Source organism: Manacus vitellinus, unplaced genomic scaffold, assembly GCF_001715985.3.
Source record: "Manacus vitellinus isolate BGI_N305 unplaced genomic scaffold, ASM171598v3 scaffold_40_pilon, whole genome shotgun sequence".
Lineage (NCBI taxonomy): Eukaryota > Metazoa > Chordata > Aves > Passeriformes > Pipridae > Manacus > Manacus vitellinus.
The window spans coordinates 5,252,192-5,396,370 of NW_021940541.1; the positions used below are offsets into that span (position 1 = coordinate 5,252,192).

Here is a 144,179-nt window from a genome sequence, read left to right on the forward strand (position 1 = left end):
CCCTTGGTCGTGTGTAGCCTAAGGAAACATATCCAAGAGCTGCTTGGATGTTTCTTCATTAACTGATGACATTAAGCTAATGATAAAATAATGATCTGTGCAGGGCTAATGTTTTTACTGTAATTTAATAACCCAAGGAGAGTGTGTTGTGGATTGCTTTGGTATTTCCTTTAAATAATTTCTAGAACTGTTTGATTTTTGCTGGGCTGTTTTCTGCTCCCAGAAAGTCCAACAAAAGCAAACACCACAGCATGTTGCCTTTGCAGTGTGCAGTGCTTTGATAAATAGCTGCCTGTGATGACATTTAGGGCAGCAAACCTTGCCCATTTTTCAAAAGCCTGAGGCTCAAAGGGAACTTCCCACCCCAGTTAAGCCTGGACTTTACAGCTGCAGTAGAACTGCACTCTGGGAGATGCTGAATGTCAGCAATTCTGTGAGTGATGAGAGAGGCACACCAGGGTGACACAAAGCTATTACAGCATCCTTGGCCATGGATAGGCACGGAAAAATCCCAGTGCACTCCAGAAGCTCGAGAAAGTCACACCACCATAATCCTGAACCTGCTGAGCCTAAATCTTTCCTGCCTACTTCCAAACTAAAGGAGGGCCAAGCAGCAAGGCAACTCAGGTTGCAGGGACTGAGACAGGGTAACTACCCCAGATCTCCAGCAAGTTGTCAAGGAGTAACCTCCTCACCTTCACTGTCTGCACATCTCCCAGCTGCCAAGCTCTTAATGCTCTCTGCCAAAGCTTTTCTGATCTTCCTGACCCAACACTCTCCCACCTGTCTCTTCCTTAGCAAACCAGACAAACTGTTGTGTCCCTGTAGCTCCCTTCCATCATTTTCTCATCCCACTTGACAGAACACTCTGGCTGAACCTTTTCACATCCCGAAGTTTAACTTGCTGCAGGCTCAGCTTGTTGCAGGGTAATTTTCTATAAAATACTTCATTTGTTAACAAGTAAAGCTCCTTCCCTTGGATGCCCTGACTGGGAGCTGTAGATAAAGGTCAACTATTAGAGCTAGATAGAATAAAACAAGTAAAATAATGTTTTCTGTGATTCAAGGTGTATGAAACAGTGAATCATTCATATGTCCTTGACAAGTCACACTGAACAGAGCAAATAATTGAGAACACTTAAGAACAGTTGCTGCGTTGTTTTTAGGTGCTCTAAGTACTTCAAATGCATTCACAGCTTGAAGAGAGTCCTTGATTGCATGAACTAACTTATATTTTAAAAAGTAACCGTAATTCAGATGTGAAAATTCTGGGCTGGTTCAACGAGACCACAAGCAAACAGTTTAAGACAGTCAGAGCCTTTCAAGCAATAATAAAGCTATTTTAGCTCTTACTCAAGTTCTGTTGACTCAGTGTGTGCAGTGAGCCTGAGGATGCTCTCAGCTGCCACATGGCAAAGTTGTTACACTTCCAGCAACACAGAGCAGGTTGTTGCCATCAACTCCTATGAGTAATTTCTCTAATCATATGTCAGAGAAAGCAGCAATAATGGCATAGAATTTGGTAGCAGATATTTAATCCTCTTCCTTAACCTGTAGGAAAGCTAACTAAATTCAGTTGGAAGAACTTTCATTAAGTAATAGGCTGCATATTGTTATTTTCATATGCCTGTTATCTAAGCATAGCATTTGGGAAGATGATTTATTGCAGGTCAGCTTTTCCTTATTCTTATGTATTTGCAGCAAAATTTGTTATTATCCATAGAGTAAAACATCTGCTCATGCAACTATACTGGATCTCAAACAGGAACATTAACTTTGCCCAGCACTACCAGAGCATATCAGAAAAGGAGTCTCATCCCCTTTGCTTCAAATCACAGGGGTGATGAAGAACATGAACTATTTTACATTTTGTCTCCAGAGAGTTGTAAATAATGAATCCTCTAGCCCAGGGTCACTGAATGTTGCTATTTCTGTTTTCACCTACAGGATGATGGCAAAAACCAATTTTATTTTCTGTGTATTCTCTCTCTGTCTCTCACATCACCATCAGAAATTCAGCTTTTGCCTTAATAACAGCAATCATCCTTCCTCATATAATTCTCCTTTTTTCACAGATTTTCACCAAACCACCTGGTTTGGTGGTGACTGACTGGATATTCAGTGCCTTTTTCCTCAAGACTCCTTGTTCATCCCTAAAGGCATTCTCTAGTTTCCTTTCATCTGCTACCACCTCTTTGATCTTGGGGACTATTTTCTTTATCTGTCTGGAAGCTTACAGGCCAAATTTTCAGAATTAAAGATGAAGCTGCAAAGGACAGAATGGAATAAAGATGTCTATTGTTAGCTCAGACCATGCTGGAGTATAAAATAAAATACAGCTTCTCAACTACCAAAAATGCACTGCAGAACAGGAGAACAGAAAATACTACTTGTTAATAGTAGCTGAAATCACATGTTACTCTAAACACTGGGTTTTCTTGCTTTGAAATTTGAGCTGCCTCAATGTTTTTTTGAAATAGCCCATCTTTAATGGTCCACAGCTATGCCAGGAAACTGAGTCCTTAAATCCCTCCCAACAAAAATGTATCTCAAAGATGAAAATCTGTGCAGTAAACAAAAGGTGCTAAGAATTCTGCTTGACAAGGATTTTTTTTGAAGTTACCCACACTTTGTCACATGATTCAAAGTCTGCCCTGGGATGTGTTTGATGTTGGAACTATGAATATTGTTGAAGAGTAATACAGCTACTTGAAAGTTAAACACTCCAGGTTATTGATAGCAGCCATAAAAAAAAAAGCCAAGAGCAGAGATGTGGCAGAAATGAAGTATTGCAAGGAAAAGACACACAGAGGAGTTGCAGAAAAGCTTGGAGAAGGAGGAGAACCCCCTGGAGCTGCAACAGCTACAGGAGAAGAGTTAAAGGACTGGCAGAGCACAGAGGACTCACCTGTTTGTGAGGGATACTGGGACACTGCTGCTTTTCCTTTTCCAGCAAAAAAAAAAAAAGCCAGAACATGGATCTGTTGATTTACACCTGTAAGGACTCAGGGCAGGGGATATACCCAAGCTCTCCAAATTGCTAATGACACTTCTGATTATCCAGCCTGAAGTTACTTAAAAAGTCTGATTTTCAGAAGGTGAGTTTTCTGCGCCTTCAGGCCCCTTTAATATCTCCCCATCCCCAGAGACACCCAAAGCAGCTGATAAATTCCTGCCAGGTATCTTTCCTATTGCCTGGGACAGAGAGATAAGGAACCTGATTCTGAATAGGTGACAGAACAAATAGCAGGAAATCCAGGAGCTGGATGGAGCAGAGACCTTTTTGGAGCCCTATGGAGGAAGGTGGAGAACAGTCCCAAAGGCAGGGAGGCAGCTGGGCAAAGGCACAGCTCTAAAACAGCCAAACAATCTGGGCTCAGAGAGGAGAGAGAGGTGGGTATATTAGGGAGCAGGGAAAGGTATTTGGAGATGTGGGAAGAAGGTGGGAGCTTTCTTGCAGCACAAACTGAAAAGGACAGTGAATAGTATGAAAAAAAGAGACAGGCTTTGGAAGAGAGGAAGATAACAAGCACTGGTCACTATTTTGCTGGACAATCCATGTGCATATCTGTGTCTTTTGTTAGTCCTCTCTCTCACCTTTTCCAGAAACATTAGACTGGGTGTCCTTTTTTCCTTCCTACGTGCAGAAGGAAAGTCAGAGACAGAGAGAAACCCAGAACAGCAAATCTGTTCCTGCATGACACCTGGGCACCTCTTGATGTTTGCCCTTCACTCCCCAGGTTCTCAAATGTTTCCAAACAGGCTGCCTTTTTATACAGCCTGCAAACCTGTATTTATAGCTGTTCACAGAGAAGTTGATTACTTCTTAGACTCCATGATGATGAATTGCCTCAGTTAATAACTTTTTCACAAGAATTACAGCCTCCAGTTTAATAGGGTTATAGAAGCATAACTTGAACTCTCTTGATTTCATTGTAAAGCAGAGAGATTTGGGAAGATTTAATAACTGATAATCTGCTTGGCAGGTTTTTCTTCAGATGTATATTTCTGAGTGTGCATGGACTGTAAAACAGTATTATAAAATCATTTAAAAGAATGATAAGCTAGGCAAAGACAGGGAAAACTTATAGGTTCTGGGATTCTGATAAGCACAGTGTTACATTTTGTAATATGAGGATCATCCTGAAATGAGATGTTAGAACAAAATCAGTGCTCTCTGCTCTGTTTGCAGTTTGGAGAAGTAAAATCTGGGAAAATCCTGACCAATTCCTAGCAACATCCCTGCAACTCTAATAAATCACATCAAGTCATTCATACAGGAAATTCCTCGGAGATTGTCACAGATCTCAGTTCTCCAGAGTGTCTCCTGTATTAACATGTCACCCCACAGAGGTGTCACTGCTAGAAGGCACTGGACTGTGAATTTTGGAAGTAAGAATAATACAAACCAGCTCCTAATAATGAAACCCATCCCATTTCTCCTCTGATACATGGCTGTCATATAGAGGTACTGCCTAAAATGAGCCAATAATTCTGCTTCCAGCCCTGGGTTCTCTGTGGTGACCACAGGGTCATTTATTTTTTCATGTAGTTTTAGCTCCAATTTAAAACCCTCCCTGATGTAAGTTACAGTCACAGGTAAATAATTAAAGAAAAGAGAATATCCCTAAAAGTGTTTGAATTTCCTAACTCCTGTCTGTTTGGAAAAAAAATTGAAATTTTAAAGTAAAACATCCAGAATATTCCAAAATATTTGTGTTACAAGTAGATAGGGGCATTTTCTGTTACCTAAGGACCTTTCCCACAGCCTTCCTAAGTCAGACTTTTTCTCATTCGCTTCATTTTGTGCATTTTTACAGGGCTAGCACCAGCACAATTCTTTGTATCAACACTGATCTCTTTCCTCTCTCAGGCCAATTACTCCAATCACCAACTGCTAGTACTTAATGAAATTTCTTGGTTCCAAACACATTAGAAGTCAATATTGTTTGTCAGCCAGGTCAACATTCAATGCATTTTCTAATGAACAAAGCTTGTGCCAGCAATATCTTTGATGGAATTCTGCTTTAACCTCAAGCACAGCCCGTGAGTGTTTACAGACAAAATTTTGCATAGAAAAATGTGCTGTCCAAGTATTTCTTCCACTGGAAACTGCTCTTCACGTGCCTGTCCATGCAGCCCAACAAGCTGTGTAAGACACTGACTGTTCAGGTCAGACTGAAGTAGAAAAACTGAAGAACACTGTTCAGTTGTAAACTCAATATCTGATTTGTTTGGTGCTTTCATTAGCAAGTAGTATCATGAAGTGGGAGATGAACTAAATGATATTAAGTCTGTAAAAAAGTTGAGCAGTGACTACAGGAAGTTTTCCTTTTGCTAGTGAAGATTCTTCCAGTGTTACCAGTTTTCTGGACTATTTACTCAACCTCAACCTCCCTGAATCAGACAAAGTTGAGGCACTACAATCTAAGTCGAGAATTGGTTTAACAAAAGGTCAGGCTCAAAGGGTACCCATCAGCTTTCAGTGAGTGATACCATTAGTGGCCTTTTTCAGAGGCTAAATGACATTAGTGATGCTGCCAGTTTGTATCTAACTCCACCTGTAGGGGTTTTTTTTAATTTTTTAATCTTTTAAGTATTTCCCCACCCCCCACACACTCACTTTGTCCCTGACCTTGGAGAAATCAGCACTGGCTGTATCTTTATTTTCTCTCCATTTAAGAAAGTGGTAACACTTACCTAACTACAGCCTCAGCTTTCAGCTAAAAGCCTCAACAAACAAATATAGGGATGGGAGTATTAGAAAAGAATCACAAAGAAATATAGAAGCTACACTTCCACCACTGACACCGAAGAATAAGTACCAAATATGCTGAAATACTTGCTATAGAGCAAAGAATAATCAAGGAATTGCTGTTCAGAAGAGCTCCATGGAAATCACTGGTGTGGAGGACTTTCAGGTTCCAGTACATTTCCCTGACAGTTTTAAATTTCCTGCAAGTTAAATGGTGTGTTTGAAGATGTTTTCACTCATTTTAACTGAAGTAAAAGCAAAAGAAGAGTGCACAATAGAGCATCTTCATGTTTACCTGATTGTAGAAGAACTATTTTGTAATTCTCATATCAGCCCCTATTACATCCAGTATAACACTGAACCTCCCAGGGGGAAGCCCAACTCTGCACTGTTCAGTCCTGACTAAAATCAGGAATCTTGGGCACCAGCTGTACTGTGATGAGATCTGCCACATTCACTCTCCTTGACAAATATCCTGGCCCTGTGCACAACAAACCTGTCCTTGCACAACGAGCCATCAGAGATTGCCTGTCCTCCAGCAGATGAGAATCCCTCTTCTTTTACTGATCACTAAAATCAAAAGGGTGGGTGTTGCCTTTCCCATGAAAAGGAGAGTTTTAACTACTACAGCTCAATCCTCAGGATTGCTGAGAGGGTACTTCCCATATGGACAACTATGGGGAGCAGCAGAGCCAATTTACCATCATTTTTTTCCTTTGATCCTTTAAACCTTCTGGAAGAATACACTTGAAATAGGGTGGGGGTTATTTTTTTGTAGTGGTAAGTCCCCACAGAAAACACAACCTGATGTTGTTTGTGATACTGTGGCTGAATTTTGAATGAGAAATGTAGGAGGTGTCAAGAGGCTTGAGAATCAAGATTGTCAGGCAGGGTAGCCACAAGCTTAGGAACTCTGGAAATTTGAGAACTGGGCTCACCTGTGGGCTGAGAGGGAACATCTGTGGCAGCTTGTCAAACACAACAATCTGGCCAAGTCAGTAAAGACACAAGCAGGTGCCACTTTGAAAAACACAGTGAAGGACAGGCTGATGGATGCCCCAATTACAAATAATAAAGAGAAACAACAAGGTGGAGGGGCTTTTCTCATCACACAGAAATATTCACAAAAGGTAACTAAGGGAAGCTGACCAGCAGAGATATTTCACAGCCTAAATTAACATTTGTAAAGAAGGTAGAGAACTCTATAGGAAGAATCTGATCATGACATTTTCAGCTGAAAGAACCCAAACTGAACAGTCAACCAAGAGCAGAACTTTTATCACATTTTGATACAACGAATGAAAACCAAAATAATCATGTAATCACTTCTCAGAGATCAGACCAAAACTGTTTCTTTGCTTTTAGGGTGTCAAGTCTGCATCTGGATCTTTCAGCTCCCTTTTTTACTCAAACTACCCTTTACTCATCAGCCCCATTTTGCAGCAGTCAGGAGAAACCTGGATTTAGCTCCAAGACACACTGTTCTTTTTATAATTAAGGCTAACATACTGACTGATTTCTTCTCCCACACTGCACCTGCATCATTCTGCTCCAGGCTGCTGGCCAACAGATCCTCACTGATTTACGAGAGACAAGACAACTGTCCTTTGCTTACAATTTACACACTTTGTTTTTCCTTTCCTCCCCTCTCTTTCCAGGATAATTTAGAGGCTTAATCTCAGGAATGGCCTGAACTAAGTGTCACACAGGTTTGATTTGCTTTGAGGCTGAGAGAGACAGAGGTGAAGTTTTATATTGTGACCAAAGTATCCTGTAGCTGGGAAATATTCATCTTCCTTGTTAGCCATAGCACGGGATGAACATAAGGACAGAGGGTAGAAAAAGGAGGTGGAATTCAAAATAATCATTAGGTTGTTGAATGCAGTTTCCATCTAAGATGACCACGATGCATAATGAAAGTAAATGGGAGTTGCCCAAGTGCATTGAAAAGAGATAAATGAGACAAAACAAAATTAATCATGTGGGAGAAAAAAAAAGGACAAAAACGAGATGCTAGAGTTGGGAGGTGAGAGAAATAAAAGCTATGTGGACAAAAACATCCTTACTAGAGTGCAGAGAGGAAAAAATCTAGAGAGGTTTTTCTCAGAGAAAAAAAAAATCTACAGAGAAAAAATAATCTAGGCTGAAAATGAAAATTCTTGTTAAAGAATGAAAAGGAAATACCTGAAAAGAAAAATAGCTTGAAAAGGAGATGAAAATCACGAGGGAAATCTATGTACTTGAAATATTGTGAAGAGATGATGAAATAACAAAGTGTACATAAGACCATAAATACCCTGAGGGGAAAATTAGACTGAAAGAGAGACGTGGAAAGTAAACCAAGAGAAAGTGCTCAAGCAGAGGAAAAAGAAATATCAAAAACACAGATGGGGAGGACAGAGTGTATTGCCCTGTATTTTATGGAAGGATGGAGCATATTTACCACTTTGAATTTTTTCAGACTAAGACAGCAAAAAGCCTTGAAATTAAATTCAATACAAGCAGTTTCCCAGAGCCTGGTGATGGACTCCAGTTTTACAAGGGAGTCATTTCTCCTCTTTGTTTTTCTGTTTTCAGATGTTGCCCTTTTCCATTACCTTAAAAGCAGCTCTCTGATAATCCCAAAGCAGGTGATGTTGCCCTTTTCCATTACCTTAAAAGCAGCTCTCTGATAATCCCAAAGCAGGTGATGTCCTAAAATCCACCTCCTGGTCAGAGCACCTGTCTTTGTGGGCAACAGCAAAGATAAAATATGGCCCAACTACTGTGTGGTTGGCACAACATCCATTTCTTGCCTGTCTCCCAGCTCCCTTTGCTGGGGATCTCTTTTACTACCTGCACTTGGTTTTCTGCCCTTGAAGCAATAAAGTGCATGCACAATTTTATTTTCAAATTAATGTGTGGAGTCGCTGTAATTAAGCAATAAATAAATGCATAAATATAAAGCAAAACAAAATGCATAAATATAAAGCAAAACAGCCTTCTCTGGTGCTAATAAGAAACAAGGTGTAGCTACAGTGCTGTTATTCCAATATCAGATAGTATTGAAAGCAAAAGCCCCATGCAATTGGTTTTGACTGCCACACATAGGACACGAGAAACTAATGTGCCTCCAGGTTTAAAAAGGTATCTCATTGATTTTAGTATATTTAACTAGTATCTTTGCTTATTTAAAATGTTCTTTTTCACTATTTGCTCCTATTCTTCAAGAAAATATATTAAACCCCTTACAAAGAGCAATAACATAGAGAGATATCAAACCTGAGATGGGGAGCTACAGAGGTACCAAGACAAGGAGGGAGCTTTGTTCTAATGAGCAATCATTGATCATTAACAGTTTCATTCCTGACACAGTGAAGATTTTCAGCACAGTCTGAATTCAAACATGCTGAAGTCTGATGGAAGCCAAAATTGACTCGAGCAGGTGTAGAAGTGCTCTGCTGAGGGGTTTTATAATCAGGTATTAATAGATTCCAGACTGTAAATATAACTATTTGATGACTCATTTACTTGTTAATAGCAAAAGAATGCAGGAGTTGCTTTATAGCTGCAATATGCAATACACCTAATAAGTGAGAGGACCCAGGGCCATATTTTTGTGTTCTGGCTTGCATAGCATCCTATATCAGAAGCTGTTTGCCCCCTTCACAGCCCTTAGATACATACACACACCTCTGCAAGGAGATGCTTTGGACAACTAGATAAACAGAAGGATTGGCAACACAAGCAAAAATAACTCACAGATGGTTGTAGACTCATAATGAGTAAAGTTTCTGGTTTTAGGTTTATCTCTTTTTTTTTTTTCTTAGTTTAAATCCATCAAAGCCAATAAACTGATGGATGTGTGTATAAAGTATTATTTATAGGCAACATAAGTTAATTGATTCTTTATCAGGAAAAAAAATAAATAGAAGAGGAGTGATCATAGGGGAGTTTAACAGCAGAGTTAAAGCTTTCAGGTTCTCCTGAACCTCCTGCAGGCATCTGTTTAAGAAAAAAATAAATCATCTATTAAGATGCATGATTAGTGTTTTGGTTTATTTATTCTCTAGGTATCACAGATTTTCCTGTGCTGGCTCATTTACTCCAGGAGAATTCTCTTCTGCACTTCAGAGATTCCAGCTCATCTCCAGCCCAGTGTTCACGGCTCACAGGGAGTGGGAAAGGAGTTCAGCTGTAAAGTGGTTTTAGCAGTGCATGGTTCTGTAATCTCAGCTACTTCCACAATTTAAAAAGGAGAAGCAGCAGCATTTCCTCTGTACTATAATCCCACTCTTCCAGGGAGACAGAACAGATTAATAAATACCCCCTCCCCAAATTTTGGGCATCAGGACCCCATGGAAATACTGGGAGGTGGAGGCACAAGGGTGGCCTCTGGCCTTGGCTTCACTCTCAGGGAGCCCCATGAGGAGGATTCCACCACAGGCATTTTTCAGAGTTCATGTAAAATAACATTTTCTGATTTAGCTCCCAGTGTCTTCCCAGCCTGCACTCTCCACTGCCCTCCTCTGCTTCCAGCAGCCACAGTTCCCCAATATCCATGCAACACAGTAAACTTTAATCATTTCCCATCACTGCTGTACCTCACTTACTTGGCTCTGGAAAGCTATAAACTCGTTCTGAGTTAACTTTGATATTTTAATTGCATTTGGAAGATTTCCCTTCCAATGCCCTGACTATGACAGTGAAGCCATTCCAATGGCTAATTAATGCATTCACTTGCCCCCTGTCATTATGTAGTAAAATATGCTTTTCAGAAGAAATCACAATTGTCTGGATCTCTGGGAATCACTGACAAAGAGCTTTTCCCTTTCTGAACAGCACTGAACAAGCCAAATTCAGTGTTTCATACACAGTGCTCATAACCACCTCAGAGATTTTCAGAATATTGCTCAGCTGCTCCTCATTGGAATATTTAGATGCAGGCTCATTTTCTCCCAGACATAGCTTTTGTTAATGAGGATGAGCTTTCACTTTAAACAAAGTGAGAGCTTCAGTTCTAAGTTACCACTGCAATCCATGACAACCTGCCTGCCACAGAAAGCAAATGCTGAGGCTGGGCAGGGATGAGATCCAAGAGCACACAGCTGCCTGCAGCAAAAAGCAACGCTTGAGACAAAACCCTCAGCTCTTTGTAACATTCTGTGTTTGAATAACCATTCCCACATCTCTGCCTGGGGCTGTTGGACCATCATTTTGTAACCCTCTGACAAGGAGCCTTTGGATTTTTCATGTCTTCCCTATGGAAAGTAATTAAGCTGGATGATAAACTCTGTGCTGCAGCGATCTGTGGCTTTCTCTTCCTCCTAATTATTCTGATTGCAAAGGAAACCTTTGTTGCAGCTCTCAGGACAGGCAGGGATTTCACAGCTCTTTCTCTATAGCTGCTGTGAACATTCCTGCCTGCCGGACTCACTCCCACAGCTCAGGATTGCCACTGGAGAAACACTTCAGCAGGGAGGGAAAGCTGCCCTCACATTCCCCTATTTTGTCCTGCCTGCCTATATATCTCCTACCCCATCTCATGGTTATCTTAGGCAATGTTATTGGAAAAGTTAATGTAAGGAACCTTTTATCCAGTTGAAAAGGTCAAAAAACAGAATAGAACTTGCCTTTTTTTTTTTTAATACTTCACTGCACTTTCCATTCACCTGGTTGCCCCAAGTATATTAATATCTGAATATTAAATTGTCAAATCAGAGTCTTTCTGTACAGATGTCAGGATGTTGTTTCCATCCAGCAGCCAATTAAAATTAGTTGTTTGTCTGGCAAAAACTGAAATGCTTTCCAGAAGGTACTAGAAGGAAACAATTAACAGATGATCTTCCGTGACCGCTCTTGACAACATCGTACATTTTATTATTATTTGTCATCTCTTGTCTTCAGAACATAAACAGACAAAGATTTTTCCCCCGGGGGAAATCTATATCAATATGTGGTGCTATACTGACAGGTTCAAATTAGTAGTTGATGTGAATTGCCATAAAAGTTGGCATCTTTCCTCGTCGTCACTGAAAATGAAATTTAATCGACGAAAGCAGCAGCAGATGGAATTAAAGCTTGTCTGTCTAGGACTCTAGTGATAAATAGAGGAGGTTTAGCAAATTAATTCCGAGTTTAGAGAATAGCTGGTGTGGGAGAAGAAATCAGAGCAGCAATTGGAGTGCTTGGGTAATAGAAGAGTCCAATGTGTTAACTCCAGAGATGGGTGTGAGACAGCAAAGTGCCTGACTGAAAGCTAAAGAAGAGATTTTGGCATGGGGAAAAAAATGAAAAAAAGACTTGACTTTAAAATGGAAAAGAACAAGGAAGAGGAAAATGGTTTAGACAGAAATGAATGGTTTCTATCCAAACTATTCCTACCCTTTTGATTTCCAGATAGATTTTGCTCAATGTTTTTCACTGATTATTTTTTTTATTTCGAAAGGGGAAAGATTCTCTATCCTGAAAACAGGAGGCAAAGTGCTTGGAAATCTGCACTCATTTCCCTCCTGTGCCATGAGCTTTTTTGTGCCTTTCAGCCAGCCACTTGTGCCAACATTTTCAAGTGCAGTTGCCCTCACTAAACCATAATTTAGATAGTCTTTTGAGCATCCACAACATCTACAACAGAAGGGACACTTGTAGTAAGGGAAGAAACACTCATTAAACCCAGAAAACCACTGAAAAACCCTACTTTTCTGACCCATCTGTTAATAAAGAAGATTAGATGTAGAGCTGTAAACAAACAAACTCTGCATCTTTCTTTTATTAGGATTGGTTTGCTTTGTGTAGATGTCAAAACCCTGAAGTTTTCCTGGACTTATACTCATGAATTGAACAACAAAACTTCAAAAGAAGTTCCAATAGGATTACCCAAGCTAAATCTCAGGCCTCAACACTCAGCTCTTTCCTGATACACATGGAACACTCACTGCCTGCTGATGATGACAGGGCAGATGGTGCACAAACCCCCAGTCTCCAAAGAAATCATGTTAGCACAGCTTCAGTTAAGAGGCTGGAAGTGTTTGGTCTGCATTTTAATACGATAAAACTTAATCTGTTTAACGTGGCTGGAGAACAGTATTTTCTACTCTGCATCCAGAGCAATTTTCCGTGACAAACACTGGGGAAAAAGTTGAAATAAGTGGTGAAGAGCTGGTCTTTTTTTTTTTTTTTCCTTTTTATTTCCCTCTAAATTCTTGCATTTTCCAATCCCACCAGGAACCTCTGCTACAGAGTCCCCAGGTTCAGTTAGGCAAGTCAAACACACACTTTTCACTATCCACTCTGCCTTTTTGTTGGGGGACAAGATTGGCAGAGATGCCATCACTTGTTCTGGACAAGGGTAACCTGGAGAATTTTTGGGAATCTAATCTGAGTCACAAACCTGCTCTATTGGCAAGTGCTGCAAACTTAACATAACAATTAAAACTTAACATAACAATAAAACTTATATCTTGTAAAGGGATAAAATTCATCATGCAGTAAATGTACTTATTCTCTTCTGTGCATAATGCTATTAATTAAACAAACATTCTGGTCATTCTTTCTCACCTGTGTTTCAGGCAGAGACATTGAGCTGGAACATCAGATTTCTGTGATCCTCCAGTTTGGCTGAAGATTTTTTTTAGCAAATTCTCTCATTGTTCTCACAGGACAGCAGAAACACTGTGGCCTAAGATTTTTCCCCTGAACACAAATTAAGATTTGTCTTATTAAAATAAGCCACTTTGTTTTGCCCTTATTTTTCATTTTGTACTAAGAAGGAGTAACCCAGGACATTATTTATGAAGATATCAAAGTGCAGCCTGGGTTCTCATAGCTTTTCAGTTGATTATGCTTAGAATTTACATAGCAAAGTGTTCACATTACTTGCACCTTTAAAGCATCACTGCATGGTTATTGTTCATTATAGTGGTTATTAATTATGGTTATTAAGGTGGCTCTGTTTTCAATGTCCAGTAGTAGCACTAGAAGGAAACTGGTGAGATCCTGCTGAATAAGTAGGCAGGTTCAAAAGTAGCCCAAGGGAAGCAGATACATGAGGGCACAGAGCATTTATTTTCCAACTTTCATCCCAGTATTTTATTTCAACTGACCTACTTGGCATTAGAAAGATTTCAGATACTTCTGTTGCTGGAATAGTTTTATATTTCACAATAAAAATCTCAGGGCAACAGTCAGTGTTAGCTTTATGTTTGTATACTACTAAGTTCTACACTTCTGAAAAGTGACCTTTAACTTTTTTTTGTTTTTAATTCAAATCCAGATATCAATTCTGCAAGTTTCACCCTCCCAAAAGGGAACACAAAGTGAAAACAAAATGGATCCTCTTTGCACCTCAGTCATGGGTTTGGTTTTGGGGTTTTTTTCCCCCTTCCAAGTAATGTCTAATCCAGGCATCATCTGCTGCCTTTCAGGTGTGGAGCTCCCCAGCTGATCCTTGGCCTTACACCAGAGGGATCTCTATGCCCAGTTGTGAGTAGCACACAGAGTATCAGACAGCTTTAAATTTATTTTGTTTCTCCTAAAATATCAGCCATTAAGCCCAAGGATGGAAGCCAACTCTGTGTTCTCTCAGCCCACTATTTCTCTATTTTTTTTTCCATTTAATCTGTTATCTGTGCTAATATTTTGATTAAAATCAAAACATCAATGCAATAACTATTATTAGGGTGTGAAATCATAGGGTCAGTTTTAAGAATTCTAGAAAAAAAAGCCCAGAAAGAGTGGGGGAAAAAAAAAAAAAAAAAAAAAAAAGAAAGAAAAGACAAAACAAATTAAAACTGTTAATAAGTCCCTTCCTGACCAACCTGAGCTGGCTGATGACCCTCTTTGCAAGAGATTGGCACCTCTGCCATAGCACTTCTCAGCTACATATTGATGGTTCATATCCCAAACCACAGCCACTATAAAATCCCATATTTCCCACTGAAGACAACACGAAATCTGGAGCTAATTACAGTAATTTCTATTCAAACAGGCTTATCAAGAGTAAAGCAAGGGAAGGCTGGATTTCTTGGTGTAGCACCTGAAGGTGTTAAAGACATAAGAAACCAACTTTTTTGTTATTATTATTATTTTCCTCTTCAGATGTCCTCAGAATACTAAAACAAGGAGAGTTATTTCCTGGTTATATTAAGTATCACACAAATCTGTCACCAACCTGAGCTCACAAATTACCAGTATCTTCATCATACTCAGTGAAAACTAAGAATATCACCTTGGTCCAAGGAAAAAATATGCAGATAAACTAAAATAATTTTTAAAAAACGCTTAACTAGGGCTTGTTTTCCAAGCAGAAAATTAAATTTGCCACTGCTTTCCCTTCTTTAGGATTCTTAGAAGAGCTTCACTCTTCTTTGAGCAAGCTCATGTTTTCACTTTAGCTTTTCCCTGGTTTGCTCCACAGCTTCTGATCTTGAACTCAGCTTCTGCTGAATTGGTTGCTCAATATGATATAATAATGAGCAACCCAAAACTTGAAGGGTAACTCAGAATTTCTTGAAGAAAACAGAAAAAGAGGGCATGGGGGATAGAACTGTTGAGGTGAAAAGTTTGGGGGAAAGCAGTTGTGAGCTTATTTCTTCAGAAGCCCACAGAATTTAAATAAAGAAAAAAAGAAAATATTTTCTTATTTCTGTTCAGTTCTGACACAACTTGCAAGTATAACATTTAAAAATTAATAACCAGCTTATAAAATTTAATTCCCTTTGCTCCTAATAGAACTTTTCTTTCCCCCAGATAATTCACAAGATTCTCTAAATGGAGTTGCATAAAGGCAGTATTTTTAAGCAAGCATCAACACAGATGATGTTAAAACCACTGAGATACTTCTTTCTTCCTTCATGTTGGAAAAAATGTGGTTTTTTAACACATGCAGAGCTCTGCAGAAAGACAAATCCCATCCCTACTGCTTTAAGGTCACGAATATATGGAATTAAAATGAACTTACATTTTTTTCTCGTGTTGTATCCAAGTTGTGTTGTCAGACACAGCCTCAAAGGAAGCAGGAGGGTGTACTGCTGTGCTGGTTTCAAAATAAGCAACACTACTATTCAAAGGAACATAATAAAAAAAGAAAAAAAACCCACTGAACCAACTCCAAAATGTTCTAATTAAAAGAAAACACACACACAAAAAAGCCACAAAACAGACAAATAAATATAGCTAAGACATTTTTCTATACAAGCCATGTCTGAAGAAGAGTTACACCTCCTGAAGAGCTCTTTGCAGCCCTGTGCTCGTTGGCACAGGTGGGCTCCCACTGACCTCAGCTGTTCCCATTTCCTGCACTCCCTGTTGCAAACACACCTCTGATTTGGGGGTTGTATCCCATCTAGGGCCTGCAGTGGCTCTGTGGCTGAAATCCTGCTCTTGCTGCACCAGGGAACACTCACATCTGTGTGAAAGACTCGGGAGTAAAAATGATCACAAGAAACATGTCATTTGTTTGCCAACAATCTTATTTAAATAAAAGTAATTTCAAAGACAAAACCTGGTCCACGTGCAAAATTTGGATATAGTTATTTCAATAGTCCAGATTTTTAAGAGGTCTTAAGAAAAAACTTAAGTATTTCAGAATTTCCCACCTGACGTAAGCCATGTATTTTTTTTTTTATTATTTTTTTCCCATTTTGTTTGGATATGGAATTGAAGCAAATCCATGCTAAAATTTTGAAGGATTTACATTGCCACTGGCAGAGCAGGAAAAACAGTATTTCATAATGGACCTTGAAATGGGAGAGCTGAGAGTTAACTCATTTCATTGCAACCCACATTCATTTCATGGGGTCTGTCAAAATGGGGAGTTAATTTTTCTCTTGGCAGGTGAGAAAGCTTCCCAGGTAATCAACAAATCAGACAGGTCTGTCAGGGAGAAACTCTGATTCCCTCAAATTAAACCACACCAGGCACTTCTGAAGCCCAAGAGCAACATAGAGGGAACACTTGGAAAGGAGAATTTGCTGTTTGGAATTGACTTGTCAATGATGAGGGGGATGTTATTGTGAAAGATGAGAGAGATGCCAGTGGAGCTGAACAGTAAACAGCTGCTAAATGAATGCCTGTCTCTTTATGGTGTCATCCCAAAACCTGCTCAGTATTTTTTTTCCCGGGAAATCGGACTGCATTTGTTCTTAATTTGAACTGTGATTTCCTCAGGTGCCACTCACCCTTGAATAAAAGAACTAACCTGAAAGCAAACAGTGCATTTCATAGACAGTCAGTCTGACTGGTGGATTACTCACTCTGTTCTAACACATTTATGCCAAGGAATTTTGATTGTAATGATTTACCATAAGGTAAGAAAAATTACAGTAACGTTGCCATTTGTGTTCAAGAGGAGTTATTAAATACAATGTGATCTCTTGCAAAGTCTCACAAATTATGCATCACTTGAGAAGATTAGGAACACTCCTGGTGCAGGAACCTGGTGGCAGTTAAGTTAACATGGGGACGAAAGGAAAATGGAAGGGATGAAAAACCAAACCAAACCAAACCAAACCAAACCCCTTCCTTGCAAACTTCGGCAGAGAGAGCTGGTTGATACCATTCTGTGCCAAATTCAAATCAGAAGTCCCAGCCAGAAACCTCCCCTGGCTTGTTCCAGCACCTTTGCCTTGCCAAGCCATAATTAACATAATTAACAATGCTGTCTGAGCTCTGCACAAACACCATCAGCTCAGGCTCCTGCATCCCCAGAGTCACTGAGTGCCTTCCCAAGGGGTTTGGCACAGCTCCAGGAGCTCAGGCTGAAGTTTCATTGCTCCTTGACAAACTCCAGCATCCCTGAGGTGCTCAAGGTGGCCACTCCTGAAACACAAACTCACAAACACACCCCTGTACCAGGCTCAGTCAGCAGGAGGTTGGTGGGTTGTTTTCCTTTGGTGGGGTTTTGTTGTCATCTTTCTTCCTCACTGTTGGTGAAAGTCAATACTGAAGGAAAGCCCAGAACATTTTATTAACTATAAAGGTGTGAGATTATCAATTGCTGCAGAACTTCCCTGGCTGAACTGGTTTTCTCAAAAAGACAAAACAGAGAGAAGTAAACATTTTAATGCAGCTGGTAAAGCACAAAGGGCATTCACTGGAGGAGGTGGTGTCTGTGATGGAGTGATTTAAATCCCATACATCAAACACTTCATCTGTTCTCCTGCCCTCATAAACTGTTACAGACACATTTGTACATGCAGTTCAAGAGCTGTTTGAGGGAAACTGAGTCTGATATTCAGAGGATCCACCTTGTTGCCTTTTTTGTTGTATGAGGGTATCATCTAGTCATAGAGATATGTAGTTATAGAGTGACAGCAGCTCAGAGAAAGCACACAATGAATTTTGCATGTGGTTTTTGCAGCTGTGAAACTCATCCAACTTTTCACTTTTCAATTTTTGAGATTAGTACAAATGTGTCCTGATCCACAACTGGTATCCTAAGGTTTTAGCGCAGTACATCATCCTTATTTATACTAACACAAAATGTTCTTTAGCTACTCATTCAGCTTCTCCTCCTTGTAAGACAGCCTAGACAAAACCTCATGATTTGTAATAAACACCTCTGAGCTTCATGAAAAAATATAAATTGCTAAAAAGAGGAGTATTGAGAACATCTGTATTCTGAGACAGAAGGATGCACTTTGGCATTTTATTATGATTGTAATTCAGCTGGAAGACTCTGGCTTTATGGCCTCACATTTTTTCTTTTAGTGGTAGATATTTTACTTTGAATGACTCTGAAATATCTAATCATGTGTTTGGTTTTATGTTTATAAAGCTCAACCTCAAAAGAACATGGGAATCCTGATATATTATTCTAGGTTCAGAAAGAATTGGCATGAAAACAGCATCTAGTTATACCAACATATAACAATAGACACACAGTGGGTTAGACAAAACAAGGATCTGATATTGCTAAAAAAACCCCAAAGCCAAAGATTTAGATGACTGCATTTATTATGAGAGATAAAAGTACATTCCTCAAAGGAATTCATTAATGTGGTAAAGCTACTATTATACACTGAACTTTAATGGCTCTTTGAGCAAAGAAAGAACCTGAGGTTTGACACAACTATATATATATATTCATATTTTCAAATAATGATTCTATGGTTCTGTTACAAAGAGGAGGGAATACTTTATATTTCATTTTATTTTTATTCTGTGGTCATCAGGTTTTGAACTACGAGGATTTAAATGTTTATTATCAGATAAAGATATCTATGTAACTTTTTCAGATACAATCATTTTTCCGTGCCTCAGACAGAAAGTGAGACAGTCCTATTTCAGCTTTCATAGATAGTACTTAATTTCCATTATTCACCTTCCCCATTAGAATATAGGAAACTGTTTCCAAAACAAACAGTCTGCCCTCTTTCCTATTATTGATCATAACCTTTGACACTACAGAATATTAAGCCAATGACATTTTGCCCTTGTTCAGTTTTCTTGTTGGCACCAGAATGAGAATGATGACACAAACCATGGAAAAGAGCCCAGCCATGAAAATTCAAAAGAGCTCACTCTCATCTGAGAATACAGCACAAAGTCTGCTCTGAAAGCAAGAGGAAAATGATAATATTCAGGGGTTAGATGATTTTTCTGATGACTTTGACTGCAGGAAGTTAGTACAGCTCAGCTGTACTGAACAGGCTGTGCCACTTTATGATGAAACCTTTAAATAAAAGGAAAAACACACATACACCATTTGATAACCCCAGTGAGAGGTCACAACAAAATTTTTGGAGGTTCAGCTGGAACAGGTTGAATTTGTATTGAGGTGGAAGCAGTCAAGAATAATCTCACTATTAAATTGCACTCTCATAAAAGCTGCTTGATCCTCATCAGTCTAAAGAGTGTACACAGACAGTAGAGCCTTTACCCTGTAGCAGTAATAACATGGATAACTTGATATTTTTCATAGACCTTTAACTGTTACAAGACATTTGGGAAATAAAATGCAAAACGAGTTCAAACTGCTCAGAGTAGGTGGTTAGCAGTGAAAGCTAAATAACTTTTTCCTGCATGTTTTTCTCCTTCATTTTGGCCTTCCTTTCAGACAGAGGCGTGTTAAAAAATAAGTTCCTGTCGCACAAGAGGTGAAAAAAGAGCATTACCATATTCAATTTCCCAGAAATGCCTGTTGTAGCAGTAAAAGCAGATGGCACCAGAAACAAATGAACATCAACTCTTCTTGAAGTGAAGTATGTCTGATGAGAACAGGTTGGCTTTGATAATGACTTTGGAAAATTCACCGATTTTTTTATGCAATAAAAAAGAAATTGGAGCAAACATTTTCCATAGCGTGGAATACTTGCACCCAGGCAGAGAGTTAATTTAATTGTCTTGCAGGGGTTGATCTGAGCACTGACTTCTTGCTGAATTAACAGAGAGATAAAGTCACTCAAAACTGTTTCAGGAGCCTACTGAGCATTTAAGGCTGATCTTTCTGAAAGACACAGATCTACACTGAACTACTTCTGCCCTGGAACTACTATATTTATGTAGATGCTACAGCCATGGATGCAAATAATTTCTAGTAATCTGATTTTCAAATATCTATTTATATTTACTTATTTATATTTCTTTATTATCTGTTTATATTTATATGTCTGTTTATATCTTTTTGACCTCTAGGGAGCTGAGACTTAAGAGTCCATTACCACGTGGTTCTGAATGGAGAAAGGGTTGGTATGAGGCACGAGAATAAAACATTTCCACACCTGCAGCTTGTATGGAATAGCTGTGGAAAGATTCTCCCTGAGAGTTTTGTAGGGATTTCCATAGGATTCTGACTAAACCATTCCTATTTGAAGAACACACTGCTACACCTGTGATTTTTAAAGGTTTCACTTATCTGTTCCATTATTTTCCTACATTCAGTTTGAAGGGAGCTTGGATTTTCCATGCTTGACATCTCTCTCTCAACTCTGTTGTAGGTGCAGTCACTAGATGCTAGAAAGATTCATCCAGAAAAAGTTCTTTGATTTAGACACTTTGGCCCCCTGCTTTGATTTTTTTTTTGCTTTCTTTGCTTACAAAGCTTTGTATAAGCCATAAAACAGTCCACTGATGCCCCAGGCTTACACAAGTCTGGTTCTTTTGTAATTTCCTTGCCTTTTGCTGTGAAATTCCAGGATAAAACCCACAAAAGTAGCCCCACACTACATCTCACTGTCATCATTTTGCCATCCTGTGAGATTCCTGGTGCTTCCCCTCACAACATCCTCCCAAAAGACTCTGGGACTAAGTGGACATAAAAGCCATTGATAACAAATACAGATATTAAGGCTTTTTGAATCCCACAAAATGAGACTCGTGTTCCTTCTGCAAACATTACAAATCAGACCCCTGGAGAAGAGAGATAACACAAATACCCTCTGGAATACTTTCCTCCCCCAAACACTTCTGAGAACGGGCAATACACATCAAAAATGAGCAGATTTGCAAAATTCCTTGTCTGTGCTCGTGGGCATTAAATTCTGGGTAAATACAGGCAATTCTGGGTGAATATAGACAATTCTGGGTGAATATAGACATTCCCCATTCACCTCAGGTTAATGTGCCAAAATCTAAAGCATTTTGCAGGAGTTGGTCTGCCTGCCTCAAAAAAGTGTATAAATGTTATTTATGATTGGAAGGTTTAGATACAACTCAAAATTTAGAACACCTGCAATCTGAGATTTTGGGGTGAAACCAGCAAAGATATCTTTTCAAAATACTGATGATTTTTTAAATACAAAATAACAGGTATATCCACCAAATGAAAAAACACATTGAAAGTAAGAAAATTCATTTAAATGAATTTTTAAATTCATTTAAATTCATCTCCAATGTAGGGTGACACTTATCAGGATTAGAGCTATTATAATGGTGAACCCAGACTTGATGTTCAGGAACAGGTTTTTGTCAATATGCATAGAAAAAGAAAGGAAAGAAGCTTGAAAACATGTAGCCACTGGAGCATTACCATGTAATATGAATATATGAAAGCATGCCTATGAATTCTCTCCAGCTGAAGCATTCACATTTCCATATCACTTACTGGAGATTATTACTTACCATTTTAGTTAACATTCAGTGTTAATTAGAGAGACTGACAGGAGAGACACAGCTCAACATCTTCTGCCTCTTCTCTCTCCTTTATTAAAGCAACGTTGGCCTCAGGACAATAAGGGATTTTGCTACTTAACATCACTACATTTATTAAGCATTTATTAAGCATCATCTCATCAAAGACTGTGAATTTTCTAGTGGTTTTCTGTGAAGTTTTCTCAGCCTCCTCTTCAGTACTGCAAGTTATTTCATTATGTTCAGTACAACTTTGCTGGGGAGAGGAATAATACCCATCAGGTTGGCATCCAAGATGCTAGAAAGATTTATCCAGAAAAAGTTCTTTAATTTAGACACTTTGGCCTCCTGCTTTGATTTTTTTTTTCTTCCTTTGCTTACAAAGCTCTGTATAAAATAGTCCACTGATGCCCCAGGCTTACACAAGTCTGGTTCTTCTGTAATTTCTAACAGCTGCAACATCAGCAGCGCTGCTGGATTTAATTAACCTGACAAAACAGCCTCTCCCTCCAGAAGAAGAGCTGTTATTCACTGAATGCTCGAATATTAGGACAAATCTGTGAATCAGAAAGGCTGAAGGTAACTCATAGATGTCCCTGCCCATATCCACAAGCAATAAGGGAACTCTCATTAAGAGCAGGATCCAGAGTTTAAGCTCTTGTACAACATGGCAGAGAGGATGTGAGTTAATGTGCAGCTCATCACGACTCATCCTGGGTGACTTTGCTAGGCTGGAACATTCTGCTGTGTAGCCTGGCAGGGATCACTGAAATATAACATGTTTGGCTGAGCTTTTGCACTTTTAGAATACTGGAGTAGCCCACAACACTCCCACAAAACTGGCTGGGAGCCTCTTGCAGGGACCCCCTGGATATGCTCAGTTTTCTTTTTCACTTTCTCACTGGAGCAATGTGGCAAAGTTACCTCGATTTTCCCAAAATACATTGCTAAAAAGGCACTTCTGTGCAGACATGACTTTGCCACACAGGCATGGCCATACCAGCAGCACACAGATGAGGCTTTGTTGAGACTTTTCCTGCCCCTGTAACAATTACTTTGATCTGTGAAGGCAATGGAAACACATAAAGGGAAGAGGCATGTAACAGTAAATGGGATATGACAGCATCTCTCCTCTCACTGCAGCATTCCCTTGAGTGTGATCTCTCTGATCCCCTTTCTCTCTGCTCCTGTCTAACAAAAATCTGCAGCCAGAAGGTTCAACATATTCATCACCAAAACGCTTCTAGATCTCAGGTCGTCTGGAGAAATGGCTTATAAATTAAAAAATTCTGAATAACCCTCCAAATTTTGGCTCAAGGTTGCAACCAGTGCCCCTCAGCACACAAAATGGAGCTGCGAGGTGCCATTCCTGGACCAGCAGGTTCCCCCTGTACCTGCACAAATTGTAGTCCCTCCTGGAAAGGCTGGAAAAAACATCAAAGTCCTGCAGTCCTTCAGCTTCAGGCATGGCATCTCCTCCCTGTCCTTGTGCCCTGGTGTTCACCTGCTGGTCCCTTGCTTTGGGACTGTGTTAATCCCACCTGGATATTCTCAGCGCTGGTTTTCCTTGCAAAAATAACTTTGCTACGCTCAAAAGGAAAAGCTCTTTTAGATTTTCTATAAATCAAGCTGCTTATTGCTGCTTCTGTCTCACATTCATCTCCCTTTGCCAGTTGTGTGCCCAATTTTCCAGAAGGATCCCCAAATGAGGCCTCACAAGACAGGAGGATCTCCTCACCTTTACACTTTACGTGGCTGAAGATGTGCAGGTTTCTTCAATAAGGAAAAAAGCATCAGGAATTGCTCTTGGTAATCTAGCAATTAAAATTCAAGCTTTTGAGATCAGGACAGCTGCAGACATGAGAAGAAAGAATCCCACAGACTTGTGTGGTTGTTTGTGGGGGAGGATTTACAGCAATATAAATTCATGATCCAGTTTCTTCCATGAGTAAACAGTGGATCTTTGCCCTTGCTTATGGATAACATGTGCACTTATAAATCCATAGAAAACAGTGAAAAGCTGTTTGAGAGCAGTCATGTGGGGAAATGCATTAGGGGAAAAAAAGGATTTTTTAAAAATTATTTTCACTAGTGTTTTTTGTTGCTGTTTTAAGTGATTGTATTACAAGCTTTCGAGAAAAAAATCTTTCATAAGCCCCAGCTCCCAAAGTCATTCTGAAGGGTCACAGAAGAGCAGGATGCTTACCAAGAGTAAGATTACATGTTGCTTTGGTTTAGATTAACTTTTTCAATTTTTCTTTTTTTTTTTTTTTCAGATTAAAACTGGAAGTATTTTAACCTGGGAAGTGTATTTCCTTTTTCTTTGTTTCCTGCAGCTATTGGCTACTGAACAAACCTGAATTCTTAACAAATGCCTGTCCCTCTGAAATCATATTTTCCAAGAATAATCTGCTCAGTAAAATGACTTTGCTGTGTGTATTTTATTCCCTGGCTGGAGCTGCCTCAGGTCTTTTTGCCCCATGTCGAAGGAGTGCTGGGAAATGACTCCATGAGGATGCCAAGACCTGAACAGGATCTCACAGCCCGATGAGAAATACATCACAACCCCTGAGATCTCATCACAACGCCTGATATTCTTAAGATGCAGCATCTCCCCTGCCCAGTCTGGATCTTTTCTGCAACATTAATGTATTTGCATTTATCACCCTCCTGAGCCAGCTGGTGGGGACTGACTTGAGTGCAGGCTGTTCCAAACTGGCACTCTTCAGGCAGGCTGGGTCTGCATTGGGAACAGGTTAAAAATAAGGTGTTCAGTTCTGGAATCAGACTAATTAGAAGCAATCTTCCTCCAGCAGCTGAAATCAGGAAAGACAGGGAGTACTGATTTACCTGTAAAAAAGTGCTTTTGAATTCAGTTTTAAAAAATTCTGTCTGCACTGTAGCTTCTTCCTTTGACTTCAGTTGAGGTATTTTGTATTCTACTAGTAAAAAATGTAAACTACTGAGCAACTGATATATACCCAAAAGGAACTCAAAGCTTCTATCTGAACAGCAGCTCAAGATTGAGTTCATGGCTAACAAAACCCCCCTGAAGCACTAAGGTTCTGAGCTGGTTTGGAAAAAATCAGAAAAAACTCAAGGTGCTGATGGAGCTTTTCACAAGGGAAGGGTGTAATCAGGAAAAGCACATAGTCAAGATGTAAAATCACTCCAGATGTGATAATATAAAATGCCACAGTTTGATAATGAGAACAGAGATTGCACATGTCATGGAAGCTCATCAGTCAAAGTGGGAAAAGATTAGGTGGAAACCCAACTAGATAAATTCCAGGCTCTCCATTGAGGTCCAAAAATAGTGCATACACAAGGGTGGGTGGGCACTAAAGAAGGGGTACCTGTCACATCCCAGTGGTTTGCAGTGCCAGGAGGAAAGGTAACAAGCAGTGGGAGCACAAATGATGGTACAAAGTGAGGAGATGGGGAGTGATGAGAAGAACGACCTGATGGTTCTCTTTGGGCAGGGAAAGGGTGTTCCAGGAGGAGCTTCAGCCAAGCCCATCCAGCCTCACTGATCTGGGCTTAAACTCATGGCAACAGCCAACCCCCACAACAGAAAAGCATCTTGCACAGGGGTGAAGAAACAAAATCCTCTGGAGCCTCTGTGTCCTCCTCACCCTCATCTAATCATTGCAGAGCACTCCTTCCCAAAGAACCACTCCAATTAAGAAGACAGTGAATACAGACTATGAATACAGACTATGAACTCATACATTTCAGCAATTTATGCAGGGGCTTCTTAAGGACAAAATGCACATCACCCTTTTCTCTTTGCTTTTCATTTCTCATGCAACAGAAATTTCTTCAGTGTTAAATTTCCTGGACTTCACTGAAGTATTCCCATTATCTTCTCCATATTTTTTTTTCCTACCTTTGCTGGAGGCTTTATAATCACTGTAAAATCTACCTTGGCAAGCAAAAGCGCTGTGCAATAAATTTTCTGGTAGAAAAAAAAGGCTGTATTTTGTGAAGAAGCCAGAGACATCATAAATCTGGGAGCAAGAGCTTTGCTGGAAGGCCAGACTCCACATGGCTCCATGGGATCAGGCCAGGTAGGACAGGGCTTGGAGCAACCTGGGATAGTGGAAGGTGTCCCTGCTCATGGCAGGGGGTTGGAACTGGGTGATTTTTAAGGTTCCTTCCAACCCAAGCCTTTCTATGATTCTATGAACTTTTGAGTTGCTTTTTGCCCCTGGTTTTGGGCCATTCCAGGAGTGGCCCCTGGGATGTTCCACTGATGTCTGCCAAGAAAAGATGGGGACATTTGGAAGCTCATCCCCTATTTTAGCTTCTCGATAACTGTTCCAACGGGTTGCAAATACTGTGATTAAAATCAATTTTTAAATTAATGCTGATTCCAAACTTACCCAAAAATAACTAAGGATACGGAAACGACTGGAAAAAAAGGTCAGATTGTGCTCTTCTGTTCTTGATCTAAACAGAAATAGGTGAAGAGAAGAGGTGTCCACTGAAAAGTGCTTTATTATACTTGTCAGTGAAACCTGTTTGTACTTTCAGGAGAACACTATTTTTTAAAGTGCTTCAGTAAAGTAAACAAAGGGAAGAAAAGTGATGATCTTACTAATACACAAGGTACATTTGATTCCTGCTCGTGTTTTTCCCCACTTCTTTCAGAATGGGGGTGCTTTTATTTTTTTTCCCCAGGTGAAACAGAGCAAAAGCAGGAATGGCAGCACATTTTCCAGACCACACAGGCTTCTGCTTTTTATTTGCCAAAGCCTCCATACCTCCTCCTAGCAGCATAGGGATGTTTTTCAGGAAATTAGCTGCAAATTTAGGAAATTAGAGAGCTGACAGGCAGCATTTCCCATCCATCACCAGGCAGCACAACTGCTGGGAAGGAGCAAATTTCATACTCAGCTTGCCTGTCAGCCTTGAGGGCTTTACAGGAACAGGTTATTTTGTTTGGTTTCCAAGATGTGAGACAGAAACAAGGGCTCTGAGAGCTCCCTGTAAGGCTGCATGTGCAGTGAGGAGATAGCAGGGAGGAGGAAACAAAGGCACAGCTAATTGTGGGGTGAGCAATTACAACATGGCCTGGAAAACAACATAAAGAGATAACAATGTAAGCAGAGGATCATTTCAAATTGGGAAATGGTTTTATTCAATGTTAATCAGCTACCTCAATTAAATATTGAGGGAAAATTATGCATGACAGTGTTGGAAAATTCCAAATCCTGGCCTGACCTCCTCTTGCAACTTGTTTTGTTTGTTGGTGTGTGCAAACAGCCACATGACTGGGGGTTATTAGAGCAGGAGTTTAGGGGATTCACAGATGAACAAATCTCTGCATGCAAATGAGCGTTTTACTTTACTTATTCCAGTTTTAGGTGTTGGAGAAATGATGTGCCTTTATTTCACACAGCTTCAGGAAAATCTACCGAATCTTTGACTGTTCAGAGATCTTTAATACATATATTCTAGCCCAGCCAACCCAAAATTGTCTCCTACTCCTCAGCAATGGACTAAGCAAAAGGCCTTCACTGAACTCATCATTTTTGTAGCTTCCTTGTGGGAGTAGCAAATCCAGGACCTGCTTTGGTCTGGGATGAGGAAGAGAAGTTCCATGTTCCTCATAACCAATTCTGGGCTGAGGGGAGGGAAGGCAGCCACAGATCAGTGCCTGATTTATTCTTGCATTAGAGCTCCACCAGCCATGCAAAGAGCTAGAGAAAGAATTCATGCTTTCCACTGAGGGAGAACAGAGGAATCTTTCTGAAATAATTCAGTTTGAGAGCGAGAAAGATTCTTCTTTGCTGCCAAAAAAAATCAGGGAGCCTTTTTTCTCCCAGACTGGTGGTTAGTGGTCAGGTAAGACCTCTTCAAAAATCCCTTTTTCATACATCTTGTCCCAGCACCAACTCACTGTTGCCATCAGACATATGCCAGGGAAGAGCAAGAAGGAAACCATGTAGGATGGAAGAATGATGCAGCTCTGCTCACAACCCTTATTTTGGTGGATGTATTACAAAGAGATTTGAAAGTTAATTTTGTTAAATTAATTCAACTAGCATATCTGATTTATTTTTTAATAATTTATTTTTAATAAACTTCAAACCTAGTAGTTTCATATATTGCTAAAAAAAAAAATCCTCCAGGTATCACTAATAAAAATCAAACCTGAGAATTGCAACAAAAACTTTACCAAATATGAAGAAAACAATGCTCTTATAAATGCATGGTCTTTTACTGGATCCTCAGTTACAGGGAATAACAGGGAACATCACAAACCCAGCAATCAACAAGTGGGTTTCAGTGCTGAGAGGATAAAAGAGAAATGCTCATTTTCTTCCAAGCAAATAGCATTTCCATCAAGTTTTTGGCAAACCAGAGCTCTGAAGGGGCAGCTGTCAATCCTTCCCATCTGCCTGACACATGGATATCACATCAAATATCAAAGGGGACACCTCAGCAGTAAAAATGACATCTAAGAGAAGCTACTGAAATTTTAAAAGCATATAACAGCCACCATATAAAGATATTAAAAGTTATATTCTAATGATTAAGTGTAAAAAAGCACAAGGGTTTTTTTAATGCATTTCTCTGTAAGCTGGATTTCTTTTAACCTATTATTATTCAAAGATTTTGTAGCAACATCCTAGTTCACACTTTTACTGAACAGGTCAGGGAAAAACAAGCTTATCTTTGCATAAACATTTAGGTTTTGTGAGAATAAAGTGCAGCAGGAACTTTTATCATGTAATATAAATAGGCAGCTGAGTGACAGAGTTATTAAATCTGAGTTGCACTTTTAGATATAAAGCTACTAATTTAAACACTCAAATTTCACTTTTGCATAGTAATAAATCATTGAAATGAGATTTATCTGAACTTATTGGATGTACACAAGATGTGTGGTATTTTCTCTGTGTATAAAAAGCAACCATATGCTTGCAATAGGAATAATGCTCTATGGCCTAAAAAGAAAATCAACCCCAAGAAAAAGCCCAAACTCTCCAAGATAAGTTACAGACTGCACATGACTGCTGAAAAAAAAATATGATGTTGACCTGAAATGACACACAAACCTGCATCAGCTTGGAGCTGTGGTACATTTTTCTCTCAGTGAAACCTCTGCTTGGTTTAATATTGCACTTGTTCAGAAACTCTTGTCACCACTCCCTGCCTTCCTGTCTGTCTTGTAAATTATTGGTGCTGTTAAGCACTTCTGCTTAATAAGTTCAGGTTAGAAATACAGACTGCACCCTCTCAAACCCAGTGATAAACAGTGAACTGTCAGGGAGAGAGTTCAGGGAGAGAGGCAAGGAATGGAGTGAGGACACTGGGATTAATCAGGGATGATTTACCTGGGCTGCCTGTCTGGACATTTCCTGCAAACACCTATCAAGACTTGCTTATTTTGTGATCACAGCAGCTCTAAGCTGCTCTGCTGGGCAGTGTGCCAGCTCCCAGACCATCCCTGGAACAGCTGTATTTCTGTGCTTAAAGGATACACCTCTGGAATGTTCCCTTTACAAGAATACCTTAGCATATTTAAAAGGTTAAATGCTCTAAAGAGCATTTAAGAAAGCATTAAGGGAAATAAAAGCAACATCTGGGCTACATTTTAATTTATTTTGTAAAAGTTAGTGTCCAGCTGCCAAAAAGAATATTTACCTTCCCCCTCAGTTTTGTAGAGGGATCAGGTTTGTTCTTTTCTGGCCCGGATTTGTTGCACAGTTGCAGAGCAAACTGGTGCTGTGGTTTGTGATGGATGATGTGCAAGGAGAACAGCTGAGGAGACCTCCAGGACCTCTTCCAGCCTTCAATTCCCTGCCATGCCAAAGGTGAAGTATAAAATGCATCACCTGGGATGGCAAGTGGTAGAAATAAAAAGAATCTGTACTGCTGAAAGTCGCTCAGAGAAGATGAATCCGAAAATGGCCAGGCACTTTAGACAGATGGAGATAGAAGGATAAATTGGATGAGCCCTTAGAATCCCTTCTATCTATTATTAAGTGAGGTGTCAGCACATTAAACACATTTCAAGAACACAGCAGGAGTCTCTGCTTCCCTCTCTGTGCTCCACTGTCACACCTCTGGTGCATTCTCGGTCAGAGCAGCACTTAGAAATGCTGGTGGCCTTTTTTCTCCATGTGTCTCATGGATATTTTCAAGAACAGTTTCTACATGTCAAAAAGTCAACTTCCCTGAACAACATCTCTGAGAAATAGTTGTTGGAGGTAAGAAGCATCATTGCCTGCTGAACCATGACACAGTGAAGAAAAGAATTGAGAGGGGCACCCAAACAATAGAAAATTCAGGCTCACCTTGACATCAGGTCAAGTTTCCAGTAGTGTTTCATAGAGTGACTTTCACACTGCTACTCAACTGCTGGGAAACCAGCAGCCTCTGCCATGGATGCTGGGAAGGCATATTTTTAAAAAGAAACTATTTGAAGACAACAATTAACTACGTATATTTTTTTCTTTAAATGTCCTATTATGTGAATAATAGTGCAAGACTGTTGTCAATGACAAAGGATTACATGGTATTAAGAGAAGAGAACATACCTTTAGGGGATTTTTCTTTGAGGAGAGTTAATAGCTCTGAGAAGTGTGAGAGCTTTTTTCTAGTTTATGTGTATTCTGTATGTTGTCACAAGTTTTCACACTGTTTCCCATCCAATAGTTTTCCACATAGTATCATTAGTCTGATGAAGAGGACTGGCCAGACCCTAATTTCCTGTAATAGTAGGATAGCTTTTGATTCTTGCAAATGAAAAGAAATAATCTGGCACTCCAAGCAGAGCTGTAAAGGATCTGAGCAATGCTATATAAAGGTCAAAGCATTTTCTTAAATTTCCAATTAAAGCAAACCAGAAGAGGAAGAAGAAGAAATGAAGTGTCCAAGGCTGGTCATAATTTTTCAGTGCCAAGGTAATGTAATTCTGATTAGTGTGTTACCTTCATGTCTTGAAATGCTATTTTAGTCCCTGACATGTTGATCATTTATTAATATGATAATTGTTTAAAAGGCACTGACAAGGAACAAGAAAAATCAAGAAGCATTAATCACACAGTCTATTTTTTAACACAAGCTGAGTCACAGCCTAGTTCTTATCTGGGTCAAGAGATGTGGGGAATTGCCAGGTTTTGGTGGAGCTGAGGGAGTGGATTCTGCAGGAGGCAGCAATGCAGGAGGAAGGGGAGTGGGGACCTTGATCTCTGTCCCTGCTGAGGTGAAGAACTGCTCTCCCAGGGTGTCACCAGCCTAGGGCTGGTTGTGCTTTAGCACAATTCCCTCTTTTTTTTCTGTTTCCCCCTACTCCTCAGCTTCCCCTTCCAGCCCTTTTGCTGATCTTTCTCTCTGTGGACCTGAGAGCTCAAGAAACTGGTATTTACACACTACACCTTAAGTGACCTAAAATCTTTGACATCTGTTTGAAGACCTGGATAAAATAAATCATTGGCTCTTCATGTCTAGTAAATAAGTCTGCACTTTTTCTCACTGTCAGAATGGTGGTGTTAACCCTGGTGTTATCCCAGGCTAACACTGATGAACCATAGAATCATTTAGGTTGGAAAAGACCTTCAAAATAACAAAGAAAATGTTCACGTTCACCCTGACTCACCTGGGGTTGTGCAGATTTCTTTCTCTGCCATTATTCTTTTCCATTAAATATATCCAGTATTATAAATGTGTTTGAAAAGGCACAACCAGAAGCTAAGAGGCCCCCAAGTCAGTCCCTTAATCCTGTCCTTAATTTGTGCATTGTTATACATGCACAAACACCAAATCATTAGGGCCACACTTAAGTATTTTCTCAAATATTTTGGAAACTTCTAGGAGAAGAGTTGATATATAGATCTAGATATGAACCATTCAGATTCTCCCCTAAATAAGATTTTTAAATACTAACAGACTAAATTAATAACTGAGAAAAAAAAATAGATAAATATGGAAGCATTTTTGTCTTCAAGCATGGTTAGATTGGTGGTGTAAATAAAAAAGGTGGTGTGGTAATTGCACCTCAAGTTAAACAATAAGCATTCTATATTTAGATCTTATTGAATCCAGTTACTGAAAAGTCCTTCTTCCTTTTAGAAATAGTAGTTCAGCTGGAATTCCAAAACTTCCAAATATGGCTGTTCCTTTGAGATATTTAACCTGAGCTGCCCACATGAAATGAGCAATTCCTCCTTTGACTAATGTTGCCTGGCCTTTTCAGTTAGAATCTTTCAAGTATTTTTAATTAAACAAAAAAAAAAAAGCCTTGGTAATGCTTGGCAAATTAAGGTCCTAGTGGTTTGTTTAATTTAGTCTGAGACTGTTTGCTCATGATAAATAAAAATAGCACAGATTATTAAAACACAGTGGAAGACACATGAGGGAAAACCAACCAATAGAGATGAGCAGTGTCTCTGAATTTTAATAACGAATATTTTGTTGATAAGAACCTATGATTAATTATGTTTTATTACTCCACCAATCCACAAGGAATAACGATGCTCAAAAAAAAAAAAAAAAAAAAATCTGTTTTTTCTGAACACCGTGCACAATAAGAATCTGTGCCTGTCCAGGTGTAGGATGGGAGGATGAGAAAGAGGAGTCATCCTCATACTCCTCATCCTCATAGACTGAGAAATTAAGTCGGAGCCTTGTCCCAGGTTTCACCAGTGCAATGGAAGAACAGTATTTTATCCTCATGCAGAGCCCATTGTAACACAATGTGAGGGGCTGATCTGTTCCTCTCCTCCCTGATGGAAGCAAAATTAGGAAATTATGTCCATGTAGTTCCTAGGAAGAGAAGGGAGTCATGAAGAGCTGTTTAACAGTAAATAACTGGGCAGAGAAGAGAAGATCTGGCAAAGTGGGCCAAGTCCATCCTCGCCAGAGTGGCTGCTGAGGTGACAAGGAGGGCCCTAAATGAGGCTTGTGGGGGATGGAGATGAAAAATGGAAAAGAAAGGGAGCAATGAGGGTCAGGAGGAAATTTGTGTGAGGAAACAGGCTGTTCTCAGAGGTTGCAGAAAGATGGCTGGAGGCAATGGACACCTGTTAAAGCAAGGAAAACTGCTCAGAGACTGGGATAACATCCTTCACAGTGAGTGTTTAGCATGGAACAAAGCCCAGGGAGCCTGTGAAAGCTCCAGCCTTTGAAATCCTGGAAGCTTGGCTGGAGGAGGACCTGAGCTACAGGACTGAGCTTGAAAATGGATCCAACTTCAAAGCTGGGCTGGGGGCACTGGAGCAGATGTCCTCTGGATGTTCATTCCAGCCTAAATTTTTCTGTGATCCTGTGATACAGACCTGAAACGCTGCACTGAAACTGGGGGGTTTTTGTCTTCATGTTCTGAAGACTTGAGCACGAGGGTTGTCTAAAAACAAAGCCAGGCACTGCTTGAACTATGCAGAGATGAAAGCTGAAGAGGAAAGAGGCAGCTCAAAGCTGGACTGAGATACACCATTGCCTGTAACACAACATTTTAATGGGAAACTATATCAAGTACAAGAAATGCTGCATTCAGGTCCCTAAAACCCAATTACTTTCATTGATGGTGGAAAGCTTACACAACATTTCATAAGGGTGGGATAATGAAGACAGAGTAGTGGAATAAAGTCCTTCTGAACATTCATACTTCATAAAAAAAAATTAAATGCCCTATGTGTTAAATAAAACATGTTGTAGGTCTCTAAATTTGCCCATTATTTACTTTAAGTTTACAAGTTATTTAAAAAAAAAACAAACAACTTTTGTCAAAATCATTTCTGTCCATGATAAAAATATCTGTTCCCTCCAAGAATCAACAGAAGCAGCTGAGAAGAAAGGACAGCTGTGGGCAAGACTGAGTAGAGTTGGAGGAAATGCAGCCATAATTTGGACCTGGGCCTTGGTTTGGTCTGTTTAGTTGGAGCTCATCTCCACAAGATTAGATACTTGTATCAAGGAAATTAGTCTTAAATTTTCCATACATAATTTTCTTAAAAAAAAAGAAAAAAAAAGTCAAGAAAACATTCCTAGAATTGTGGGGGGGGTTTTGTTGATTTCTTTAAACAGCGAGGTGTGTTGAAAATTTTTATATTTACATTTTTACATACCCAGGTGGGTTGACTACCATGGGGAGGAGGAGAAAAAGCCAGAAAGACAATAACTGAGAGATTAAGGTGTACTTCTTCAGAGGGACTGCTTCTCAAACGAGGTTTTGTAGTAAAAGTCTAACCTTGCAAAATTTTATATTCATAAAAAACCCCTGATATCTATGAAGAACAAAATGGGATAATGTCCCAGGGGAATGAACCTCCAGAGACTTATTTTAAAGAGCTTCTTTCAGAAACAATAAAAAGGAAAGTCAAAATTAGAGCCAAATAAAATATTCATAGGGAAGCTAAATGTCCAAGTAGAACTTCAAAAAAAAAAAAAAAGGGTTAGAAAGGTGTGTACTCCTGTCTTAAGCACTGATTTCCAGGACCAGGTTTTATTTACTGGTACATCCTCCCTCACTATTGCATAAAAGTGGTTTTCTGTAAAAAGGCATAACAAAGAACATCTTCCCCAATGCCCATATCTTACTCATATCTTCTCACTAACATCAGGAAGAGTAAAATAAGCAAATCAAAGAAATTATTAATGCTCTGTGTTGCGTTCTGCCTGCATGCAAAAAAAATTACTTGCTAACTTCTTCTTATTATAGCCACTTAAGCACAAAAGAAACTAATTAAAAATTGAAAGAGTGGTACTTTTTTATAGCCTTCAGAAATATTTCCATGAGCTGTATGGTGACTCATGTTTTATAGCACTGGGCAGCTCAATATATGTATTTTTAATGATTTGGAAAGTGCTCATAAAGTAGTGTCACCATGTTGCAATTGTTCATGACTGCATGTAAAAGGAATCAGAATCCATTATTTCCAAGGAGCTGTAAAAGAAACTTGCTTGGAAATATCTGTAAAGTACCTGGATTGCTCTCAGTAAAGTTAGAAACTTTTTATGATGACTTCAAGCCAGGTGTATTATTGTGTTATTCCTGCCACACAGACACCCGCAAGAGAATTTAATTCCCTTAATACCAAGTTTGTTTGGAGGTCTTGGGCACAAGCAACCAGCTGAAGTTTAATGATTTCATACATCAGGTGAGCTGTGATAGCTGCCCGGGAGCAGATGAGAGCTGAGTCACCCATCCCAGGCTACAAAACTACACCTCCACACTTGATGAGTGTCAAATGAGGAGGGAGATTTTCAGCTCCAGCAGCTTGACTGTTTGTCTGATGCAATCTGTGTGTGTGTGTATGTAGGGTTTTCCCATGTGACCCTGTCCTGCAGTTCTTCCTACGGGATACTCATCCCCAGTGGGGGTTGGTGTGAGTCCAACACAGTATTTTCCCAAATACTGCCACACATATCCAGGCTTTTGGCACCTGTCTCTGGCTAAGCTCAGTGGCTGAGCCCCCCTGAGGTTCTGTCAAGGCTGTATAATTCTCTTTTGTGCCATTTATTTACCAGTTAGACAAATTATACCTCTTTTATCAGTTGCTATCGACTACCAGGCAAACTGAGCTGTTGCAGAGGAAATAAGTATTTCTTTTAAATCCCTGCCTTGGGCAGCCTGTGCCAGTGTTTGACAACCTTTTGAGTGAGGAAATATTTCCTACTATCCAATCTAAGTCTGCTCTTGTGCAGCTTGAGGCCAGTTTGTTCCCTCCCTTGTCACTTGGAAGAAGAGACCAACCCCCACCTGGCTCCAACCTCCTCTCAGGTACTTTTGCTTCTCCTTTAGATGGGATAAAGGAGGAAAAAATTACATCTCTCCGCAGGTGACAGGGAAAGCAAGAGGAAAACTGGTCCATGAATTCCTTTGGTTTGTTACAGCCTGGAAATCTCAGGTGCTGTCCCCCAGATCAGCATTAGTAAAGAATTTAATCCTAACAACCTCCTCTCTTCTGTAGTTTATTCCAACTCCATCATTTTCCACAAGGAGTCAGAGCATCCAGACATTAAAACCCTGTTGTGGTTTCACAGAAAACAAGCTTGCAGATGCTTCCACAGGAATAGGAAAAGTAATATCTATTTCCCATTTTTGAAGGTGGTAATAGTGTGTCTTTGGTTGATATATTGGATCACAGTATGAAACAGCAAATTAATTCTGCATCAGAAAATACTTCTGCTTAGATTAATCCCTTTTAATGTAATGTAATGTTTGCCAAGAAATATTCAGACCTTTGGAAATATTTGTACTTTGTTTAGACATAGCAGATCATTTGCTGCTTTATTAGTCAACACAGAGGATGGGAGCTGTAAGAAATATCATGTTGTCACCTAGAGATAATACAATGGAAAAACAAATCAGGTTTGTTGAGATTCTTTTCATGAATGTTTTCCATTTATTATGCATAACTTTATCTTTTTCCCCTCTTCTATTGTTAAGATTATGTTAAGATAATAAATAAAAATAATAGTGTCCTCTGGAAGCCCAGCAAGGTTCCCCACAGCTTATTTTCTGAAAATCACTTAAGAGAAGACACAACAAATTGTGTCAGTAAGGGGCAGCCAAGAAAAGATTATTTATTATTGGATTAAATCCCAGGAAAGTTCATCTGTGTTGTTTTAGGCAAAAGCAAGGAACACTTTGAAGATCTTACAATCCAAACAGAGAAATGGTTGAACACATTTACAGGCAGAGAAGTGGAACACAGAGTAAAGGATAAAGAGAGGTCCTAAAATAATCTTTGTGCAGCACAGTCCAAAACTCCCATGATTTCCACCTACACAGACAGCCCAAGAACCTCCTCACCACAGTCCAGTATTCAGGGAACTATTACTGAAAGTTCTCACTGGGTCCATCTGACCTACAGATCCTTTGGTGATGAGTGAACCACATTAATATATCCAATATATAGCACAGAGCAGAAAAAAAAAAAAAAAAGAGTCATAAGTCAATCAAATAGTTCTTACAGACACTGGGAAACCACTACAAGCACCTGTCTCTCCAGTTTTGGGCAGATATCACCACTTATGGATGGAAAAGTTCAGATTTCCACATTTTTGCCCCATGAAAATTATTAATCCAAACACCACCTTAGTAAAAGAATAAATCAACGACCTCCAACAACAAGACAAACAAAACAAAACAATAACCCAAATAAAAACCCAAATCTTCTAGAAGAATTCTCTGACCAGCTTATCAGCTACTTAAATGAACTGTGCTTTGAGCATAAGCCCCCCCAACCAGCCTGGACTTGTCTTGCTTAGGACCTCTAATAAGCAACTCAATACTTTGCAACTTCTTTCTCTCTTGCATCCCAGGTCCCTCTACAATTTATCCAGATCTTTGGCACTATATTATCACTTTAACAGTGTTTTTCATGGCTTTCCCTGCTGTACAAGTGTAATACTGTGGCCAGTGCATCTGTTGATACAGAATGAGGTTTTTTTTATTCCTGTGCCTTACCTGTCTTGAAATGAAAAACTGATTTCAGATGTTTCTCTGCATCCTCTCTTTCATTTTCTCTGCCTCCCACACAGAGGGCTACCTCTAACTCTGCATTCATATTCTGAATTTCAACACCATCTTTCAAAAATGCAGCTGTTATTAGTAAAGAGTAACTAGTACAGAAAGTGAGTGTTCTGCTATTTCTCCCATAAATGCAGCTCCATGGGGTTGCCACTTAAGAGTGGTTTGGCTGATTTGACTTTAATCCTTCAATGCATCATTTTCTCCATCTCTTAGCAGGATGCAGGAAGGGCAATAACTGCTGGTTCAGAAGTAAAGTAAGAGGGTTAACACTAACCCACATCACTACTGTAAAATATTGTGCCCAAATCCTCACCACAGAATTTTTCTTTCATATAAAATGATAATACCCAGCTCTTATGCAATGGTTTGCACTGGCAGAGTTCAAAGTGATTGATGAAAAAGCAAATAACAACTGAGGCTAACTTGGTTAGTTTGCTTAAAGGGAAGAAGTTTGCCTTAAAATAAAATAGTAAGATATGAATTGGATTTACACCAGTGAATTTTCACACTTTTCCAGGCTCCTAGAAGGTTTCTCAGTGTGACCAGGATTTTATGAAAGCTCCACAAGCCAGGTGTCTGCAGCTCCTAAGGGCACTGCCAGCAGAGGAAACCATCTACAAGAGCACTTCCTACAAGCCGTTTTGGGAATCTGCCCCTCCATCCCTGGAATTCCTTCTCTCTCTATCCCAGGGGTAGCACCCAGCCCACTCACTCACCACTGCCCTCCAGAGCAAGCAAGTTGCTGGAAGAAGAATTTTCTTACATCAGTGAGGTTGGACTCCCAAGAACCCCACTGCAACCTGTCCAACTCACTTATTTTCCCTACTTACTTATTTTCTCTTTTGATTCTTTTAACCCACAGATGTAAATTGCCATCTCTTTCTTGTACATGCACAAAACAACAGAAAGATAAAAGCAATTATTATTAGTATTGCTCCTGAACTCTATTAAGTTGTCTCAAGTATTCTGGGTTGAAGGATTCACAGATGGCTCGATATAAAGCAAATTTGCACACAGTGACAGGAGCCTTTCTTGAGGGAGCAATTGTCATCCTTAAATCAATGGACTCATATCCAAGATGCAGAGGAATTCCACTAGACTTCCACATATCTTCTTTTTGAAATTGAAGTAGGATCAAATGTGTTTTCCTGTGGTCTTTGGCTCATTACCTGGTTATCCAACAGCTGACTCACCTTGAGTTTGCACTCCCTCAAGGCTGCCCTGTTCCTCAGCTGCCTTTGCATGAATTAAAATCCCTGCTGCCATGGAATCAGGTGTTACAAAGCAGAAATGATTAAAACTGACAACTGCAAAGGCTGAGTGTTTTCCAGCTACAAATCAAACAGCAAAATTGAGCAGCAGAGAATTTCCCACCCGGGGTTTCAAAGGCTGCCAGAGCAGATGGGGGGCCAGGTTGGAACAAAACTTCCTGCATCCTCCACGCTGAGGATGTGGCAGATCTGCCCTGATCCAGGACAAGTCTGGCTTTCCAGGGCATTAATAGAGGGCAGAAGGGGCACCACAACACCAGGTTGTGGCCCTCACATTGAAAACACGGGTTGGTCACAGCACAAAGCACTGGCTCTTCCCTGTTGAAGAGACAGGGAACAGCTGGGAGGGTAATCTGGGAAATTCAGGTAGGATTTCACAAAGATTTGATTTTATGGCTCCAGTTATAGTGTATTTTCCACTCTATTTTTGGGTCCAACTTGTAATTCCAAAGTACAATTCAGTGTTTATACACAGAAGTCAGTACATCCTATACTTCTGTGATGAACCATTGCAGTGGCTTTTCATCATCAAAATAGATTGAACTTTAACAAAACAGTTTATAGAACCCAGACACCTGTAGAAATGTTTTTCCTTTTGATGTCTTTCTCTGATCTACATGTCTTTGGTGTTATGGTTAAATGATTAGACTGTAAAACAACTTTTCCCTTCCCATTTATTTACATTACTTCCTCTCACTAGTAAAATACTTTTCATCTTTTCAAACAGCCTATTTGATGTGTTTGTGTCCAGCTCTTCTGTGAGGTACCAGTTGAGATAAAAAAATAGCTAAAGAAAATATTTTTTTTAAAAGCACAGAGACCTGGAAGGGAAATCAGACCCTGCACAATAATGATTTAACACAAATTATGTATTTTGGCAATTACCTCTGGAAATAGATTTTGTCTCAATTTTCTGTACTACACAGGCTAAACACATTATTACACCCACTAATTAATTAATGGCTGTTCACTGAGTAACCTCAGTGTCAATTTTTCTGTGTGCTTGCAAAAACTCCCAAACTTGTTATTCAGTCCATGCACATTCTTCAGTATTATGAGATCATGATTACCCAATTTTCCTCCCATTTACTTTTAGTTTTATCCCAAGTGAATATTTTTAGGCTAATCAGTATCTGTTAAATCAATGCAGCAATTCTCTCTCTCATCAGCTCATGCAAGCCTTCACATTCAGCATTTATCTGTGCATACCAGAAGAACCACCTATATTTAATGTAAGTGCAGGGATGTCTGTCATTTGAGGACAGAATATTCCAAGAAACTTTTTGGGGTTTTTTTTTGGGGGTTTTTTTGGGTTTTTTTGGTTTTTTTTTTATGCATGCAGCATTCAGCAGCAAAAGCACAAGACAATCCCAAACCAAAAATACATTCTTTTCTATGATTATTATTTTATAGCTTTTCATCCATAAACCTTTCTGAATACTTTAATGAAAAATTAAACATTTTGGTTAGAAAATATTTTGTTCAAAACCCAGTCTGGTCAAAAAAAAAAATCTATTTGCAAGATTTTTTTTTTTTTCAGGGAAATTTGACACAACCTCTATAGATACAGAAACTCTCAAAAGCCAGGAGTACTAATGGTATAATGCAATCAATCAATTTAATTAATTGCTGAAGTGAAGTGAAACACTGTGCAAACCCAAGGTATGCACCCACATGGGTGGGTGTCTGTGTGAGACAATCTGAAAGGTGTGTTGGAGGACAGACAGCCAAGGTAGCTCTGTGCTGCAGGAAAATAAAATATCCATGCAGCTGGCAACCAGACAGGGCTTAGAATTCATCCATGAAATTCCAGATACACAGATTTTAAGGATAGAGGGATATATTTTTCATAGATGCAGGAGAAGATGTAACCCAAAAATTATAAAAAATTTACAAAAAAAAAAAAAACTAAAAAAATCATTGTTTTGAAGCTGGTTTGTAAAGGCTTGGAGCATGGCTGGATTTCAGAAAATGATTAGTCCTGTGATGGATCTCACGGTTTTGTGCTGAGCTGGTGGAATGAGCACAACACAGTTCAAGTGATGGATGTAAAGGAGCTGAGGAAGCCCAGCATGCAACTGCCTGGGAATTTGCTGAGTGTTCCTGCCTGGGGAGACTCTTTGCAGGGCACCTGCCCTGAGGAGCTCTGGGTGTGTTCCACATGTAGCCCCTGCATGGCCTCAGGTGGCTCTGCTTACTTTTCTGTACCTAAATTTCAGCCTTCACCTCGTTAAATCAGTAAATTATTAACAACAGGCCCTTCCCCCTCCCCAGGCTACATCAATGAAGGCCTTTCTTGTATTTGGTCTTCGTTACCCATTACATGCATATCTCTAAGAATTGTTTCCCATTCACTGGTTAACTTCCCACTTCACAAACTTGTTTTAATATTAAGACTTTTTTCTTAGTCTGCTTAAAGACCAAGTTAATCACAAGCACAAACAGCAGCACTTTCAGAGAAAGATGTGGTGCTATTATCTAAATGCTTTCCATTTTCCCTTTCATTAACCTCCTGTGCTGCAAAACTGCTGCCAAGTCACTTTATGTGATTTACTGCTGAGATAGAAACACACCCTTTCCCAATCACTTGGAAAGAGATTATATCCATGCTTTTAGAAAGAAGTACAAGCATCCAGACAAGCATGTTTCTGTGCCTGAGTGTCTTTCAGTGTCAGGAAGTGTTTGTGCAGGGCCATCTGCTGCAGAAATTTAACCCTGGCAGGAGGACCAGGCCAGGGATATTCCCATCAGCCTCGCTGGGATGCCAAAAAACCTGTGGTCAATGCTGTGGCACCCAGCCACGACAGTCCTCAGTCTCATGTGTGAATCTGGTAACTGCTTAAACTCCATTTTTTCTCATTTCAAGTAACATATTTGCCAAGTGAGTGCTTGTTGGAACTGCCAGGGGCTGGATGGAAGCGTGATGAACCCATGCAGCTTTGAAAAGCTCAGGATAGTTTAAATATAAGGCCACTAGGTTCTGATCTCTGACTTCTTGTTATAGTCTTTTAGGACAGCCTAGATCTTGCAAATTAAATCTCCAGTGGGATTCAAGCCTGGTTGCCTTTAGCACAGGGAGATGTCATTGCAGTGCTTGAACCACAGCACTTGAAATGGGCACGTCCTTGAAAATCACTTCCAGAGCTACACTCAGACTCCCCTACAACTGCCCATACCCACAACCTGTTACAGTTCACAAAGGGGCAAGGATGTGGAAAAAAGAGGCAAGGTCTGCCTTGATCCTGGGGACAGCAGTGGTGGCTGGGTTAGAGCTCTGCCCTCTGACCTCCCTCACACAGAAGCAGCACAGACTCTGCATTGGGAGTATCATTCTGATCTCTCCATTTACTGACCAAAGTATAAAGTAAATTCACAAGGTCTTTTTCCATTTCAAATGTGCTGGTGAACCTGCTATGTGTGCCACCCAGCTCAGCTTTGTGGGTCCACCTCAATTTTAAATTTTTTGATCAGATTACCTGATTTAAAGCTCCACCTTATTTTAAGGTGGTGGAAGGAAAAGTTGCTTCATTTTTTTTTTTCAACACAGATGAAGATCAGATCTGTATTTGCAACACAAATCCCAAATCCACCCAGATATTCTGAGCCAGTCCAAATTTTCTATCAGCTTCAGGAGTTTCAGGACTTGGCTGTTCCTCATCACTTCTTTCAAAATAAAAGATGTAGGAACAAGGCTTTGAGCCACATTAGTCAGATCCTTATTAAAAATAGCGGTTAAAAGTTTGACAGCTCTGTCTGACATGGGTTATCAGGAGAGGGCCGTGGCAGATACACTGTAGAAGCTGCTTAAAACAGACTAAAACCTGGATACTTTTTTTTTTAAAACAAGAGTAAATTTTAAACAAAATATTAGAAAACATTCTTAATCCAAATATCTCTCAGATTGGAAAACTTTTAAAAGGAAATAATACAGTCAAGTTAACTATTTAATGCAGGCCTTTCCCAAACTGTAAGAAATTAAATTTGAAAGAGTGTTAAGTTCAAGTTCTCGATAGCCTGAAAATTGAAGGTACATCTGTTTGTTTTGTACTGGAGTCCCTATCTGCAAGTCCAAAAGAGCTGAGGAGGATTTAACTCCCTGTTCAAACACAAGTGTCTTTAGAAGAAAAATTATCCATTTAGAACATGTAGGCAGAGGGTTCCAAGGGCCTAAATTTTGCACTCACAAGAGCTCCAGGTGCTTTTTAAAAGCTCCCTTGTGAAACTGGCTTTCAGCACTTTGCCAGTTCCCTTTCCTGATTTTAAATATGCTCTTGTAGATTATTAAAGACGTCTGTGTTTATTTTGGGCTAAGCACATAAGCTTTGAGATATTCTTGGACTTGCTGGGCAAATCGTCACAGCTCACTTGATACCACTTCTACCACCTACATTATCATGGTTTAGGGCTCTCCCTCAGACCATTTTCCCCACATAACTGTTTCCTGATTTTATGATAATATTCCTTAAGTCCAACATCTCCGTATCAAGTGTATTTCTTAAAATATCAAGATCTCTATAATTAGCATTATTGGCAAGGGGAAAGGAGTTGTTCTAATTAAGCCGTAAAACTAAGCTAATAAAAATAATGTTCCAGTGCATTTACATAAAATTTTAATTTCATGTTCATCGGTGTTTAGTTCCTGTATTAAGTCCACAGTGAGCTAATGACTTTTAGTGTGTTCCTTCTTCTAGAGAGGAAACAAACACCCATCCTTCTTGGGGTTACTTTTAAATTACTATTCATTGATTCTTGTGCTGAAACCCCATATTTTCACACTGGCTATTGCTTTTATTGGTCTGTTCTGTGGCATCTCTTTATTGAGCTCTTCTGGCTCCAAAACCACGAGCAAAACATGCTTTGAAGGGACCTGCCAAGTGCAGAATGATCAGTGGCTGCCCCTGAATCCAACACACCTCCCAGTGAGGTTTGTCCTCTTGTTCCTTGGCTATGCCAGGACATAGAGCCAAAATTGTCAGGCATTTTTTCCAAGCTCAAAGCACCCTCAGGGCTTAAGCTGCTTGAAATCAAGTGTTGACTGGTGTCTGTTTGTCCTACAGAGCTTCTCCAGGCCTCATTTAGAGTAAAGGTCACTTCTCTGCCCTGAGAGATGCTGTTACTCCTCTAAAAAGGGATGACAAAAATTGTGGAGGGAGCCTGGAAAATGGACAGCTTCACAGTTTAAAAAGACAGCAGGCTGTGCTTTTTAGACTGACCCATCCAAGTTTTATCATTATGAAGCAGAATAACCCCCCTATATTTGCTTTCTTACCCAGCATTTGATATTTCAGTGAGCCAAAGCCACACATGCAGTGCTTGACAGTCAGTGTGGGATCCACAACTGACTGTGGCAGTCGAAAAATATCAGCAAACAGACTGTTAATCCAAGATATCTTTTCTTTGGGGTGGGTGCTTCCTTCACCTGCTTATCATCCATCATCAGGAACACAGTGCTGGGCAGTGCTGTTCTCTTCCCACAGGGAGCAGGAAGGGGCAGCACATCCCCTTTGCCCCACGTTGGTTAAAACTGGGAATGGGAATCTGCACTGCCAGAAAGGAGGGGGCTTTGTCAGCTCAGTGTGTGTGCAATTCTTGTATTTGAGTTGTTGCTTCAACAACCACAGTCAACGAGACATTTTTAGAGAGCTTGTAGATAATTGGATTAATTAGTTGACTCTCCTCGAACACACGATTTGCAGTAAGCCTTTCTGCTCATTTCATAATTGACTGGCACAGTAATAAGAGCTATTAAACTTCACTTAACCACCAGGTAATACAAACATATTTTGTCATCAGATGCAGCCAGAAAGGCCAGGCACACTATTGCTGCAGTACATATATTTTCTGACACAATCAGCAACCTCGAGTTGGTATTAATCAGGAAAAAATAGGACTCTAGCAAAGGATCAATTTATCTCTTGTTACAGGAAACTTCCCTGAGGTAAGATGGTCACATAAGGTTTGTTTTGTAGGGATTCATCTAACACTTCATCTTTCTATTGCTAATAAGTCAGTCAATCCTCAGGGCAGAAAGTCTGGTCACTCTGAAGAACCAGACGAGCAGGAAAGTCAGAAATGGCAAGTGCCTTGTGCAAAGCATTTTATTCACCTCATCCCAACCCAGCAGCTGGAATTCAGGTTTTCATGTGGAAACCTCTGTCAGTGTCCTTTTGCTTCCTCCAGAAGCAAATCTCATTAACAAAAACACTGTGAGTAGAAGACTGTAGAAGAAACAGGTTAATGGCTTGGAAGAATAGAAGAAAAGAGGAGGTAAATAGAATCATAGAATGGGTTGGGTTGGAAGAAACCTTAAAGATCATCCAATTCCAACTCCCTGCCATGGGCAGGGACACCTTCCACCAGCCCAGGTTGCTCCAAGCCCTGTCCAACCTGACCTTGGACACTTCCAGGGATGGGGCAGCCACAGCTTCGCTGGGCAACCTATGCCAGGGCCTCAGCAGCGAGTAAAAAGTGTAAGGACCTGCACCTGTGAGCTACAGTTGCTAAGAAATCCACTCAAAAGACAACTTGTTTCTAACAATATTTGTTTTTGAGGCACTTGCTGTTCTAACAGTTAACTCAGTTAACTCAGGAAGATGAGTTTAAACACTGAAACTCTGTTCCAGGACTTTTAAGAGCCACGCACTCACATGATGTATACAAAATATGTCCTTCAAATGGAGTTGATGGTATTTTCTGCAGTTTCACTAATTACACTGAATGGAAAACATTTTACCACACTGGCTGAGTCCTTTCTGGGACCTTACTATGATAAGAAATGGAAAAAGCCATGTAGGAATGCATATGGTCCAGAATCAGCTCCTGACCAGGCAATTAACACCTGCAAGGCAAAAGGACCCAGTCAGTCTCTGCAGACTGAGGACTATAAATGCAATAGAAAAATCAAAATTACTCAGTGAGGAGGTCTAAGCTGAACAGTTACATAGGGGAAAAGTCATTAATAACAGCAGAAGGAAAACCAACCAAACAAAAGAGGCAAGTGACAGTGTTGTAAGTATTGAAATCCAAAAATTTGACAAAAATATCAGGCAAAGCACAAATTCCCAAAACAGACAAGCTGCAGCACAGTTGGCCATCAGAGGGGTTAATGACAACACTGACTTCTTCCACCAGCTTTTGCAGAGCTGCAAGGCAAAAAGCATCTGCTGTGGTGAGCTGTAAAGCAGCAGACAGAGCTAAATTGCAGAAAGCAAGATTGGGGTTGGGAGCACTTAGTTCTGAGGAAGGCAATAAAAGAGAGAGACTGCTCTGTGACATATTTGATGAAAAGCAGCAAATGGTTCATGTAAGTGATTATCAGTTGGAGAACAGCAGTGTCCTGCCTGTGTGATGGTGTTGGATGCTGGGCCATGTCCCAGGATGGGGCAGATGCCTCAGGCAATGGAAAGGCAACAGCAGGAGGAGGAAGAGAGAGCTCTCACCAAAACATGGGACCTCAATGCATATTGAGGGGGATGTTCAGTAAAATATGTTGGCTGCCATGTGGGTGAAAAGGGTGGGTTCATTAGAAAAGCAGGGGAATTAAACATCCCATGCAGAGAGTAAGGATGGATTCTAACAGCAAGGATGGATTCCAAGAGCAGGAAGAGACCAGACCTTGGATCTGTGTGGTCCAAGAACTATGCAGCCCTTGACTCTCCTACTGCAGTGTGTTACCTGGTCATAAAGAAAGAGGACTCAATCCTTTCCTTACAGACCCAGCTGCATCTGTTTGTCAGAACCAGGAAACACATCCTATTGCCTACAAAGGTCAAAATTCCGAGGGAGAATGAAAATATCCAAATGCTGCCCATCACTGGGGTATGGATGGTACCCCTAAAAATATTAAAAAGAATATCAAATTCATAGCAGCTATTTTTGAGCTATGCTTGGCACCTTGGACACTGCCCAGGCTGGGAAGGGTCATGGGAGAATTGATGTTGGGAGCAATGAGAGCTGACAGAGGGAGCAGAGAATCACAGAATGGGTTGGGTTGGAAGGGATGTTAAAGATCATTCCATTCCACCCCCTGCCATGGGCAGGGACACCTTCCACTAGCTCAGGTTGCTCCAAGCCCTGTCCAGCCTGGCCTTGGACACTTCCAGGGCTGGGGCAGCCACAGCTTCTCTGGGCAACCTGTGCCAGGGCCTCCCCACCCTCCCAGGGAAGAGTTTCTACCCATTATCCACTCTAAACCTCCTGTCTAAGTTTAAAGCCATTCCCTCTTGTCCTGTCACTCCGTGCCCTCAAGCATGCAAAGCACTGCTTGGTTTGGGGGTCCCAACTCCAACAGGGCAACACAGCACTGACACAGGACACCTCAAAAACAGGCAGCTGTGCTCATCAGTGGCACCAGGACAGGTTATCCAAACTTGTCTGATGGCTACCCAAAGTTGCTTCTCCTAATATATGTGCAGTGCATTAGGTGAAGCCACTTGCAGTGCCCAAGGTGGGCGTAGAAGACACTAAATTGGGTTTTTCAACTCTAAGAGACACAAACTCCAGGAAGCTGGTACAGCTACACTTCAAGAATTGTAGCCAGAGCAAGCCAGAAGATCTGCTGCCATGTAAATGTCTGTCTTTGAATCTTTGAACACTGAATTTTGGTTTTATGAAGGAACATTCTCTTTAAAACACTCTGTTCTGATGGACACGTGCAAAGTACCGATGCTGCCTGGGAGGGTTAACTGGAGAAATGGAACATGCTAGGTTCTATGAAATTTAATACACAAGATAAAAATTAATTAGAGATGCATGAATTACAAACAGTGGATCTTTATAAATGTAGCTATGCTAATAAAAAAAAGAAAGGGGGGGGAGAACTTTGCCGAGTAGAATATCAAATATTAAATTAACTGAGCTGAGGAAGCAAAGACTTGTTTCCAGGAGATCCAATCCCTATTTTGTGACTAATGCTAGCTGATAAATTTTCCTTCCCTTTAACAGTTATTTGCTTATGCAAATAGCTATTTGCTTTTGTACTAGCAGTATCTTGCCCTCCTTAAACACAAGGTACAAGTGGAGAAATTACATAGTTGATGAGTCAATGCAGTGTTTTCTGTCATGCAAAGTATGGATTAATGTAATTTTTAATAGGACAAAATAAGATATAGATGTAGGATAATACATACATCAGGTTATTGTATATAAGCATTTCACAGAAGTCAGATCTATAACCTCCTAGAATCAATTAGTAGCAAATTGGATGGTCACCTAAGGATGGCAGTCTCACTGTGGAATTGGAGTGGACTTTTTTGTTGCAGTTTCAATATGTCCAAGGGCATTTTCTCAGTGCCCTGAACACTGTTTTGATCTTCTCAATACAGGACTTAAAAGAAAGAAGAGATTTACTAAGCTGCAATGAGGCACAACAAATGAAGCTGCCTCCTTGTAAGATTTGTAGTCCCTCGTTGTTTTAGAGCTTGTACAACAATTTAGGCGTAAGAAACCTGACTTATTTAGGTGTCTAAAAGTCATATAACAGTAATGAATTTGGCTATTTCAGAAATAAAATATTCTATAATGAATCTTCATTATCTTTCAGATTTTAAAGTTATGCTCAGAGTAAATATAACTGATCCCACATGATGTTCTTCATTTTGCTGAAAAAATCACAAACTGTATTTAGTGGAAGTCCTGAAATACCTGCTTTCACATCATGTGTGACGGAAATCTTAACTCCCTATTTTTTTTCTGTAGGTGCTTTTTTATTTTTATATGAGACAAAGATGGGAATTTTTTTCTATTACTTCTGGAAAATTAAACCAGGGTTCCAAAGGAAACTGCCACTTTCCTAGTGCCCTCCCTTGACTCCTGATATTGTGTTTTCTGTTCATTTAAGGCTTTGCCAAATGTTATGAAGTCTCAGGCTCTGATCTCCTGCTGCAGTCACATTGTATAACACTATTGCACTTTCCACATTGCTCTGATTTTAATTTTGGCCAACAGCTAGAGACACAAAAAGAAGGCAGCTTAACCATCTCCTGAATGGCCTGCAGCCGGGAGCCAGGGAGTCATTACAGCCCAGCTATCCAACCAAGGCCAGACTGCAAATGACTGACCCAAATTCAGCCTGCAAGGCTGGAGGGTTGGAAAAAAATGTGCAGGATTATTTTATTAGTGTCACGGTCTGCAGCTTTCCAGGTGTTCTTGTCCTGGAGCATACACAAAGGGAAAGATCCCAAAGACATCAATAAAACAGTTTAGAGGTATTTTTGTGCTGGGAGGCGTGAAGTTTGAAATATTAAAGCTGTTCTCCAGAAGTGACTTAAATTAATGAATGGCTTCAGATCAAGGCCAGAGGCAGGGAAAAATGTCACCACAGTCCTTCCTGCTTATCTCAAGGCAGAGTAGATCTCTAATCACTGTTGCATGCAGAGAAATTACAGAAGCTTTCCCATGGGATGAGGGATACATTCCTGAACACCCAGGCAGCATCCCAGGGAAGACACCTGATGACAACACAGTGTCTCACAGGCTTCCATTCACAGCAGGACTTTGTTTAATGATGCTGGTGACTAATGACATTGTCACTGCCCTCCTTCACCCATGTAACGAACTGGCATTCCATGGGAACCCAGCCAGGAGATGCCACCTCAACCTCTTATGGGTCACTAATGCTGATGGCAACGTTTCATCCTTGTGCAGAAAGCCACATTCCTATGTGTTTCACAGAAAAATTGTTACATCTAGCACTGCAAATTAATTTAATCTTACATATAAAAACCCCACCTATGGGACTGACAAATCCAAGCAAGTGATCTCTGGAGTTCAAATTGTTGCATCCTGAAGAATCACTCTTCTCATTGTTTCACAGGTAATGAATTCCCTGACTTGCTAAGTTGTGAAACAATCAGCTGCCATTAATTTGGACCAGGCAGAGATTGAGTAGGTCACTAGTGGTTGTTTACTCTGTGAAGGACATGTTCCAGTTATTTGCTGTGTAGTGTGTATGCTCAAGTGCAAGCTGCCTCTGGTCCTTTTCTCCCAAGAAGGAACATCCCTTTCCCAGCTCCAGGCTCAAAGTTTATAGCACACAGCACATATTGCTCTTTTCCACACTCCTTGGCTTCTCTCATCAAAACAGAAAGGAGGGACTATTGCAGAAATGAGTAACTGCACCGTGGCCATAAAGTATCCGTGACAAACAACTCTGTGGTCAGTGAAGTCCCTAAAATCTGGAAGGAAAACCAGACCTTCTGACATCCTGCAGTCTCAGGAGTCACAAGAACTGGAATGAACAGAAGGCAGCTGCATCCAGAATAAATTCCCCATGCCTGTCAGGTGAATGGCATTAATCTCCATCTGTCTCAGGGATGGGCTGGTGGAGTGTGGGATAAACAGCCCTTCACTGAGGAAGCCTCTGGGGCTCATCCCAGCCATTCCCCAGCTTGAGTTTTGGAAAAGATAAACCTCTGCCTTGAAAGATTGCAAAGATTACCTGAATCTCCCTTTTGTGCTTTGCATGAAGATAAGGCAATCAAAATGAAGGCAGCCACTGCCTGCACAAAAGCAAAATGCTCAGCTGAAAGCATCTCAGTCAGCTGCTGATTGTGTTCCTTCAGCTCAATCCTCTCTTGTGATCCCATCTCAATAAAATGTGTTCCTTCAGCTCAATCCTCTGTTGTGATCCCATCTCAACAAAATAAGGAGGGACCCCGAAGCCAGACACACTCAGGGGACAGAAGGGTCACAGCACAGTCATCTGACAGTGAAAAGCTCTCAGTTGTGCAAGAAAATAATAAGAGGCAGAAAAAAACCCCAAACTCTCAGCCAAAATAAAAAAAAAAAATCCACAAACAAAGCAGGGAGCAACCCCAGTTTCATGTCCAGATTCCAATCAAGATTTGCACTTAGCAAAAAATGTAAGGAGGAGGAAAGTATAATATGTATGATCAGTAATTAACCTACTTGATTTTAACTACCTGAAAGAAAACTTTATTTAGTACCTGGCACTTAATATAAAAAATATGAATATTTCTAATTAGAACTAAGCATTAATACTTAATTGCTTTAAATATTACAGGCATATTGCTCATAGAAGGGCTCATGGAAGCTTCACATCTTGCCGAGGCTGCAGGGTAATTTTAATTGTTGTGGTGGTGTTAAAATTTCTTTAAATCTACCCTTTGTTTTGATTTGCCCTGTTCCAGCACTTACTAGATTGACTGCCAAGAAAGATGCACCAAAAGGCATCTGAAGAGGTTTTGGAAAGGGCACTTCAACCACATTCTCCCAGACTGGAGGCAAAGCTTGATCATGGAGAGCAGCTACAGAATTGAAAAGTGGGTAAACTATTTTGGGAGTTAACAGCTGCCAATACCAGCAGGAGCAAACCCATTCTAAAGCTTCAAGAAAAGAGAACAGAACTATAAGTTCTTTAAAAATGTGAGCATACTAAGAAAAAGAAGTAATTTTGTTGCTTTTCCCTAGGACAGCACTTCTGTGGGGAGGAAGAGCCCTCAACGTCAACAATTATTTCTGTAAGATTTAAACAGCAAACGGCTTTGCTGATGATTTGTGTGGCCTCAAAAAAGAATTATTACCTAAAAAACGAGTCAAGTTGGGTTTACATTTCACAGAACAAACCCTGCAAGTCAGTAACTTTTGCAACATCACATTTCTAATGAGTTGCTCTGACATCTGGTTACTGTGACCCTGGGAAGTGTTCACTGGTGAAAGTTTTTTGTTTTGGCCATTACAGCACTGCAGATGAAGAGCTGAGGCTCAGCTCTCACAGAGCCACGGGGGAACCTCAGAGAGCTGGGATGGCAACTTGTTTCAGTGGCCTTTGTTTTAACGAGCACTGAACAAAGGATGAACAAAAAAAAAAACCAGCTCCTGCCTATTGGAGTTTAATGCCAGAAGAGCAAAAGGAAAGATGAGAACTACTTTCATCCCTCAAGCCCTTTCATGTCCTTCACTGGATGTTATCAAGGATTAAAAAAAGGAAAAAACAACCCCCACAGATAATTAGAAGTGATCCAAGCCCTGTTCAGCACATCCATCCCCCTCTGCATTTACTGTGCTGTAGGAAAGAGTGAAAGCCTGAATCAGAGCTCAAGTATCAGTTTGAATAATTGATATTAAGATTTGGTGAAATGGAACAATTTGACTGACCCAGTTTTACACTTCAGGGAAGTTTATTTCCCATAAAGACCTATTTTGAGTTTATGAGGACTTTTTTTTTTTAGGAGCTCTATCGTGCCTGCCAGCTCACCTTACCCCAGACAAATTCACAGAAAATAATGCACAGTATTAATGCCAATATTGCCCAAATTGATTTCACCAGTGATCAAAGGACAGTTCTATTTCTCAATCACTAGTAACCACTTTTATTTTAGTATAAACTCTTCATTACCAGGTTTGTAGATATCTGTATTTGTCTTAATCACAGTCAGGGATTCACTTGCAGCTGGAGGTTTAAAACTTCCTCTGGAGTAGCCTAAGCACAGAGTTGTCTGGTGGCTATAAAAAAGCCCAAAGCCACTAAGCCTCATTTAAGGGCCTGATGTTGAGTGAAACTTGGCTCAGACCCCACTTATATGAGCCACTTCCAGCTTCTCTGAATAAAATCTGGACTGCTCAGCTGGATAACCTGCACTGCTGAAAGCAAAAAAGAAACCATCATTTAAGTGGGATAGTCAGAACCACTGCTTTGCAGGGGAATCTCACTTCCTCAGACCTCGGGGAATCACTGTTTAATAACAGTGAGCAATCACTGCACACTAAAGATATCGAGAGCCCACTTAAAAAACCCTCACACCTAAAAAGCTCAGCTCGGAGACTGTTTTGCTTTGTAGGAGCATCACCTGGCACAAGTCAGCAGGGGCACTAATGGAACCGTTTAGAAGCGACCCAAAACATAAATAAACAATTTAGCCTCAAGACAAGCACGGGGGGTTTTCTGAGAGCACCGCACTGGACCATAAAATGTGAGTTGTGATGTTACACTGAGGGGAGGGCCAGAAGAAGAAAGTGTCTGAATCTTTCTCCACTCACCTGAACACTGTGTGATCAGCCAGCCCCTCTGAACCTAACCTTTATTCCTTTAACAAACCCAGAGAGTAAATGATACCTCTTGCCTTCCTTTGAAACTAAGTGAAAATTTGAAAAAAATTCACCAGAATGGGGGAAGTGACAGAAAAGCTTTTAATCTACTTCAGCTGACAACAAGATGTATTTTTGTCCCAGCCTCTCCTCGCATTGAAATTCATGTCACAGGATTGTTTTGGATCACATTGCACCTGTTAGTTCTGGTCTTTAAACAAGTTCCTCACAATCTTGATGCACCCAGGTGAACTTCAGCAAAGACTTTGCAGAGGAACAGCAAGATTATAGTCCCTAATATCTCACTCACTCCTCTGGGGTCAGAGGGTATTGCACATCACACACAATCCTGAACAGTAATGCTAATTATAGCACTGACTCCACTATTTAGTGCATTATCACAACCTAATGAGGCACCCTTTCCACGATTTAACTTGTAAGCACCTTTCTTCATAGCTGTATTTACTGCCTTATAAATGGTTTTTATTGGACAGCCATTACCAGTGCCATTAAACTCCTTAAACCATCCTGTCATGGCTGTGGTTTTACAGAAAGACTGTAGGAGTGGTGTAACTTTTTCTCTTATTTTTGCAAGGACAACATAAATGGTAAAATACGCATTTACTTGCCTAATAATTCTGTATAGCTTCTAAGAAATTATTATGAGCATTAAATAAATACACATAGAAAAAAATAATTGACTTCTTCAGCATAATTATCCCATAAAAGTGAGGAAGGAAGAGATTAATAGTATTGATTGGTTATAAGCCAGTACACCTTGGGTTAGAAGCTACCCTTTGTTTGGCAGATTGGAAACCACAAATGCTGGTGTATCTCCATTTATTAGCAGTTCACAGAAAAAAATCAAAAAATGAAGATAAAAAAATTTCCTTAGGTGATCAATTCTGGTTCCCTCCACTGCAGAAGCCTTCCACAAACTAAGGACCATCAAGAAACAAGGTCAATATTTCTGCTTCCCCCTTTATCCATAACACATAAGCTGTTCTACAGTTTCCCTGCATTAAACCAAGCACTGCTTAAACTCCACAAATTCAAAGCTGGAAGGCACTCAAACTGATTTATTCCCATTTGCCTCGGGAAATCCCAAATATAATAGAGGCTGTTTTCATCTCTTCATAGAAAATGTAAATCCACTTACCAGTAATGAGTTCCTGTAACACCTCTTCTTGCACCACCAGCCAGCTCCCTGTTCCTTTCCTGCCAGCTCTTACTCCAAATTTTGGTGCAGGAGGCTCAGTTTGTCTGGGATTGTATTTGTTCCCCTTTATCTTGCACTGAATATTGAGATCAGCTGTGCTCATCCCTTTTGGGCTTTAGCAGCACAGGTGTTTCCTTTCAGTATTTAAAGAGGGGGGATTCCAGCTGATGCTAAAAATAAACTGGTCCAAAATTAAAAATGAAACTGTTTCCCATCTGAACAATTCACAGACATGGAAATTTTGGGGAAGGTTTCTCAGCCCAGGATAGAATTAGGAAAGGAACAAATTAGGAAGGAACAAATCACCCACTCAAGAATAACCCTGTTACTGTGGGCATTTGCTTGACGTGAGAGAGTTGGAAGCCCTGAAAGAGCAAGGGTGGAAATAATTCTCTCCACATGTTGGCAAGAGGTTTCATACACTGAGATGTAGTGAGAGAGCATGTTTGTTTTTTTTCATTAAAATATGCCTAAAATTATGAGTTTAATTAACACATTAAATTAAAACTATTTCCTAGCCCATTACGTGCCTATGAAATGGAATTTTTGTTTGCCAAACAAGCCTCAGAAATGTAATTTCCAGCCTTTTGCTTTGTGCAGGGATGTGTTTGTGCAGGCCTGCTCCAGTTTTTTTTCACACTCACTGATCCAGAGCATGTTTTAAGTTGCTTTACCTTTGTTGGACAAAGCTGCAGATACAAATTCCAGCACAATCACTGCCTAGACAAGCTCACACCTCTTAGATCAGAGTGACATTGTGACATTGCCATAATGTTCTTTTCCCTTTCCTTTTTTTACAGTGTTATATTGGTTTCAATACCAACCTGCATCTGAAATCTTTTCTTGTGTCCTCAGTCTGCGGGAGTGGAAATGAAGATGAAATGGATTTTTGTACACACAAATGCTCTGTAATGCTGATAGGGATGTGAATAGAATACAGAAAGGAGATACTTATTCAACAGTCTGTTGATAAATGATTTGTAAAGCTCACCCTCGATAAAATGGGGACTCCTTTCTCCTAATGATGCTGATAGAAGGAATTGAATAAAAAGCTCAAGGAGATTTTTGACAATGATATGACTCCTGGGAGCCTTCAGAGTAACATCCTCTGTGTGTCCAGCAACAGGCAACAGATAACAAGTCAAACTTTCCCTTGCTTAGATCTCTTCCAGCAATTATGTAATGGGCATGGATCTTAATCAGCATCTCTTCTCTCTTAACCTTCTGACTGGTGTCAGAAAGTCATTTAGAGAATGAGGGTGACTAGAATAGTGACAAAAATGGCCTTAGCTGTGGCTCTGGCATAATTTTTTCCATGGTGGCAATTGTCTTTATTTCACAGATTGTTTCCATTCTGCTGCAGTGACCAGATATGAAAAAGCCAGAGGATAGAAATGGGCTCACCAGTCCCTCACAGCATCTCACAGGTCAGCTGTGAGTTGGCTCAACCTGTAACACCAGAAATCTGAAGAGCACAAATCTGCTTTTGGTCCACCTGTGAATTTGGCTGACAAATCCCTTGAAGTTAAAAGTGAAAGGGCATTTGGGAATTTCTCTTTACTTGTCACCCTTTCTCCCTGCAACACCAAGAATTGCAAAAGCCTTAAAAATTCTTAAAAAGTGCCCTTTGGTTTAAGAGTGAGAAGTTTTGTGTATCAGACAGTGGCAACAAGAGTTCTCCTGTGGAAGCCTGTCTGGATTCAGCTGGGCCATTCTGTAATGACACCCAGTCCCTCCAGAGCTGCACCCTGTGCTGTGGGTGAATGATGATTATAATATGCAAGTACATTAATTAGACTTGGAAAGTTACAGATATTGATGCTGTAAAAAGCTCCCACTCTGGTATAAATGTCTGTGTAAGGGATGAAGCTGGGATAGGTTATTGCACATGTGTATTTGATTCTCAACATTTCAAGCTGTATTTTACTTCAGTGTTTTCCTATTATTAATTTATGTTCAGCCCCACTATCACCACTGCTCTTTACAGGTCTCAGTTTCTCCGTTTGTTATCCATGTGAAGTGGAGATGTTCCAGATTTTCCCACTCCTTGTATTTTCCAGGAACAGTGGTTCCTCACACGGGCTTGTTTAGAGCAGCCACAGCTGGGGCTGGTGAGGAAGAGAAACTTTGTTTTCCTGCTCACAGAGGAGCTCTGGAACAGGTTCTTGCCTGGAAATGAAATGGAAGAAGGCAGACATGATCCAGGAGAAAAAAAAAAGTCACCATCAATTCTCTTCTTCCCATCACCAGCACAGAGGGTGCTCTGGAGATGAAAACAAGGGACCTGAAGGTGCTCACAGGACGTGATCAAAAAGCACAGTTACATCTGTGAACAAGAGGCCAAATGAAAGCAAACCATACATAAAAACCAGAGCTTCTTGTGCCCAGCCCCATCTACTCCTAGAAATAAACTTGTTTCAGGCCATGTTAAAAAACAGAATTTTACAGAATAACGCACAACTGCTGCAAACCTCCCAGTGAAATGAAGAGCTTTTTTGGCAAGCTAACAAAGGAATTCAGGGCAAAGGTTGAAGGTTCACAGAGCTGGTTCAATCCCATTTCATGCCTGACATCCTGCAGTACTCATGCACTGCTGTGTTTTTATCCAGTGGAAGCACCGAGGGAGGATTCTCCATTTCACGCCCCATTCACACCTTGCTACACAGCCCAAGAACGTGGCTCATCCCAAAGAAATGCCTCCTGGTTTTCCCCTTGGGAAGTTTGCTCAGAACCTGGCAGCAAAATGTCAATGGGTACATCTTCAGGAACTTCAGCACACATCTGCTGCAGCTCAGATGTTTTTAGTTGTCTGGGTCCAAACAGAGTCCTAGTCTGCTCTGAATGGTCTGTATGCTGATTTTTGGGGCTATTTCTGCAAGTTTAAGCAAAAACCCTGTAGCATTCAGTCAGCATGCCAAGCATCTGTAAAAGGAATCCCAGTTCAATCCAGTGTATCAGGAGTTATCCACCCAGCCTTGTCATTTTAATTTTATACAGGTTAAGTTTTAATTTAATGGCAAAACGATAATGTTTTTTCTCTGTTCAGAGCAAGTTCCTGAGCAGGGAATGATTTGCACACCTGTAGAACAGGAGTTCTCTATATAATAAACTGTATTAAACTGGGTGCATCCTTGTGGAAACTTCTAATTTAATTTTAGCCTCTTAGGACAGCAATGTAGACATTCTGCTTATCAGATGAGTCTGGAGTGTACTCTAAGATAGTAGATGGGTATATATCTTGTAAAATGGGTAAGAATAAGAAGAAATAGGACTTCAGGTTATGCCTGTGGGTGCTAATCCTAACTGTTCAGCAACGTGGTCCTGCTTAGTAATTTTAAAATGCACTTTAAGCTGTGGGAATAAAACCCTAGTAGGTGCTTTAACTATCTGAAGTAGAGTCAATTAAATTAACTCATGTGGAACTATTTCTAACTGATCTTTACACTGTGTCCAATGCACTAGGTATACTGGTGTTTCTTACATAATTTTGTTCATTTTGAATGCATTGTGTGCATTTGAAACATGAAAGCATATTAGCATAGCCTCAAAATTTATTTTACAGCATTCTCTAAAAATTCTCTAAAGATAACCAGTCCTACTGAATGCACAGTTACCAATGATCAATATTGATATTATTTTGTTTTCACTGTGCCTGTCTCAGCTGGCAAAGCACAAACTGCAGACAAATTAGTTGCAATATTTGGCTAATTATACCCCTAAAAATGTAAGAGTGCAAGCAAAAACTGTGTGAAGGTTTTATTCCACCTACAGGATGTGATATGCTCAGTGATCCAGAGCAGTTGACTGAAGTCATCAGAATTTTGGTACCGTAAAACAAAAGTGAGGCTTTTTCATCTGTTTTTTTTCACAATCCATAACAAAGTACTTTTTGCCATGGGAAGAAAGAAAATGAGGTTCTATTTCACATTAAATAGAAATAACTGGCTCTGTGCATTGGGGAAAAAAAAATCCAGAGGGCCAAATCAGACTGGACTGCACACAACAAAATCTGAATGAATCAGTATAAATGCTCCAACTCCTTCCTAACACAATACCTGGTTAAATATTCCAAAATTTCAACCTTGCAGGCTTACACTCTACCTTTTCCTGGAGGAAAGCTGAAGAGCATATTTTGGTTAAAGGAGGAATGCTGTCCCATTTCAATGGCATCAGTTTGTTGCTTATCAATAACACAGTCACTTTAGGGCTTGGGGTTTTTTTGTAATACTCTACGTGGTTTATTAATGAAAATAATTGCTAACTTCTATTCTTCTCAAAAAAACGGTGACACACAGATGTACAAACCCACATTCATGTGTTGTTTTATTGGTGCATTACAACATTACATTTCCTTCACACTGAGAAAGCATGAGATTAAAATACACTGATCCACAAAAATGCCTTCCCTATGCTGACTTTGCACTGGTGATTATGGCACCCACAGATCCCTCCACAAGTTTCATTCCATTAAGTCCTCCATAATTTTAATTACATTTTAATCAAAGCTTTTACATCGTCTATTTTATGACTTTCAATTTAATTATTCCCATTAAAACGTGTTATTCTTTACTGCTTTTCCAAGTCCACCAATTACTCTTGCAATTTAAGTTTTTATGCTGTGTTACACTTCATACCCAACCTTTTAACATTCACCACTCATCTGAGGGCTGTATAAGCTTTCCCCATCCCAAAGAAGACAGCTTGTTTGTATCACAAGCCATTAAAACACTGGGAATGTGTACAGCACAATTAGGAGGCCCCACTCAATTCTGAGAATAAGCCAGATCTATATAAAAACATGCAAAATGCTCTATGCATCAGTATTAAACTTCTAATTTGATTTAAGGGTGTTTGTTTTTTTTAATATTTGCATATAACCTGGAAGACTTAGGGTTCCTGCTGAAAGAAAAAGCTGATGGCTGAGCCTTCCCTCCCTCCAGGGCTTTCTTTAATCCTCCCAGGTGAAGCAACAGAAAATTATATCTGTCACAGAATTCCATAGGATGGGTTAAAACCTTCATAGAAAGATTACACCTCCACTAGGCTGTGTGGGTTTCTAGAATTAAAGACCTGAATTACACTAAAGGAGTGTTCTGTTAAATCCAGTGCAAATGCTGAATAACTTGGCTTTGCTGCTGCTGGTTTGGGGAATTTGTATTCACCAGCAAACCCACAGCTATGTTTGGGTAATGTCTCTGCTGTAGGGTTCAGAATTCTGTAACTGCCAGTAAAACACCCCACCTCTCACTGGCAGAGTCAAACTGGTATCAGTTTTAAAGCAGATCAGGCCTGATTTCTACAGAACACTTCTGGGTTCGTGCCTGGTACATTCTGTTCCCTGATGTCACTTCCTATTTATAGTTATTTCCAAATATCATATAAGTTTATACATAGCAAGGTTGCATCCTCTTGTACACAATTATTATGTTTCCTTTTAAAGGGACTCTAATTTACTTGCTTTCTATAAAAATTCAAGTGTTGCCAATCAGGAAGTAGCTCTTCTCAAAAAAAAAATCTACAAAGCTTAGCTTTGAGAAAAGTAAATGGCAAGCCTTACATAAAGACACTGAGCTGTCTGAATCACAAAATGCCTACAAGGCCAATGCATATTCCAAGAGGAACACATAAATTAGGGTTATGGCAGCAGTCTCCTCCAGTCTAAAGCACCGTAAGAATGGTCGTTGGCCAACATTCTCTTGATCTCTTTAACCAGCAGCTCCAAGTGCCAAGATGTGGGCTGGAACATTTGCCTGCTTTTTCACAGGATACCTAAGGGAAAAAAAATCTGGAATCTGACATTCTGCCATCCAAAGGTACATCATTTCACAGGAATGTGATGTGTGCTGCATAGTGCATACACATATCACACCAGAACCCTGCTAATAATAAATTATTAACTCAAGCCCCACACTTATGAACCTTCTCCACACCACCAGCAGTTTGATTTGTTGAGTTTCAGTTCAGGTACCAAGCCAGCCTTCCCAAACACCTCAATGAGCTGCAAATGTGGAATGGGACTAGCAGAAAACTGTCTCCAGCCTTCCTCTGGACATGTGACAGTGCTGGAAACCACCACGAGCATTCAAAGTCACAAATGAAAATCTCTGCATTTCTTCAGGTCACCAATGCTGCAGTGAGTCACCACACGAGGATGAACATGGCACACCAGGTTCACAGGAAACTCTGTGTTTCCTTATTCTCTCAGATTTAGGATTTTTTTTAAACATTTGTTTTAAAGACTTCAGCTTGTTGCTCTTTTCTTTCAATTTGTTTGGATGGTAATTACTGCATGAGCTCTCAAAAAATTGCTGATGATGTAATACCAAATTTCTAGTCCATCCTATGAATATATATGTTACTGTAAGTTGATAATTTGAACAGCATGGAATTTCTTGAATGTGAGAATCATCCTGAAGAACTACTAATGCACTAAGCCTGACTCTTCAAACATTTAACCCTTCATACCTTTCATCTGTTTTATCATTAGGAGCTCAGAATGACCTTGTCAAAACTTGGCAATTAATGCAAAGTTTTGCCAGCATATGGAGATTATTTTTTTTTATGATAGAAGGCAACAAGATAAACATAAGGATGATGCCCTAAATTATCAAATTATATGAAGAAATGGCTGGCCCCAACAGATGCAGAACACCTGGTGGAAAGTGCTGTGTGTTCTCACCACCCATCAAAATCAATGAGTGCTGAAGATGACCAGAACTTTGTAGAAGATGAGTCAGTACTTCAGAAAAATCTGTTTCCAGATCTACTATATCCTCAACCCCATCTCCTTAAAATTACTCTCTTAACCATTCTCCATATGGGAGTGTTTGTAATTCTCTCCCCTTCCCTCAAGTAGTCTATCTGTCTGCAGTAGACTGAAAACAGGTGATTCAACAACAAGCCAATACGAACCGAAAAATTAACTTCGAAAGTACGATGGTATTATGGCATTAAAAATAAAATATTTAAACTTCTCTTTAGAAAAAGGAAAGAAACAAAAGAAAAAAACAAAAAAAGCACAGTAAGAAACACTGTTAAGAGACCAGTTTGGAGGAAATGTGAGAAGGCTAAGAGTTCATTCTGCACATTTCTCAAAGTCATACGGGACCTTCAGTTATTCCCTCCAGAGGCAGCCCAGTAGCATTGTCTGCTGTCGGTCGCTCTTCTTTCTTCACAGAGTTCTGATCTAGCAGGCTGACGTAAGATTTATGACAAGCTGTGTTACCCAGAGGGGGGTAGTGCTGTCTGTAGCAAATATAAGCAAAAATGAGGCCGATGATCCCTCCAACGAAAGCATCTAGACAAAAAGAGCAACAAAAGCAGAAACATGTTACCGTGGAAAGGTCAGCCAGAAGTGACAGCTGTAAACAGAAGACATTTGCTTGACGTGGAAGTGTTCAACCCAGAAAATGGGAACTTTGAGTTTTCACAAAGAATTTGGAGCCAAATACCACAGTCACACAGGACACATAAAATCAGTATTTTGTGGGGACATCTCCAACGTTCTGAATACCCAAAATGTAGGTGGTTGGCTGTGTTTTGGGAGATGAACAGAGGGAACAGAGTGGCCTCCACAGGGCATTAAACACCCATGATGCTCCAGAGCACTGCTGACCAACATTTGGGGGATGGCAACCCATGGATCTTCTTCCAGTGTGCCATCAGTTAGAGTGCCCACAGCCAGGTTTTCCATCCATGGCAACACAGCTGTCCTGGGCTGTTTGCCACCCAGAGCTCTCCTGCCCACAGGTCCCCCCCAACCTACTGCACTGACCACTACTGTGCCCTGCCCAAGCACCCCCAGGAAAAAAGGCAGTCAAAGTGCCAGATCTGCTCGTGACTGTTTGTATTCCAGGGGGAATTCTCCAGGCAGCAGGCAGGATGGAAGTGGAAAATTCTCTCCCTCCAGGCCACTGGAGCTACAGCAATTCATTTCTCCTGCAGCTCCTGCAAGGCCCCTGAGAAAGACAGCTCTCAACAACCACTTCAGGCTGGGTGAATTCCCACTAAAAGCACCTGAAAGGTCAAAGATTGACATGCCTGTGAACTGACTTAACACCTTCTGAATATCTTTCTTTTGATGCTTTTTACTGTCCCATACTCCTTTCAAAACAACCCAAAATAAAATAAGACAAAACAAGGCCATTGTATGAGATATTTGCAGCTCTCTCACACAGGTAATTTTAAGTTTTCTATAGGAAGAGAATATCACCTGAAGTGTAAGAAGATTCCTTCTGCTGTCAGGTTCTGCCTCTTACTAAAATACTCCTCTGATCTTGTGTTTTATTTCCAAACAACCAGAGGAGAATTTCACTGGAAATACAGCCTGTCTTTGAAAGCCTCAGATTGAGCACAAACAATAAATGGAAATGAACAAGAGGCAACGCCTGGAATATGAGTTGGCAGCACATTTTATTTTAACCAGACTTACTAAGCACCATATCATCTGTGTGTACCTGTGTTTCCATCCTTTCAATTACAAAGAAACCACAGCGTAATAAAAATGGTGAATCATTGAGTTTAGTGACAAAGAAGGTTAAATCAATACAAATTATTTTTGTCTAAAGCTGTTAAATAAAGATTAAATTCCCCAGCTTGTCAGTCTGATATATATTAGAACAAAGGTATTAGAACAAGGTTCAATTTTCAGTGGGTGACAAATGGTTTGTATTTTTTTTCTCATCAGAGAAGTGAGATTTCTTTTAACAGGAATAGCTAGGGCCAGAAAACATGAAAAATTTAATGCTGAGATGGATAAATTTAAGAAATGTGTTTATAAGTCACGGTTGAGTAAGAGGAGATCCCTTCTAATCCTTCTACACACAAAAGGACACAACAAATCTATCAGAAACAGATGTAATAGAGGTTCAAGCAAGATTTTAAAAGGTGATTGTGTGTACACAGTATTTGGAAGCAGATGGAATCTTGCCCTGTGCACACAGAGGCTGATTTTGTACCATTCAGCCTGTCCCTATCAAACTGTCATGGTACAGAAGGTACCCAGGGCAACAATTCTCCCTGTTTCAGCATCAATCAACTTGCAAAAAATTTAGTTATTGTGACAAGATTAATTTTCTATAAACCTGTGTTGGGTGCAATTCTCAGATTACTCTGCTTTAGCTGTGGTTGACTGAATATTGTTCCAGCTGTTTTTTTATTTTGCTTAGCAATAAAGTCAAGCCTATGATTACTATTTTTAATCATGGAGAAACACCACATTTTTGCCAGTCCTCTACAAGTTCCCTGGTATTTTAAGACTTGCTGCGAACTTGCCCGGATTTTATTTCTTTCAAAACATTTACATGCAAATTATGCAACTCTGGGCCTCAGTTTGGGCACCACAGTAATGCAGATTCACAAATGAGTTATGCCAAAGATTTCTCGCTTACCGACCTTGTCTGGGGGTGAGGAGCAAACACACAGGCAGCTATTTTGACTCCTGTTTTTGAAGACAACAATTCTGTCTTTGTTTGAGCTCATGGGAGCCATAAATTACTTCTGTTGATTTGTTTGTTTGGGTTTTTGTTTCGGTTTGGGCTTTTTGTTTGTTTGTTTGTTTGTTTGTTTTTCCCATAAAGGAAAAAGAACATTTAACTTTATTTCTGCTTATTCCATGAGTAAACTAACATTTCCAGAATTAGAAGTCTATAGAGAGATTTAGGGACTAAAAAGCAGTCAATACATTCTGGATCCACAATGAAATATCCTAATATTCACCAATATCAACACTAAGGTCTGGAATATTACTTTCTTCAGCCAAACTGAAAAGAGCTCATAAAGTTCTCATAATATTAACCTTCTGAGCCCACTCAATGGCTTTTTAATATAAGGATTCTCCACTCCATCTTTCACCTACAGTGTGCTCAGCCTTGGACATTAAACTGATGGTCCTTTCTCATTCCCCACAGCTCAGAAAAGGCTCCAGCACAGAGGCACCATAAATAATTTAACACAATTAGCTGACTCTGCTGAGCAGAGAAGTGAAGGCCTGAGGTTCTGTGCTGTGTATTCCAGAGTGAACTATTCCCTCCCTCGAGAACACAGTTCTTTTCAGGGAAAAACACAGGTGACCTGCAGGATAACTTGTCTGCCAGCACTGCTCTTCAGGAAGAGCTGAGTTTCCAGCTCCATCTCCTTAAAATTCAAAGACAAAGCACCAGCAGCTGTGATGAGCAACAGCCACAACCCCCTGGGTGCACTTTTCCTCTGTGGTGTATAAACCAGCCATAATAACCCTCCTCACAGCCAATGTTTCGCTACATAAATAATTCTTACTCTTGGCAAGAGACAGGACACGCTGGAAACATGTGTCCAAAACTGGAGAGTAAACCTGTACATCCTCTTCCCATTCATTTACATGGCTCCCCTTCTCTTTAACAGGCAGCCCAAACCAGCCCAGTGTTATAAGAAATAAAAATATGGATTTTTATAGGTGTATCACGAAGTTGTAAGATATTCAAGTTCCACACTGGGACTGGGTATCAGGGACTTTTTCAGCCAGATGAGGGAAATATAAAAATTCCTAAAAATTAAAATCTTTCGGGGCCATGTGAGAATTTTGTACATGGGGGTTTCTCTTTGGGCTAAGAACAAAGGAAGATCCACCATTTTTGACAGAGGATGTCCAGTGGCCAATTGGAAAGAAGGGAAAGCCCCTTTTCAGAGAAAAAAAAAAACATTTTTAGGCAAAAATGAATATATTAAGGTTATCTGAAAAAGGTGGGGATTTTGTGAAACTGTAAAACGTATGGATTTTAAACTGAAGGGGTCTCTTTCCCTGGAAATCACCCACCCCCATCCCTCTGTGCCACTGGAGGGCATGAAGGAGAGAAATTGGGAGTGAAGTTGATCCCAGCCAGGAAAAAGGCAGAGGGGGAAGGTGCTTTTAAGATTTTCTTTTATTTCTTATTATCCTGATTTGATTGGTAATAAATTGAACTAGTTTCCCCAAGTCAAGTCTGTTCTGCCCATGCTGGTAGTGGCTGAGTGATCCCCCCTGAACTATCTGAACCCATGAACCTCTCATTGTATTTTTTCTCTTCTGTCCAGCTGAGGAGAGCAGTGACAGAGTGATTTTGGTGGGAAGGTACAAAGATGGCAATAAAGAGGGTCAAGAAATGGCAGAAAAAAGAGCAGATGGTAGTGTTTTCTGAATTGTACCTCAGTAATATAAGTGTGTAACTAATAAATGGCAGAGTCTTCTGTTGGAATCCAAATTTTAGATATGAGAAAAGAAACTGCTAGGTTTAAACAGAAAACCTTGAGTCACAGAAGCTGGGGAAAAATCCTTTTTAGTAACTTCATCCTGTGGATTCTTCCTGCCTCCTCCAGCACAATGGAAGAGACTCTTTGCATGATGTTATCACATGCCCTGCCCAAGCCAGAGAGACCAAACCCTGATTTGATCAACCTATGCAGAAGACCTGTTTTATCTCTCCTTTTGTGTTACCTGTCCCCCCCCCCCCCCCCCCGTAAAATCCCCCAAGTTAAAGTGGGTTTTTCCCATAAGAAGTAATTCCTAAGACCCCAAGATTTGTCAAACCTGTTTTTTCCCTTACCTCATCTCTGAAAAGCCCCCTCTTGTAACAGAAAGAGTATGCAAGCCCCCTGTTGAAAATGTAAACCTTGAACCCTTTAAATATGAAGTTGTGAACCCAATAAAGGATTCCAGTTTTCTGCCTCCCCTGGGATTGTGACAGCTCACTGACCTCCACAGTCTTCTACATCAGTTATGTCTCACACCTGAATTTTAAAGGGCTGAGACAACAGTCTTTCTGTGACAAATACACTTAATCTGGGAAGTGACTGCTGTGAGGGAAGAGAGGGGGCTGTGGCAGAGACCTGAAGCTTTGAAGGTCAGTGTTGGTTAACTCAACCTCTCTAGGAAACCTCAGCATCCACCCACCACCGTCTTGATGTAATTAAAAAAAAATGAAATAAAATCAAAGAAACACGCAGAGAATTTGAAAAAAAAAAAAGCTGGAAAAAACCCTGGCTCACCTTGCCAGTGATGTTTGTAATCACACATCCGTGAGAGGGCAATCATCATGGCACAGTAGAGGGGCAGGATGGCTGCACAGAGCCTCCAGCTCTTGCCCCGGCCGCTCTCGGTGAAGCAGTGCAGCTTCCCAGCCAGGTAGAAGGTGGTAAAGCCAAGGCCTGAAAATGCAACTGATAAAGAAAAAACACATCACTACAGGGTTTTTATTTTATCACAGCACAATACTGACCCTCAAGGTCCTTTAAGGTCTGACAGCAGGGTTCCTCTGCTGCAGAGAAGGGTTGGACATTCCAGGGTGATGATAAAGTTGAGAAGACCCATCTGCAAAAAACTGAGGGAGCTTCATGATTTAAATGATGATTCCCATGTAACCATATCAATGATGCTGTTATAACTTAGTATTTTAAGAGGATGCAGTAAATTGCCTTCTTGCTTTGTTTTGTTTTTTAATAAAGCAATCACGACCTTACAACCTTTAACAAAACCCCATTTTTGAGGGGCTGAATGGGAAAAGACACATTTTCCACAAGATCCAGGACATACTTATATTCTCCACAGCAGGGGTGTTATCAGAGTACCAATGCAAGCAACCAGGCAAGTGAACACTGCAAAGCAAATTGACTTTCTTCTCATCCACACTCAGCTTTCACATCGTCTGACACGTCTGCAAACCCTGTGGTACCTCCAGACATTCACCTACGCAAGAGAAATTTAATTTATTTCTTTTTCCCCTTCAGCAATTTGCCTCCTTCCTCTGGGGGAGACATCAGCTGTGAAAAGAATGCCCAATTTTATTTGCACACTAAATGAAACGTTTAAGCAAATTTTTTAACTCCAGTCACAAAAGCTTTTTCAGGTTTCAACTTTCAGCACATCTTTCCTGATTTCAGACCTATTCAAAAACGTCAAGGTTCGAAGCAGAAAAAGATTCAGACAGTTTGCACTGTAATTGAATTACATTTAAATGAGATTTTTTAGGTTCCATTAACCTGTTTCTATAGAACATGCACAGCTGGCAGTGATGAGAGAACTCAGGCCCCAAGTTTCTGTACTGAACTTCTTCCTTGCTGTGGCTCCTCACCTTCCAGAGAGATACTGGATAGATTTTTTTATTATTATTATTATTTTTTAATATGCATTTCTATTTCTTGAAAGAACCAAACATTTGAATTTTTTTTTCTGTAGGAAAATTAGTGCTGCAGCTGAACATGTGAGACACATCTCTTTTCTTCAATCACAATGACAAATTTCATACTCAGTTTTGCTTTTGACTGCAGAGATCAAAAATTAGAATGTGAGCACACAAACCACAGAGAGCAAAATCATAAATATTTATCACAAAGAATTTGAAATATTTTTTTTCTGATTACCTTTATACTTTCAATCTTTGTGATATCTAAGCAACTCTATAAGAAGTAACAGGTGGCATATTTATCCAACCATTTGAAATCTTTTTTTTTTTCCTGACTATAGTTTTTATCTTTGTTATATCTGAGGAACTCTATAAGGGGTAATAGGTGACATTCATAATACATAATATATAATTCTGTTCTGGTTCTGCTTTCAGCCAATGTAATGGTAAAACCACTATCAGTGCTGGGTCAGATGTAAATCTTTCTTTCTAATCTGATAGAAACCTTCACCTCAGGTTCCCAAATGTCAGGTGGGTAAAGCAACCCCTTTGTGTTCTGCTGATAAATCCATGGGAGGGTCATTTTTAGCTGCCAGTACACCAGAGTGCTTTCCCAGGTTTGCATTCCACAGCCTGGATGCAACTACTAAAGATTTGCATTTCATCTTCAAACACCCAAATAAATCCCTGCCCTGCCTGGCTGTGGTGGAGCCAGACAGAATGCAGATTAATCATCAAACCAGCACACCAATATGTTGCTTTCTAGATGCTTTTTCAAGCACTGTTGATTCCATATTTGTCAGAAGACGGTGGGAGGCAAACTTTGAAATGTTAACAATCCTGAATAAATAAAAGATTTCTTGCAGACTGGGCCACCTTCCCGTGTACAGACCTTTGAGAGCTGTGCAAAGCTGCTCTGCCTTTCAGGCTGTTGAACAAGAAGAAATAATTTCTTCTGACATTTCAAAGAATTCTTGAAATTAATGTATTTTCCTAAAAGTAGCATGTCATGCACAGAAAAAGGCTGTGAGGTGCACAGTCAAAGCTCCAGGCCATACCCACCATGAAAAAAATTAATTTATGCCACTAACACAGCTCAGAAAATTGGAATACCCCCCTCCTTTTTCAAACATCCTCTCCAACTGTTAGTACCCTGTGTAGACTGACCTAAACCAACAAATTAACATTTCTTCTTGTGCCTCTCACATGTGTTATATTAGCCATGACAAAAAACAATTCTGCTCTTGTCTGTGCTCTTCCTGTTGCACCAGGTGATTTTTGTGGCCTTGTCTTTTGTATCAAAAAATCTGCAGTTCTTTACAGGGTTGGTTTTGGGGTGGGGTTTTTTGGATGGCTAATAAAACACATTCACATCTGTGGGAGCAGACACAGGGGTTGCCCATTCTGCAGACTTCTGGAACTAGAAACACATCTAAACTCACCTGAGACTGCAAAGACAGGATTTTTTGCATCATTCCATCTTCCAGTTGAGTAAATGGAGTGACCCAAATGAAATCTGCCTTGGATATGCACTATCAAATGAATACTTTCAAATACTTCTTCTCAAGAATTACTTTTGTCTTTGTGTTTCCATTTTTCATCTCAGGTGGTTATTATTATTTTTTTAGATCTTCAGAATTAAAATCTGAAGACAGCACTCCCAGGCAGAAGAATCAATTGCTCTGTGGTTTCATTTTCAGGCAATTCTATATTGCCTTGCAATTTAGAGGGCTTACAGAAATACTGCCCAAACTATAAACTAGGTGTTCAGTTCACACACTCATATTCAGGGTTACCAGCATTTACCAGGCAATTTTATTAGCAATTTTCAGTAGCAGAAGATTTAGCTAAAGGGGCTTTAGAGAAAATCTGGTGATATTTTAAAAAACAAACAAACAAACAAACAAACAAAAAATCCCCAGAATTTGTGGGGGTTTTTTTGTCAGGATCTGCTACATTTCCAGGAGGAGGAGGTGCTCAGGAAGGAATATGGAAGTTCAGGAGACTTGTACAAGACAAAAAGGAGGATTTTGTCTTAGATGCCTGATGTGCTCCTCTGAACCAAAAGTCAGGAAGAGACTCACAATCACTCCTCTAGGGGAATTTACACCTAATATAAAATGGAAAAAAGTAATATAATGATGCTCCAGCTTGTGGCCATGGAACTAACATCTGCAGAGGTGCAAAAATTCACTCTTCAAGAATCCTGGGCTTAAAGGTGCTATTTACCCTGAAGAATTGGGCAATTAGTAGAATATATATGAGTCCTTTTTCTAAAAGCTAAAGTCAGTATCTCACTATATCACCAAGGAAATGCAAATGCACACATACACATATCAAATGCCCTAAATTATTACATGGTGCCATAACAGAAATTATCATTTTGCCTAAGAAGATTCCAAAGATGCAGCAAAGCAAAGCTCTTCATCTACAGAAATAGCTCTAAGATGGTTTCTTCCAGAAAGAAATTAAGACTGTTTATAGAAAGGAGGCAAGACCACAACATAAAATGCCAACCAGGTCTCTTTGGAGACATTGCCATAAAAGGAAATGAGAAAATCAGTCTGATTTAGTTTAAAACAATTTTTACACAACATAGATGTTGGTGCAAATTCCAGACACAAATATTTAAATTACTTGAAGCGGTGAAAGAGGAGAAAGGAATGACTCAAACATATAGTAAAGGGAAATGAGATATTTTAAACCATTGGTGTAGCTAACTCAAATCAAAAGTCCTGACACCACAAGCTGCTGGACAGAGGAAAACTTCTCCTAAGAAAAGCCAGGGCTTGACAAAATGCTGTATATTTTGTGAACTGTCATTGAACTGTTCTCTCTAAATAAGCCAGCTGTGGTTTTTTAAGAAATTAACAGAGATGAAGGGAATTTTGGAATGAAAAGGAAAAGTTTAAGTCTTACAGGAATAGGTGCTATGAAGTAACTTAAAGGAGATAAAAGATTATACCATATTGCTACTTGTGGCATGTAAAAAACTGCTCCCTCTTGGGCATTGTGATTATTGGAGTAAATAAAACTACATTAGAACCAATTGTTCAGGCTGTTTTATCATATTCTTTAAAAAAAAAAGTTAACAGCGTCTGGAGACACTGCAGGCCCCATCCTGACATTGATTCTCTCCAGACAAGGGGTCCAGGTGAGATCTGTACAGACCAAATAATTAGCAAGTTAAAATGCAGAAAGTGAGAAACTGTGAACAAGAATCTGATCTAAAGCACCTCAAGTAAATTATTCATTAAAAAAATGTAATTGCTTTTGTGAGTGTTTTGTGAAAATTAAACTACCCCACGAGGATCTTCAGCTTCTCAAGTTTTAATGGATGCTTTGCTAAGCACACAATAAATGTCTTTTTTTCCACTAAGCAGTTTTTGAGCTGAAGAAAAAAAAACCCTCAGCTTACTTAAGTGGCATCACATTATAAAACTGCAAAGCAACCATTCAAATGGCCTGTATAAGAATCAGACAAAATGATCCATCTCTTTGTCTGTAATGCTTTAGACTTGCAGTGATTACTCTATATTTTCCAAGTGCAAACACATGCTATTCATCTCTGGAATTGCACAGCAGCCTACTGGGTAATTCCTGTAGCTGGGGCTGCTGGCAAATGTTTTCAGTCTCACACTGTTCAAAGAACTGAACTATTTATCTTTCTTGAAGGAAAAAGTATGATACCAAATGAGGGCATAAATTTTAATGCTGAAATTCAACTCAAAGAGCATTTTATACAAGTACAATTCCCAAAGAATGTGTTTTGAGCTTATTATCACAGGCAAAATAATTTTCTTGTTTTTTTTTTCCAAGTGGGACAGTCAATCACCTTCCCTTTGGCTTAGCTTTATTAATTTCTCTTCACAAAGAAAGACAGTTCAGCAGAAGCAACATGAAAAGCCCATCACGAAATACAAATGTATGCAGGGATTTATTTGGGAAACAAAAAAGAGTTATTTGAGACAGAGATGGGTTAGAACAAAAACAGACCTATATTATCTGAAAAGCAGGAGTGTTAGTCATTAGGTTGTTTTGGCAGGACTGTCCCAGTGAATTCTTGTGAACATTTTTTAGGTTATTTTGTGATATATTTTTAATACACTTTTCAAGATACTTCATTTTACCTGAAATACCTGAAGTGGTCTTGGGGTGCATCTCATTGCTACCAAGAAAACTTCCAGAATAAACCAGGGAAACCCCAAGACCATGCACAGCCAGAGCAGTAAGAGTTATACAGGAGATCTCTGCTTCTCTTTTCATGCTGTGAGACACAGCAAAATGTTATTTATTCCTGCAACACTGCAAAATGCAGAGCAATGAAGCCTGATCTACCCACCATCTGCAAGAGGAACTTATCATTGAGGGTTTTATGTAAAGAAGAAGAGCTTGGGGAGGAAAAAAAGGTAAATGATTTAAAGTTTTGTTCAACTACACCTCAGGTATCAAAGTAAAGCAGGACACCAAGGGGTGAGTGGCTGCACAGTGACATTATTCTGTCACTGAACTCAATGCTGGGCTCCAAACTTCTAAAAAACTCTCTGGAGAGAATAAGGGACTCTGAAGTTGGGCATTTTCAATTCAGTCTAGATCCCCTGAAGACAGCAAAACTGAAGTTGCTCTCCATTCTGGAGTACACAGCACATCTGGGATTAATCTCTTTAATCATGTAAAGAAAGAGGAGAAAATATCCAGGCATATAACAGCATAAAAAAAAAGCTGTTGTGTTGAATAACTGGGATTGTTCAGCATGAAGAGAAGGCTCTGGGGAGACATCATTACAGCCCTGCATATCTTAAGGGAGCTTATAAAAAAGGAAGGAGAGAGGCCTTAAATCCAGGCAGAGTGACAGGACAAGGGACAAGGAAAACTGAACTCCAAGGAGATCATCCCACAAGCCCCTCATGAATTCCAACAGCCCTTGTTATTGAGGACTGAGAAGTAAACATGTCATAGAGCAGGTAAAAGCATTAAACACAACCATTCCTGGCTGTGTTTCTTAATTCAGCTCCTCAGAGTTTGAATTAACAACCCAATAAGCCCCACAGGAGATTTTATTTTATTTTTTCTTTGCCTATCTAAGAAATCCGTTTCTTATTTCCCTGGATTCTTTTATAAAAGGGTGAATCATCTCAGTGAGACGGTGCCATGCAGCTGTTAATTAAGAGATTTATCTTGAAAATAGGGGAGTAGCAGCAATTACTGCCAAAAACCTGTGGCTTGTAGCTCATTTGTTACTTAAAATCCTCACTTTCAACTGAAGGAAGTATGATTATCCTCCATGAAACTGCTAGCTAAAGATAATTAACAGTTCAAATTTAGATACCCAACTATAATTACATGTACTGAAGTAATATTTTGTATGAATTATCTCAGGATAGCAAACAATTCTATTGAAATTCAGTAATTTCTTCACTCCGAAGCACATAATTCTAATTTTTCAAACAAATGAATGGCTTTTAAAAATGTAAAAATATTTTCATTTTTACAGCTGACTAATTTTAATTATTTAGTGGAAAAGGGGAGGAGGAACTACCTGTCCCCTCACTCTGATGATATAATATTTCCCAATCAGCTTTATTCTTTTTAGTGGCACAGCAAGAAACACCACAAATACTACACTCATTTAATTAGTGCTTCATCAAGCAAATCTGGTGTGAGCATGAACTGCATAATCAGCTTTGATATCACCAGAGGAGACAACTCCTCAGGGGGAACACAACACTGAGTGGAGCAGTCAACTGCCAAGATAAAGAGAAAATAAAATATTAGCCAATCAGCCAGTCAACAGCAAAGGGGCTGGGTTGTTTTAAGAACTGTTGCAGTGGTTTTTTCCTGCCTAAAATGACAACTCACAGCAAGGAGACCCCTGGGTTGACTGTCAGGGACTTTATGACTGGTTTAGAGAAGGAAAAAAAAAATTAAAAATAAAAAAAAAAAAAATCAAGAGATTTCGCTTCTTTTTCCAAAAGATAGAAACCTAATCAAGCAGTAATCTTTAGAATTCTTTCTGCCTAAATAAGCAGAGTTTTCCTAGGAGGAACAGGACACATCCAAAAAAATGCAGACATGGGGATGTGAACGAGTTCTGAGGACTAAAATTGTCAGAGATAAATACACATTTCCAAGGTATACCATAGAACATTTTTTGGTAACAGCATCAAGGGCAGAGCCATGAATATTCATATCCAAATTGTAATCCTGCTTCTCATATTTAACTCCTGCTTATCACCTGCCCTACTGCAAAGAGGCATTCTCTGAACACAGTGATACTGTTTTCATCCAGGTTCCAGCCTCCCTGCCACACTAAACAACACCAGAAAGTGATATTATATTCTATTGCTTGATAGCACAAATAAATAAATATCTTTTAACCATTACCTATTGACCATTTGTCATTTACATCAACCAGTAGTTCCATTTTTCCAGACAGGATCTTGCTGTGTTCACCCACATAAACTTACTGACTTCAAACAAGTCATGAAGGAACATTTCTAGAGCAGGGAACGTGGAGAACAGAATAAAAAATAACACAATATTTCAGTTGGAAGGAACCCACAATTATCATCTAGTCCAACTGCCTGACCACTGCAGGGCTGACCAAAAGTTAAAGCAAATTTATTATTTATTTTATTTATTTTTACATTTATTTTAGTTATTATTATCCTGTTGATAAGGACCTGCTTCCAGTCAGAACCTTCCCTGGCACAGCTTTGAATCATTCCCACATGTCCTGTCACTGGACCCCAGGGATATCAGCAAAGACAGGCTAATACAGTAAAGAATAAACTGGCTTATCATATGATAGACAACTTCTTGCATGGTTGAGCAAGTGATGTATTAAATATTCAGTGATATTTAGGTACTTTTAAAAATATGATTTATTATGACTCACCGGTCATATTAAATCATATTTAGTCCCCAGTGTCTATGGAAATGCTATGATAACATAAACAGCTGGTCAACCATTCTGATTTCTATTTTCTGATTAATTCCCTCAGTAAAATAATCCAAAGATTTTTTTCCTTTCCCCCAGCTCCCCTGCAAGTAATTTTTTAAGACCTCCCGTGCTATTATCCACTGGCAGTTTCATCCACAAATCCAACTTGCACTGCCTTTCAACACAACCAGAAACTTCCAACAGAACCATTCTCCAAAAGTTCCTAGTTGCTTAAACAAAGTGCAGGAACCCCAGACTGAAAGACTTCTAAACCCACTGTCTTAGTTCAGACTGAAACAAAGACAAACCAAAAGTCTCAAATCACCAGACAAATCCACGGATTGCAACAAAGCTGTATTAGTTATAAAAATATTTTGCATAGATGTTTTTCCTGTAGGTTTCATTAGATGAAACACTGAACATTATTTGCTCACTCCTCTGCAGAAGGAAGTGGGGAAAAAAATTACCTATTTACATACCTATAATAGATTGTGATTTCCATGTAGAAGTGACAGTAATAGCAAAATCCAAATGAGGTTTTATGCAGATTTCTTTTTCTTTCTGGTATAAATAACATACTTGATTTCCTGTATTTATCTCATAGCTTTTATCTCAAGACACTTTTAATATCCCCTTGTTTTCAAGAGACTTAAATTAATGTTTTCAGAAAACATTGTGACTGAGATTTCTGCCATTTGATAAATCAGTCAACCACCTCTAAAGAAAGGTGCCCAGCATTTTAACTTTATCATTCCATTTCAAGGCTTTTTATTGATCTATTTTTCTTGGGCTTACAGCAGAATTGCACTTGGTACTCTTGTTTTTATTGAAATAATTCTGGATTGACTCAGGGTTATTCCATTATGAATAACAGCAATAACTGCTCATTCTGTTGTAGCAAGCTCAAATGTATATAAGGAAATTTTTTCTTTGGAGTTCCCTCGTCCTTTAATTTCATTTCTTTCATTAGAACATGATCTTACATGAGTCAACTCTATCACTCTTGCTGCTCAAAAGGGTTTTGAGGCAGCAAGTAGCATTTGGAGACGGATCACCCATCCCAGCTCATGAAGGTGACAACCCTGTGGAGTTTTAAAATCCCCTTGGAAACAGGATGGTTGGATTTACTTCCAAGCAGCTCCAGTCTAGCCAGAATGCTCTCATACATATTCTGATTTATGTCTCCACAGATGTGAAAAAACTGCCCCACCAAGATGAAGAGCAAGGACTGCTTTTGGGAGTCCTTACTGATCCAAATGTTTCACAGCTGAAGGGACTGGGGGCAAATTCCCACACAAATATCAGCTTCTGGTTCTCAAAACAGGAATTCTGACCAGTCCTACGATTCTCTGATCTCCTCTTTGCAGAGAAGGATAAAGGGATATCCTTCCTTGACCTGAAATTAAAGTTGGAAGAGAGCAAAGAAACGTGTTTATGCAGTGAATGCAATGAACATGCAACTAAGCCAATTCACTTGGGCTATTTACCTGCTTCTCATCCAAGCCTGTCCTACCCCCCAAGTGCTGCCTCAGTCAGCCCACTGTTGAGGTGATCCACTTTAAAGAATATTCCAGCCTGAAAGACATCACTAAGGAAGAGCTAAAACCACACCTGATTTAGAAACATCTCTACATTTGCGTTGTTTTTATACAGAAATGCCACACAAACCCACACAGAATGGATCCTGGAGTGTGATGTGTGTCAGTGCTGTGCTGCAACGGGAATTTCAAGGAATCTCAATATTTGCCAGTGCTTCTTCCCCAAAAATGGTCAGAGCCTGATGTGCCAGCCTCCTCTGAGTTACCAGCCATCCATTTTTCAATGAGACTCGAGCTTTCTGCCCCATTTCACTGCAGAGAAGAGCTGTCACTGCAGTTGGCAGATGAAAATTGATCTTTAGATCTCTGGTGTGACTCCAAGTCCTTTTAACTGAAAAGGTCAGGCAGAAGAACAATGATCTGATCTTTAGATACAGCTGAAGTCTACAGCTTCACCACGAAGTCTTCTGCAGGCTGGGAAATCAAGCATATACCTTAAACTCAGCTTAAAAAGTTGAAGACAGGCAAAAGAAAAGGAAAAATAAGACTGAGGTAATTAAGCTTCTTCCCTACACAAATGAAAGCAATTTGAACAGCTATAATAACCAAGGAACAGCAGTAACTGCTGGAAAAACTGGTTTCTTGAAGTTAAACTCAGAGATTTACTCATATTTCCAGTTCATTTTCTTTAACTTCAGCTCTCCAGCTTTTGAAGAACCATGCTGACCCACAGAGTCTTTCACTGTATTCCTCACTAATGACTCAGGATTTAAGATGATTCCATGTTTTTACTTCCTCTCCTCTGAAGTCTCACTCTACTCTTCCTGCATGGTTTGGCCTCCAGATTAGGAAAAACAAACAAACAAACAAAATGAAGAGCACACATAGATCCCTCTTTGGTATTCTGTGTGAATCACAAATTACAGTGGATTGTAAAACAGCAAATCTCAGTCCTGAGACCAAGAAAGCAACAGGCTTAACTGACATAATTCTGATTTTTCATGCAGTCTTTAGTATTGCTAAATAACATTTTACTCTCAGCTTTTCTTCAAGAAGGTCTGATGAATTTTTCTAGAGAGCAGAGACCTGTAACACCTCATCCTTCATCTGTTTTAGTCACTTTAATGAAGAGGGCTGGGTGCTGGTGAGGGGCAAAGAGCTCTCACCTGGCTTGGCAGCAAGCCTACTGTCTGCAGAGGAAATGAGGGAAGGATAAGGGCCTTTCTTCCCACCTTTGGTAAATTCTCAGACAGATAAGTGGCAAGCACTGGCAAAGATGGATAACATACCTGCATGGCTCTATCTTTTCACAGAAGAAAATAGCCAGAGAAGCAGCCACCTTGTTTATCACAATGTGCATTATAGCTGCTTGAAAACCTGGCTCCTGAGCCAGTTTATGCTTAAACTAGTGAGAGCTTGTGGGAATTAACTGTTGATTCTTGGGAAAAGGATGAAGAAGAGACATTCAGCATTCACCTTCTCTCTTCTGGATAAGGGAACTGGCTCTAAAGTTGGGTAAAGTGCCATTCCTGGACAAGGCAAGGGATGAGGCTGATGATGTCCATGGTCATTTCTCCCACTGCCACCTAATTTCAGTGACAACCAGCAAATCCAAACACCAACAGGACTGCTGGTTTTCTAGCAGAGACTTTGTGTTCTGTGAAGAGCCTTAATAAAGAGCAGTCCTAAGAAGCCAACTTAGAAAGTCCACTTGTGGGAAATATGTCAGTGTTGAGGGGGAAAGGCAGAGCAGGAATATCTGTAGGATTTGGGAGTGGACCTCGCTCATAAGGAAGAAACATTTTTGAGGTGAAAAAAATTAGCTGGGATTCCTCTGTCTTTATTCAGAGAAAGGATGAGGGAACTCGAAACAAAAAATTTCCTTATATACATTTAAGCTTGCTACAACAGAATGAGCAGTTCTTGCTGTTATTCATAATGGAATCTGGCTACTGAGAGCAGGAAATTACTCTTCAGGACCGGCCTGAAGATCTAATCCCATTTATTATGCCAGAAGAAAAGGGTAACCAATTACTTTTTTCCTACTGCTGTTTGTACTTCCTTTCTTAGGCCATCACTACTCTTATAAAAAGTGCACATCCTCTTTTTAATACAAACAGAATCTACAATGTGTAACATGCTCCACTGGCAGCCTATTAAAGTGCACAGTAGGTGTTAAGAACCTAATTCCCAGACCACTGCTCCCATTAACCCTGTTTGCTGAAAACTTCTTTGATGTAGTAATTCTGACTATTAATAGATTAGAGTTCTTCAGGCAGTGCAGTCCTGGCATAGTTTTTTTGAGCAGAGCAAGATTATGCTGGAAATGGATGTTTACTTTGATTTGTGACGAGTTTATACCTGCAAAGGCTCATCCTGAACAATGAAACTGGGGAAAATCAATTCTTTAGGATGTTACAACCACTTACAACCATGACAATCTGGCCACTGCAAACTTCAGCTGCAATTGCACTGACATATCACTACCTAGATCTTAATAGTATAAAAAGTGCCATTTATTAAAAAATAAACAGTGACGGGAACTGTTTCTTTGGAAAACAAAAATTCCTTAGGAAAATGGGGTCAACAATATATAATAGTTGGGTTTTTACATATTATTTAGCATCTTATCTGTGAGGGCTGTGAGATAAGACTAAACTAGACTCAAAAGGCAGAGAAAATAATTTTCTTTTAAAAGGCCATTATTTTCTCAAGTGGACCAAGACACCCTCATTCATCAAGGAGGTAATTAAAAAACATATAACATAACATACCACTGTTATTGTCCCCACACTGATTACATTCTTCATTTCAGATTTATAACTAAATTCTCTGATTTTTTCAGCTATATTAAACAGTAATCACTACAAACCTCTTTGAGGCAATAACACTAAGAAGAAAAACAAAAACACCCACACAAGAAATAAGAGCTCTTGTATAGCTCTGTGTTAACATTCACTCTGGAACTGTACAAACAAAATTGAGATGTTACCACAAAATAATTTCTTCAAAACTCTACTTTTTTTTTCCATGGAAAAAGAAATCTCTAGAATCGATAAAGATTTCTCTTTAAAAAAAAAAATAAAAAAATCAGTGGCACAATTTAGGGAAAAGTAAACTTTTCAAACTAATTTAGGTACTTAAATTGCAGCTACAAAAATAAAATCACAACTATTTTATTTACTTGGCTGCTAGCACTTTTACACAGAAAATGCTCATTTTTAGTTGATTTTTTCCCCCCATAAATCTCTCCTATCCAACAGGAAATTTTAAGTTCAATTATCTCTGCAGCCACTGTGTTTTTCAAGTGATTAATTTTTTATCGAGTTGGGTTTCCAGTCATTTGATGTGAAATCCATTCATACCAACTGGGATCTTTCTTTCTGGGGTCTCCTGAAGTTCAACACAGGGAACTGCAAAGCCCTTTACTGGGGGAAATTCATCCCAACTCTTCTCAGTGGCAGCCAGGAAAAGGAGAAGAGACAAATAATAAGCAGCACAGGCTCCAAGGAGGTTAAATTAAACTCTCATCAAGCCACTATTTTTTCCTTTGGTACAAAGGTATCAAAACCAGTCTCACGCAGCTTCCTCTTATCTAAGGCAGCAACCCCTTAACTGAAAAATATAGCTGAAATAGCTCTGACCAATTCAGAAATAACACATTTAAAAATAGGCACTAAACAAAGCTGAAGCCAAGACTGGCAATTGCAATCTGTGAGCAGAATAAAAGCCTAAAGGGAGTTTTATCATGATAAATTAATCACTTCCTCTAAGAAAGCAAAACAGGGTCAAGAATTTGGCATTTCATTCCCACAGGATTTCTGGTGTTTCGAAATAAAATGTGTTGTGCTACTATTATTTACCCACAGTTGCTTGTACAGGGACTTCACTACTACAGAGATGGCAGCTCAGAAGATATCTGCCTGGCTAGGAGTTTGGTCTTTCTTTTAACCTGAACAGCCCATTTTACTGAACAATATTCGAAGCAATTCTGTATTGCTGAGTTGCTACATTTTTTCTAAAAAAACTTCAGGAGAGAAGCCATTCAGAGACTGTTTACAGGGCAAACAGATCAGAAAACCACACTGGGGGGTTTGCAGCTGTTGCAAATCTATATTTACATCAGAATGGTCTCTTCCTTGTTGACCTGAGGTATGAAACAGGTCTCTGGATACACCCTTTCTCTGACAATATGCTGTCTAGTTCCTTTAATTTTTGGTCTCCTTACTGTTCTAGAAACATGTGAACATAAACAAATATTTAAGGTCTGATCTAACCATGAAGTTGTCCTGGTTTTGGCAATAACTCAAGACTCATTCATTAAACTATAACATAAACACATACTACTTTAGCAGCACATTTTTGCTTGCTACTGGTTGTCTGCCCTCATTTACACAGGTGAAATCCAGGTCAAAGTTTCAGTTTAAATGCGACAGGTCAGGTCTTTGCTCCTCTGAGTTAGAGCTCTGTACCCAAAACCTGGAGTCACCAACTTGGAAGGATGATCTGGGTTCATATTCTAAGCCAAAATCACCACAGTTAAAAGCTTAGGGAATTACAGCTGGCATCAAAACAGGAGTGAGTGCTCCATGCACTTTTTTGATTTATCTTATGTGCACTCCTTGGCATGGGGAGAGGAAGCCAAGAAAATCATCTGTGCTCCAATAAGGAGAACACTCCCTCCTTCAGGGCAAAGGTGAAGGGACTGGAGCACAAGTGCTGTGAGGAGAGGCTGAGGGAGCTGGGGGGGCTCAGCCTGGAGAAGAGGAGGCTCAGGGGAGACCTCCTCACTCTCTGCAACTCCCTGACAGGAGGGGGGAGCCAGGGGGGGTTGGTCTCTTTTCCCAGGAACCAGCAGTAAGACAAGAGGGCTGGGTCTGGAGCTGTGCCAGGGGAGGGTTAGGTTGGAGATTAGAAAGAATTTCTTTGCAGAGAGGGTACTCAGCCCTTGGAATGGGCTGCCCAGGGAAGGGGTGGATTCTCCATCCCTGGAGGTGTTTAAGGACAGACTGGATGTGGCATCAGTGCCACGGGCTGGGAACCACGGCGGGGTTGGAGCAAGGGCTGGACTTGATGATCTTCCAACCCAGCTGATTCTGTGACTCTATGATTCTGTGACTCTCCAAGTGGTAACAGGTAGTTCACAATATTTTTAAGGAGTACCCAGGGTCAGGTCAGGCCATCTGAGAGCATCAGTGTTGTCACTCTCCATACACATCCCTGTGTCCCATCCTCACAGCACAGCATTCACAGCACCCCAGACTTTCCTGGTAAGGGCCTCATTTTGCATGGATGAGGGTTTAGATTCTGGTATAACAAAGCATTTGATTGACAGCCTATCCAAGAAATGCCTCGAGAGAAAATGCTTTGAAGATGAAAATGGCTCTTGACTGAAGCCTCTAACTTTGCTTTATGAGCTGCCCAGCAGCTCTTACTGGTGATTTATTTTCCTCGTGTGTTCAAGTAGGAAACACCAAACTGCAGTGGACTACTTGGAACTATCATTCCAAGAGAGGTATTATAGTTTATGTCAGCTCTCATCCTCCCCACTTACATTTCTGCAGTCATGAAAATAGAAAAAAAAAAATCCCTCAAACAGTAACAGAAACAAACAAAAAAAATAATATATTTTTTGATGTTTTTTCATGAATTCCACCACACACTGAGAACGGATGACAAATGTGAAGAATCCAACTCCTGCATTTGATGTAGTGGCAATCTTATGCTGAAGGGAGGAGAAAGGAGCCATGAAAAAAATTTTGGACTGACTTGATGACAGGACAGTTTAAAAACACCTACATGTTAAGAAGACAGGAGGGACAGCTTTATAAGACTGAGATAAGAAAATGCAGAATTATGGAAAAATTTACACACATGAACTGTTATATCCCAAACATCCTCATTGCTCCATAGGTCTGGGAAGGTGAGATAATTGCATACTTTCCATCATATTTTTTTCCCTTTTCAATCTTTAATCTAGTGGGGATGAGGAAACAGCAAGAAACTAAATGTATGATCACAACTATAAACTATTCTTGATACAATAATACTGACAATCCTGGTTATGTAAATAATTTTGCTGCACAGGAGGAGCAGGGGTTAGCACTGCCAGACTGACAAATTAAAGACAAATTAAAGGTTTCCTTCTCTGTTATGAGACTAAAATATGTGTGGATTTTAAGGCTTGTCAGAGATTTAGGTATTACAACATCAGTCTTCAAACAGCTGAGCAGTTCAAGCAGCTGCAGTTGATATTGTCCCTTTAATGTAATCAAAGCTTACAAACAAAATTTGAGACAGCTAAGTTGGTTTGTGGTTTAGAACTATAAAGCTAATCCACAAACATTTATTGCTCTCTTATCCATTTCTAGCACTCAAACAAGAAAAAGGAATCAAGATTAACTCACAGTTTCCTTCATCTCATTACCCAACTTGTTCATAATATAGTTCTGCACAATTAGGCAATTTGAAGTTACTACTTTGAAAAAAGATCAGAAAAACAAATTCCATAGATACAACTTACAGTTCTCAGCAACAGAACACCAGAAGGCAACAAACAATCCTGGCCAAAGAACCCAACCAACCTCACAGTAATCAAGTTATTTTACTGATGAAAAGAAGTTTTATCAGACAGTTGACATGAAACATGCTGGAAGTAAACTCTTTAAGACAGAGGAAGGAACCTTTGCAAACATCTAAGTTAATACAACTGATTAAATCAGACAGACAGGTTTTTATGAGGCCACCTAAATGTCTGTCAGGATAAAGGATAAGCTGGGAATAAGTGATCAAACCATCAGACCTAAACTGAGGAGCACCTCAAAGCCAAAAGTGACAAGTAATGTCCTGCTTCCTACCTCAATGGAACAGAACAAAATAAATATGTACTGTATAGACAAAGGTTGCATTCAGGGGTCTGCACTGGGGAACAGACACCCCTCAGGATCCCACTGTGTTCTGTAACCTTGAACAGGGTTTCACTCTACTGACAGTCCTGCTGGGGCTCCCAATGAAGTCAGGTGGTTCTCAAGGCAAGAAAGGCTCACAACTCATTTCCAGAAGGAAATTTCTGAGAGTGGAGAGCAAAGTCAGAAGTGCAGACCCCTCCAGCCAAAATCAGGTGAATTATCGAACAGCAGAAGAGCAACTCCAAAGCACAGAAAGGACAGCTTTTTGCAGAAGAGGCACTGTATTTAAATGAACTTACAGGAAGAGTGGATACTGGGAAAGCTTTTTCTGCCTTCAGACACCAGATCTGGATCACCTGTGCAGTGCATTTCCGAGTTCATGACTCCATCTGGAAAGCAGCGGTAAAAGAAATCGGGACGCGGTCTACAAAAAACACCATGGATATTAAAAATATAAAAGCTGTAGTAACAGATAAACCTCAAAGTGATTATCACATTTACTGCTCATTACATACAGACTTCATTCCCTCCAGCTCTAATACAGTAACAGAAATCACAGAGTCATTTGGGTTGAAAAAGACCCTGAAGACCCCGGAGTTCAAGAGCAAACCTAACCCTGCCAAATCCACCACTAAACCATGTCTGTCAACTCAAGGTCACATTGTTGGCCTGCAGGCTCTCACAGGGAAGCTTCCAGCACAGCATGACAGTGGGAGTTGTCTCTAAAAACACCCATGCAGGGTTGCTCTTGCCTGGTGATCAACCTTGCACAGCACCCCAGCGACAGAGCCAGGCAATGGAATGACTCACAAACTCTCACAAGTCTTGCCAACACATCCAGGACTACAACTGAGGCTACAAGGCTGGCACTAGAACAACCACCAAATTCTAATGCCAGCCTTGATGCTGACTAAGTGCTTTAAACAAACCTCTGAGTTTCTTGTGACCCAGCTCTGAGCTGGTTTGACTGGTGTCATCCCGATCCTGAGCCAATAAACCCCCCAGAGAAGTAAAGGGAATAATCACAGATTCAGAGACAAGATGAGAGAGCCACCAGCTGGCTTGGGGTGCAGGCAAAATGAGCAAAATGGATTCTGAATGATTTCAAGAACACTCTTAAAATAAAAGCCCCAAATACCATTACTGTCTGGGCATCAATACCATAGCAGAGAGGGTTCATCAGAAACCAAATACTGCTCCCTCAATGCTGCAAAAGAGGTCAACAACAAAAGCAGCAATGGACTCTTAAATCATCTATGAATTCGAGTCAAATATATATTTTTCAGCTGAAATTATTCAAAATTTGATAAAGAGCCAAAAAATACCTTAAAAATCAGTTTTCAGGGAGTTTTGTTTGCTATATTTTTCTGAGCTCGTCCTTCAAATTTATGTTTAAAAGAAAGGTCTGTCTGGGAGTTCATTTATTGCTTAACTTCAGGGTGGATGTTGGTGTCTCCTGGAAACCCCACACTCACTAACATGCTTCTCACAAAATGCAGTCTCTGAGTTACACAGAGACACAACTGATTTCCACTTAATCAGACAAGGGGCACTGGCATCTCAGCTCCCACATGCTGTGACTCTTCCCTTCTGTGTTGCCAATTTAATGGACTGTTTTCAGCTCACACCGTTCCTTTCCAACTCCTCACCTGGCTGGATCTGCCAGATCTTCAAAAAAATAACAAAACACGAGGGCATGGATTCCTGCCCCAGTGGGATGTCACAGAATGGAGCTGTACAACACCTGCACCACATAAAAAACAACCTCTCAGGGGCCTATTCCATCCCCACACCTTTTGGAACAGCAGCCAACTATTTATTAAGATGTATTGTAGTTGTCAACCTGTCTCCATTCATCTTAATATTTAAAGCTATCTTTTATAACGTGACAAGACTTACCTTCCCACTATTAATTTAATTGTATTTGTGCAGACACCATTCAGAGCTAGAGCCAAGGAAACAGCTACAAAACAGAATGAACAAACAGAACAATAACAACCTAAATACCAAGCAATAAATTGCAGCATTACAGCATTTGATTCCCAGACTGAAACCTTTGCTGGACTGAAAACTGACTGATCTTTGCAGCCTTCTGTTTTACTTATTACCCAGACTAAGAACAGACCCCAAAGCATCATAATAATCATGACTTACTTTGTTCTGCTTTCACTCTTGAGGAATCTTATTTCCCCACACAAAGCCAGCTCTCCTGTCATGCCATTTGTACAGGCAAAAACCACCAAATGGGAAAAAAATCAGAGAATAAAGCACTGTGGGTTTGCAATTTTTTAGTTTTGTAATTTACTAGGTGGAAATCTTAGGCTCTTTGGGTCAAGGAGAATTCCTGTATATGTAACATATATATATATATATATATATATATATACACACACACACACACATATGTGTATGTGTGTTCATATATATATATTAAACAGTCCAATTTCAGGCTAAAGAATTGACTTTTGGCTAAAATTAGAACTGGATGACTTTTATTTTCCTTTCGAAAGGATGTGGATGTTTTGAATAAAAATTTCCATGTTTTCCCCTTACATCTGCTCCCAGGATTAACCAATTTTTCTAATAAAATTGGAGTAATAAACAGGAATAGGACTGCATCATCTTTTTTATTTGTTGTTGCATTCCAAGTCTGTAGACTTTCTGAAGAACCTCATCTCAAGCCTGTGGAGATCTCTGCCTAGATTTCAGGGGCACTTGGATCTAGCCTAGAGACTCCTTTTGGGTTAAAACTGATTTAATTTTGCAGTCCTCACCGTAGCTCTCTGTTGCAAAACAAGGGCCACTGAATTTTATTTCCCATTAGGAAAAAAGTTACTAGGTAAATCTCTAATTTCCAGGAAAACATTTACAGTAATGTAACTTTGGATTCTGACAGCTCCATCAGCTATTTTCTCATTGGGCTGCTGCCCCAGATGCTGCACTTCAGCAGCACTCACCCATAAAATCTTTGCCTGAGGATGCTACAGATCCTAAAAATGTGTGTTATAGATTCTATTTTTAAAGTAAAAAAAAAAAAAAAGCAGGTCCTTCATCAAAGCAAAAACAAGGGTTTTCTCAGATTACAGCAATAGCTGCCAGCAAAAATAAAAGCACAACTCAATCCTAGAGACACTCATATTATAAAGAAAGTCTTCCTCTTTCCATCTCTGCTCACAGTGACCACTCAATTCCATGCTCTTTTTTCCCTCCTCAGTTGTTTTGTCTCAGTTTTTGATGGTAATTGCATGGGGAAAATTTTCCACAGAGTCAAATGCATGTGACCAGCAAGGTCACAGCACTGAATTCCCCTTTTTAAAAAACACTTTGGAAGACATGCAGTATAATTTACTCTTTTTGTTGAGCTTTGTCTTGATTGTTCATTGTCCCCCTGACTGAACCACACTTGCACTGTTGCATATTCCTCATGCTGACAATCAAGGGATCAAATGACAGTGTGACTGTCAGGATGATAAATTCAATTTGCTCTCATTTTGTTCCCTTTAGGAAATATTTATATTGCCCATTGTATAATCCAGCCAGTAAGAGATTTAGGCACTTCCAGGGGAAGGCTGAAGGGCATCTCCATGTAGGAATTTAACTCCTCCTTACCCCTGGTGCACTGAACCACCTTCTTTGCATTGTATGAGGGGCAAAGAATTTTCATGTGCTTTTAACTTTTTTTATTTCTTCTACATGTCATGCCCAGAGAAATTCCTTTGGAGGGACTTCCTGATCATTCATTAGGAACATTATTTGTCAGATCTCTGCAAATCAGCAAAGCTCCACCACAGCTAATGAACCCTCACATCACCAGACACATTAATATACTGACTCCTATTAATGCAGAGCACACTTGAACAGAAATGAGCCACAAGAAGTTCCACACTTATGGCACAAACTGAACAGAACATCAAGGCTGGTGTTTCCTCCAAGTCTGTGTAGCAAGAGGAGGGCTGGGGAAGCTGGCAAGTTTTCTCCTAGACATTAGAGAGGGTATCAAATCAGAAGGCAAAACAGCAGGAAAAAAAAAGTGTTTTTAGAACAAAAAGGTGAGAATAAGTGATGGAGAAAGTACCCCAAGTTCCTTTCATTCTTTACACAAGGGAAGGTGAAGCTCAGAACTGTGACTGTGTGCATTTTATGAATGAAGGGTTTTTTCTACTGAATGGACTTGTCAGGAAAATATCACTGTAAGACACTTCAGAACTTACTACAAACGAGTGGCAGCAGCCAAAACAAAACTGGGATCATTTCACACTTGTGCTAAAGCAGCTGGAGAAAGAAGGAGCTGAGGGAATGCAGCCTTGTGCAGGAAGATTTTTCACATAATGTCATTTACATCCTATCTAGCTAAGGCAAGGCTGAGTATTGCTTTGGTTTTAGTATGTAAGGGCCAATAAATTAAAGTGTAAATTAACCAGGAAAACAGAATTTCAGAAGGATGCATATTTCAAACATAATGCCAACAAAAACATTTGCAGTTCTTAGTGCTTCAAAGTATCTTCTGCCAGTGGAAGTGCTTTAGTCAATATTGGTCTCTGGCAATATCTATGTAAAAAAGATCTGGGCACGTATCACTAATATTTCAAAGGATATGAAGAGCCAGAATTAGCTGGAACAGCTTAAGACTTACCCTCCCATTGTCTGCCTGTTCCTCTGCTGGAATTTTCTGCCCACAGCTGTAATTAGATGTGACCCAAAACAAGTCATTGCAGTTCACAGCCCAGGATAAAGTGCATATCCAATTCCATGGGCAGTTTAAGATGAAACATCAGCTTTTAATTAGAAAAGCTGAGCCAAGATCACAGATTTTGCAATGGGTAACAGTAAATTCACTGAGAAGCTCAAAGGAAACAATGAGAGGGGTAAATTCCTACACTAAGCAGTTGAGTCTCACAGGACTTTCCAGTCAAACCTTAATTTACAAGAGCTGCAAGTGTAAATAAGAGGCAAGTAAGACATGGGGTGTGACAGAAAAATATCCAACTGAACAGTGTCTCAGATGGACTTGCCTTTGCTGATCAAATTCCAGCCCTCGCTAGCTGGACTGTGGAATTAAGGCACAGAATTTGTCCATCAGAAACACACCTAAAAACAAAGGCTTTTGTGAGATGGCTTGCACAGAAAACTACTGTAATGGGCTGGGAACAGAGACAGGTTTTCTTCAAGGCTTAGACCACAGTTGGAATCAATCTCCAAGAGCTATCACACATTTTCCATCTTTGAAGTAGGACATACTTTACCTAAGAAAGCCTCTTTAATTTCAGTCTTGTCTGTTCGACGGATTATTTTCACCACAAAGATGACTGCGAGTGGTGTGAGGAACGAAATGGCCTGTAAGAGATAACAAATACCATGGGTGAGAGCAGCAATCCCCTTTCAGCCCAGCTGATTAATAATTAGCTTCAGTTAGCTCCATTTAAACGAGGAAGCTGAATGATCTTTATCCAGCTCCTGACCTTCAATAAAATGGGATGATTTGTCTTTGGATACATTAAAATTCCAACATAGCCGTGGGTTATAATTGATTTGTAATTGCCTGGAGCTGCATTTAAAGTGTCAGCTTCTCAAATGAAAAAGTAACAGTCTATAAGGCCCACAATATTCATACACAGACCTTGTCCATTTTTTCCACGCTGAGCATTGCTGCCCATCCAGGCTGTGTGCTCAGCAGGACCCTCCTCAACACAACAGACTTCAGCACCAACTTCCCAGCATTTTAAAATGCTCTTTAGCTTACTTTTTGCTTCCTTTTTAACTGCCATTCCTGAATGCATTGGGAAGATCGTGTCTTTATGATTCTTTTGTTTGTAAGTGCTGGATGTGGAGCAAACTGCTTGGTTTTGTTCCAAAGCAGAAAAACAACACCTGAGCACCTACAAGTGCAGTCACTGCTTAAGCAGAACCTTATTCTTTTATTGTCAGTACTGCAGGGCAGGATTCCTCCTCCAAGGAACCTCAGGTGGCATCTGTGCATCAAAGCACACCCCTGGTTTCCAGGAACAGCAGCTCTGTTATCACAGAGGAGTCTGGGCTGGGATGATTCACTGTAAATGGGAGCCAAAAGGCATCTTGGGGCAGTGTCTGCTGCAGTCTGGCCTCCCACAGCAGGTATTTATTGCCTTTCTCCAGAGAGACACATCAGTTTGTCCCAAGCACAGCACCAGGGAGTTTTTCATTACCAGCTTGCCATGGGAATTACCATTTTGTTCCCAACTGGCCCTTCCATCGTCCTTTCTGTCTCAGAGTTTCAGCTGCAGAGGTGAAAGGCAACTTGTATTTATGCTTCTTGCTGGTTCCAGCCTAAATTAACCCATTCCTTTCTTGACCCTACAAACCTCTTCACGACCACACTTGTTCAAAAATAAATCCCAGTCTTTCAAAAGCATTTATTCTCTTAAAGAAGAGTGAAAATGACTGTTTTCTTGATTATTGGTTTGCTTGGTTTTGTTCTTTTTTTTTAAAACAAGGTCAAAATTAAGCTGTAAATGGCACATGGGATGCCAGGGCTCAAGTACGATTATTTTTACTGAGGCTGAGCAGTGCCTTACTTTTTAAAGAGCCCCCACTGAAATAAAAAACAAAGAGGACAGATATGACAAAAGACGTGTGACTCAATCTTCTTTTCATAACACAGATTAATCCCAGTCCTCATTTTATGCTTTTAGACTATCTGAGTAGGCAACAGCATGAGAGTGCACTGTATTTGTTATTTTGGCTCTGCATCTTGCACCAGCTGCCCCTCACCTATATCTGCAAAATATTATCTAACCCAGTGAGCCACACACATTAAAACACAGTCTGGAGTCTGTTCCCCTTATCTGCATTTAGAAAGGCAGTTTCTAAATGCAGATACCAAGTAAAACCAAGTTTCGTTGGCAAAAAGATGCACCATTTCTACTTAAAATTCCCTTCTGCCTCCAGTGTGTGTGATTCAAGCTCAGATGCCAATGCCACGTTAGTGCTCCAGGAAACATTCACTTCTCTCCATCCTCAGCAACAGTTTAATTTCTGCTTTCAGAGACAGAGAGTGAAATGCAAAAAACAAGTTAAAGCAAAACCTGGAATTGCTAATTTCTTTCTAAAAAGTAAGGATTGCCAGTCAGGAAAGGAAAGAAGAAAGATATCTGCATCCCACTGTTGAAAAACACGGTGAAATATAGCCAAGGCCAACATCAGAGTGGTGGTTTAATGGAGTTAGAAATCTTTTGAACATGCAGGAGCAGCAGAAAATATCAACAAAGAATAGCATTCAAGTGGCAGCTTGTTCCAAACCACTTTCCAATCAATCTTCAGAAACCTGGCAAAACTGCAGACTTCCTCATATTTCACAAGCACGTGAATTTTGGAGAGAAATGAACTATTCACGTCTGCAGCACATCACTGTTCCTTACACAAAAGCATTAGCTGGAAGGTGCTTTTTATTCTGCAGCAAAATGCACATACAAAGAAAACTTGGCTTGCTAAAGGCTCCTTTTTCTTTATTTTGCAAAAAGATTCTGTATGGCTCATCTCTATAACAGATTTGGCAACATTCTGATGAGCAATACTCTCCTCACTGCATTTCAGCACTGGGGTTTTTTTTCCAGCAGTGAAATATTCCAACATTTGCCTGGCTTTTGTGAAACATGGACAAAAATCTCTCTCATTTATTATAAATCCTGGCAAGTCAGAGATGTGCTGAAGTTACAGGGACTCCCACACACTTCCATGCACTCAAGGGAAGTTGGCAGTACCTTAAACTTTCCAAGACAAGGAATATCCACTGATAGACAGAACAAGGCTCAGTTTTGGTTTGGAGTATTCACAACATTTCAATTCAAATCTCTCACCATATAAATTAATCCTGCAGTTCACAGTGATTGTGTTCTGGTGAGCCATAACCATACATTTCAATATCTGAGTACAACACTAGTGGTGAGAAATTGTTTATATAATGAAAGCTTGTCATCAATGCTAGAGTTGGATTTTTCTTCTTTTCAATTACATAAATTAGAAAATAAAAAAAATATCTAGAAATTAGCTCCATTTCTTAATTTCAGAAGCTGTTCACTGAGTTACTGACATTTTTAAAACCTGAGCCAGAAAGGGAACACAGTCCATGCAAAAGTTGCTGACACAGAGTTGCCTGGAAGTCCCACCCACCATGAAGTTTATAAAAGCTGGGTTTGGGAAGTGCTCAACAGGGAAGTGTATTACAGTTATATCCCAAAATTGTGCCTCCCAGTGGCTACTGCCTGGAGAACAAGAGGATGGACTAATGATTATCACAACTGGTTTGAAAAACAGTTCCACCATCTGCAGCAAACCCTGGGCAATGATTCACTGTTGGCTCCTGAACTCTTCAGTTATAAACACAGATCAGAGAAATCATGTAGCAAAGTAATGCTCAGCATAAGGAAAAATAACAGAATCCAATTCAGCCTTTTCCAATTTAATGTTTGATTTGAGGTTTGGTTTTGCTTGTTTGTTTTTCATTTGTTTGTTTTATTTTTTTTTTACACGGCTCTCTTCAATTTCAGGAAAAACATATATTTTCATTCATCCAGGCTGAAAAAGTCCACAATAGAGCTGCTTCTTAATTCAATATAAACAACATGTTGGCAAATTTAAAAGCAGGCCTTCAGCCTCTGCCTTAGAAGGCTGGGATATGTGGTCACCTCATAAAAGGACTCTTTGGAGTCAAGTATCTCAGTGTCTAACACGTCTAAACCAAACTGGATTTCACAATTTAAGCACTTAACCTAACAAAAGCATGGCAAGGTTTTGTCAGGTCGCCCAACCAGCTAACTGAAAAAGCTTCTCCACTCATTTCTCTAGCATTCCTCTAAGCTAAAACCACCTTAACTCTTAAACTGAAAAATCAACAGCCATAAATTCAGCCACCTGACAATGCTGCTTTTTACAAACTCCCCATGATTTGCTACGTTTTGTCATTTTGGGCATCCCTGGTTTGGTAAATAGTTGTCTTTAGAATTAAAGGAAGATCCTCTGCTTCCAAAAGATTTCCTGCTGCTTAACAAATGAAAGTGTACTTAAGTTTACAGCCATCAAATGACCAAGAAGCCTTTGGTACTTACAAACATGAGCCGTGTAGGGATGTTGTCTGATTGCACCAGAGGATTTTTGTACAGCCAGATCTCTTCTGGTTGGATCACCCGCTGGAATGGATCCAAAAACTCTGTAAAACTGAAAAAAAACAATTAAAGACACAAGTTTTTCACAGTTGGAAATGATGACCAAAAACCCCAGAAGAGTTCTGCTGATTTAAAACTTCCCCCAAAGTTAAATATGTATGAATTGTCCGTATTAATACATTGCTATCCTACCTCATGGATTTTTAGTAATAGAATCCTTACAAATATACCCCTCAGAAATGGCTTTTAAAAGTCTATATTCCACACTTTATAAAAGTTCCATAAACACTGCTGTGGAGAATAAATTGCCTTCTTTGTTGTTTGGGGTTTTTTTGCAGGAAAAGTGTGCAAATAACATTGTGGGATTAGATAAATCATGTAGCAGGTCTTTTACCCTGAAGAAATTTTATACTAGATATCAAATCCAAAATGTCTTTCAAATGCCAAGATTCAGACTTTGAAGCATGACTGTTGTATTTGCAGGATCACAAAGCAGGGATAAAGAAGCAGCCCGAACAATTCCTTCTACTGATGGAAAGAAGAGATAACTTTAGAGGGTATCTCCAAAAGAGACTTACTACTAAAACAGAATGGGCTGTCAAGCTTAAGAAGAACCTGGTTATGCCAGAAAAGTCTCATTCTACCAAAACAGACTGGTTTTAATTCCATTATTATGTCATTTAGCTCTCTTACAAAGCAAGCAAAAAAAAAAACCACCCAAACAAGCCAAAAACCCCCATGGTTTTGTAACTGTATTATTTTGAAATGAAGAGCATCAAAATAAAATGTTGAGGTTACACTGCTTGATAGAAAGTAAATTATTTGTGTGGGTACCTTTCATCAGGCACTGAGAGGGAAAGCAGGAATTGTGATCTCTGACTGTATTAAGATTCAAAAACCTTTTATGGCTGCATAATTTGTCTCACTTCATTTAAACCATATTCCTTTTTCCACCAAGTCCTTCACTGTTCTTTAAGTTTTTTAGGCTTTGAAGTCATATCAGACTTCCTGGGAGGTCTGGCCTTTGCTCTGCATTGCTCATTTCAGGTCTGATTTATTGGCACTCAAAGAAAGGCTGTGGAAAGAAGATACAGGGACCAGTTTTGTGCAGACTGGTCTCACCCAGTGAGCCCAGCCAGAACACAGAAGTGCAGCAGCCCAAAGCTTTTCTTAGTGTAAATTTTCCAAAGCCCAAGGGCTTTAAAGCTCTCCTGTAATAGCAGGTTTTATACCAGTAACAGGCAAATCAACTGACTCTGTAAGGAGAAAAAGCTCAAAGCGATTTTTAAAGCAGAGTAAAATTAAACCATACTTATATATGCAACTCTCCCCAGTGAAGATGAGTCCTCAAATCCAGCCAGGTCAGCTATTTCCTAAATACAGTCTTACCCAGTCTTCTGGGTCTGGGGAAATCCTCCTTTTCTCCCTTCTGAGGGCTGACCTGCTGCTCTTTGTTTCTCCCTGTGCTCTCAGATCTCAGCCTCAGCTCCAGTTTCCAGCCACACTCCTGCCCATGGGGGGTTGCAACTGGATCACCTTTAGAGGTCTCTTCCAACTCCAAATTTCCTGTGATTTTCTGACCCCCTTCACCTGAGGACAGCCAGACTCCCACCAGACAGAGTACAAAAAAGCCCAACTGGCCTCTCCTTTCCTTTCCTAAAGGAAAACAACAAATCTGAGGACCAACCATGTCAAACACGCTCTTGACATTTGTAACAATGGTTATTTTTCCTTCACTGACCTCCATGGACAACAAGATTATTCTGGGAGCTTAAGGAGCCTGGTATTGCAAGGAGAATATTTGCTGTTATACTCAGCTCCTTCAAATCCAGAGTCTGACCCTGCTCTCCAAAGAAGGTCAAGGGGAGCTTCAGAAGTGTCAAAACACTTTGTTTCGGTGTTTTCCAGAAAGAAAACTCGAATTATTTAAGTTTAAAACTTGATATTTTTTTTTTAAGCTTAAAAAAACAATGGCTTGTGCAAGACATGAAAGTGGAAGACATTTCTAAAGAACAGTTCCAGGAAATAAACAACTTCATATATGAAAAATTCATTTTACACTTCTCTCTTCAACTAGAAAAATAAAGGTCAAATCCCAAACCATGCAAGCAACTTTGCTTCTAAATTTCAGCTAAAAATATATTATTTTTTGTTTCAGTCTTTAAAGATATTGATGGCAATACAGAGAAGCAATTAACTGCTGGTTGAAAGGGTTCAGTTGCTGAGCAGGGTCACAGGCCTGGGTATGATGCACTGTCATAAGATTTAATGCCTTTGAGAGCAAAATAACAGATGTGCTAATGAGATGAAACTATAATAAATAATAGAAATAATATCTGATTTCAGTTGAGGACTGATTTCCTGATTAATACATACTCATCTGTACTCATATAAAGAATGAGTAATTTCAACAAATCTATCAATGACAGTAATCATTATTATTATTTGATGTAACAAGTTTTGTATCCACTACATATATAAATCTGATTATGTATTCATTTATCTCTTTGGCTTTTGTTCTGAATGTCTTCCAAGAACAGTGTTCAAATATGCTGAAACAAATGAAAAAAAAAAATCCTGAAAATGGGTAAAATAATTTCAAAATCACTATTGAAGGAGAGAAAAAAAATAGATGCAGAAGGCTGCAGATCCCATCTGTGTGAACAACACAGAAATAGAAAGTAAACAGTTAAAGCAAAGTGACTGTATAAAAAGAAATCACTTTTTTTTTTATCTTCTGAAAGAGCTCAACAGCTAATTAAATTTTTATGCCAAGACACATAAGAGAACAATTCTCTTCTTTTTTAAAGCTTCACCAATGGGTGACTGGATATGAGATTTCAGTAGCTTGAAGGCAATTCCCCTTGTACTCTATTAAACAGCCATGAGGACACACTGGTTTCTGAGCTGCCTGACACTTGGTGATTTATGTTCCTTCATCCCAACCCAAAGCACAGTCTATCACTACTCCTGAGCCAGCACAAGCTTGTTTAAATGACTGGATGCTACTAGAAATGATTGTATTCCTCAGATAAAGACAGCTGATTTCTAGACATTTTCTATTATGGCTGGAATTACAAACCCAGCCACGGAACATCCCCTGGTAGCAGGTGGGCAAAAAAAAAAAAACTTACTTTGTATTAGTACATAAAAATTTAGTCTTAGGTTTTTGGCCTGAGATTTTCTTCAGATTTATCTATTTGTCCAACACTTTTAACAGTTTAACAGGCATGATTTTGAACACTTCAGCCTGATGATATTTATGTTTCAGGTATAAAAGGACTTCCATGAACTTCAAGAGCCTTTAACTGTGACTTTCAAAGCAAGCTAAGGGAAACAGGAGCCCTAATTCCATTAAAAACATCCCTGAGCAGCAGGTGCCCAAGTCTCTGCAGTTGCTTTGGACAATTCCCAGGTTCATTAGCTTCATTTCCATTTAACAGCACGGAGCCCTTTTAAGATCATTTCATGCAAGCACCACATCACAGCCAGACCCAGGTAAAAGTGCACAGAAGTTCTGTGATAATATGGACTAATAATACTTTTTGGGGGGATTTTTTATGAAACCATTCACTGGTAAGTGCATGAATCAAACCTTACATAAATATCTTGACCACTGCCTGGCCCTCAGCAGCACAGCCCTCAGCTGGTGGGCAGGGGGAGAGTGGGAACTGGGAATTTTTGCCTTTTACTTTGTCCCTTGCAGACAAGGCTTTTCCCAAGTGACAATCCCTGAGAGGACAGAGCAGTACATATGGGATGGCAAGAAGAGAAGGAACATGAACTCGAGGGAGCTGGGATTTCCACAAAGTAAAAACAGGGGATAAAGACAAGATAAGAGATATTTAACAGTGCCACCAGAAATTAATTTAGAAGAACTATAGTTTGAAAGTAAAAAAAAGGATTACTTCTCCTTTCTTCTTGGACTCTTTTTGAAAGAAAGGAGAAACTTAATCTAATGTAATATATTATTTTACTGCAGAAGAAATAATTAAGTTTATATATATGTGGTGTACCTGCCGTGTTAAATTGTGCAACAGGTTGTTCTGACCTGAAAACTGCGTGGTTGTGAGCAGTGTCAGGGGTGCTGGAGTTGTCAGCAGGGCTCTGTGTTGCTTGGCCTATTTACAGTGTATTTACACAACACAGAACTCAGTGAGGGATTCTCACACAACAGATTCACAGCCCCAAACTTTTGAAGGAAGAGCCATAAAACACAACACATCATCAGGCACCACAGCTGAGAAGATAAGAAAATTATATCCTCAAAGCCAGAATTTGCTTTAGGGGTTTCCCACAAGTGATTTAGGCTAAACAGAACCTAAACACACATCAGCTGTGTACACTGCATTGAACACTGTTTATCCACATCCTCTTTGCTCACATTTAAATCCAGGACTGCAGCTTATCCATTCTGAAACATGCTTAGAGTGGGAAATGCCTTCATGTCATGCTATCTGATATACCTGGAGAGAACAACTTATTTCCATGCCATGAGAAAACCTAGGCTTGTTTATTCCCTAGAGGTAATATTAAAGAAAAAAAAATGTAATTTCTTGGTGGTTATTTCACAAACTCCTGCCAAGACAGACAAAATATGAAAAGCTTGAAGTGGTGTGTGGCTGGAATGCAGAATTCACAGAACTGAAGCAGAGAGGAGAGTGATGAGGTGAGATAAACAATGCCTGTGGTTTGTCCCCATCATCCTGCTCCCCACGGAGCTGCAGGAGTACAGATTCTGCAATGCTGCTGTCTGTGCACATCAGCACAATGAGACAGCTTTGTGCCAGCTCAGAGGTTACCTTAAGGAAAGAGATGTGAGACATTTAATATCTAAAGTAATCTGGGAAATCCACAGCTCCTCAGCCATGAAGAAGGGGTACATAAATAGGGCCAAGACTCAATTATTAATGAAGAAGTGCAGTTTCACCAAGGAAGAAGCTGCCATGAATTAAAAATATAACTTCAACAACATAAACTTTAGTTGGATAGAAGAAACTTTCCCTGTGGTTAAGGCACAACACTGGGTATCAAGAGATTTGATGTTTTCTGCCACTGTTTCCCAAAGGTAGGGAAAACCATTCCAGCAGGAAGTGTCAGTGCCAGTAGCAAAGCAAGACTCCTAATGCTCCAGTTTGCTCTGGCCTGGTACTTAGAGATGCCAAGTACACCCTGCTGGCTGGCAAACATTCTGGTAGGAAAGGAAGAGCTTTAACAGAAGAGCTCCACAGAAATCAAAGAAAAGAGTTATTTAAAAAATATATTAGAATTTATATTGCAACAGATGCTGAATGCAAACGAAGTGTGTACATCAGAACAGAAACCAATGTTTCATTAGTTTTATTCTTCATAGGCTTTTATGGAAATGTGCTATTGCAAACATCATTTTAGCTGCACTAAAATCAATTAAGGAATGTACACTCACACTGACATGGAAGCAGCTGCATCAATAAATTATCTCTACCTTCTTAACAGTTAAAAACTTGTTTCCCAGTACAATGCCATGCAGTGTATATACCTACTATTTCTGATTAACAATGTACAATCCTGATATAGAGCTTTATGGGGTTTGAGTGTCCTGCAGGATACAGAGTAGTTAATATTCAGCAGGAACACCCAAAAAAGAAAATTCAGAAGCGTTTTTATTGCCACAGAAATGAGATCTGATGCCTCTTTTAATTTGTCTGTAGGTACAAGTATTTACAAAGGCTGGGAGGAGTCCTGGCAAGAAAAAAGGCTGCAGGAGGCATTTTTCATTCAGTCCCTATTCAGTGCCCAGTACACCTGTGGGAACAGAGCAGGTTCATAGATCTTTTTTAACTCCTGTACTTTTGAGAAGCCAAACCCAAAATCTTTATACCACTTTCTATAACATTTGATACTCTGATCTGAAAGTATACAGCTTTCCCCCACTTTTAATTCAGTGGGTGCACTTTTATCCAGAGAGGAGCCAAACGTCAATGGAATTAAATCCTGGGACTGATAAAGGCAAAGGGGAAGAGCAATTGTTTTGGTTTTCTTATTTAAGATCACTGGCAAGTAGATGACTGGTTCTTGAGGGCAGGTTTGGCTTCAGATGAGTCACTATGACTCGATGGAAAATATATCTGAATATTTTAAATTAGCTACCAATTGCAGTGTGACATTTAATTAGCACATATGCCCACGTTAGCCCTTCAGATATATGAGAAATCATTTTGATTAAGAAGGAATTGAAAATAAATTCTGATGCAGTTTTACAAATGCAGATATTACCATAGCAGTCATACTTCCCAGCTGTGCTGAAAAAGGGGTTTTTTAGTATTTTTCTTCACCAGTGCTATTACTGATCCAACAAAACCAACCATGATGCAAGACAGGTTTTTCAACCAGGATGTGTTTTAACCAGAGTCTGTGCCAGTCAGGGTCTCTGAATTACTGTTCCTAAATCTGCTACAGCACCTGACTTGTGCCACAGGTACCCACATTGAATCTATATATGAACAGAAACAGGTTAAAACCTGACCCAAAACTTCTGCTCAGATTTTATCTTCCTTCTTGTGCCTTCTGAATTCAAGAAACAATAGGAGCTACAAGAATCAGCAAGGAGGCAACAGCTGAGGAGTCTTGGCTCAGCTAAAAGCTCAGATCTTGAACTAAAACCAATATAGATTCACAACAGGAGTCCTGCAGCTTATATATCTCATTTCTATGTTATTTCATATGTCCTCAGAATACCTGTATGAAACAGTGAATGAAGAGTCTTTTGAAAAGATGAAAAACAAAGAACAGCCTGGAGTTTTAGAACCTAATGTTAGTTTTCTTAGTAGTACTTAAATTGTATTTCTACTGTTTTCTCAAGCTCTGGCATTTGAACTCCCTCTAAGTAAACAATTTCTTTCTTGTGACATAATTTAAAGCTAAGAAGAAAGGGAAAGGACTATCTGAGCATGCATGAACAGCCCAAGAACAAGGAGTTTGTGCACCTGAAAGAATCCCTAACCTTCCAAAACATATGTTCTCCTTGCTTAGGGGCTGAGCACTTTGAAAGCAGGTAACACTAAATATCACTGAGCATCCTTATTGCCACTGTGAGGTGACTGACTTTAGGAAACTCTCACAGTCAGTGGGATTAAAAATGGCTTTCCAGGCAGGAAACTACTTAACTCGTTTAGATGCACCTTTTCACCATCTTATCTTCCTGAAAGAAGAGGAATATTTGGGAATGAGCAAGGTGAAAGGAAGGAAAGAGGGGAGAGCTGGTCATGCTGCATTGCAGCTTTGAAGAGAGGAGCAGGAACCAAGGGTGGCTATACTGAAACAGGAAAAAAAAAATTCACTGCAAAATGACTCAAAGTCACATATTTTGGCTTGGTTTTAACTTTTAAAACTTTCTGTGACCTGAGATTGAAGGTGATCTTTGCTTTCCGGTCAGCAGAACATCAAAGAAACCCTTCTGAAACAAAAACCATCTTTGGTTTGGCGTTTGGCCGCTCCTGAGGTGAAAAAGCAGCTCAGCCCTTGTGACCCCTGCTCACAGGGAGCACTGGGGCACTCCAGGCACAAGGCAAACAGGTCAGAGCTGCTCCTCACTGTGTCAGGGTGCAGAACTTAGATAACCCAGCACAGCTGCAGTGCTGTCACACAGAGAGTTTTACACAAATAACAGGTACCAACAAAGTGAGGACTATTGGTTCCTGCTTTCGTTGCATTATCTCTCATTTTAGTTAATAAAAAACGTGATTTATGGTATCAGTTGTTGCCTCTGGGCTCTGTTTTTATTAAATATACTCTACGATACAAAATATTCCACAAAAGCCATTTTAATGTGTGTTTGGGGAGGAGAAAGCAGAAGGAAAGGAAATGCTCTGTATAGCAACACTGGTGTAGCTGTTAGAAGTGTCAAAGCTGGCAGCTGTACATGATCTTAAAATGAAAACCAGAATTCATCTTACATGCTTCAATCAACTAAGCACATATCTGAATAATGAACCAACACCCGAGGGATGCAATCTCAATAAAAGGGAGGATTAAGTAGTATCAAAAAAATTGTCCAAAAAAAGGTGACCAAACACATTTTCAGACCATTTTTTTTGGATTAAAAATTCAGGAGCTCATAAGGAAGCAGGAAAGAGGAGAAATACTGAGGCCCAGTCTAGAAGGCTCCAGCAAGAGTTTCTTTGTGTGAAATTAAAACATTCATTTTTGTTCAAACATATTTCAAACTGAAAGGAAATATTTTCTCTGGGTATCCATTCAACTTGCTTAAATAAAAAAATGCATTTTAAAATAAAACACTTTGGTATTAATTCCGAGACACCTTTTTTGGCCAAGTTATTTAGTAAATGTAATACAAATTTACAAGTTTGTTCCAGTTTTTCCTTCACAGTTGCTGTAGGCAATGAGTTCCTTTTTCTCTTGGGATAAAAAAAAAACCATGATCTGCTTAATGATATTCACAATCAAATCCAACTATATTAAAACCACTCAGCCCAAAAAAACTTGTATGAGTACTAAATGTTCCAGAGTATTAGTAATTATTAAAAAAAAATAGTAAATTATAATAATGGGGAATAAGAACATCACTTTTTGCATTTTGTAGCACTCACTGAAGTCCAATAACAACAGTTACACTCCTGGAAAGCACCTTGGACAGCAGATGAAGGAAACTATTAATGTTCTCTCTGCAGGCTGTGAGAGCACAGACAGGCTATTAGACCTGCTCTCCCATTAGTGAAAATTGGCAGCTAATGAAAATATAACACTTTATATCAAATGATCCTCTCCTCTGTTGTTTGCCACTTGCCAGGCTCTCACCACACAGGCCACAAATCCTTCAGAGCTGAACTATTTCTGAGCTATCATTTGCACCTCCATTATATCATTTACACCTCCATCACACAACCTGAAGAAGCAGAAAAACTCTGCACTCCAAACAGGGTAAAATGTTGACCTGCCAAGATTGCAGAGTAAAACATTTCACCTAATCTAGGATTTCATTTTCCCCCCAGTCTCATCAATGCAGAATATTTAGCACACAGACTCTGGCATCACAGCTTCTGTTCAGTGTTTGCTGAAGTTTTCTCCAAATAACTTCATATTGGTGCTGCTGTTTCCTCCTCTGCCCATCATGACGAGTCAAAAATCAAGACATTTTGCTATAATGTCTTTAAACTTTTCCCTGCACACTGGGAAAGTTTCAGGCAGTATAAACCTCAGGCCACTAAGCTGATTTTTTTTTACAAGACCACCCAGTCTTGTCTCCTCACAACAAAGCAAAACCTGGTGTAAAACACACCCAAGACACTTCAGTGTAACTTGCTTTTTAAAATTTCCATTGGTGGAGGATTCTACACGTGCCTCAGGCACTCTATCACAGCACTGGAGTCCTCACAATTAGTTGGTATTTCCCCACGTTCACCAAGTTTCCCTTGTTACTATTTTAAAAATCTTTTCTTTCTGTGCAATTCCCAGCTTGTCTTCTTCACACATCTTTATGGAGCTGCTTACATGTGAAAATTACTGCCATGTCCCCTCAGATTTCTAGATTAATCAGCTCAATTATTTCTACATTTTCTCAGAAAAACATGTTTTCTACACCACTCTTACCATCTCCCTCACTCCCCCCCAGCTCTCTGGAATTCACATACATAATTAATCTTAATCATCCACTTACTATGAAAACACCAGTTGTCAACCCTCTTACTCTACCCTACAGCAAAACAATTTCCACTTATGCATTTTATCTATAGGCACTTTTAATTAGAAGTCAGTGGTATTTTAACAGGGAAAATATTTAGCCATTTGGATGGTAAAACTGTTTTGTAATGCAGAGAAACAAACAAATGCAATACCCAGTGATGGCAGCAATCTGATTTTCAACAGAGAAATAGTCTTAATCTATTTTTTTTTTTTTTTACAGAATCATCTCAATCATTGACAGAGTTTCTTGCATAGCTTTCAGACTTTGTCCTTTAATCCTTGCCAATATGGATGTGGCACTCAAGCCTCCCCTGTTCAGTGTCAGCACGGCCCTTACTGCACAAAAAAAGTTACAAGGCACACTAAATATAACCCTTGATCCACTTTTAGCATCAAGAATTCTGCCAGCTCTTTCCAAGTACTCACTTTTCAAAGTCAGTGACAGACTGGGAGACCATAAAGATCTTGATTTACTGTGCCAGATGAGTGCATTCTCAGCAAAAAGATCATACCTGTATTAAAAGTCTTTCCCATCAGAAACACAGTTGTGTCCTATCTTGACTGTGCTTAGGTCAAAGTATATAAAAATCAATTTATTAAAGAAAAATTTCCCCTATGAGAGCCCCATCAGTCTCAGTAGCAGTCTCACTATAAAACACCCTCAGTCGGGCTAGAAGCAAATAAATACACATGTCAAAGTCTGTGAGTAAATAGGATTCAACAAGAAGAGACACAAAGTCACCATTTACTCCTCAAAAACTCTGGAGCAGATGCTTTGGCATTTACAATAACATCCTTTTTTAGCGTGTATTCAGCTGTGAGTTTAGCCATGGAGATCCCAGCCTATTAGCAGGACAATTAGAATTCCTGTTATTAAATCCCCTTCCAGCTTCCCTTTCCCCCCTCCCACGGGACTCAGGGAAGACAAATGAAATAAATTTGTTCCACAATCTGAAAGTATTGATACAACAGTCTGTAAAAACAGTTTATCTCTGCACTGACCAAAATCTGCACAAAAAGACAAGCATATTTTCTCCTGAATAACTGTTAGCAAAGTCAGTAAAATCATACCCTAATAAATACAATATGAAAATGATGGAAACAGAAGCTTTGACAAAGTGGAACACCAAGTATCTGAACACCAGGTTGACCCTGAGTGGATGCCAAGTACCCACCAGAGCCACTTCATCCCTCCCCTCCTCAGCTGGATGGGGGAGAGAAAATACATCCAAAGGCTCTTGGATGGAGATGAGAACAGATGGAGATCATTCCACAGTTACCACCCTGGGCAAAATAGCCTTGAGGGGGGGAAACCAGTCTAATCACAGCAGAAAAACGAGAAAATAAAATCTAAATCTCAAAATACCTTCCCCCCCCTCCCTACCTTCTCCCAGCTTTACTCTGATTTTCTCTCCCTCCTCGCCTCCGGTGGGGAACGAGGGCTGTGATCACATCATCCCATGTTGGCTCAGCAGTTCCTTCCTCCTCACACTCCTTCCCTGCTCCATGCTGAGGTCCCTCTCCCAGGGCCAGTTCTCCAGGAACTCCTCCATGAGTCCTTGCCCAGGGCTGCAGTTCTCCATGAGCTGCCCCAGGAGGGTCACGAGCCCTGCCAGCAAAGCTGCCTCCCACATCAGGGCAGGCACAGGGTTCTTTGGTTGGGTGCTTCATATATTACACCAGGTAGAATAAATACTTAGGGCCTTTTGTTTTTACAGTAACCTGTCAAGGACACAGTGCTGAGCACAGCTAAAATTCAGGTTACTCTGAGATATATCAGCTACATTCAGGAGCTCCATGTCTGACTCTCCCATCACTTCAAAGGTACCACAGACTCTGCTGAGCACTGGAACAAGTCTGTTGCTTGCCACTGGAGCTCAATATGCAACCTTTGATATGTGTTCTCAGATCCTGAGCACCAAAGAGGCTGTCTTTTTTTATAGCAGGTCTTTCCCTTAACTGTTTGTTAACCCTAGTCAGTGAACTAGACTTCAACCTGTGCCACAAAACTGAATCTTTCCCTCATTTTAACATGTCAATTATGGTTTACAACAGTGCACCTATTTTGAAACAGGTTAGCAAACATCTTAGTGTTCTCATTTCTTATTATCATTACTAGCTATGAAACTATGAGAAACAAAAATATTATTTTTATAAGTGTATCACAAAGTTGTAAGATATTCAAGTCCCAGACTGGGACTGGGTGTCAGGGACTTTTTTGGCCAGGTAAGAGAAATATAAAAATTCCTAAAAATTAAAATCTTTCAGGGCCATGTGAGGGTTTCTCTTCTCTCTTTCAGCTAAGAACAGAGGAAGATCCATAATTTTTGACAGAGGATGTCCAGCGGCCAATGGAAAGAAGGGAAAGCCTCTTTTCAGAGAAAAGAAACCTTTTTAGGCAGAAATGAATATATCAAACTTATCTGAAAAGGGTGGGGATTTTGTGAAACTATAAAATGTATGGAAATTAAACCAAAAGTGTCTCTTTCCCCAGAAACTTGGTGTGAGAAAGACCCAATGCGTTGAATAAATTCTTCCTTGTTTCTTTGTTCCTTGAGTTTATGCCATCTTTCTAAATTTAAAAAGAGGAATATTTTCCACAAAGCCAACGCTGAAAAAGCTCTGAAGTTGTTCAAGGGTGTGGGCTACCTCCCAACACAGAATTTATCAATTAAGTGAAGGAAGGGTGAGCAAAAGAAGTATTACTCTCACTTTCTTGGTGAGAAATTAGGGTACACAGACATGAAGTCCAAAACTGTTTGGATCAGAAGCCAAAACCCAGGTTCCAAACCAAGTCAGAATTATCAGATATTCAAACTGAGAAGGTAGGACACAAAAAGACCAAGCAGCTCCGGTGGCCAAACACCTACTTCACTTGGAAACCTTCAGCTATAGAGCCCAGGCTTAAAAGGTGCTTTCAATCCTTGGTCCAACTGATTTGTGTAATTTTGCAGTGTTTGAGTCAGAGTGAGGAAATAAATCTGAATGTCTCAGACTGGTGATTTCTTCTCAATCTATTTTGTGTGTGTTCCCTACAGATCTCCAGCTCAGTCTATCCTCCAAACATCCAGTCAACAGGAGAGAGAAAAGGCAAGCACAGTCTGTGAGAAGAGCAAAGCCAAACTGCAGCATTGTAGAATTTCCTCAGGTGATTGATTTTCTGTCTGTGTTAACAAGACAATATTTAGTGTCATTTATAAGGGCAACGTATCCACAATATCCAGATCACCACTCCAGGACAAAGAGAGCTACCTAAAAGAACTTTCCATGCTAAATTATTTCATGCATATTCATAACCTGATTAAAATCTTAACATTGTAAACATGCAGAGAAACGGCTTTTATTTACTTACACCAGAATCTGACCATGGCACACACACAGAACATGTCAGCATCAGTCAATCCTGCAAACTCACATGTGTGTGATGTATACATGTGTTTACCTGCAGATAAACATTTATTCCCAAGGGAGGCTGCTAATGAGACTGTGCTGTAGGGAAGATATCCAATTACTCTAAATGACATTCACATTTTAGTCACATCACATGCCCTGAAGAGCTCGAGGTTGGGTGAAGAAATCCCTGAAACACTGTCTTTTTAATCAATTAGCTCTCAAAACATCAGCAATATGAGGTTGACAAGTCATTGGGTTAAATATACCACAGCACACCCAAATTCCAGCTTCCTACCAAGAGACAATGGTGTGGCCTTCTAAAACTTTTCAAACAGATGCACAAAGTTTTCCTTGCAAGAGATACCTAAAAGAGACCATCGTGTATTTTGCTAAGAAACAAAGACATCCCTCAGGCTCACTCTGAGCTACCACTCATTGAATTCTTTTGAGGACAGATAAAAAAACATTGTTTTAAGGGCATCACTCCTGTGTAAAAATACCAGACTTGCTCACAAATCCTTTTACAACTGGCTTATCTTAAAAAAAACACCAAGTCAGTCAAAACAATTTGCTTCCCTCAATCATCCTCTAAGTGACAAATGCCACTGGGCACGTGGATCAGATGAAAGACTGGCCACGTTTACCATGTTTTAGCATTAATCAAGCATCTTAAGATGCTCCAGGTCATAGGAATAAGTACAGAAATTAAGAAAACAGAGATGCAAGACTCAAATTCAATCATTCTTCAAATTAGCACTGGATATTTTCCGTAAACAGAGTACATCCTCATAGTTATTATATTAAACAATAGACCATTTCTACTTCTGAAACTTTACGTCAAAAATTTCACTTCTAAAAAACAATTCAGTTCTGTACTCACATATAGTTATTAACAAACAAAAACCTAAACAAAAATATGAAGTGAGAATTGATTAAAGCCAAGGTTTCATTGAAAAATATTCCGTTATGCAGTTTCAAATAACAACGTAATGGCCAAATTATAGGATCAGAATTTTCTTCACCTAGAAAGTAGCAAACCATCCACCTTCCATCAAATCACTTCAGCCCAGTCAAAAGGTGCAAGGTCACATATTTAGAAAACTTAAAATTATTTTTTTAATGTTAAGGAATTGGGAAAAACCGTGAGGCAGAACAGAAATCTCTCCTTGCACTTTGTAAGGTGTACCTTGAGAGCTATTTTGCTGAAGGTACTCAACCAATTACCTATTTACCTTCCCAGTCAAGTGTGCATTAAGCATATTTTTGACTGCAGCCACTTGTGTTTGGGTTTTGGGTGTTTGTTGTTTGGGGCAGGAGTTTTATTTAACTCCTGCTTCTCAATTTCAGACAGCTGTAGTTCTTCTAATACATCTCTCCTAACTAATCCCTCCTTCAATACCAGTAAATCCTGAGGGCTAAAATGCCCTTCAGCACAGATCTCTCTAAATGCACAGAAGCCCGAGTTGCTAAATTTCAATGCCTAATCCGGTCTTTAACAGCTAAGTGAACACTTAGCAACTGCCAAGAACACGTCTAGAACCGACTCAGTTGTTATCATTATCCTCCCTAAATGTCTGTAGAATTCAACCCAATCAACACACAGCCATCAAAAGTGTGTGGTACTTCTATGGCTGTTCATTTGCACGATGAAAGATATCTTAAATCATAAGTATAGGTTTCTGCCTTTGGTGGAAGGATTGAAGTTGGTAATTGTGGCAACTGGAGGAAAAAAAAAAAGCCAGTCTTTAGTATAGAAAACATGGTTGTTGTTGCTGTAAAACACATCCCCATTGGCAATACATTCCATTTCAGCAATCAGCAACAGGAGTTTCCACACCTCCATTTTTATGGAAGGACATTTATCACCAAGCAAGGCTACAACATGGAATATGCACCTTGATTCTTTTGCATTCTATGGTACAAAACATGCCAGTATCTCACTCTGAGTTATATGAATTGTTAGGCTGAAGCTAAAAGACATCTGGGAGGCACAGATGGCTCACGACTGTCAGATGGATGTGGAACCATGACCTTCAAGGTCAGCCTTCTAACACCACAAAGGTTGGTAACGGCCCAAAGTCATCAACACTTTATCAGAATGAGCTAATTCTCTTCTGTCCAGTTCCTCGTGGACAAATATCCGTGTCCCAGCTGGCAATCACAACAGGGATGAGCTCAGACCAAGCCTCCACTCATTTATGTTAATGGCATTCCTTTCCAAGGGAGGTGGAAAATGTGCAGGCTTTCCATTCCTAGAAATCTCTTCTGCAGTACAGCTCAGAGAGCTGCTGCCTGGATTCCAGTCCCAGGGCTTCCAAATTCACCAGTAAAAGTTCATTCTTGAAAAGATATTTCACTGAACTCAGTGCTCCATAAAAATCCTTGCACTGGCTGTGTATAAAGCCACAGGAAATACCATTTTTAAACCTCTGTAACATAATAGTTTCAAAACGTGAGTAATTGCCACTTAAGAAAACTGAGAGAACTACCGAGCAAAAGATTACTTGGGTGTTAAGATTATCTGAATTATAAAGCTATTTTTTTGGTGTACTAGAGATTATATTCTCGGAACCATCGCAAGCAAATAAAGTGAAGTTCTTCATGGAACTAAACACCAACCTGAATTTAGAATACTACAGTGCTTAGTGCTTTTAATGAATGCTCTGAATGACCTACTGAAACATCAGAATTATTCCCCAGAATTCCAAGGAGGAAGAGCCGAGCTACATGAAAATGCTGGAGGTTTTTCCATAGGCATTTGCCATTCTTGGGGACTCTACCAAAAGCTTTTCCATCAGCTACCCTTCAGTGCATTTTAGAACCACAGCATAAAGAGCAGTGAGACGTACAGAACCTTTTAGAGAGGAAATAAAGACAGAGGAGAAGCATAACCAAGAAAGGATCCTTCAAATGGGGTATGAGTTACTAATAAGCATTACTATGATGGTTCAGGTGATGAATTACACACACAATCATAATGAAGAGAAAGGTTCTGATGTACCATCAGATCCTGAGGTCTTGGCTCACCCTGTAAGTCCATGTATTCCAGAAAGGAGTTCTGTTGAGAGGAACAGGTCTCCTTTCAAAGTAAGATGCAACTGAACTGACAGATATCAAAGGTACCTTACAGGATTTTCAGGGTATCAAAATTTACCCCTAAAATGAAGATGATTCCACTTAACGAAACATGTTGCAAATCAAAGGATTAGCATCAATATTCCAGAGAAATGAGCACTGAGGAAAAAAATCAAGCACCAGTAAATTGGGCAAGTTCTTAATTAACCATGAGAGGTTCAGAAAGGACTCGCATCAAAGCATTCAGATTCCCCAGCTGTAAATCAGTACCACAGCTTAATAGATATATCGCCTGCAGCTGTGACCAACAGCCCCCATCGTTAAGAAAACAAACAAGCAAACAACAAAATCTGATTTCCGTGATACTTCTGAGAGGCCACAAAGACTGACAACGCTCACCTTAAAACATTAAGCAAGGGGCATGCAAACTTACACGGAGAGGAACTTTTCTTTGCTCAAATGCACGCAGAACACAAACTGCCTGAGAGAAAGAAGCGGGCACCGCTCTGAAAGGCAAGGGGGGAGCCTGCCTGAAGTACACCCGGCAAAACAGCACGGAACTGCTTTCTGCTGAAAAAGGCAGAGAGCGTTCCTGCAGCGATAGCTGCACATCATTCGGCACCCAGATCTCCCTGACTTTCCTCCCCACACACCAGCGCGCGGATAAGCATTCCCAGAGCCAGCCAGCCACGTTCCATCATCCCCCGTTCAGCCCGAGCTCCTCGCTCAGCTCCAGCCCCAGCCCTGCAGCTCCCCGGCACAGGGTTCCCAGCGCGGGGCTCCCACTGCTTCCCCAGCCAGCTTTTGGGGTGCATTTACCGCCGAGCCAGCTGAGACCTCACAGCGCAAACCACAACCCCCCGAACCAAACCCGCAGCACGCTGGGGTGTTTTTGGGGCTTTTTTGGTTGGTAGCTTTTTGCACGCTTGTCTCCGGCAAAACCCCGAGGGGCGGAGAGAGCTCCCGGCTGCAATATTCCAAACCCCCCGCACCGCGGGGAGGAGAAGGGTGGCAGCTGCCTCTCGCTCGGGCATCCCCCGCGGGGTCCGCCTAAGCATCGGAGACCCCAGGGCGGCGCTGGTCAGGGGATGCAGGAGATGCGGGATGCAAGGGATGCGGGATGCGGGACGGCATCCCAGCCCCACATCCCGCCCCGCTGCGAGGAGGGACCCGGGCACCGCGCGGCAGCGGAGCGAAGTTGCTGCGGGTACTCACACGAAGACCCCGAAGAGCAGCACCCGTATGCCGATCTCGATCGCCAGCTCCCGCATGGTGGGTCCCGGCGCGCTCCCGCAGCCCCCCGCGGCGCCGCCTCTCATCCCCCGCCGCGACGGGGGCACTCGGGTCCAGCTGTGCCGGCCTCACGCCCGCCCTTCCCGGTGCCCCGGAGGGGCCGCGCATGAGCCCGAGGCAGAGCACAGAGGGAGATGGAAAGAAGCAGAGGCAGAGGGCGAGCCCCGCCTTGGGCGCAAAGCCCCGGGCCCCGCCATCCGGCAGGCTTGCCGCGCTGTGCGGGGCGGGCACTGCCGAGCGCCCGCCGCACCCGGGGGAGGGGTCCCGGGCGCTATCGCTCGTGTTCCCCGTGCGGGAGCCGGGGGCGGGATCCTGGGGATTTCCCCTCCCCTCCTTCCCTTTCCGCCGCCCCGCGGGCGCGGCCGAGCAACGGAGCTGGAGCCGGAGCCGCAATGGCGGGAGCCGCGCCGTCCCGCCCGCCCCTCGGGGGCTCCTTTGCGGTGCCCTCGGCGGGGCACTGCGGGCTCCGTGCCCCCTAACGCCGGGAAGCAGCTCGGTGGGGCGCAGGGAGCGCTTTTCCCTGCCCCGTTTAGCGCAGCACTCGCCCATCCTTAGCTGGAGAGCCATTAACCCGTCGCCCATCGGTGCCCATCGCCTCCCACGGCACAGCCGGGTTCCAGCCCGGCTCCGGTGGCGGGCTGGGCAGGCGGTCCGCTCTTCATCGCGGACTCCTGCTGAAGCCCTGCGCTCCGAAAAGATGGAGAAACAAAAATTAAACGGGGCTGGGGGGAGGGAGCACACCGCGCACAGGTAACATCAGGTATTCATGAAGACTTATCCTGCCGTACCAGGGGCAATTACGCACCAGACCACCCGTGCTGGCACCGAGCCTGGCCCATTTACTTTATCTTTGCATGAAGGATTAACAACGTTTGAACGCATTCTACAGGCTGTCCACCCTTCAGACATCTGTGCCATTTTAAACCCTGTTTCTCATTGTTAATGCAGATAACCCAGCAGGTCACTCCTGTGTCACTTGGTCAGATTCTGCCCAATATTATGGCCCAATTATGTCAATGGTTCACTGTCCATTCCCAGAGCTGGGTCCAGCTCAGCAAATGGGCAGAGGCTGTAGTTATGACCTCAAATTGCTGTGATGGGAGAAAGTCAGCAAAACAACCATGGCATTAATTTATTCCTGTGTTTCCTCCAATCCATCTTCCCTTCCTCCCAATGGCAGGCTCTGAACCACCCTAATCCTTGTATTGCCTTAGCCTGCCTTTGCACAGAGTTCATTTAACGTCCTCTGGATGGAGAGACTGGATCCTGAACATCTTTACTGCAAAGGAGTTTCAGCCTTGAGTTATGAAATGCAGCAAACTAATTCACACTTAAATATATTTAATTATCTGCTTTCTTGGGGCCTTTGAAGGCATATCCTTCAGGAAAGTGTTCATAGCTATTAATACTGCACAGTTACAAACCAGCCATCATTGCATTGCAGTGGGGATCCAATTCACTTTACTACATGATTATTGCTAGAGAATTAATGCCAGAGAGGCTTTATTAAACCTATCTGCTTAATATATGCACTATGCATAAAATGGAAGCTTTGAACTCTGAATTAACTACCATGTAGTAAAACTTTTATTGTCTGTGTTTGTGGAAGAAAACAGAGGCACAAGCTTCCATCTTAACCTCATCTACAGATAAATACACCAGTGCTAGATTTGGTGCAAGGAGTATGACTGAAGCCCAGGAAACACAGGTGTGTGACTGGCATTGGAGAGAGCTTTTAAAGTGTTGGTGTTACTTAAATCAGATCTTTCTCCCTTGTATGCCTGATTGCACTAATTTTCAAGACAAAGCTTGGTCAATTACTTATATTCTGGATTTTATAAAAGGTCACTCTCTCTCAGGAAACAAAGCTCAATGGTGAAATCTCCTTACTAAACTGGTGGTGGTGATAAAGGACATGTCACCTTCCTTTGAGGACACTCAGTTGGTTTGTCTTCTGTTGTCAAATATTTGTGCTCCCTCTCCCTTGTGCCCCCAGTGACTCGATGTGTATCTACATTGCAGCTAGGTGTGCACAAGAATAATCTTTGTTTTCATTAATAATCCTTCCTCACAGAAACAGCCTCACAACTTGTGTGAGGCTTCATGCCTTGTCAAGTCAGGCATGAAACAAGGAGTTGCAAAGACTATCAGATAATGATGTCAGAGAGTGTTTGCTTTCCTTGAGCATCTGAGGAAACAGTTACCAGTTCCAGCTCTGGTCACCTTTCCATTTCTGTCCTATAATTGCACATATCTTGTCAACTGTGTTGTCTTAGCCTACGGATCTTAGAATAACAGAGTGGTTTGGCTTGGAAGGACATTAAAGATCCTCTTGTTCCACCCCCTGCCGTGAGCAGGGACACCTTCCACTGTCTGGTTGCTCACAGGATCCTTCAGCATCTTTGACTTTGCTACAGTGTCTTTGCTACTATCCTGCTGCAGGAAAAGGGGATTTTCTCACAGGTTTCTATTAGTGTTTGGAATCACTCAACTGTTACCAGCAGAGCTAATAAACAATGCTGGTTAGAAATTAAATAAAATTTGTCTTGCTGCAGTGTTCTGATTTTCCAATACGTATCAACTGATGGGGATTTATGAAGCATAAACACATCAGATTGATTTTTTCTTTTTTTTTTTTTTTTTTAAACTAGACCCAACTTGCAGCTGTCTGCTGTACAAAACTTGCTTTGACTTTTAAACCAAATACGAGTTAGGGGGATAATTAGCAAGGAACAGATTTTAGGCTACATTGTGGCACTGAGCTCCAACCCAGGTGCAGCACAGAATCACTGCACTACAGCAGATTCTGGGAGCAATCACAATGACCCTGAGAACATCCCAATTTCCTGTTCATGCCATCCCTGCATCAGGCACAGCAAGTGTTCTCAATGCTATTTATTTTCCTAGGTGAGACTGCAAAGAGAACTGATCCCACCCAGGTGGATGTAGCTGTCAAGCCTTTTAGGTGTCTAACTCGGGTTCTCAGGACTTTCCTCTCACAAGGATTAGTTTCTGTCTGAGCCACCTGCAGCCAACTTTCAGTCCACAATGGGATGTTCCCAAGCAGAAAGAGCTGCCCAGCTGATGTGGCTTTTCTGGGGGTGACAGCTCTTCCCCAATGCCACAGGACGTGTGCATGCTTCTCTTGGGGCAAAATCTTGCAGCTCAGGGTAAGCTGAGCTTAAAAAACCCTGATTTTCCCATCAAAACAGATAAAATTCATCCTACAGGAAAGCTGTGGAAAATACCAAATTTGCAGAAAAAGGGACATGACAAAAAAACCGAAGTGGTGGTAACAACTGAAACTGCAGAAGCTGTTTTTTCCCTGGGATCTTCTGGGATCTTAAGGGCCAAAAAACCTCACTAGAAATAATGTTGTCTGTCCAATTCTTTTAGTTGTGGAAGCACTTGAAGCCATGGAGTTTCCTGGGCTGCTGATGGCTTTTGTTCCATGTAAAGGATTCTTAAAAAGGTTTAATGAAGCTCTAACTTTTTAATGTTACATGGCTTTGTGCAAGTTAGTCAGTGAAAAACCACAGATCCAGCCCAAAATGCTTATTAGACATATCCACCATCTCTACCTATGCTTTTTTTTATAGGTTTGTATCAGAGAAAAGCATTCCCTATAAAAATTGAGAAGTCAAGCATTCCCAGGCTGCACAGTTGGAGAAAAAAATAACCTGTGAAGAAACCCTGGTAGTGTTTCAGAAGTTCAAGACAAACATTTCAATCCTAAGGAATTTATCATCACCTGGACAATTCATAAGATTTAGGAAGGGAAGTGATAGCAGAATTAATTAAAAAGAAAAAGAGTATAATTCAATTGTTTCAGACTTTGGATTAATACTTCTAAATAATCTCTGTTTTTCATATCACTGCAGAAATGCAGAGGATTAAAAGTTGTATTTAAGCCCCATTGAAGCTGAGAGGAACTTTTCTACTGATTCAGAATGTTAAAATGTGTCATATATCTCCTAAAATGAAACATGGGACAATTATCCTGAAAAATTCCTATTTAAACGGAATTTTAAATAGGAATTTAAGATTCACAGAATAACTAATTATTATGATTGATAGAAAACAAAGGTTGTTTACTATTAGGATGTTACATTTGTTCATTCTTGAATCATTTAAAGTAGTCATTATGTTCACTCTTCTTAAACTTTTGAGGGTAAAACACTTTTTTATTGCTGTTCTTTCAATGCTTGGCCTTAGTGTCTAATCCATGAATATAAATATAAATACTTCCATGTAGTTTTTACAAAATCACAGAAATGATACTATAATATCAGAAATTAAAATGAATTTCAAATGGAAAAATCATTTAGATCTCAAAAGTGTACCTGTTGATTTAAAACTTATCAAACTTGAATAATTTCAATTGTGTAATTTTTGTTTCTTTTGGTTTTTTGTTTTTTGGGTTTTTTTCCTCAAAAGAAGAATTTTATGCATCTGGGCAATTTTCAGAAGTTCAAATTGTCATTGTAAGGGTGTCTCACTGATTCTGAGGTGACATTTTTAACCATGTTGAGCTCTTCCATTAAGTTGAACTGGTGCAATCAGTTCACATGAGCCAGGGCACAAAAACCACAACTTTTTTTCTTTTTCATCCCAAATATTTTTTTCCAAAATATTGAAGTTCCATAGGCCTTATCTGTCTGTCATTCACTATTTTAGGTTACTTAACCTGAGGCAAAATTATGAGGAGTGAAGAGAAAAAGAAATCTGTAACACATATATAATTTATTTCTGAGAAAATCTCTGTGTATCTGTATGAGTATCTCATGGGAAACTCCAAAATCTGCATAAGTCAGTCATTTCTTAATTACTAGAGCTCAATCCAGAAACAACCAGCCTATTTTTTCTTTTGTAATTTCTGTGGTAAAAGGCAAATTTACAGAATGCTTTAGCTGGTTATGTGGGAGGTTTGCAGTACACTGGGTGGGTTGAATGCACACAAATACATCAGAACCGTGTTACTTAATGGTGAAAAATGGCCATTATTTTGTGTTATTACCAAATTACAGTTATTACCAGTAATTACTGTTATTACTAATGAAATTAGGACTCCTTGAGATCTGAAAGATTCCCCAGAAAAGAAAGCCAAACCTAGAATTTTTAAATACTGTACAGAGAAATTTGTCTGAAACACCTGAGACGAGCAGGGTGTCTGTGGACCAAACACCCCCTCTCTTACTCTTTAGAACTTTCCTGAGGCTTTTTACTGATTAAATGCCCCACTGTTGAAGCCATGAAATCACTGCTTGTTATTATTACCTGGTATATAAAGGGGTGTATCTGAGAGTAGAAAAATTCTTCATGAAGACTCCACTGCTGTTGAAGTCAGCAGGAAGTGGACTTTCAGGAGCCTTTCAGAAAGCAAGAATTATGCCTTTAGCACATATTAACTTCTGCAAATATTCCACAGGATGTACTACATAGGCCAAATGTAGTACTGCCTGTAAGTGATACAGAATTTTGTAGGACAAAGGAGGCAGAGCACTGATTCCTTGTAAATCCATGTGGGGAATTTGAAACAAGCCCTGCAACCAGGGAAGTGTCTTAATCCAACCCATAAATGTGAAATAATTTTATGTGTTATAAGAAGGATTCAAGTGAGTTGACTAAAACTTGACAATTTTCTTAACTTTAATAGTTCTGAAGCACAATCAGTTACACCTTGGCAGCCAACTTTCAGTTTGGACTTATTTAAACTCAGATTTGTCACGGGACGTAAAACTTCCGTGGGTTCAGATCCCTTGAGATCAAACATTAAGACATGTCTGGATGAACAAAATTTCCAGTTTCACATTGCCTAAGCCTGCAGACAACCAGATGATTAAGCAAAACCAGCTGGCCAAACAATCACTAAAGTCAAACCTGGCACAACATTTCAGTAGTTTTTTATTCTTCAGCAATTACAGTCTACTAAAAACCTACTTACTCTTTCAAATACAGAAATGAAGGTCTGTTGTAGCACTTCTCTTTTTTTCTGTCAGTATTTTTTTCTCTTACCTTTAACTGCTTGACTAATTAAATCTAGATCACAATGGGGAAAACTCCTCCTTTTCCCTTCCTTTTCTGTATTCCCTATGCATTTTTTGATCTGTCCTGCACACCCAGAGGCAGTGCACAGCCCTTGGCTGTACATTTAGCACTAGAGGAAATCCAAAGTGGGTTTTGTTAAAAAAAATGGTGGGTTTTGTTAAAAAAAAAAAAAAGCAGATTTGAAACTGAGAACATTTTACTTATTCTGTACCTGTCCACAAGAAACATATGGCAGCTGGGAAGTTCCCACCATCATTGGATTTGTCTGCTATTCCACATATGCTGCTGATGAGCTCTTTCCTAAGTAGCTATGGGCAAAAGAAACCTCAGGGAACAAAACTCCAAAGGAATTACAAACCTCAATCAGTGTGATGCACCCGTGCACATCTTAATTGCCCCAGGTATCATGTTTAAAACGTTTATAAAAGCAAATTGGTAACGTTTCTGTTTAGTTACTATAAGTGCCTACAGCTGGCTCCTGATTGTGCCTAATTAAACGGTTCTTCTAAACGTTAATGTATCAGCGAGATTTCAGTAGTTGCCATTTGATGAAATCGTGTCAGATATTTCGGCTGGGAATTTTTGGGGGGTGAATGTATGTGCTTGGGGCCATCTGGTGGAACAGAACTACAGTGCACTGACCGTGCTGCTGCCCGTCCCGGGGCACGGGCACGGCTGGCCATGGCCCCTGCATCCCGGGCATCTCACCAGCACCCCGGACATCCCACCTGCATCTCAGGCATCCCACCTGCATCCCGGGCATCCCACCAGCACCCCGGACATCCCACCTACACCCCGGGCATCCCACCTGCACCCCGGACATCCCATCTGCATCACGGGCATCCCGTCTGCATCTCAGGCATCCCACCTGCACCCCGGGCATCCCACCTGCATCCCGGGCATCCCACTTGCATCCCAGGCATCCCACCTGCATCCCGGGTATCTCACCTGCATCTCAGGCATCCCATCTGCATCTCGGGCATCCCACCTGCATCCCGGGCATCCCACCCCCCTGGGGCTGCCAGCCCTCCTGGCTCCCCTTTAGCTGCTCTCAGTGGAATTTCTCTTCTGAACACTTACATATTTCAAAGTCTGTCATTTAGAGCTGTTCTTGACTACGGGGGACAGGGACATATTTTGAGCCAGCACATTATTTCACTTTATAAATCAGCACGTTGGTGAAAGTTGATGAGTCTAAATAATTAAATTCATGTAGATATGAAATTGTTTGACATTATTTATGAGCCAATCGACATTTGCAGTGCTGTGGCTTTAGTACTCAATATACTGTGTATAATGTTGTGGGGTTACAGTTGTAAAAGTGTTCATGGTCCCATAATAAAATTGTGATAAATTCAAGTCTTTAACCTTTACAATATTTGGTACTCATGTGAAGTATTTAATAGGAGACTGTGACTTAAGGCAGACATCTGCTATCTTTAATCCTAAGTAACACTTCATGCCAAGAATGGCCTTATTGACTTCAATAAAATAGTTGTCTAACTACTTTTTTGTCTTTTTCTTTTTTTTTTAATCTAAATGCAGTAGAAACTCACCAACAGTTGCTGCAGTCATTTCAAATAACTCTTGACCTGAAAGAGAGCATAATGAAGCAGGATAATTAAATACAAGAGGTAAATGGAAGAACATGAGTAGTGCAAAACAAGACAAAATGGCCAATTGTCTCAGACAGGAGTTGCAAAACAAACACTCCAGAGTCTGAACACGGCCTGATGGTTTAGCACTCAGTAACAATAAAGTTAGTTCATGTTTCACTTGGATTTTTGGAAATTACTGACCATTTCATCTGGATTCTCTGTAATAAAGATGCCAGAATTTTGAAACTGCTCAGAGCAGGAATTTCTTCCAACCCAATTCTACTGGAAATAGCCCTGGGAGGAGCAAAATGGGATGAGCCAGTGTGTTAATCCAGTTTCAGACTGTATTCCCCTTTAAGGCTGCCATTTGTTGCACTGCCTTAGGGATCACACCTGAGCACAGGGATGTGCATTCCCAGCCCTGGGAAAACACTGTGCTCACTGTGCTCACTGCAGGGCTGTCTGAGAGCCTCAAGAACAGTGAGCCAGGGCTTTCCCAGCAGGAATCACGTTTTTACTGCTGGTCTGTGGCTTCCTCAGCCACCGAGCACGTCAGGGATACGTAGGAGGAGAAACAGGATTTTCTGCTGGGTGAGAATGGGATCTGGTTCTAAATCAACTGCAAAAGTTGATTTCTAAACCAAGGATGAGGAAACAACACCAGGGGCTTCATTAATCTTTCCATTCTATGATGCTGTGAGATTGGGTGCATTCAGCCACGTCACAATTTTACTTTATCCTCACACCAGTGTCTCACCTTGTTGCACTCTGAAGTGCCTGGGCAACAACTGCAGAAGTGGAAACACTTTTAGCTCCATGGCTAATCAGGATACACCCATGATGTTTTGTCAGACACATAGCCCAGGTCAGAAACATCCTGATTCAGTCACAGTTTCCATCAAAATTAACTTTATGCTATTTGGAACTGAAGTGGCAAGATTTTGTTCCCCCCGGCTTGAACCCTGAAATGCATTCTTTGTAGCTCTTAATTCATCATAATTTATGTGCTTATTTAAATACCAAAGTCACTGCTGTCTAGCCCATCTAGCATGATGTAGACTACTGTCAAATGAAGTTACTTGGTTTAATTTCCATAATTTCCAATATATTTTGCTCACCTGTGCTCAGAAAGAGGAAGAACAGAGAAATCATTGAGTATTATCTTTTAGAGGCCTAGACAATGCATTCATAATTCCATTATTTGCTGCAAGGTAGGCTGGGAAAGGAAGGCTTGGTGCTTATTTCTACCTGGGCTGCACTGTGACAGCCTCAGTGCTTTCTGTGATTTTCTTTACCTTCTATATTATCTGTACTTAAAAAATCAGCAGCTCTGCAACTTGAGTAGGCTGAGGAGCCAATTTTGCACATCTTGCTGCAGCTCCTCAGAGTAAAAACTACTAATTAATTAAAGAGTGATTGAATCCCAGCTCACAACATAAAGCAACCAGTGCTCCAAGCTGGTTTGATCAGCTGCCATTAATGTTGCCCAGCAGGGAAAATACACCCCATTTCTCTGATAGTCCTACAGTTCTGGACAGCAGCAGCTCCACGAGCTGGCAAATCTAAATGCACTTCTCCAGGTAAGCCAGAGATTGCCTGCCATATTTAAGATTGCCTACCATATTGAAGTGGGAAATGATAACGTTTTTTGATAATATGATGAAATAAAATGATAGGGAACTCAGATTAGCTCCACTAAGCTTGGTGCCATCACCATGGGTGCTGTGTACCCAATATTTAGGTTTCACTCTTAGAAGCAGAAATAAGAAATTCTGCTACTGGGCAACTTTCCCTGGGAAAGCCAAAGGTAAATATTAAATATTCACTTGATTTTTTTTTTAAATACTGTGAAATTTTATGCATTGATCCATAAATAGAGATGATTGAATGAACTAGAGCAAGATCAGCTCACACATTATTTTACTTCCTGTGATTGCAGACAGATTTTAATCAATCAGTTTTAAACAATAAGCTGTTATACTGTTTGAGGGCAGAATAAAAGCTGTTTAACATTATGGCACATCAACATTTCTGTGTGTAAATATCGAACTGCAAAAGCACTTTTGGCAAAAGGAGGCCTTTCTGCTGTGCAAGTACCCACAAAAGCATCCTGTTGTGGCTTCAACCACAAATTACATGGTTTGGAAAAGGATATCGACCCAAACTCAATGAAACTGTGCAGTTCCTATAGAATTCCATATTGCCTGAGATGAGTTCTGTGCATTTATCATAATCAATGTGGGGTCACAAGAGCCATAATGACTGGCTGCTTCTTGTTGGGCTTTTGGAAAGGAACTCAAATATTGCTCTGAATGCTTAATTTCTGCAAACAAACAAGAGCAGAGCATCTTCCTTGGCAGCTCTGCCCACAAATATAACGAGCTTTCTGTTCAAGTTTCCAAGGCTTTCAGTGGAAGGCTTGACATGTTCCCTGCTCTAATTTGTTCTCGAGGGAATATTTAACTCGACTCCAGTGGAAGTGGGGTACAAGAAAGCAGGAGGTACTTACCAGGTCTGAGTTAAAAGTTCTTTCACTGGGTTGGCCCTGTAAAATTGCAAAAATACACATTAGGTAAAATGCTTCAAAATCTCGAGGAAAGCATTTAATTAAACACACTGAAAAATTTCTGTGTGAGGAATAAAGCTCTTGACTTCACTGATTATTCTGGTATATATTTTTTTCCTTTTCCTACTGATTTTTTTTATTTAAAAGGATAGTACAAATAAAAGAGAATTGCTGCTTTTAGAGAAAGATGTGAAAAAACAATGTCTGCCAAGTGTCTATTTATACATCTTTTTCCTGAATAATTCAGCCCTCTTTGGTCCCCAGTGTTGTTAATGATAGTTTGAATGAGGTAAGTAATAAGCTATGCTAGATTTGTGTTGAGTATGACAAGAAGAAAAAGAATACATGAACACAACTGACTATTTTCTAAGTATTAAAATTGTTAAAAGAAATTCCTTTGCTCAGGACTCTCATACTTCTCATTTCATCTTCCAGTCTCATGATTTTTAAGTCTCAGAACTCGTACTGTCTTGTTTTCTGCTAGCAGAAAATATTGAGTATTTTCTAAACAGTGGACATGAAATATTCATTATTTGTATATACCAAAAAAGAAGGCTAACTTTAGTAAAATAATGAAAAAAGTACTTTTCTTTTTTTTTTCAGTGGTTCCAAAACTGTGGGTCCCCATTTTGCCCAACAGTCACGAAATTTGGATGTGGGTTTTTTTGGGTACTGGTATTCCATCCAAGTTTCCTACCCTCAGGTGGAAAAAATTGAATGAATACATTCTTGGAGCCAAACAAGTTCCTTTATGTTTATTTTTCACTCTTCCATGGTTTTTTAATTCTCTTTTTCCATTTCTCTTCTGATTCTCCTCTTTTTTACTTCTTCTTCTTCTTCCCCAGTCTTTTTTGTTTTTTTTTTTCTTCCTTCAAAGAGTTCCACCTTTTCCCAGCCCCTTTTTCTTGCTCCAGATCATCAAAACACATTTACTGGACTGCAATGTAGGTTTTGATGGAGGTGGGATAAACTGCCAGCTGATATTTCAATGGTGGTGATAACACAGTTAATAGGAGAGATCCTCTTTGTGTTCAAGAACTGGAATTGAGAGAAGTTTAGATTTACAGTGGTACAAAAATATCAAAGCATTCACACATCAGTATAATCCCCAAATAACCTCGATTTCTCATTACTTCTGAAGGGACTGTGACTTGCCCTCCTTTGTAATTGTCTGTAACAGCAAAGAGCAGCTGAAAGGCTTTGCCTCTAATTCCTGCTACAGGCAGTGAAAAAAAGAAGAAGTTCTTCAGATTTACAGTTGCAACCAAAGGGTTTATCAGGGGAGTGGGAAAGGCCACTTTTGAATAAGGATATAAGGTTGTGATTTGCTTCAATCCATTTTCAATCCACGGATTTGGGCTAAAAATTCCCATCACTTCTTTCAGAACCAGGTCTTTTAGATCCCAGCCCAGAAAACTCATTTGGCTTTATTATTTCCTTCCTTGTGAAGAAAATATCTGGATATATCCTGAAGGTAATATTTCATGGTTTATTTGTTGTGATGTGAGGGTGTATGGGTTTATTTTTAATGACAAGACATTAGCTGCAGTTTGACAAGCTGTTCCTGGGCATCCCACTGGATCACTGGGCTCTGAAGTACTGGAGTGTTCCCACCTATTTATTGTGGTTTTATGACACATAAAATTTGGAAATTTTTATTATTGTAAAAATCTAATTAGTGACTTCTTGACAAGGGCATTAAGGTTTGGGTTTACAAGGTTTAAATTTGAATGTGCATAACTAGAGTGACAAAAAAAGCATAATCTCAGTTTAATTTAATCTGGGAAAATACAGTGATGAAAAGATTTAGCAAATATTGTAGAACAAATATGATCATTTTATAGGTATAAAAGGTGCATTCTTTTCATCTGCAATTACTCAGAGGTCATGAGCTGCCCACAGAATCAGACCAATATCAAACTCCTGCCAAAGGAATGGAAAAGTGAGGATAAAACTTCATGGTTTCCCTTCTTGACAATCAACCTGTTACAGCAATTTATTTTGTATCTAAAGGTGGAAAATTGGGCTCAGAAAGCGTCTGAGCAGCCAGGCTGGTTGTTTAAAGTGTCTGATCCACTGTGAAATGTAAAGTGCCTTGAATAAAGGAATACCAAAAGGAAAAAAAAATAAAATAGAGGAATCAAAAATGAGGTATTGCTTCAAAAATTGCAGCACTGTGCAGATGATAATGATACATGCAGATAAAAAGGAGAGAGTGAGAGAGGAAAAAAAGCTTCAGTTCAGCTCCTGAGTTGTAATTGTATATTGCCATTATGCTTTCCCACTTTAATTGTGTCACCCAGCTCTTTTATAAAGCCCCTTCCACAGCAGTCTGGCACTTCTGATGTTCCAGAGATGAGACACAAACAAAACCCCAGTCCTGGGCACAGGGGGTACATGTTTTACACCAACACCACCCAGTATTTACATTAATATTTTAAAAGTCAGAACCCTTTCTTTACTCAAAATAGAGCTTGTCTCAAAACAGCTCCAAGCTGAAAGAAAAAAAAAAAAAAGCTCTTTTTTCTTTGAAGAAAATATCGATTTCAAGGGCATACAAAGTTAAATTGAGGTGAAGATAACAGTTTCTAACCAAAGCACCACAGCCTAAGAACACTTCTGAGCCTTGAAATCCTTAAAAGAATTGCATAAATAATAAATAACAGAATGGATATTGCAGAATTTATCATATACACTGCTTTCATATATACTTATGAAAGTTTCAGCTCAGCCTGTTGAGTGAATCAAACCTTGCCATGCCACATAGGAAAGCTATCAATTATTTCATTTACAGTTATTTACTGTGTAATTTTAAATCTGTTTCCTGCAACACATCTACAGTAAAATAGCTGCCATAATAAACAGTGTAATATCCACTCTCACAAACTTGCATTTTGTATTTAATCATTAGGACAAAGGCAGAAAAGACATTCAGGGTTATTTCAACTCATGATTAAAATCCTGGGTACTTCTTTCTCTCCTCCAAGTCCCAAAGATCTGGGTTCTCTTCCCAATAATCTTGTGACTGCAGGTAAATCAATGACCTTTAATTCTGAATTCTGGGTGACCTTTCCCACCCAGAAGTCAGTGTTGTGAAAGATGAACAAAAATATCCCCATGTTTCCAAAGTATTTCCTTTGGAAGGTAAATTTACATTTACGTGCTAAGCAATCCTAGAGCTTATGTCACAAGGGGACACAATTTTTAATAAATTTACACATCTATTCAATATGTATGTAAACATGTAAAGCAGAAGTTGTCATTTATAGGTGTTTAAAGTATAATTCCAGCAAATAAAAAGTTTTGTGTTTAAATTCCTCCCCGTTTCAAAAATACTTGAAATAAATTGAAGTGTCTCTGTCAAAACTCAAGGGGTTTAGATACAATTAGTTACTTCATTGAAAGGATCTAATTTCTGGGAAATCTAATTTTTTTTTTTTTCCCTGCAAGGCCAAACAGTAGAAACATTTTCTTCTCAGAATAACATCCCACAGAGAGATGGAGTTGCACAAAACACCTTTTATCTGTGCAACTAAATGTAGGGATCACTTTAAGAATGAAAGTGGGGTGGGAACTTCATGGGATGCTGAGGCGACTTTGTATTTCATTTAACATTTTTTGAGGAAAAAAAGCAGCTCAGAAGCTCTCAAATTATTCATTTCAGGCTCAGGCAGAGCTGGAAAATCTCAGGGCTGAGGTGCTGTGCTTTCAGCTGTGATTATACCAGTAGAGCCTGTGAAAAGAGAAAATCAAGTTCTGGGGCAAATAAAGGGGATCCCAGCAGAGCAAAACCTCGGTGTAACATCTGGGTTTGTCTTGCAGCTGCTCTGGAGTTCTTTTGCTGAGGAATCCCCTGAGGGAAGGTTTTGAAAACAGCAATATTGCAAATGTATATGTGTTTATAGGCAGCACAGCCTGCTGGGAGGGGGGTTACTGTGTGAAATGTTATTTAATGTCTGTCATATATATTTGGGGGATTGTTCTGAACTGTGTATAGGCTGGTACCCTGAACTGAATGCCTGTGAGGTCACTCATTAGGTGAGTTTTTAATTAAAAAAAACAAGATTAGTTTCCAGTTTACAGATTGGGTGGAGCTTCCAGTTGGTTTCATCCAAATAAACCTGAGTTTCTGTGCTCTGAGACACAAGGACATCAACCAAAATGTGGGAAGTGGAAGTCATGGGGAGATTCTCTCAAACACACTATCCTGGTGAGGACACAGCTTCAGACACTGCAGTTCTGAGACCAGCACATGCTTCTGCATCCACTGAGGCTTTGGGGTTCCCAAACCCCAGAGACAATCCATCCCTCCCTGGAGTGTTCCCTGGAGCTGGGTACATTTGTGAGCCTTTTGCCATGACATGATGCTTGCCTGATCCATCCACTCTGCCACAAAAAGCACAGAAAGGTGCCAGAGGGAGATCACAGACATTCATTCACATTCTACTTCTCTGAATCCCTTCTCCTGTATTTATCTGTGACCAAAGGAGAGTGGGAATGTTAAAATAGATGTCTGGGACAGCTGGAGTGACTGAAGACTGAAATAGAAATACTTCTCATTTATATTTGGGCTTCCTATGCTCTGGTTTTACAGTGGTTCACTTCTGAAAGGAGGATGCCTTTTCTGGTGAAGAAGAGCCAAGAAGATGATCAGGAAATGGGAAATAAGTTCCAGTGCTACAGACAGGTTAATTCCTATTTTCCATCTTGGTTAGGGTCTGGCATTGTACCTGCACCAGAAACTGAGCTGAGTAACAAAAGAGGAAGAAGTTCAGAAGGATTTATTTAGACCTCTTGTTGATCAATGCATACTTAGTCTACTTATAATTTTGGACTAAGCAGATGAGCAGGACCAAACAGTATAAGAAAAGCAAAAGACAGTCATATTGAATAAAATACCTTCAGCTGAGATAATTTTCCATGTGATGTGGGGATTTGTAGCACACACTGGCAAGGGGAGCCCACCTGGAAGATCCTACAGCACATTTCTGTCAATCCAGCAGCAATTCATCCCTCCTGGAATCAAGAAGGGAAGCAAATATACTGTGTGCAGCTGATAACATGGACCAACATTAAAGCTGAATTTGGAAAAGAAAACAACAAGAAATTCTGGTGTGAAAACCTAACTAAATAAGGACTGGATTTCAGCATCTCAGCTCCTGTCTACTCTTGTGGTCTGTTATTGGCAGCATCCTGCTCCAAACTGGTCCCTGAGCAGTCTTCTAAAAGATGTGAGAGCTCAAAGAAACAACAGATGTAATCTAGAAGTGTGCTACAGCAGAACATGGCTAAATTTGTTTGTCAGTTAATTATTAAAAAAATAAAATAACCCTGGGAATCTTTGGTCTGTGGTGGTCAGAGAGCTGTGTGAGAATGAGATCAGCAGCAGCCACCAAGATTATCTCTTCTGCACGAGGGAAAAATCACACTTGACTACAGAGAGAGGTTACAGGGACAGGTCAGAAGTGGCTCAGGAGACAAGAGGGAATCTCTCAGAGAGGTTTAACTAAAGCCCTGGGATTTAGGGTCCAAATCCCTGAAAGAAGAGGAGAACAAATGCTGCTCTAATGAGCTCTAATGCCAATTATAAATGGCTTCTTCTGCTTGGTCATGAAGCTCCATGTGGCAGGTGCAAGCAACATGTGGGGTTTTAAATTATCTGGATTTGTTGCACAGTGGAAAAAAATACATCCCTGTTACTTCTTTTTATGAGATCCACCTCTGGCACCTTTTGCTTAATGATCAGTGCAATATAAAACATCAGTCACTGCTGCAAAAAGGAGCACAAACAAGCCATTTTTACTCCACTGATTTATACCCAGCGTGGCTGCAAGAGGGAACCTGGGAAATGCCTCTTCCTGGCCCTGTTAGAAGCTACAGATTATAGGGAGCACATTTTCAATATTTGCTCTGTGAATCCTGGCTCAGGGCTATTTGTGTTTTTAGAGTAAAGTCTCTTGCATGTATTCATAACTTAATTCCTTCCTGAGCCCCCTCAGATCTGTGTCAATGAATGGTTCCTTAAGAAGTTGTTAGTGTTTAAAAAAAGGCCTTTGACTTTTCAAATGAGAAGGTATTTTTTTGTAAATAAATTGAAGAATGCTTTCATCACATTTGGGGGACTCAGAGAGTGGGGAGGAGAAAAGTTAAGTAGGTGTTTTCTCCCTCTCTAGTGTTTCTAACCTTTAACATGTTTGACAATTCACCAGCAAATAAAGCAACCTAACTAAAAGGCTTTATTGTCCCCTCCTGCACTATGCATCACACATTTAGAGATCTTTGTGGGAAAGTCAGCTCCCATATAACAGAAAATGATGTACCTTGTATGCTGTTTTATGAGCTGAATTTCACAGGAAATTCTCTTCCCCCAGGAGATTCTGCTACTTTATAAATAATATTTGGCCATATTTGCTCCATTTCTGTGCTACATAAGTCCAGAGTAAAACCAATCTTAAATATTCATTCAGTTTTTCTTGCACTTCCATACTGTGGCAGATTGGAGATTGCCCAGCAGTTAATAAGCTAATAAATATAACATGAAAGTGCTTAGTGCATTCTATTTATCAGTATTTATAAATCCTATTACAAACAGCCCTCAGAGAATACAAATTAACTCAGTGTTCCTGTCTTATATGGTGTTGATATAAAGAGCAGCTCTGGGCCAGGAAGTTTACATTTTTATTGGCAGGTCAGAGAAGAAATAGGGAAGGATTAATGTGCTGGTGTCAGGTATAAAAAGGGCCAATCTGAAAAGCATTTTTCATTTAAGCCCTGTTGACTGTCCTAGACAATTTGGATGCTCAACAAACCCTAACTCTAGATGTTTATCCAAGAATCTGAATTCAACATGGTATTCATTTCACCTTATCATTTCATATGTTGGGTAATTTAAGATGGTCATTCACACTCCCTTTAGAGTCAGTGGAGAGAGTGGCATCTTCAGAAAGGAAGTTATCCTCTCTGTTCTTGGTTTATTCAGATTTTATGATGGGACAAATTTCTTTATGAGGAGACAAGTGGTGATATGATTGAGTTTAATGCTATTCAGGAATATGAAAATGAAGGCAGAGAAACAGAAGCTAACTAAAATATTTTAAGATTTTAGTTCCCATGAGGATTAAAATGCTTTCTAACATTGCCTTTATTATTATTATTATTATTATTTCACTTTTGCTTTGTTTTAAGCTAGTCTGACAGCACTTGTTAGAAAGGCTTAAAAATAATCCCACTGTGAAACATCTTTAAAAATATGCATGGATTTTACTCAATGGAGTCATGTAAACCATAAAATCACTAAACTGCAATCACTTACTTACATGTACATGTATTTTATGTTACCAGGCTCACCAACTTGGCACTGAGAGTGACACTGCATTTGGAAGAGGGCCTTCAAACTGACTTACAACCTCTTGACAGAGGGTGCAGTCAAGCCTAGAGAATTCTGCTTTGTCACAGTTCTTAGCAGATCCCAGACATTATTAGCCATAAGAGTACAAAGGTTAGTTCACAAGTCAGGGGTAATGGTTAAATATTGCAGTAAAAGGAGGTGGAATTTTAAAAGAGAGCTAAAATTCCTTTTGAAAGTTGCAGTTTTCAACATCAGCCAACCCCTCCTCTGGCAGGGACACCAGTTCTAAATTTTAGGCAATCACTGCTTCTCCTAACTTGCTGCTAAAGTTCCCAGCCCCTGTTTCTCACCAGGATCCCCAGCTGGATTCAAATGACCAATCTTTCAAAATCAACACAACACAAATGTGCAGTGGCACCAGGAAGGCTTTTGCAGCCAACCTGACATTTATTATTCATTTGGAAGGTGTTATTTTAGGATCCTGAAATCAGAAGGAAAAAAAAAAAAGAAATTAAAAATATGGCACTGCCCATCTCCTTGTCCCCTTCTCCAAAAATTTCAACTCCCCCTCTGTGCTGCTCTGTGATGGAATTCTTACATTCTGAGTGGCACTCCTGCTGTTTTCAGAGGTTCCATTCTTGTCTGCCAAAGGCTAAAAATATGTCTGGTCACCAGTGCATCCAAGGTAATCCTATTCATATGTTGATGGTCCTTGAAAAGCCCTTCATTCCAACCTGGCAGTGCCTACAAGTCACCTAATTCCCTTCCATTCTGCTTCTCTAGAATAGAATTTTTTCCCTTGTTCCTGACAGCATCACAGTAAATGGCACAAGGAGCCAATGTAACTGTTCAAAAAGATGAATGGGGAGAATGAACCATATCCATCTTTCATGAGAGTCCTGCTAAAATTCACCACCCTGGCCCACAGCTGCTCATAAATTGTGCCACTGGTTTAAAAATAATGACATTTTAAACGTAGAACTTGGATTCCTTTGTAGTCACACCAAAGGCATCTTTACTTGCAAGTGGGGGTGATAAACTCTGCCCTGGGGGGGAATGGTCCAGCACAGACCATTCCTGGGGTGGAATGGTCCAGCACAGTGCAGGGAGGGCTGGGGAGGGACATGAACAATGGTGAGAGAGAAGAAAATTGTCTTGATAGAGGATTAGAAATTCCTGAAACCTAATTCTCAGTCTTTGGCTTTTAATTGAAAGGGAAAATTTTTCTGGTGAACTCTGAGAGGGTCCTGAGCATATCCCCTCTGAGAGCAGCTCCAGCACAGCCCAGCAAAGGGCTGCCCCTTCCCACTGGGAGAGCTCCCAGACCCCACTGCAGAGAGTCCCTGCCCCTGGGAACTGCTTGGTGCTCAGGCCTGGCTTGATCTGCAGCTCCAGCCACTCCACAACCACCCTTGCTGCACCCTGACAAGATCTTCATATAGCAAACAACAGCTTCTGTTACAAAGGACAAGAATAAATTGTGTAGAAATGCAATTAAGGATATAGCTCTGGAGAAAAACAGTTGTAGCACACCCATAACTAACTATAATCTCTTAGCTCTGATAAATGGTTACAGAAACTGAGGCCAAAACACTCTGTAGCATTTCCAGAATTACATATTGAACTGTCTAAAGGCTCCAGGTGTTTTTTTCCTGAAGCACTTGCTCCTTATATATTCACTTCCCCAGTAGCACTTCAGGTCTGCAATGTTACAAAAATCAATGGTTTTCCACACCTGAGCTTCTGTGCCATTCATTCCCCCCCCTTGCCAGGTAGTGGGACTGTCTCAGAAAACATCAGGATCCCCCAGAAATGAATGCAGGTCACCAATTATTGAAGAGAAATATTAATATCCACAGAATTAATAATATATGTTGAGGCAAAGTCTCATTATTTTCCAGACCTCTTCTGTGACTTGACTCATTGCTCTTTGCATGCAAAATTATACTCACATAAGCTTCATTAGCATCAACTAAATGTTGTTTGTTAACTCACTTTTTTTTTTTTTTTTGATACTTCAGGTTGGGTCCATGGAATCCACTGTACAAGAGTCTTTTTTTTTTTCTTTTTTTTTTCCCTGGTCCACCAGAGGTTTTGTGAATCCCTAAAGTTTTAAAGAGAGGAAGTTTTGGGGAAAAAAAAAAAGCACATTTGTGTAATTTACTTTTGAAAGTTAAAAGAAGATTAGCCAGGGAGCCATGGGAGTTGGTTTAAGTTCTTTTTTTTTGCTGTGACAGGCACCTGAGGATAGTGAGAAGACAAAAGGAAGTTGGGAAGAGGGAGTCAAGGGATGTCAGGAGGTGATAAGGCTGAGTGATAGTACACTTGTTAATAGTGACATTAAAGCTCTAGAAGCAGGACTGTGTGACAGCTTCCCAATACAGCCTTTTTGGCTCTTTGTGGAGACACAATCCTCCCAGAAAAAAATACCATCACTCTGAATTTAAACATTTGGCAAGGATCCCAAGAAAGACATTTCACTGAGGGACAAAATGGTGTAGGTATTGAATCAGCACATAAAGAAACACATGTTCAGAACCATATGTGCAGAGCAGGGAAGGAGCTGTTATATATAATACACATTTGTATCTGCCTTTTCCCTTCAAGTGACATCATAACCTCTATTTTCAAGAATGTGTATTGCATTTTGTAGTGTGACTGCACTTATCTAGAAAGTGAAAACCAGACCATGATCAAGTTATTGCATGCACAGCATCTCCTGGACTCAGTGATTGTCTCTCCTCAGAAGAGCAGTCTGCTCAAAGAAAGGGCTGAGATGGTGCCAGGGGTTTTTCCTCTTGGGTGTGGAACCTCTCAGGTGGTTCAGGTTGACACATAACAGAGGCCAAATCCAGTTACAGCAGATGTTTCTGGGGTGTGGTAACCTGAAAAATGGAAAGAGTAGTTATGTTTCCATCAACAAGAGAAAAATACACATTTTTATTTTAAAAATCAGAGTTAACAGAGGGATTTAACTTACTGTGTTTTAAAAGTAAAGGATTCTTGGGAGGACCAATATAACTTCCTGAAGTGCAGTGAAAAAATAAAAATAATATTTCAAGGCAAATCTTTGCTTCCCAACCTTAACTATACTGTGGATAAAGAAAAATGAAGAACAGAAGTTTATGTAGCCAACTTGGCCCTCAATAATGACACTATCCTGTTTTGGTCCCACAAAAATGAAATCACTTTTTGGGTTACTGGAAGTCAGTGCTCTTCAAATCTAAGCAGTTACTCTGTAATAAATACAACCAGTGTGGATTAGTTATTAAGAAGAAAAGATAAAAGTGTGTATATATTATTTTGATATAAATGGTGCTTTACAATAACAATAAAAGGGAAAGTGAATCTCACAGTCAAAGTTCACTGGTTAAATTCCAGGACAACATTCTATATTCTGTATATGAAGCTAACAACTCAAAAGGGTAAACCCATATATAAGTTAATGTAACTAAAGTAATTAGAATTTTATTTATTAACAAACTGCATAGGTTAACAAATATGTATTCAAAGCCTTATTGTACACAAAAATTAATGCACTTACAGAATGCAGATTAGTAGTCCTTGTCAAGTGATCAGACTGCTCCAAGTAAGAAATGAGACCCAAAATCAGAGAGAACAGGCTTTATTATTGAAATAAAATCAAAAGCAGATCACAACAAACCTGGCTATAGCTTTTCTGTATCACCACACTGCAATATGTATAGCACCAATAGAAAATACTTTTTTAAAGGTCAGTCAGGTAAACCCCTTTTGATCTCTTTAAATGGGAACTCTCTATACTCCTCTAACAGAGGCAGTTAAAGAATCCCATTATGTTTGGAGTTGATCAGGTCCTTGAAATGCATGACCTCTGATAATTCTATTGCTATTTGCCTGTTCCCATTTTGAAAATCCCTCTATGCCTTCTGCTATAATTTCTCTTTTGTTCAAATTAACGAGCCAGCTCCGTAAAGATTTTCTTGTAACATACAACACACTTTTACAGTGGCCATACATCTCCTTGGCTCAAGAGAAATGTTTTATAGCACCTGTTTTTGAGCTGCAGATTCTTTTGAGAATTGGCAGGAATCAGGGACTTCACAGCAGCTCAGCAGAGCAAAGAGACCTTCCAGTCCCTGAAATCAGGTTTGCATGTCTGGCTTTTGCAGAATAAAAGCAAAGCACCTGAGAAAAAGACAGCAATTCAAGAGGTGCTACAGTCTCTGTGATCCACAGATAGAAGGAGTAGCTCAGTAAAGATTTCTCATTTGAATTATTTGCTGCTTGGAGTAACTGAATGGCTGTAATTCAGCACCAAGTGTGTTGGACTGCAGTGGACACTGATATATTATATTCATGTGTGGAGGAAACCAAACCTCTGCCCCTTAACATCATATACAGTTCCAGGTCTACAAATAAAAGGGGTCATAGAATAACCAAAGCAGGCAGGAAAGAAGGGGCCAGTACACTGATAAGCACATCAGCTTTTTAGCTTGGTTCTAGCAGGAGAAATTCAAATTCTTCTCTTTTTTTTTTCATGGCTATTAGGGGAATAGTTTCCCTCTAAGGCAATATTATGTTGAGGCTCAGAATTTCCTCCTGCTGATGTTTCACCAGCATGATTTGTGCCTTTCTGTGCCCTGGTGACCTGTGCCCTGGTAACCTGTGCCCATGCCTGCAGCATCCCCAGCTTGTCTGGAACTGTTCACTGTACCTGAGAGCAGAGCTGGTTCTATTTATCAGTTCAGTTATTTCCTCAGGCTTCCCTGGCAATTCCTTCAGCTCTGCAGTTCATCCCTCCTGGTACCTTTGCCCCTCTGAATCCCATCTGGCTCAGTACTTATTGACTTTCTAGGAAAATTTTGACTGAGCTCCTCACAGATCAGATTGGATATTCAAAATTCTCTCTTGATTTCCTGCTCACAAACATGTGCCTTCTTCCAACCTCATTTTCTGTTACTCTGGCAACACCTCTTGCTTTCTCCCTTTGCCTCTTCTTGTACTTTCTCATTTCAAAAACTCTGCATGTAGTCCCTGTTTTTCTTCAGAAACTGTCTAACCATCATTTTCTTTTGGGTTTGGGGGGTTTTGTTTGTTGGGTTTGATTCAATTATTCTAACATAATTTTTTAATGCAGTCTTGATTTATCACAGCCCTTTTAGGAGGATTCCCACCTGCAGTGTGAATTTTAAGCTTTGATTATACTGCTGACTGTTCCATTTCCATCTATCTCAGTGTCTTCAACCTGACTGTTATGCTCTGAAACTCGGTAAAATTCTATACTTAACTATGTATTTTAATGCCCTTTGACATCTTGGAATAAACTTTACCACCTTTGTTTTGTTCTTCTCTCTTCTTGACTGACTTGCCAGCTCCACTACATAGTCTGTCAGGACCTGCACAAAGCACGTGCATTTTGTGAATTAATATTTATAAAGACAGGCAGTGGAATGTGATTTTCATGGAAAAGGTTTCACGCTAAATGCAAAGCATTTTTGTGTTAAATTGTCCATCAGCAGAGAGCTAATGCATCAAAGAATGACCTTTACTTGTTCATCTATGCCATCAGTCTTAATTTAGAAACCCAGCACTACCCTTAAACGGGATAATTACAAAGTTAACCTCACACATAAATCTTCAGCATAAAAATGAGGCATATGGGCTGAGGGATATTTTAGCTTTCAATTGTCATTCTATAGCATTTTGTTAGGCCAACAAGAAACCAAGGGAGAGCTTGTAAATTCAGGGGACAATCGTCCTAAGTCCTTGCTTGAATTCAAACCAAGGCCAAAAAATCTGGGATATTCCTTTTAACTCATTAGTGCAAATCCCATTAGATCCTACAAAAAGCTCGTGCTCCATCTGCACACAGATCTAACTCCTCCTTTCAGACAGCAGATTTCCTTGGGAATAAATTATTGGGAATTAGCTTCATGGGAAAAGCTGGCTCAAAAAGGGATCAGTGTTATTGTTTTGGGAAGTTCCTGAGTGGATCTTTTTTCCCTAACAGACCCACGTGTCAGAGGGATATTGGCTGTGCTGGAGCAGGTTCAACCACTCAGATCTTTAGAAGATTTTGCAGGTTTATCACCACGTGAGGTGGGTAAAATAGGTGAGCTGTGGAATCTGTGAAGGGTCATCCATCACAATTCACATACAAGCCCAAATGTCTTTGATAAAGGGCTTTTCCTCCAAAACTTGTGATAAATGTTGGAGTATTAATATTCATAGACTTGTTACTGAAGACAGAGAACATGCTCCAAAATAGGAATTGGGCAGTTTATATATAGAGAGAAAACTTCAAGCTTTCAGGAAAAAAAAAAAAAGGAAAAAGAATTAAAAATTGCCCACGAGGGAGAAGAAAGAGAGAAAGAGAGTTAGTTGTTGCAATGCCATTATCAGAAGGTTGTAAAAGCCTTGTAGGAAAAAGGTAATTTATGTAAAGATTGCTAAATTAAGCAGAAGATGTAACAGGAAAATGGTTTTAGTAGTTGAGGTCTGGGGAGTTCCAGCAGCCCATAATGTAAATAGGGACCCAGTCTGTTTAAAAAAGGTATCTGCCATAACTATGATATTTTTCCCTCACATTTTGTGCAGCAAGTATCTGTAGCATTCTTTAATGTAACAACACGTTGTTTGCCAAAGATTCATGCTCTCTTAAAGAGGGCCCTGGAGGCATATTTGGAAAAGCTCCACAGACTGATGGCTGGTTTCTCCTTTCACTCCAGAAACAGAGGTAACCTGAGTGCTGACAATCCTTGTATTTGGAAAATAAACTGGTTTAGTTAAACAAAAGAGAACACAGAGAGATGAGGGTTTAAGATTGCAGAAAAAACGAGGTCTTGGGACCTGAACTGATGCTATAAAAGTGTCCACAGGACTTAGATTCCATTTCTTGGCTCAAACATCTGTATGCTACTTTCTATTTTTTATAGAAAATGAGGAACAAGCATTGCTCCAAACAGCCATATTTTACATTAATTTAAATTTCAGAAGCAGGCAGAAGAATTAACTACTCATTGTTTTCCATTCTCACATTTATAACTTAGAAGGTTTTGGTTACCAGTTAGATATGGGAAGGAATAACATGACCTGTAGGAGATAATTCCTATCAAAACCTGGGAGCATGAAGGTTGGGGGTATTCAGCATTTTGAATCCCTGCTGCTCTCCCAGCTGTGCAAGACATGTTATTGCTATTCCACCAGCTCCACTTGGCTTTACAGTTCTCCTGAGGCTTCCAGAAAACTGAAATTCGTCCCAAAATCAGATGGGACCTGTTTTGCTAAAGCCTCATGCAGAGCTTAAATGACACCAGTGGAAAGATTCATTCTGATTTTGGCAGGTTTTGTATTTTATCTCCTACCTGTCCATAGAGACATCTTGTCTTCCTCTTCTGGCAGGTGGTGGCTCAAGAAACAACTTCAGAATTACTACTCCTTAAGGATCAGGGGAAAAACTATTCTCACACAAGTTCCAAAATCTCAGAGGTATTCCTTCCAAATAAACTCTTGACTGGCTCTTTCTAGTGCCAATTCTAACTGTTGGGTGTTGTACAACCCGTTACATTCCTCATTTCTTCTCATTACAGTGGTTTTCTTTTTATTTTCTGTTCATTATGTATATATTGTTTAGGAGATAACTAACCTTTCCCTCACTTCTAACAGCTCAGCCATGCTTACCCAGCACTAACTTGATTTAATTTCTTACCAAGGGCCACAGGGAAATCGAGGAGGTGCTCTTCATCAGTCTCTCTTGTAATTATGTTTCTACATCTGCTTTCTAAAACAGCTCTCCCATGCCCCTGGTGCTGGGACTGTTTTGAATCTGATCAGTGTCTCATTATCTGACATTTTTTTGAGCTGCTGGAACAGGTAAACTGCCCTAACTGGGACACTCACTGGGATTTAAAGTGGGAAAAGGTGCAAGGCAATGGATTAAGTGGTGTGTGAGTTCCAGGATGGATTTGGTTTCTTTGAGCTTTGTCATGTTACTGCTAGCACATAACCATCCATACTTGTAATAAAAATGCTTAACTCCAACTTAAATCCATCACAAGGACAGTAAAGACTTGGTTACCTTGGCAGAGTCAAGGTATGAATTTTCTAATATTGGAGAGAGCTCGTAGGTCTCTTTAGCTGCCTCACTGACTAGTTTTGTGGGGTGTGAGGGAGGCTGAGTTGTTCTGGTGTTCTATGCTTCAAATATAATTGGATTTACCTAAATAAGAAATTCCAGTACTCTCAAAGTCAGTCTTATAAAACCAGACCTTCATTATTTTTATGCTATAAACATGGCATACAAAAAAACCCTTAATTCAACAGTGAAAAGGATCAGAATGCCCCAACACAAGGCCATTAGTTTATGTCAAATTTGATAGCTGTGCTTGTAACAAAGGCACCTGTTAAGTCAATGGTGACAGTGCTGTAGACAGAAAAGCCTGGGACTATTCCAGGCTTGGTAATAGAGTTCATCCTTGTCAGAGACAGTCTATAGTATTTATTTCCTTTCACAGCTGAATATTTGATATGTGTGAAGTTGAGTATAAAATAACTTCTTTATTTATTTTATTTTATTATATATTATTAATATTTTTAATAATTAACTATTTTATTAATATTATTGAAAACTATGACAACAATATGCAGAGGCTGAGAGGGTTTTTTGGATGTCTGGTAGTAACAAATATACCAGATCAGTTCAGTAATGTCAGTTCAGGGTCCCTATTTTTTGTATGCCCTTTGAGCTTACAAACCCTTCTTTTCAGCCTCCTAGTGAGGTTTTACAAACTAAAATCTTTACATGTGTCTAAGCTACATATTTCTCAGCTCTCTAGGGTGAAATAGTTTTTAAATCACTTAACATATGTTCTGGTTAAACAATGTTGTTTTCCTTGCCCTCTGTTTTAGTTTCTTTGTTGGTAAAGGATTTTGATAAACCCATTTGAGGTTTTTCCTCTCCTGATCCCACCTCCACTGGCCTGACAAACTGGAACTGCTCTCCCAGAGATACAGAGCAGGGAAAGCATATGGTGCTTGTATGATTCTATGCAACTTGGACTGCAGTATTTTTCTTCAACTAGCACAGATTTCCAGTCTTCCCTTTGAACAGAAACCCTTGGAAAAGGATTTTATTCCCCATTGATGAGCAAATCCAACTTAGGGGAGTGCATCAGGGCAGAAATTCCTATATGGCTGCACAGGGAGATGACTGGCATTAGCAGTAAATTAGCAATAAACCCCCTTTGCTTTCAGGAAGAGTTCATTGCTGCCCAGAGGACTTCAAACTGTAGAAAATGAAAAGCAAACCTGCCCTCTTGATCTTCCTTCTCCTGGGCTGGTGGAGAGTCCTCTAGGTCAATGCCACAAGGGTCCTGAGCAATATTTAAGCCTGGCATCCCTCAGTCTCCATTTGGCCATGACACAGATTGGATCACTGTCAACTTCTCTATTTCCAAATGAATAGTCTTTGCTCTCTGGAGCTGGACATCCTCATGTGATGGGAAAATTGAGGGAGGAGGCAAGGGGTGATCAGTGCTCACATTTTTCTTGAAGTAGTCATCAAAACTGGCATTTATTTGTCTCCCTTTGTGACACTTTCTGTAATGGCAAATCTCCTCCCACCAGAAACCAGGCTGAGAACAATATTACGTTCTGCCTTGAGGTAAATCTGTCAGATTAACACCACCTATAAAAAAGACAGTAGCTCCTTAGATTACTATCTTTGTACAAAATGCAAACCTCTCCAGGCAAACCTGAGTTTTGGAACAAATGCAGGGTGCAGCAGTGGGTGTACAGGTGGCACCTGCTGCATTTACAAAGACTCTCTCTTTGCAACTACTTTGGCAGTAAATGAGCACTGCCCCTTGGCTCGTGTTTTCTCCTCTACCTCATCTGACCCAAACTCTCTGACCTGAGAAAACTGTGGGTTAAAGAGTAGAGTGAATTAGATACATCCTATTTTGTTTTCTGTTGGAACTTTTCCATATTCTGATTCAATGTTCCCTTTATCTTTGAGATGCATCTCAGACTCTGCCATGACCTGAGAGCACTCCAACCTGTAGGCTCTAAACTTAATTGTGGAGATCTTTATTTCATTCCAAATCAGCAACTACTTAATTTATTTGACAAAACCCTGCAGCTATGGCAAAGTAAGCTCTCTGCAATCGTGACCTATAACCCTCTGAAAGCGACTTCCTGGGAGGTAAGAAGTGTGATTTAAACCCTTTTTTCACGTGTGTTAGAGGAAGACCTTCTCTCATACCTCGAAGAAGTGTTTTAAGAAATATGCCACATCAGAAAAGGCAATGGATCCAATACCCCTTTTTACTCTTTTTAATGAGTAAACTACACAGAAAGAATGACTTAAGTGTTCACAATCACTTCTGCACTTTCTCCCCATGTTCTGGTCCTTTACTCTCATCCCATCAGTTATATCTCCAAGGCTTATCATTCAATTATAATTCTTTCCCAGGTGCTGCACACACCTGGAACGGGAATGCCAGGAAATTACTGGAATTTTAATTGTACAGATAGGCTCACATCAACCCTACAAAACACCCTAACCTGGACCTCAATCCTCAGCTCTTCTTTGACACATCTGAGCATGTCATGTCTCCCTTTACCTCATTCTCAAGCAGGACTTTCCTAAGAAGTGCAACAGGATCCAGTGCTATATTTTCCTCTTTCCTGCCCCATCATTCTCCATCCTCCTTGAGATGAACCTCCTCTCCAATCATACCCCTCTTCACCCTTTCAACCAAGATTCCATGACAACCTTCTACCTGTTGCAATCAAACACAGTGAAAGGTGTGATCAGCCCCTGCTGTAACTGGTGATTCACCCCCAGGCAGACCCTGCTCATTGGTCTCTGGGAGTGAATTTGGGCCTCAGCAAAGCAAGCACACGTTTCAAAATGCTTTTTCTACCCCACCAGACAAATGAATGCGTCATCTCGACCCAATTATAGCCACGAAGGTGCTCCCATGTTGATTGCAACAAAAAGGTAGTGCCTTTGAATCTCAAAAGGAACATCTATTGTTAATTCATCCCCTTCAACTTGGTTTTTTTCCTTTTCTTCCACTGGAGGCCTATTGAGTCTTTTATGCAAGTCTCAAAATGCTGTGCTGTTTCCTATCACCTGGACCTCTTTGTTTCACCATCTGCTTTTCCACATCCTTAAAGGACCCAAACATCCTGATAAAATGCTGTTCCAGCTGCTGCCTTCAGACTGGTTGGAAATCTTCAGCAAGAATTTTCCTGTCTGGTTACCAGTAGAAGCTTCCCTAAATTCCTGCTGATTTATTCACCCAGCACAAAGTGAAACTTTGTACCACACCGGGTCATAAATGTATTTTGAAATTTAAAATGATTGTGGAAAGGGAATTTTCACACCAAGCTCTCCTGAGTATGCTCTGACATTTCAAATCCAGTGAGGAACAGATACCCAAAATGTGCAAAAAACAATCCCAGTTCTGTAACTACAGACAAATTTGGATGTCTTCCTTGTTCTGAAAATTCTGAGTACAGTTTAATGTGAGTGTGATTTGTGTCTCTCTTGGGTCATCTCAGCTTTTTCAGCTTTTACTTAGAAACGTACAGCATATACTCATTTACAGACATGTCTGGCTTTGGATCAGCAGGAATCTCTTTAGAGGGGATTGAATTAATGTCCATCAAAAAAAGCAATTAAGTAAAAGCAAAGCATGATTAAGGACAAAGAGCAAAATACAAGGATGGAAGCAACAGAGAAATAATGCAAATGGCCTGTTCAGCCCTCAAAATCTCTTCCCTGTGGCATCACTTTTTTTTTTTTCCCCAGGACTGCCTTTACTTTCCTGTTCTTGACAAAAATTTGTATTCCTGTTTTTATCCAGATGTTAATGCATTCAAATTTAATGCCAAGAGCACTGCAATGGGAAAATGTGACACGTTAATGCATTAATCCCAGAAGAAATAACCACTGAAAATGGAGGGATTCTCCCCAAGACTGAGTGGGCAATGGGAGGGTCAATATGAATTCCTGACAGGTGGAGTAAAGGAGTGTGGGGGTTGTTTGAGGCCAATTCCAGGCTGAGGTGCTGGAGGTGCTCCTGTCATCCTGCTCCACTGGAGAATGGAACATATCCATCAGCACTCCCTGCTTTGGGGAGCACGAGGCAAGGATATGCTGACATTTGGAGAACAGCAAGCATTCTCTAATATTTTATAGATTTGTCAAACAAGTAATTCAGCTATTTTGTAAATGTGCTGTAATAACAATAAATATCCAGTGGAAGGACTCAGGAGCTGAGTGTCTCACACTGCTGGGAATGGCAAGATTTAGTAAATTGTAAATTAAGTCTCTAGAATTCTCTCAGTGTATAAGGACTGGCAGCTCTGGAATTTGTGTCCTCACAGTGAGAAAATGGAACAGCATCCTTTACACTCCCCCTTCACAGCCACCCTTTTCCTGTGTTTCTGAGAAGGTAATCTAAATATTTCAGAGGTCAGTCACACTCCATAAGCTCTGTGCAGTTCCTGTTGCTTTGCTGGGAGGTTAACACCTTTGACTGTGTTCTCAGGAATACATTCTGGAATATTTGATGTGCTCGAATGTAACTTTAAGTCAGAGCTTGAAGAGGAGAGACATTTTCAAAACAAGGACCTAACAAAGCTCATTTGAGAAAAGAGGCAGGAGCCCCTGCAGTCAGGGATTCAGCACTGAATGAATGCAGATGCCTCTCTAAATAAAACTGAATTTACTGAAGCAAATCTATGGGTAGAGCCCTTGAATACTTCTTGTTGTCTGGAAAAAAAGTCTGCCTGAATCTGATTTAGCAGATGGAGAAGAAAAGGGCTACATGTAAAAGCTGTTGATTAAAAGAAGCTCATAACATGATAGGGAACAGAATTAATGAAATGATGCCCCGAGTGCGTGAGCTGTTAATGTTACTTTAAACAAAAGCATCATATAAAACATTAATTAGCCTACAGAAAATTTAAGTAAGATAGCATCTAACTGATCCATTTAACTGCTAAATGACTAATTAATCTTATTAATATAGTCAACATTTGATGATAGATAAGGGAAATTAACTGCAGTTATTTCCCATTCTATGTTTAGGGACAACTGTGGAGTCTCAGAAAGCACAGATATTTTAAAAGATCAACTTTTGCCTGTGTTTGGATATTTCTGAGATGTCTTCATGAAGAAGTTAAGAGCAGCACTTGCCTGGAAGTACAAGGAATGAGCTGCAGGACAGCACAGACACAGCAAGTTCCATTTTCATATGGATTTATTACCTTATTATCGGAGAGGTCTGGAGCCAAAGATATGGCTTAGAGCTTATAAAAGCAAACTGCTTTTCATACTTTCCTTCTTCTATTTACTTAACAGTGATTCTTCACCTATTTTTCTGTCTCTGCTTCAGTTCTGCTACATTTCCAAATAATTGAAGCCTGTGGTCTCTCAGTACAGACCAGTCAGAAAAGAGACACGAGTTAGGGTTTAACAGTCCTGAGCATTATGTAAGATAGGCTTTGGTAATGATTACAAGAAAAAAATAAAAGTTAAAGAATAAAATCAGGGCTCCATTAAAAATCTTATTTTTGGTAAGCAATTTAAAAGTCAGCCATAAAATGTATTGAAACAAGATATCACAAATCAGCTCAGTGAGGTGCCATAAATAAGTATGTACCATGCAGAGACAGCTACCCTTTTCAATAGCAGCCCTGTACTGATATCTTTGAAGAGAAACTTTTGATTCAAAGGACAATTTGAAAACTAGATACAGTATCAAACTTGAAATGTATTTTTACACACCAAAAACTTCCCAAACTTTATTCCAGTTTCCCATTTACTGAGTCATTACAGGAAATGATTGCCTTAGGCAAGAAACTTCACAGTTCTCACAATTTTTCACTATTTTTTAACTCCTCAAAGATGCTGATTTGGCAAAACAGAGGGGCATATGAAAAATTCCACAATTCAAAATACTTTGTATTATAACAAATTCCTGCTTTATAATTATCCCTGAAAGCACTTGATGTTCATTGTGTGCCTTAAAAGAGCCCTTGGTAAAGTTTGGATAATTTTTCATTCTGGGGAGTAAAGGAAGAAGTACATTCTCTTAGATATAATCCAAAACTAATGCCAAAATTTGCCCTCATTTTTTGTGGTTTAAATACATTCAGTCATTTCATTATCTCCAGTGGTGAAAGTATTGTCCTACTTTGGATGGAATGAATTCCCACACAGCCTGGGAAGTGATTTGGTTCCCTTGCAAACCCTGTGCCTGATGCAAAAGGAAAAGGCAGAATGTTGTTGTGCCCCCAGGAAATAGTCAGGTGCCATCAAAATGGTTTTCTAATGGTGCAAAAAAAGTTCCTGCACAATCGGGCTTGAGAGATTTCAACCCTTTCAATAAAAACAAAACTTCAAGCAAGTAATATTTTAACTGACTTCAGTGGATTATGAACTGCCTGAATTAACCTGAGTTAATACACTTTTTTTGGATCAAAGTCTTAAAAATCTTGACATCCTCCTCTCTCTGTAGGAAGAAAACCTGGATTAGCTAATGTTCCCTTGTTCTATTAAAAATACAGCCATTAAGACATTTAAATTAAATATGATTAGTCAGCTCTGATTTAGACCTCAGCCTTTGTAGAGTTTTAATTATAGTATAATATGTGAAACTCATATGCAAGTTTTCTTATCGATGCTCAGTGGCCATAAGTGTCAAAAAACATGAAATGAGCCTCTCTCCTTGGGCAAATACTCCAGGAAACTAAACCAGTAACAAATTAAACCAATAAAATTGTCCCATTATTGATCTCTAATGTAATTAAAACAAAGCAGAACCTCTCTCATATCAGCAAATCTTTTCTCCTTTCTCCAGCAAGGAAATATTTTCTGCATCTCTAAAATTATATCAGTTCCAAAGTTTAAACTCAGGCAGCTCTAGCAAGGCCCAAAGAATTAAAGAGGGAAAAACACTTCTTGGAAGCTCCATCTGTTGTCAGTCCATGAGAGGACTTGTCATTTGTGGTGTGAGAGGGGGCTGCCTGTGCTCATCTGCTCCATGTTTCCAAACAATGACTACAAGCATTTCACTTCCATCTGGGAAGCAATTCCTGATGGATTCTGGGCTGCCCTTTAACAGCAGGGATGCAGAGAGCTGCTGACAGAGAAGAACAGTCTGTTAACTACTCCTTTGCTACCCTAAGGTGAGAAAACTCAAACATACCAGACAAAGCAACTAAGTTACAATATTTCTAGTAGGAAATAATAAATAAATTTAAAAAGCAGAAATAATAAGTTAGTAAATACCAATAAAGATACAGTGAAAACTCATTACTGTGGCAGCTCTGTGATGCCAACCAAGAGCTCTCCAAGACAGGGATCAAAAGGAGAACAAATACTTTGAGGCAGAGGACTGAGATGGGCCATCAGGGTGGCAGTGGCTGGAGGTGAGTGTTATCCAAGAGTTGGAATGAACTGATTTGAAAAGAACCTATGAAAACCTGTAGGAAAACACTGGGATGTAGACAAGGGCAAACATGCAGAACAAGGACACCTTTCTAAAATCTTTGCTTCATGCACAATGAGCCTGTGGCTAAATTAGCTTGTTTACAAGGATATTTTTTTCCAGTCATCTTAATCGGCAACTTCCACAAGTTCCTAGAAACAGGAATGCCTGAATGCTCATAAATGCTCATAAATAATGTGAGTTCATTGGTATGACAGAGGAGAGAGGAAACATATTATCCAACCTAAGCATTTATGGCAACCCAACTGCAACCAGAGAGAGGCTTATTACAATAAGGCTTTTTTAACAAGGGTTAAAGCTGTAACCAGAGCTAAAATCCCTGTGCCACATCCATTCCCTCAGGTCCATCGCTTTTACATTTTTCATTAACTTCTCTGGCACAGATTTGGGTGGAACGAGGGTTCCTTGGCATCGGGATATAAAACACACTGCACTGAAAGGATCTCTCTGTGCAACTCTTAAATACTGCACCTGAACCATAAACACCTGAAAATGTCAGTCCCTTCCTGCCCAGGAGCCAGGAGTGATTCAAACTTCCAGCACATCCTGCTCTACCTCTGCTCCTGTGTCCTTGGATCCTGAGCAGCCACATCCAAAAAGGAGTGGAGCCAATAAAAACATTGTGTTAGAGGAAGATAGTTGGGTTTTGCTGGGTATAATTTCGCTGACATTAATGTAATTACCTCTGATTTACTGTGCTAAAAGGGTACAGAACTGTGTGGAAGAGATAGATAGGAAGCCTCTGAATTAGGACACAATCCTTTCAAATAAAGCAAAAGGCAACTGAAGTATTTCCTTGCTGGTTTTAGCCAGTACATTTTAATGGCAACTCATAAATATTTATGAAGTTCATTAACATCCATCTAATATTTGAGCTTTAATTGTTTAAGGACATTAAAACTTAATTTTAATAGGTGTAATATGCTTTCTGAATTCTTAGTGTACCAGCTCAAGACTTTTAAAACTTAATGGCAATGATGGGTTTTGAATTGTGGGGTCAGAGGCATTGGCAAAAGTAATTTTCCAGACCCATCTAAAATATCATTAATTCTGTTCTGTGCACATAAAACAATCTCAGTTATCAGAGCCACAGTTTGTTTAACATATGGCCAGTCCTTGAGACTCTCATCTTATATTCCTCAAATCAGCTTTTTCAAGTTGACAAAGGCAGTTAAACTGGGACAACATGAAGTCACACTGGGAAACTCCAGGGAAAATTAAAAATGAGGTTAATATTTTATCATATTAATGGTTTCATTAAACACTGATAAACACTGATGAGTTTTATTGTACACATTAGGGAACTTATTCTGCCAGATTCCAAACCAAAAGCCATTTTGCCTGTTTTTGTCATTTTATATTTACAGAACTCAACTCCCCATTTACCTGCCTGTGCTGCTCTTGAAAGTCAGTGGATTCTCTTCAATTCTTCCAGGGAAAATAGATTTATTTTGATTTATTTCTTCAGCTGGAGTGGGTGGAAGAAATTTTGATGCATTGGCTCTATTTTATTTCTGCCAGCAGTTAAAGAAATACATTCCCTAACTACTTTGGAAAGCTTTTGTTGCAGCTGCTTTAAAGAGTTTTAGAGGTGCTGTTACTTCAATGTGTTGTTCCCACAACAGTAAAACAAAATATATTTCTTTCTACCTTTTTTCTGCTGTTCTTTTATGGTGCAAAGAGGGACAAATTTTAGCAAACTCATTTCAGTCAAGAGTCTCAGTGAAGAAACCCTCCCAAAGGGGCTCCCTTGCCCTTGAAAGAAAACAACAGCAATGTTTATCACAAATATACTCCCCCTGTGTCCCACAGTTTGGCAGCATCCTGCAGCAGGTTGTACCACACCCCTGCTAGGATAACCACATTTTAAAAATCACTTTGCACTGCTTTTGGACAGCAGTGTCTTTGGTCTTCCCTCTAATGTAGATCCTTCCATGTCCTTAGTGGGATTTTTTTCTGGGCAAGTTCTTATTGAAATAAAATATGTCTTCTTAGAACCTGTTAAGATTTGGTCTTTAAATAAATTTGGTCTTTAAATAACCCATGAAAATCTAAAAATTTAGATCTGTGATAGGAGTGATGGCTGCAACTGAAACACAGCTCTGACAGGAATAGTGCTGGCAGAGACATTATGAATTCTGAAGGATGGCTATACATTAACACACTAATGTTAATGAG

The 144,179-nt window shown here is 40.0% G+C and overlaps 1 protein-coding gene across 1 annotated transcript; it reads right to left on the bottom strand.

Moving 5' to 3' along the window:
• Positions 1-58,129: 58,129 nt before the first annotated feature.
• On the bottom strand, positions 58,130-108,954 carry PLPP4 (phospholipid phosphatase 4). Its single transcript, XM_018078538.2, has 8 exons — positions 108,855-108,954; positions 91,434-91,542; positions 87,597-87,687; positions 84,253-84,316; positions 82,653-82,777; positions 65,832-66,002; positions 60,940-61,128; positions 58,130-59,600 (listed from the first exon to the last, which is right to left on the bottom strand). Exons 1-8 carry the CDS (start codon positions 108,908-108,910, stop codon positions 59,590-59,592), a joined length of 816 nt encoding a protein of 271 aa, XP_017934027.1. The 5' UTR covers positions 108,911-108,954; the 3' UTR covers positions 58,130-59,589.
• Positions 108,955-144,179: the final 35,225 nt, after the last annotated feature.

Bases quoted from the DNA above. Each gene is read 5' to 3' on its own strand.
- PLPP4 (XM_018078538.2), bottom strand. From the start codon at position 108,910: ATGCGGGAGCTGGCGATCGAGATCGGCATACGGGTGCTGCTCTTCGGG. The intron at 84,317-87,596 runs GTAAAGTATGTC...TCTGTTTTGTAG, and splicing joins AATTAAAGAGGCTTTCTTAG to CTGTTTCCTTGGCTCTAGCT. The intron at 61,129-65,831 runs GTGAGCCAGGGT...CTTTTTGTCTAG, and splicing joins TTACAAACATCACTGGCAAG to ATGCTTTCGTTGGAGGGATC.